The sequence below is a fragment of the Theropithecus gelada genome, chromosome 8, assembly GCF_003255815.1.
Source record: "Theropithecus gelada isolate Dixy chromosome 8, Tgel_1.0, whole genome shotgun sequence".
In the NCBI taxonomy this organism is placed as follows: domain Eukaryota; kingdom Metazoa; phylum Chordata; class Mammalia; order Primates; family Cercopithecidae; genus Theropithecus; species Theropithecus gelada.
The window spans coordinates 139,200,073-139,344,251 of NC_037676.1; the positions used below are offsets into that span (position 1 = coordinate 139,200,073).

At 36.4% G+C, this 144,179-nt stretch overlaps 1 non-coding gene across 1 annotated transcript; it reads left to right on the plus strand.

Moving 5' to 3' along the window:
• Positions 1-143,320: 143,320 nt before the first annotated feature.
• On the plus strand, positions 143,321-143,427 carry LOC112630936. Its single transcript, XR_003121041.1, has one exon. It is a non-coding gene; the product is annotated as a U6 spliceosomal RNA (small nuclear RNA).
• Positions 143,428-144,179: the final 752 nt, after the last annotated feature.

The window sequence follows — 144,179 nt, forward strand, 5'->3', positions numbered from 1 at the left end:
TTTTAGAGTGGTAGTACATAATTTTATGGAAAATAAATGGGCCCAGGAAGCAAAATTATCCCGTACAGGATTTTCTTAAGAAGCTTAATGGGAACAGGAAATTATTAGAAGGTAAGAAGTGAAACTGCATTGGGAATAAAAGTTTTCTTGTTGTGTAGATAAGGTATCTCGGGTAATTTCTGGAAGCGGCCCTCAGAAGAATACATGAAAAGTCTATCTGGGCATGGTGATGACTTTTAGTCTCTTCTCATCATAGTCGCTGGTTTAAACTTTTTTTAGTTATTTGATGAGACTCTTAGAGAGGAGTTCAAAAGACAATTGCATTTCTTTTGGAAAGAAATCTCCTTAGTCAGATAGGGAAACTCCAGACAAAGTCCCTCCCTGTGCTTATGGGAAGAAGAAATAAGAGAAGGTTGGAAAGTTATTTGTTCTGAGGCAGCTTTTAAGCCCTTCAAATTTCTTTAAATTCATTGTTGAGTATGGTAAAATATCATACTTTAGGGTAACATTCTCTGCACCCCAATCAAAAGGAATGGAACAACTGGAGAAATTTGAACGTATACCACGTTTAAAATCGAATGGTAGGCTGGGCGCAGCGGCTCACGCCTGTAATCCCAGCACTTTGGGAGGCCGAGGTGGGTGGATCACAAGGTCAGGTGATCGAGACCACGGTGAAACCCCGTCTCTACTAAAAATACAAAAAAAAAAATTAGCCAGATGCGGTGGCGGGCACCTGTAGTCCCAGCTACTCGGGAGGCTGAGGCAGAAGAATGGCGTGAACCCCGGAGGCGGGGCTTGCAGTGAGCCGAGATCGCGCCACTGCACTCCAGCCTGGGGGACAGAGCCAGATTCTGTCTCAAAAACAAAACAAAACAAAAAAAAACGAATTAATGCTAATTCTGCTAATTTCCTAATTTGGCAGTTGTACTGCAGTTATATAAGTGTGTTAATCAAGTGCAGGTCCCCTCAGATCTCCCTTCAAGGAAAGATTTGCTGCCCAGTCAGCAAACAGACACCTCCAGTTATCAGCTCCTTCAAGCTCTACCTCAGCTGCTTAAAGCCACCTCACATACCATGAGGTTGTGTCCTTCTTGGAGAAGTCCAAATCCAGGGACTCAGACAGTGTGGGGATAAACACCTGTTCGTTTGGCCCAAGGTACAGTACTCTGATGAGCAATCCTTACACCAGAGGCTGTCTGCGGACTGGCCAAGGCTGTCAAGCTAGTCTTTATCACGATTTGACTTTTGTCTCTGTCCAATCTTGCTTCTTCCCTCTTCCATTCACAGCTGATGATCCCTAATAAATCGTCTCACACATCAAACTCTGTCTCAGCGTTTGCTTCCAGATAACCCAACCTGTAAACTCAATGTGGAACACAGTTTGAGAAAAGAAGTGAGAAGATTCAATTGTGAAGTTGGATCACTCTCCTGCAGGCAATGAAGACATCACTGACGGTAGGGTGAATGTTCTCGCACCTTACAAAGTGGGAGTCCACTCCTTAAGAGATCCACTATGCATGGAGAAAACCATGATGATAAGGATAATGGACTGGGTAGCCTGTGATTGGTGGTACAGATGCTCTGGAGAAAGGTGAGGCTGAGTAGCAGGTCAATGAAAACCAGGTGTGAAAGCAGCAGCATCTTGGTTGCATTTAAAACAGTCTTATCCTTGTAGTATAGTTTGAAGTCAGGTAGCGTGATGCATCCAGCTTTGTTCTTTTTGCTTAGGATTGTCTTGGCTATAGGGGGACTTTGACTTCATATGAAACTTAAAATAGTTGTTTTCTAATTCTGTGAAAAATGTCAATGGTGGTTTCATGTGAATAGCATTGAATCTACAAATTACTTTGGGCAATATGTCCATTTTCATGATATTGATGCTTCCTATCCATAAAGATGAAATGTTTTTCCATTTGTTTGTGTCCTCTCTTATTTCCTTGAGCAGTGGTTCATAGTTCTTCCTGAAGAGGTCCCTCACATCCTTTGTTAGCTGTATTCCTGGGTATTTTATTGTCTTTGTAGCAATTGTGAATGGGAGTTCATTCATGATTTACCTCTCTGCTTGCCTATTGCTGGTGTAAAGGAATGCTTGTAATTTTTGCATAATTGATTTTGTATCCTGAGACTTTGCTGAAGTTGCTTATCAGCTCAAGATGTTTTTGGGTTGAGATGATGGAGTTTTCTAAAAGTAAAATCATGTTGTTTGCAAACAAAGACGACTTGACTTCCTCTCTTCCTATTTGAATGCCCTTTATTTCTTTCTCTTGCTTGATTGCCCTGGCCAGAACTTCCAATACTATGTTGAATAGGAGTGGTGAGACAGGGCGTCCTTGTCTTGTACCAGTTTTCAAAGGGAATGCTTCCAGTTTTTGCGCATTCAATATGATATTGGCTGTGGATTTGTCATAAATAGCTCGTATTATTTTGAGGTATGTTCCGTCAATACCCTAGTTTATTGAGAGTTTTTAACATGGAGTGATGTTAAATTTTACCCAGGCCTTTTCTTCATTTATTGAGATAATCATGTGGTTCTTGTCTTTGGTTCTGTTTATGTGATTGATTACGTTTATCGATTTGTGTGTGTTGAACCAGCCTTGCATCCCAGGGATGAAGCCAGCTTGGTCATGGTGGATGTTTTCTCATGTGCTGCTGGATTCAGTTTGCCAGTGCTTTATTAAGGATTTTCACATTGAAGTTCATCAGGGATGTTGGCCTGACATTTTCTTTTTTTGTTATGTCTCTTCCCAGTTTTGGTATCAGGATGATGCTGGCTTCATAAAATAAGTTACGAAGGAATCCCTCCTTTTCAAATGTTTGAAATAGTTTCAGAAGGAATGGCACTAGCTCCTTTTTGGTACCAGGCTCATTGGGAATCAGCATCATGGGGTGTCTGCCCAGGTCAACCTGATGAGGGGTTTGCATAATTTTGCTTCCTCTTTCATCCTTTGCAAAAAGATAGAGAGATAGAGAATGCATAAAATAGCTGGGTTGGTGGCAAGTGTGAAGGACTTTACTCCTTCCATGTTTGGAGAGAAGGGAGGTGAGAGCCATGTCCCTGGTTTAGCCTGTCAGGTCCCAGTCTTGAAGGATGTGGTGTGATACACGTGACCAGAGTGCAACTCACTGAATTTCCATTCACAGGCATGACTGAAAATGAAGTGATGGTTTAATGTTTAATGGTCATTGCTCCTTGTTGATATATTTTCCTTGACAATGAGCAGTGACTGGGCCAAGGTGGGATTTAGATATTCTTTGTTTTGCTTGGTGAAATGTCATATAATAAAATTTTATTCCCTTCCTCTAATGCATAACTCTTCCATACACTTAAAGATGCGACATATTTGACATTGTGTCAGGCAAGCGTTTTTGTTCTTGGAGAAGTTGAGTGTTCAAAGGGTGTGGCTGCAGAGATTCAGAGAGTTTTAGTTTATACTCCCCAAAAAGCTCCATGTTAGTTACGTAAAGACACTCCCCGCCTCAAACCCAACACCCTACCTCAAAATGACCATTATTAGGCAGAGTTTAGGGGCAGTTAAAGTTGCCTAAGAGATTGCGGCTAGGTTTGTGGTTTTGCCAGTTTGAAAGCACCAAAACAGCATGGAATCCAAGGTAGGATCTAAAGTTTCTTCATCCATCTGTCGCTAATCAAAAAGAATGCCAAAGAACATATGGTCATGGAAGTATCAGGAAAGAAAATGAATGAAAAGGAATATGCTAAATACAGATCTAAATAATACTGTTTTCAGTAAGTGGCTGACAAATTCTCCAAAAGGAAAGAATAATCTGAAACAAAGACTACCCTGAGTATGGTCCAGATAGTGCACTTTTATTCCGCTATACATTTTAATAATATTTTCTTGGCACCTAGCACAGATAGTATCCTACAGAGACTCACCCACTAGATTGTTATCTGCCTTTCTCTGATTAAACACTAAATAAGGTTGTAAGGCCTCTGGATTAGTTATGTTTTCTTACTTTTACATTTTTGATGCCCTAGAGTTTGGGCTCTTTAAATGCCTAGGGAACCACTTCTCTGGAGGTTAACTAATTCCTAGAAATAACAAACAACTTGCCTGCCACCACACCTTTGATAAGCAAACCAACCAATCCAGAGGCCACACTTCTCACCAGTCTCCTTTTATCAGACTAGTACAGTCCGTGGCACTATTCCCTGCCCTACTTACCACCCATATAGTCCACAGCCCATCAAAATTTTTCAGACTTTCTGATCATAAGTTTCTACTCCTCATAATTGAACATTGCCTGCCCATTTCTTTCCTGTGAAAACTGTGAGAAGATTCCAGCCAACTCATAGTTCTCTTTTCTGTCTGCCAGGTCATCTCTGTTGGGTGCTTCTCTAGGTGGCTCTGAGTACCATGCTTCTTTGAATTTAGAAAAATAATTATTTCTTCATGGAAATCAGTTTAGTGTCTGTGTGTCTTACTGTACCTGCTCAAATAAAGTCCCAGCACATTTTTAGACAAGCTAGATTTCAAAAATAAGTAGATAAATAGACCAAACCATAATATCGTTTAGAAATAGAGGGATGGCATCTAAATAGACATTTCTGGTTGGACTGTACAATATTTTAAAAACTGACTTTTTCTGTGTATCTCTTTATTTCATTTGAGAAGTATTCATTCAGCAGTGGGATAGTAGCCTTTACAAGGTAATGACTAACTATGTAGAAATTGCCACAGATCCAGAGTAGGATATAGAGGGTACCACTGATTGGCCCAACGAAAAGATTAGATTTAAGAGCTAGAGGTAGAGAATGCAAATATGTATATAATTTACAAACAACATCCTGAGCAAAAATAACCAACATAGGAAGCTTTTACTAACACCCATAACCGTAAAATGTTTTCATCTTTATCTAATCTGCCAGAGTATTTTGAGCATACCTCTTTATGGCATTTGTGAACCTTTTATCCACTGTGAAACCTGCTAGTATGAAGGTCTTGTGGTATCTGCAACATACAAAGTTCTTACGGGGTCAAGAGACAACATGGTACACTGGAAAATGCACACAAATCCAGGTGGGAATGACGGTTCCACTACTTACTGGGTCTGTAATGCTGAGTAAATTACTAAATTGTGTTTGCCTTCAATTTTCTTCTTTGTTAAATGGAGAAATATATCTTTCCGTAGCTTGCTGGAAAGATTAGATAAGAAAATACATGTAAAATGCATGAGACACAGCAGGTGCACTAGACACTTTCTTCTTTTCAATTTCTAGGAACCTTAGCCATGGGTTGAACATTCTGCTTATTAGAGATCTTTAGTAAAGGTTATTCCATAGACTCATCATTATATGTACAAAAACACTAAATTTACATACATCTATACATTTATAGGCAGAAGTCGAGGATGTTAAATTAATTTTATAGTATATTACTACGATGTTAAATGCTTTATAGAAGAAAGTTGATAATATGTAAATAAATAAATAAGAAATGCACATGCTGATACACCATGCTACAGGGGAAAGTGTATGATGTGAGAACTCACACTCACTGAATAGTTTTGCAGAGCCCAACACTGTGCTGAAAACACATTTTGTGTATTTACTTCATTCTGAAGCATATGCTATCATTATTTAACTCTTCTTAGCTGAGGAAGCTGAAGACCAGAAAAATTAAGTAAGTTTCTCAAGACCAGCTAGTAATTTTTTGAAGAAATATTTAAATCTGGTCATTATGGCTTCAGAATATCTAAATCCTCCCTCATTTTATGTCTGTGCTATGCTGTCCTATATTCTGTGAATTCATATTTTGTATACGTATGTGTTAAATATGAAAACATAGATTAATCCAACAGGTATTTATGGAAATCCATTCGTTCTGAGCTTCTGCCATACACTTGATTTGCTGCTAGGGAACATGTTTTAGTCCCACAGGACGTTTCAAGGCCTACAGAAACCTGTCTCCTTCCTCTCCCAATTTAAGAGTATGTTTTGGCTATTAATTTTAGTAACAATTTATTATTATTATTATTATTATTATTATTGATTAGTACTTTTCATGCAGCCAGTTAAAAACGTAGTCTGTCTACTTTGTGGCAATGAAGATATTATCCTATGTTGTTTTCTTTTCCCTTTCATATGAAAGTCCCATTCATTCCAAACTGACTCGGCACTCTTTCATAGAAAGTTCACGCTTTCCCATTCATTCCAAACTGACTCGGCACTCTTTCATAGAAAGTTCACGCTTTCCCACTGCATTCTAGTTCCGTCTTTGTCAAAGAGCAGTTGATTTTATATACACACCCAACTGTTTTCAAATTCTCTATTTTATTTCATGGATATATTTTTATCTATCTTCATATCATACTACATGGTTTAAATTGCTATTGCTTTAGAAGAAATTGTGATATCTGGTATTATGAGTCCTTCAGCAATTTTTTTCTTTAAGATTATCTTGGTTATTCCTTGTTATTTGCATTTTCTTTCACATAAAATTTAGAAGGAGTTTGTCAATTTCCACATATGTACACAGACACAAATGCACCCAGACGTGCACCCCGCCACACACATATACCAACAAATATGCTGATATATTGATTGGGGTATATTTAATGCATAAACTTGGGAAAATTGATATCTTTACAGTATTGTGTGTTCCAATATGAACATATAAAAGAGCATCTCATAGATATAAATGTTATAGAGAATTTATAGAGTTGTCACTATTCTGGATAAATACATACACACACACACACAGAGACACACATTTGAAGGTACTGTTGTATGCTTTTGTACCTGTACACACTTTTAATGTAGTGTTATCACACTTCTTTCCTTAGATTCTTTCTTTAGATTTAGCTTTAGAAACTTGGTAACTTTTTTTCTATTTTAAGGCGTATTGTTTCTAGCATTACAATTTCTATTACACACACACACACACACACACACACAGAGTTGTTATTGTTGGCTTTGTATTTAGCAACCTCATTAGCAAATATTCTTGAACACCTGTTCTATGATCATTGCTAGGACTGAGGATATAAAATGTGCAATTTATATCCCCTTTCATTGAAGAGTTCACAGTTAAGATGGAGAAATTCTTCGCATGAGCAAAGACTGAAGGAGCCCTGGGAAGGAGCTACTTACTGAATTGCAGGAGTGCTGTGTTCAGGCAACTGACAAGAAGTTAATGGCATATTTCAGTTTCATTATAGCTAGGCAGGTATGTCTGGATTTTTCATATGCTCCCTAGCTCCTTTCCCATTTGGACTATTTTTGAACCTCAAATCCAGTGAAAATTGATGATGAGTGCCTTCTTTGTGTTAATGTTTTATTTCACTGTGTTTTTATACAGAATGAAAACTTATGAAAGGCAGGGAATGATTTCTTTTGTTTACTGCTAATTTCTAGGGCCTAGAAGAGCAATGTAGCAAGATAGGTGCTCAAAAAATATTTACCTTTACTTATCATATACTGGCTATTTGTCTTTCCTTAAAAATAGTCTTTCCTATCCTTCCATGTTCAGCTCCAGAGCCACCTCTCCATAAAATCTTACTCTATGTCCAGCAACTTCAACTGAGAATTATATATTTTGTCCTATTACTATATCCTCAGTAATGGCAGTTTACATGCTCTATTGAAACAAAAAAAATGTACAAAATGTCTCCATCTCTTGTACCATTGTCAGAAGAGATGCTGCTTTATTTATATTAAATTCCTACCTGCCTAAATTAGTATCTGATCCATAGTATTTTTTTCCGCAAAAGAGAACATAAATTAAAGAATGAATAAATGAATGAATGAAAAACATTCAATTCAAGTCGTACAACTAGTGAGGAACAGAACTAAGAAGAAAGCCCATGGCAGTTGGGCTATCAGCCCAGTTAGTTGACCACGAGTCAGGTTCACACAGGAATTCAGAACTTTTCTTAAGTAATCCTCCCCTAGAATCATCCTCCACCAGAGTTCATTCGGTTACTGGTGAACTATTTACACTAGTTTCACACCTAGGTTGCAGAAGCATCAGATCGATGACTGATCACGTGTAGGTGATTGCATGAACCTTGTTCTTAGGTCTGACAGAAGTTCCTGATCCCTGACTGTTTCCTCACAATGGGGACATGGGCTAGGTCAAGTAGGAACTACAAAAACAACAAAATAAAATAATTACTTTTACCACAGGTAATGACATTGTGATTCACATTTTCCAAAATAATCTTCTTCACTTCCCATAACCACGCTGTGAAGTGATGGATTAAAGTTCTTGACTCCAGGATATGGATCCGAGGATGGTAAGAGGAAACACTGAACTCTTGAGACTGACCTTCTAAAGGTCACAGTTCAAAGACAGCTACTATGTCTTATCAATTCTCCCATCAAAGAAAGATCTTGACAAACACTAACTAATGCAGCGTTAGCATGAAAACATAAATTCATAAACACAGGATTCAGAGTCATTCAATCAAACTAACTCTTGAACCCAGGCTCCTTAACTTAGAATTAGATCTTAGATAGGTATGCTAATACACAGAAGCCTCTATTGCTCTAAGAAATGGAGTTAAGCAGATGTCTCACACATAGGATTCTTGAAAGGAGTAAAAACTGCTTAGTTATATAGAAAACCTAGCACTGAACCTGGATCCTAATCTGTAATCATGAAGTGTAGCCGTTAGGATTATTTATTAGGACTACAATTCATTAATGACTTTTCTGTTCTTTTTCTACTTCTCTCATGCTAGCCTTGCCTCTGTCCTTTCTTCACCCCCAAACTCATTCCTGCTTCATGGGCTTTAAACTGCCATCTTCTTGCCAAACCTGCCCTCCACGTTTGTGCATGGATACTTGCTTTTCACTGTTCAGGTCTCAACTCAAATGTTACTGAGCCCAACAGGCCCTTCCTGGTCATTCCACATACAGCAACTCATCCCTCTTTTTATTCAATTATTCTATTTTATATTTTAATATCCTTGCAAGTCTATTTCTTTATGTGCATGTTTATTTTCTGCTTTATCACAGAATTTAAGAGCCTTAAAGGCCAATACTCTCCTTTGTTCTATAATGTATCACCAGTGCCAAGAACAGTTCCTGGCATATGAAGTAATGACACCTACTTCAAAACGCTTTACAGAAAACTCTAGTTGTAAATTGATATCCTTTTTTTTTCAAATGCTCCAATAGCATTTATTTTGCGTCTCATTCTGGGCCTGTGTCTGCTGTTAGTGGGGACTGTCCCATGTGGCTTCGAGTTCCTGGTGGCTTGCACCACTATGGCACCCATCACAAGGAGTGGCAGAGCAAGTTCTCATGAAGACCTATGGAACAGAAACAATATCAATAACCATGCTTATTTTAGGCACATATTAAGATAGAAATCATGCAAATCATCACTGTGTTTTTTCATGACCTTATTATGAATCAGGCACTCCCCATATATTATTTCTAATCCACATGAAACCCAGATTGGACAGAAATTGTTTTCTTCATTTTATGATAGAGAAAATTAAGACTAAAAGCTGAGGCAACGTATCTGGCATAGTGCAAGGTGTTTAATGTAGTGAGAGTTGAACTGGGGTTTGAGCAATTCACACAGGCTCCATGCTTTTTTATGTGATGATGATACTACCTCCCAGTGACAGCAAAATCAAATTATTCATAAAACTTTTTTTGCTATTTTATACTTTAAGTTGGGGGAATTGCATCTCAATATTTTGAATAATAAATAACAGGATGATGAACATATTTTACTAGAATATGAAATGAGTGTTCTTTTATTACTAGTACTTATCATTTACACTGTCTAATTCAATAAGCATGTCTCACATTTGTTCCTTACAGCTCTGCATAATATTTTATATCATAATTATAACTTAATCATAACTCAGCCTTATTAAAAACTGACAAGCCCTAGCTGTTGATGTGGTTAGTTTTTCCGCTAGTTATTTGAATCTTGTTTTTTCCTCCATTTAATGGATAATTTCCTTTCATAGGGATACAACATGGCCTTTTAAAAGCATGGGCAAAAATATGCAAATACTTAGGTCAATCAATGCAATGTTTCCTAATTAATCTGTTAAGTGCAAGTCTCTGACCACAGTTTTGGATGAGATAGAAAGTATTTATGGTTCTGTAAATCACTTTATATGAACACCAACATATCTTAATAGGGATAAGACAAATGGCAGTGGATGGTGTATGCATTTGTAAGTAATTCCTAATTACATAAATGCTTCATTCTTGTGGAAATATTTTCTTCTTCTGAAGGCCTGTAGGGCTTTATCTATACCTTTCTTGTGACATCTTTTTTTTCTGCCTTATCTTCTGGTTATATGTGCATAGTAAAGAACATATTAGGTGTGGCGAAGGCTGACTTGAATTTAAACTATTTTAGCCATTTCAGTTTCTGGCTATATGACCTTGGGCAAAAGAGGTTATCACTGAACCTTTGTGGCCTCACTTAGAAATCAGAGTTGCTATGTCAACTCAAATGTTAATGTGCTTGTGTTTATTTCCGGAAAACAATAGATACTTCTCATATTCTCCACTAATCTGCAAATTAATTGATGGTTGAAACTGTGACATATTCATCATTATCTTTGTGCCTCCCACAGTTACTGCAAAGGCAGAGGAAACTTGATTACAATTATGCAAAGAAAGCTAACAGAGTTCACTTAGTTATTCTGCTTGGAATAACTCATCTCAATATTACAGCCTCAACCTCTCCTTTAATAAATTCTAGTCATTCTTCAAAAAAAATCTTGCAAAATCTATCTACATCCATATATTCCTCCTTCTTCTAACTGGAGATAATCTTGATAAAGGAACATATCTCCTATACCTCTCTGTTATTTCTTTCTTTCAACCTTTAATTTTACATTTGAATTCATAATTTATATTTCCAGTCCATTTAAACTCACTGAGATTAAAGACATACTATTTGTCCTTTTCTGAATACCCCAGTGATCAAAGGAAGTCCCCTGGGATTAACTCCTGTATAGTTTCAGATTGCATATTACTAAATACCAGGCCAGGCTCCAAGCACATTCCATGCTCTAACATCAAAGAGGACCTGGGGCAAGAAAACAAGGTACCTGGTGTAGGCTCTATACATGATATGGTTAGGCTTTGTGTCCCCATTCGAAATTTCATCTTGAATTATAATCCCCATAATCCCCATGTGTCAAGGGAGACACCAGGTGGAGGTAATTGAATCATAGGGGTGGTTTCTCTCATGCTGTTCTCATAAAAATGAGTGAGTGCTCAAGAGGTCTAATGGTTTTGTAAGTGTTTGATAGCTCCTTCTGCATTCATTCTCCTCCCTGGTGCCTTGTGAAGAAGGTGCCTTGCTTCCCCATTGCCTTCCACTGTGATTTTAAGTTTCCTGAGGCCTCCCAGCCATATGGAACTGTGAGTCAATTAAACCTCTTTCCTTTCTAAATTACATAGTCTCAGGCAGTTCTAAGTTAACTAATACAATACATGTGCATGAAATCTCTTTAATCTATGGGTCAATGGCTTTCATCAGTTTTGGAAAATTCCAACGGTTATCACTTCAAATATGGTCTGCACTTCTATATCTTCTTTTTCTCATTCTGGATAGTCTTTGTGTTAGATCACTTGTGTCTCACATGTTTCTATCACTAATTCTATTATTGCAGAAATGTTTTCTTTTTTGTGATTTAATTTAATATTTTATTCTGATACATCTTCAAGTTCACAAACCCTGATTTCTGCTGTGGCCAGTCTGCTGATAACTCTTTTAATAAATTCTTGTTTTTGAATATTGTATAATTTTTATGTGTAGAATGCTTACTTGCTTTTAAAAATCCACACTTTCATTCATTTTTTTCTTCTTTCCCTCTTTCTTCCACATTGTCACAGTTATTTTAAAGTTCTTATCTGATAACTTCAATATTTGGATTATCAGTATTTGTTTGTATTGTTTGTTTTTCCTTTTATCTTCATTATTTTCAATAGTCTAATAAGTTTTATTACATGCCAGACAAGTGTATAATAGAACCACAGAGGACATAGAAGATCAAAGTCAGGTCACTTCTCATTAATTCTATTTCTCAAGTGATATGCTCCTGAACTTTTACTAATGGCCTAGCCAATTTCTGCAACCTCAGCTTTTAAAGTTTTGCTTAATAGAGAATTTTGGCCTACCTCTTTAGCTTACTTCTCACTGGTTTCAAATTCTCACAACAGTTTTGAGAAAGAAACTAGCCTCATTTATTTCATGACCCCTCCAGCTTGTGAGTACTATGAGAGTGCCAGAAACTCCACTCTGCTTTTCCAGCTCAGTCCTCTAGCTTCCCACATCACTAAATGACTCAGCAAATGTTTTAGATCTAGACCTGCATTAACAAGTCCTCTTGTATCCAATTCATTTTAATACCCTGCAAAACTACCAAAACCTTGCTGACTTCTTTTTACCTCAATAGAATCATCCAGCATGAACCAATCTAGCATCTATCTGAGCTCAACATAGACAAATGGTTCTAGAACAAAAATGACTGAAGAAAACCAAGTTACCAAGGAAGAGTGTTTTTCCCTCTCAGATTTATTAAACTTTTAATAGTGAGATAATTTTAGGCTTATAAAAGTTGCAAAAATAATATAATTTCCATGTATTCGACCACAGAATAGTTATCAAAAGTAAGAAAATAACTATAGTACAATATCATAATACTATTAACTCTAGTTCAGATTTTTCATCAGTTTTGTACTAATGTGCTTTTTGTAACCAAGAATCTAATCCCAGGACTTTAACTTACATTTATTTGTCATGACTCCTTAGTCCCCTCCAATCCATGATGGTTCCTCAGTCTTTCCTTGCTTTTCATGACTTTGACATTTTAAAGAGCATTTGTCTGGCATTTGGTAAGGTATCCTTAAACTGGGGTTTGTTTATGTTTTTCACGTGATTTGCCTAGAGTTATGGTTGTTGAGAAACAGTAACATAGAGGTGAAGTGCTCTTATCATCATTTTATGCCAGAGGGTGGGGGTGAGACATGATATCAACATGACTTATCTCTGGTGATGCCAACTTTGATCTTTTAGTTAAGGTCGCATAAGCAGGGATACATAAAGAAATACACAGCTGTGTACTAGCCTATGCACACACACACTCACACACACACCTACCTATAACTAATTACCTATTTGCCATCTATCTATGTATGTATGTATCTATCTATCTCAATAAACATAAATATATACTGATATATTTCGCCTTAACCAAGCACCACAGGATTCAGTCTATCCTCACCTCAAAGAGGTGAAGCCTGTGGTGCTTGGTTAAAGTTAAATTATATCAGTATATATTTATGTTTATTGAGATAGATATAAGTATATATATTACCATTATGTATATTAAGTATATATAAAGTATATATATTAAGTACATATAATCAGTATATATATTAAGATTTGAAGCATCTTACTCCCACAATGGGAAACCTGGATCCCATTACCTGCAATTTATATATTTATTTGTTTGTTTGTATGCATGTAATATGGATTCAGAATCTCTCATCTGTGCTCTTATGGAAAACAAATTTACCAGCTGTCATACTGTGTTTATAAACAGTTATTTTGGTCTTTATACCTATAGTTTACACACACACACACACACACACACACACACACACACCCCTTTTCAATGTTACTTAAGGCAGCTCCTTTCTTTCTCTTATCCTTCAGTGTTGTTATATGATTCATTTGTCATAGAAAGAAATTATTTGCCCCAGTCTATATTCCATTCCTCTCCAAAGTCTCAGTTGAATTTTGCTTTACTTTGCTTAGAATACAATCCTCTTTGTGTGTGTCTATGCGTGTAATGTGATGGTGGCCTCTAAGATGGCCCCAATGACCCCTGCCTACTGGCGTTTGTTCTTTGACTGTTCTCCTCTCCTGGAGTATGGACTGAGCTTATTGACTCACTTATAATAACAGCCAAGTAAAAGCAGGGGGTGTCGTTTCTGAGATTAGATTACCAGATAGCTGTCACTACTATCTCGACTATGCTCTTACAACCTCTGTCTCTCAGAGTCAGTTCTCAAGTTGTGAGAAGCCCTAAGGAGAGTCCCACATAGCAAGGAACGGATGTATCCAGCCAGCAGTCACTGAGGACCTTGGCCTGCCAAGAACAATGTGAGAATGAGTTTAAAAATTGCATCCGTGTACCCTCAGCATTCCCACAACAGTCATATTTACTTTTAGACAATAGATATTGATATCCAGAACAGAATGCTATTTCAGTTCTTACTTAATAATACCAGTTAGTGTTATCAAAAGGTACTATTTGTTTGTTGTAAAGGTCAATATTAAAAGGGATAAAGGAAGGTATGCAAAATGCTTAATATGTGTTCAGATGATATTGATTCTCAATAAATGTTAGCTGTCAATAACATTCTATATTTTTCACTAGTTCAATGATTATGTGCTTATATAACCCAGACACCATGATAAGCCTGCTGATAAAGCACTGAGGATAGAGTTGGGGTTGAGTTCTGCCCTTACGTACCTTAAAGCCTATTTGGGGAACTGGAAATTAAATAATTACCAAAATAACTTAATGAAATATAGGATGTTTACCACAGGATGCTTAACGTTAAGGTATTGTTCAATAAACCACCACTGATAAAACTAAACAATGAGAAATGCTCAACTAGCTAATGAATACTGGGTAGGGGTAAGTTGTCTCACCACAAATAGAATTTAAGCTTGAAATATGAAGAGAATATTCAATTGAGTTATCTTTTAAAATGAATGGAGGAGGTGTGTGTGTGTGCGCGCACGTGTGTGTGCATGTGTGTGCGTGTGTGCGCACACGTGTGTGCATGAGTGCATGTGCCTGTGTGTATGTGTGCGTGTGTGCATGCATGTGTGCGTGTGTGGGTGTGTGTGTGTGTGTGTTTAAAAAAACCTGTGGTTACAAAAACATTATTTTGCTACTTAAAGTGAAAAACTTAAGCTACTTGGAAAATGGTCCCTATGTGTAAATACATGCCTGAAAAATGAAGATTTGCATCACAATTTAGAGTGGCCAACTTATACAGATTGCCCAGGCCCATCCTGACTCTAAAACCAAAAGTCCCACATTCTGTGAACCACCTCAGTTTCAATCAAACCAGGACAGCTGGTCATCCCACTTAACATGTACTTTTAATTGCATTTGGAAAACCGCAAATAAAGAATTCTCTATCTTAAAAATGATATGGTATGGAAAGATTCTGTCTAGTGGAAAAAAATAAGTCTACCATAAGTATGTGTTTACTTCAAGACCTCTGAGAGTAGATAAACGCACAAACCAGACCAAAATCTCATTGTCTGGAGAATTACCAAAGCATTCTGAAAAAAATTGAATAATTCCCAAGAGAGAATCTCAGCAATGGAGAAAGGAGAACTCTTAATGCTTTCCTTCTAAAACTCAGATTGAACTTCTTACTGCTAAAAGAGTATACATTCCATTTTTGTTAACATAAAAATATATACTTACAAAAAAACATTATTAACAAATCTGCCTGACTTTATCATCTTTTACTTTCGTTTGTCTTCCTATGACTGTAGTTGAATTCAGTATCTGCAAATAATGCACGGTGAATAAATGTTTGGAGAGAAAATGAATGGATCAAACAGAGAAATTTAAAAGCATAAATAAATAAGTGACTGAATGAATGAAATAAGTAAATCCTTTCTGTGGGCTGCAATATTACTCCCTGCTTTCAGCTTGACAAAAATAAGGATTGTTAGGCTAGCAGATAAATGTATGCTATTTGAATTATTTGAAAACACAAATTTCCCATTATTTACCGGTTATGGGAGAATTATTTGATGTTAAAAGTTTGTACATCAATGGGATGGGTAACTTTGTACATACCAAGATGAACCATCTTTAAGCAAATGAAATACTATTGGTAATATGGCTACAGTCTATACTAATTAGTTAAAAGAATGTGCTAATGTGGCCAAGAATGGGGGATTAATTGAGAGACAGGCAGTGTCCTTGCTCTGTTTAGAAGCTAGAGTCTCTACACTTTGTCCTGATCCGTCTTACTAGAAATCCGTTATTTACTCACTTATCCACTTATTTGAATTTGCATTGTCTCTTTATTGTGAACCCGAGAAAAGGCTATGGAGTGGGAAGTCCATCCTTGCTACATATTAGGTGGGTAACTTTGGATACTTTAGCATTCCTTGAGACCACAAATGGATAGGAAAAAAAAAAAAAAAACACCTGACAATATGTAACTTGCAGAAAACACATCCATTTGCAAATACTGATCTCTATTATTTGAGTTTTATTTTAATCATATAACAAAAATAGTCAAATGAATGGGTTGAACATTTTCAGTATTACAATGATCACTCCTGATTTCTAATGAAAATTATCATTATATTCATATTTCTTCATTTTAAAATCAATGTTATATATTTAAAATTACAAAAAAATATATATTAAAATGTATTATACGTGATTATACCTTAGTTCCTGACAAATGTTAGGCACCTCTTCACACTGGCCGCCTTCTCTTTAAAGCTGTTCTTTCTTACCCTTCCTCTATTTCTCTTCCCTCCCCTTTTTTTAACCTTCTGCTGTTCTCCCTTCTCTCTCCCTTTGCATTAACTATTTATTTTGTTTTGTGGTGGATTTAAAGATGACCAGAAATGCATCCTACTTTCAAGAAGCTGATGATGGCCTTATTTAAATATGTACGGACTGACGTATATTACATTACATAGGAGAAGTGACTTAAGAAGCATATGGATATACTACTACTGTAATTAGAGACGGGGTGCTACTTCCAGTCACAAAAGTAAGAAAAGTTTTGGTGGAGCAAGGATATGTAAAGCAGAGATAAAAATTGAAAGTGAAGCAATAGCATCCTCTCTTTCTGCTCTCCTCTTGCAAATATTAAAGTCTATGGCTTTGAGTGGCCGTGAGATCCTAAAGGTGGAGTTTTGAGGAAACTCATTCCTTCAGCTAAAGGGATCTTCAGAGCATAGCTTCTGCTTACAAGACCTTGAAGATTAGAACTTACCTTGTGATTGAGCATTCAAATAAACTTTACAGTCTGGAGCAGATAGTGTAAGAGTAAGATTGTAGGAGCTTAAAAAAAAAAAAAAAAAAAAAAAGGAACAAGTGAGAAAGAAAAGTATGACTGTGATAGTGAGAAGGCCACTGAAGATACTGATGATCACTTCCAGTTATACAATCTATACTTGAGGCACTTTACTTGAGACCCCACTGGAAACACACACAGGTTACGGTGACTGATGTCTATGATTCTTTGTGGCTTTGCCCTTCCATCCTCTGAAACAGTAAGAGATCATCAAGGATATGTGTAGGATAAGGCAACATTTTAAATAAAATTGCTCTTAGAATTCTGGAGGAATGATTGGGAAAGGTTAAATAGACCAACAAAAGATGAAGTGTCAGTGGCTCTGACATCAGATTTCAGGTTGCATTTTGACTCAACATGACCTATTCTACCAGCAAGGCTAAGCCAAGTAACATATGGCATTGGCCAAATGCATTTTCATAGATCTTCATCTCCAAGCCATTCCCATAACTGCATTAAGGTCTCATCTTCCTAGGAGGAATCTGGCAGCAGTGAGTACAACAGTTCAAAATTTTCCAATTCTTCTGAATATTTTCTTTTATTTGAGCCTCGTAAGAGCTCACTGAGATAAAAAAAAGGTCAATACTGCATTTTTTTCTTTTGCTGCTTAGAAAACTGTTATCTTCTAACTTCATGTATATGAATTATTTTTTTCTTTAAGATTCAACTTATGTAAGTATTCCTTGACCTCTCCAGATGGAATGAGACACCTTGTCATATTCTTTTATAGCATGTCAAGCTTTTCACTCATTGCCTTCATCCCAATTTTAGCACATTTGTAACTTGCAAAGTTTTTTATTAAAAATATATCTTACTAGAACATAAACAACATAAAAGCAGGGACTACATTTGTCTTGTTAATAAAAGAAATTTCAAAAGGTAGAAAAGAAAAAACGTGGAACAAAAAGAAATATAGATAACATACATGAAAAATTCAGAGAAGTGAAAGATTTTAAGGCACTTAGGTCTGAGAATATTCTCAATCCTAAAACACTGAAGTTCAATTTCCTCTTAATTCTTGAACCAAGCTTCACAAAAGCAATTATCACATAATTTGTTGATTTCTTTCCCAAGTGAATGTTTGCCAAACACTCCCATCAAAGATTTCATATTCGTTAAATATTTATGCCAAGCTGTTACATAGAAAACTTGAGTATATACTTTGCTTTTAGAATTAATTTATTTCTAATTTTTAATGCAATGTAATTAGCTGAATTGCTCTTAGAATATAATCACTTGTTATATGTTTGAATAAGTTAAGCATGACTTTGTAGAAATGTGACTGGTTTATAATTATCTAGGAACCTGAAATGTTCCTTGTGGCTAAAATAATATGATCAAACTTAGTGGCCACTTAAATAGAATGACATTAAGCATGAGTTTATGCAAGGAGTCATTCCAGGAAAAATTTGCCTTGTTTCTCTGTTTACTTTAATCAAAATTGAAAGTGAGGGATTCTGAAGGAAATCCCTTAGATGATACCACATCTGTAGGTGAGGCAGTGTAGCCAATAAACTGGCACACAGCCTGCAAGACAGAATGCAATGTATGACCTTGGTCAAGGTTATTAATATTGCTCAGCCTGGATTTTCTGATGTTGAAAATTAGCACATTAGACTAAATATTCTCTAAAGAACTTCCTTCTTTTCACTCTGCACATTTTTAAATAGAGCATATACTAAATCAGGTCTTATGACATTAGGGATGACCCCTTCACATTATCACAAAGATGTATAATTATCACACCAGATTTATACAGTGTTTTCCTACTAGGTTTTCACAACAAGTGGAGGAGTAATGATATTATCATCCTCAATTTATGGTTTAGGGAGATAAATCGAGGTTCAAAGAAAATCAGTCTGATGGTTAACAGTTCCAAAGGTTTCTGGGAAGAGTTGCTACCCAATGTTTATCTACTTTTATTTCTGACCTCATTGAAGATCGGATAAAACACTTCTGTTTTTGACCTCTTTGAGGAGTATAATTGATCTTCACTTAATCAGATGACTTGTAATACTTTTCCCCCTTGAGATTCAGTCTGTGGAGTATCATTTAACACTTTCAAATTCAACCAGTAATGTTGGCTTTGTCTATCGCACATGTGCGACGGCCCTCCCTTCTCAATCCTCAAGATATGCAGAGTGAGGAAGAACTGCATGAATACTGGGCATTGGTGATGAGGATGTCTACTCTGGAATCTGCCTGGCCTGCCATTGGCGTTGAATCCCTTACTCAATGTGAGAACACAGAAAGGAACTCATGGTGTGGCAGTTAGGAGAATGACATATTTGCTGGCCTTTTCATGATAAAAGTATTATTAAAAATGGAATTTTTGACATAATCTCAAGTTTGTCAGTGATATGATGTTACACTTTAGGAAATAATTTATCTATCTTATCATTCAATAATTGCCACTCATAATAACAAGGATACTATAAACAATGATGATACCTATTATTTCTTCACTATTTGCTACGTGACAATGTGCTAAGCAATTTTATACACACCACTGCATTAAAGTCTTCAAACTTATCTACACAGAGCTACCATTATACAAATTTTATGGATGGGGAGACTAAGAGCAAGATTAAGACTGAGTTTATGTAACTTAACATTTACTATAACCTAGGTCAGTGGGGATTCTGTTCCTGGTTGTACCCTAGAATCATTTGGAAACTTGAAAAAATGCCATGTCAGTACCTCAAGTTACTTTAATTTAAATAGCCTACTTATTGCACATAATGACATTTTCAATGTGTAGAGCTAATGTGTCTAAGATGCTGGTTAAGCTAAGATAAAAAGAGACTGTCTTCAAAGTGCTCCAATACTGTAGAGGCAAAAGCTACAGAAACTTAAGTTAATTGCAGTAAAATATTACAAGTCTAGTATTAGTGATGTGTCAGCACCACATTGGGAGACAGGAAAGTGTCGTTTGTACAATTTATTTAATCTTGGTTTATTTTCTCATTTATAAATGACAATAGCATCTGCACCAAGGTTGTTGAGAGATTAAATTGGATAACTTATGTTATGGGTTCTAAGTACTGCATTTGGCAAATAGTAAGTGCCTAAAATTGAGCTCTTCTTTCCATATATATGAAGAACCCAGTTCTCCATTTGTGAAATAGTGACGACAATACTACCTCCACAGGTTCCTCTGAGGATCAGACAACACCACAGATGTAAAAGTCCTTTGCAAAATACACCAAACAAATGTAAATTGTTTTTATGGTTTCAAATATCTAGACTGGAAGGCATATTGGATCTTTGTCTACGAATCAGGCTCTGCTATTATCCCAGACCCTTCCCAATTGGCTTATTTTGGAACGTATAATTGTATTTAAAAAAATTACTCTCTTTGCACTTTCTAGAATTGTGTATGTGAATTTGGCTTCTTGTCCTGAAATATCCACCCATAGTCAAGGTACAGGGTGCAGGAATTGTCCGATGATCATCACTTAGACATAGAGTACATCAGAACCTTGAAAATTCTTGCTTGTATTTATTTCATCTGTGTTTTCTCATCATCAATTATCCTTCCTTAGCCATTCCAGCATTCTGGTAACAAAAGGATAAAGGCTTGCTGACATTCTTTTTTTAATTCTGAAAAATGCCAGGTCTATATTTTGAAGAAGCTGGCTGACTTGAGGCAATGACCCACTTAGGTTTTATTTCATCATTCTTTTTGTACTCCCCATGACTCTTAGGAGGAAGAAAAAATCAAACACCCTCCACAAGAAAAGACAGCACTCATCCTCAAAACGACTTTTATAAATCTGTGGGTGAAGCATAAGGAGTAGACAAAGCCTGGGCCTGGGCGTTAGGGTCCTGAATTTTACTCCTGTGCCTGCCAGGAAGTCCCTGGTCCTTAGGAGGCTGGGTTTAGAGGAAGCAAGATGGTAGGTTACGAAAATTCAAAACAGCCTACTTGTGAAGAAGTGGAACAAATCCAGAAGGTACTTTTAAGCAATTGATTCTGTGGCAGAGTTAGAGCGACAAGCTTAGTGTTTGGATTCTATGACCACAGTCTCTTGATATGTCCCTGTTGTTTCCTTTAGTGAATATGAGACTGATTTGAAAACAAAAGGCATCCGAGGCTCCTGTCATTCAGACTCTGACGCACCAGCTCCCACCACTTCTTTTGGTGGAAGAACTAAAATCCTTTTTCATAATAAAACTAGTCCCAAGCTTTAGACAATCTTGGAACTTGCTTCCCTTTGTAAAAGTGAGCATGCTTCCTTCTCTTTGCAATGGAAATGATGTCATAGTTAGACATTTGGTTATTATTTTTAAGGATTCTCTGTTTTTTTGTTTAAAACATGCCATACTCCTACGTAATTCCTATCTTTCCACTGCTTAACTCTTCTACTGGATCTCCCTTTGCATACAGGTTAGAGTCTAAGCCTCAAGCATCATTTCCACCCCTCTTCCTCTATTCCTCCATTCCTCCTTCCTTCCTATGTCTGCACAAACTGCACCATTTTCCCACTATGTCTGCTTGGTCTGAGTATGTTCTAGTGCAGGGATAGCAAGGGACAAGATGACCCTCAAGGGGCTTGAATTCTAATGGAAATAAGAAAATACTTTCAATTTCCAGAGCACAAGGCTATCTTCTCCATACCTCATCAAGTTCCTCTCAGCTCTCTGGAAAGGGCTCTTTCTTCTTCCGGTGTCTTAGCTGGCAGCAGGTGGATTTTCAATGCCCATTGGTCGTGACAGTGCAGCCCTCCCTAAAGGCCTTGATGGCAGCCTCCCCGTGAGGGTCTTACACATTACAAAGGAGCTGTGGGCATGACAGTTGCCACAAGGCTTTTTAATCTTTCACTTAACTGTTGCTCTTCTCACAAAAAAAAAGCTCTTTGAGGAAAAGAACTATGATTGTTGCCTTGTCTCCCAACCTAGCACAGTGCCTAGCCTAAGAAGACACGAATTAATGCTGAGGAAACGAATAAATGAATGAATGAAGGGATGAATATTAAATTCATGAATGAATGGTTGTTATGACAAACACACCTTCAGACAAGGCAGACGTTCCTTATGGAAGATCACTCACTGCCACTCAGTGTAAGATGAGGGCTGCCTAAACACATTTATTAACAAGATACATGGTATGTTTACGTCCATTCAACAATTACTCTTGCAGTGAAACAAAAAGTAGAAGAAACAAACTTAGTGTTCTCATGTGCAAGAGTTCGTTTTATGTGTCAACTTGGCTGGATCAGGAGAGCAGATATTGGGTCAACTATTATTATGGATGTTTCTGTGAAGGTGATTTCTGCATGAAATTATTCTCTAAATTGGTGGACTTTGAGCAAAATAGATTGACCTCTCTAATGTGGATAGGCCTTGTTCAATCAGTTAATGATTTCTCCCTCCCCAAGCAAGAGGGGATTCGGGCAGCAGACTGCCTTCCACTTGAACAGCAAAACCTCCCTGGGTTTCACCCTGCAGACTTTGACTTGCATCTCCACAATCATGAGTTAATTTCTTAAAGTCTTGCACGCATGTGCTTTCTCTCTATATACATACATATGTATGCAGAGAGAGAAACATATATGCACACACACGTACAAACACACACATTGTTTAGGCTCAATTTCTGCAGAACTCCAATACATCATGAACTTGCAGAATTTCGGATATTTGACAAATCTGAGGAATCGCAGAGGCGGTCACCTCACTTTTTCTGAGCTGAAGAGCTCCTCTGATGAAGTCTGAAGTAGGGAGCAGGTGAGTACTTCCAGTAATTAAGCAAAGAAGAGAATCATCTACCAAATGCATTTATTATAAATATTAAATAATGGACTCAGACTCCCTATACTATGAATTCCTTGACTATTAGAATGCAATATGCAGACATCAGCACATTTAGAAACTGAAGACATTGCAATCACCATATTTTTGTCATTTTTAGTCACGCCCTTTAACATGAATGCAGAAAAGTGTAATTATAAATAATAATATGGGCCATTTATTTATTAGTTGTTTCATACTTTTTCTTAGAGTGTATATTAGACATATTCATGTAAAGCATTAAGTAGTTATGCATATATTATCTCATGTGCTTTTCAACATAAGTCTACTGCTACATACATTATATTATTCCCATTTTCCCAATGATGAAAGAGATGTACATGGTTGTTATACAAACTATCTACAGTCATCCATTTAAAGGTGTGAACTGAGGATTTGAAGTCAGGTTTCTCTGATTCCGGAGCGTGCATACTTGCTACAATAGGAAGTAGTCAGTGACAAATATACACACAGGTTTCCTTTTTTCAATAAGAACTATTGTGGTTGAAGCAGACGCTGTCGGTGTCTAGCTCACTTCCCCTCACTACTCACCTTCACATGGCAAGGGGCATGTCCTGCAGGCACCTGTGTCTTTCTGCCTGAAAGTTCTGTGGTGTGTGTGTCTGTGTATGTGTCTGTGTGTGTGTGTCTGTGTGTGTTTTTGTTTACTCCTGGCTGGAAAGCTTGCTGGCCTTATGCATAGAACTAGCTCTAATTACCAGTGGATTAATGCCTTCAGAGAAATACATCTTCCATCCAAGGACATCAGGGTAAAAGCATGAAAACACACCAGTGTCCTCATCCCTCAGTTAGGATAGCTCTGAGGCATGCTCTGTGGTATCTTAGCATTCTCCAGTGGAATTTTGCTTTAGTCGCCCATGTTGACTACTGGATAATTTTGCAAATTTTATTGGCCACACTTCCTTCCTTGTCTCGGTGTCCCACTGTTCCACTGGTGATTCTTGAGTTCTCTCTCAAATCAGTTACTGCCGTTCCAGTCCTTGCCTCAGGGTTCATTTCTAGGAGGACCCAAATTGAGATAGTAATCTGAAATTTTTGGAAATTTTCATATATTTTACCCATTACAGATTAGTTAAATTCCCCAGCGCTTTCATGTTTCCCTTGTAAATGCTTTCCAGTATGATCGTCTCTGTCCTTGAAGCTGAGGACAGGAAGGCAAATGCCTAGATTACTAAAATTGTTTCTGCAAAATCCCAGTACGGTAATTAATACCTATTACCAGTGCATGTGGGGAAATGTTGTCTGAGGCAATATTTGCGTGTTTATCTACTCTATAGACTTTTAAGAGCATGCCCTTTTTGCAAACACCCTCAGGGTACATGTACAATAAAGAATTCTGTTAATTAAAATGCAGCTATTGCATTAATAAAACATCAGATAAAACTGCAGAAAGTGGTTTGATAGTCCCACATTTTTGTTTGTTAGGTCAGAATTTTGCTGTATCCCCCAACTTTCTTTCTTTAATAGGTCTGTCTTTATTACTCTCTGAGATAGCTAATTGAGGCTAGGATCATGAACACCTGGAACCTCAATGAGACCTGTACTGATTTCAGAAGAGCCAAGGATGGGAGTTATAGCACACATTGGGAAGCATCTAGATGGAACGCTGGTGATGTGAAGAGAGGAAGCCCAAGGACAAACATTGGGAGGAATTTTATTATGTTGATTTTCACTTTGCTGTAGTATTTCCTTCTTAAACGTTTAGTTCCTTTCCCCACCATACAAAAGCACTGCTTCCATGTTCCATTGAATCAAAGCATGTCGTTGTAGTCCCATCAAATTACACTTCCTGCATCTTTACCTCTGTAAAGTAAGGATGATTACTCAATACATTTGGCCAAGATATCTGGATCCTTTAGAGACCTCTGAGAGAGGATTTCTTATAATACATTCACTCTGTTTTCTTCTCTATAAACCTGTTGAAGTGGCTTCATGACTATTTTATTATGGAGACAACCAAAACCTAAAATCGCATTTATGCAAAAAACATGGTGTTTCTCAAACACTCACAGGAATTGTATGCTTCCATGTTGGGGGACGTGGTGTTTTATTCTCATGGAATAATAATATCCTTATCCACAGAATTGAAATCATTAATATTTATGAAATAATTTATACTTGTTAAGCTTTTCTTAAATGATTTTTGTTTTATACCTTTTAAGTTTACTGTTCACAACAGGTCAAAGAAGCTGGTTCTATCATTAGTCCCATTTTACAGACGAGTCTATGTATCTTTTTAGAGTTCCTTCTTCACATAGATGGTAAAAAAAAGTCTTGCATTCTTAGAAACACTTCATAAATGTGCTATCCAATATCAGAGTCACTGGCCACATTAAATTAAAAGCAAAAACTAAATTAATGTCTAATCACATGTAAATGAGTTAAAATTGTAAAAAGTTAAAATTTAGTGTTTCAGTCATATTGACCATGTTTTTTCCCATAATGAATTCTTTTAATTTTTTGAGGTATGACTAGCAAGTAATAATTGTATATATTTAAGGTGGACAATATGGTGTTTTGATATGTCTGTACATTGTAAAATAGTTAACACAACCAAGTAAATTAATACATTCAGCATCCCACAGTTATCTTTTTTTCATGAGAACACTTGAGATCTACATTTTAGCAAATTTCAAGTGTACAATACATTGTTATTAACTAGAGTCATCATATTATATGCTAAATATTCAAAATTTATTTGTGTTATAACTTGAAAGTTTATATTTTTTTACTTTTTTCCTTTTCTCATGCCCACCCTCAGCCCCTAATAAAAACCATTCCCTTCTCTTTTACTATGGGTATAACTTTTTTAAAAAAGATTTCCGCTTATAACTGAGATCATGTAGCATTTGTCTTCCTGTATCTGGCTGATTTCATTTAACATAATGTCCTTCAGGTTCATCCAAGTTATTGTAAATGGCAAGATTTTTTACTTTTTTAAGGCTAAATATTGTTCCATGTACTCTATGTACATACCAAATTTTTTATCCATTTATACATCAATGGACACTTTGGTTGTTTCCATATTTTGACTACTGTGAATAATGCTGCAACATTTTTCTGCCATTGTAATGTTTCACTCAGGAAGTGCAAATGTCTCTTCAAGATTGTGATTTTATCTCATTTGAAAATATATCCAGAAGTGGACTTGCTGGATCATATTGTAGTTCTTATTTTAGTTTTTCGAAGAATCACTACAATTGTCTTAGGATCCTTAGGGTGTCACTTGAGCAGCCAAAGCCTCTGTGGCCAACGGTGCCTCTGCTTGAGTTTTGTTCCTGCCTACTGGGCTTGTTCCATCCACTTGGCCTGACCTGCTATGCTTGGCTTACGCTACTGTTCTGGATCCCACATCTGCCAAGGGCAAGCCAGGAGCGGAGTGGAGAGGGGTGTGTGGGCAAGTGAGCATGAGGTCTGGCCACTGCACACAGCCGGGCACGCTGGCTGCTGCTGTGGCGAGGGCAGTTCCAGGCACCACCACAGGTGTCAGCTACATGCAAGCCTGCTGCTGGATAAGACATACTGCAAGCAGCTTCCACTGAGGTTACCAGCATCTGACAAGAGGAATGCCATGATGCCCAAAAGCTTGGTGATGACAGGAACCCCAGAGCCTCAAGAGGGCAATACAGTGTCACAACTCTGGCTCAGGGAGCCTGGAGGTCTCGGCTCCCAGAAGGACTGTAGCTCCTCTCTCCTTCTCATTGCCTGTAACGTGGTGAGTGGGGGGCCATGTTTTACCCCTGTTTGTGTTACAGCTCTTTCAGTCCTGCCATTCGGTGGGTCCTGCATTCTTGTCCCACGTTCAGGAAGAATGAGGTTCACAGACAACTGGAGGGTGAGCCAGGTAGAGAGGAGCTTCATTGAGTGACACAGCAGCTCACAGGAGACCTGAAGTAGGTAGCTCCTTTCTGCAGACAGGTCATCCCAACACGTGCCCAGCTTTCAGCAGAGAGGAGACCCACAATGGGTAGTTCCTTTCTGCAGGCAGGCTGTCCTGATGTGTTGAGGAGACCCTGAGTGAGGAGCTCCTTCCCGGCAGTTGATATTCCCAACATCTGTCTGAGTCAGGCTGGGTTTTTATGGGCTCAGCAGGGAAGAAGTGTGTGCTGATTGGTCCATGGGCAGCCATGAGCAGGCCCGGAAAAAGCACCATGAGTTTTCACTCTAAGCCACAGATTTCACCCAGAATTGGCAGCCTGGCCACCAGGCTTCAGGCTGTCCCTAGCTTGAAGGTGGGGATTCACCTGGGACCTACCCCTTTCCACCCAGGAGCCTGTCTGCCTCCTGCCATCAACATGCCATCTACAATGCCCAGGCAGTTTGTGCCAAGGGACAAGGGATGCCTGCACGCTTATGCTGAGCTACCCTCAGCCAACCCCTCAGACTCCCTCCTGTGCTCCTCAGTGCCCAAAGTCCAGAGGGGGCTGAGGTGGCAGGGTGCTGGTGTGTCAGTGCCATCCTGTGTGTGCACACCCAGCTGGGTTTCAACAGCACCCGGGTTCCGCCACAACTTTCCTCCGAAATTGGAGAAGCCAGGGGCAGGAGCAGGCACTTCCCAACTTGCAGGGGCAGGGAGGGCTTCCTGGGCTTCCCAGAGCACAGGGATGCCTGGGTTCAGAACTTCAGCTAGGCAGCTGCAGCTGCACCTGAGAGTGTGGGACTACCACGTCGCCAACCAAGTAGGAGGCAGGATGACTCTTACTCTGTAGCCAACATCTTCTCAGCAGCTGCGCCAGACAGGGCACCATTGTCATCACAATGATTGTACCAATTTACAGTCTGATCAACACAGAGTGTTTCCGTTTCTCCACATCCTAACAAACAACTTTTGTTATCTTTTGTCTTTTTGATAACATTCATTCTAACAGGTTTGGTTTTGCATTTCTCAGATGAGTAGTGATGTTGAGCATACTTTCATACACCTGTGTGCCATGTGTGTGTCTTCTTTTGAAAATGTCTAGTCAGGATCTGTGTGCATTTTTTATTCAGGCCACTTGAATTGCTATTTTGTTGTGTGAGTTTGTGTCCCTTAGATGATTTGGAAACTAACCTCTAATTGGGTACATGGTGTTCAGTTTCTCCAGTTTCACAGATTGCCTCTGTATTCTGTTGACTGTTTTCACTTCTGTGCAAAAAACTTTTTAGTTTGATGTAGTTCCACTTGTTTATTTTGCATTTATTGGCTGTGCTTTAAGTGTCACATTCAAAACATGATTGCCAAGACCAGTATCAAGGGGCTTTTTTATTTTTTTACTCTAGAAGTTTTGTGGTTTCAGGTCTTATGTTTAAGTTTTAATACAATTTTAGTTGACTTTTTGTTTATTGGTTAAGATAAGGGTCCAATTTAATTATTTCCATGTAAATATCCATTTTTTGAAGCAACATTTTTTGAAGAGACTATCCTTTCTTTATTAATTTATTCAAATACTAGTTGAGTGTGTATGTGTGGGTTTATTTCTGGAACTCTATTTTCCTCCATTGGCCTGCATGCCTGTTTTGATGCCAGTGTCATACTGTACTGATTATTATAGCATTGTAATATGACTTGAAATCAGAAGGTTTGGTGTCTCCAGCTTTGTTCTTCTGACTCAAAATTGCTTTGGCTGTGTGGGGTAATTTGTGGTTCCATACAAATTTTAGGATTTTTTTTTTCTATTCCTGTGAAAAATGTCATTGAAATTTTGATAGAGATGGCATTGAATCTGTAGATCACTTTGAGTAATATGGACATTTAAACAATATTCTCCTAACCCATTAACACAGTATATATTTATATTTATTTGTGTTTTCTTCATTGTTTTCATCAATATGCTATCTTTCACCCCTTAACTAAATTTATTCTTGAGTAGTTTATTCTTTTTGATGACACTAGAAATGACATTTATTTTTTTTTGAAAGATCAGTTGTTAGTGTATAGAAACACAAGTAATTTTTGTATGTCAATTTTGTATCCTGCAAGTTTACTGAATTTGTTAGTTTTAGTAAATTTTAATCAATTTTAAAAAATTATGTGTGTGTGTGTATATATACACACACATATATATATATGATCACATTATCTGCAAGGACTTGAAGTTCTATGCCTTTTTTCCAATATGAATGCCTTTTAGGTCTCTTTCTTGCCAAATTGTTCTGGCTACAACTTTCAGTATTATGTTGAATGGTAATGGAGAGTTGTCAACCTCATCTTTCTTTCTAATCTTAGAGAAAAAGCTTTCAGTTTTTCACCATTGAGTAATATTGTTAGCTGTGAGCTTGTCATATTATGTTTAGGTTCAATCCTTCAATATCCAATTTGTTGAGAACTTTTATAATGAAAGGATGTTACATTTTGTCAAATGCTTTAACTGCATCTATCGATATTATAATATTTTTATTCTTTATCTCTTAATGAATGTTTGTATCACAATTGTCAATTTCCCTATGTTGAATCATACTTGTATCCTGTAGGTAGATCCACTTGATTATGGTGTGTAACCCTTTTTACATGCTATGAATTCAATTTATTGATACTTTGTTGAGAATTGTTTTTATCTATGTTAGCCAGGGATGTTTGACTGTAATTTTCTTTCTTATAGTGTGCTTGTCTGGCATTGGTATGAGGGTAATGCCCGCTTCATAAAATGAGTTTGAAAGTGTTCTCTCATCCTCAATTTTTTTGAAAGACTGTGAGATGAATTGGGGTTTATTCTTCTTTAAATGTTTTGTAGAGTTTGCCAGTGAAACCATCTGGTCTTGGACTTTTCTTTATTGGGAGTCTTTTTAATTAAATCTCCTTGTCTGTCTTTGATTTGTTCTGATTTTCTACTTTTTCATGATTTAATCTTGGCATATAGTATGTTTCTAGAAATTTACCCATTCATTTTAGGGTACACAATTTGCTGGTGTATAGTTACACTAGTTTCTAGTGGTCCTTTGTATTTCTCTGGTATCAGTTATAATGTCTCCTCTTTCATTTCTGATTATCCTTATTTGAGCCTGCTCTTTTTTTTTCTTAATCTAGATAAAAGTTTTCCACTAGTACTGTTCTTTAAAAACAATTCTTAGTTTAGTTGATCTTTTCTATTGTTTTTCTAGAATCTTTTTTATTTCTGCTCTGATCTTTAATATTTCATTTTTATGCTAATTTGGGGTTTACTTTGTCATTTTTTTCCCATTTCCTTCAGTTGTAAAGTTTGGTTGTTCATTTGAGATTTTTTTTTCTTAAAGTAGGTGTTTATTGATATGCGTGTTTTCTATTCGTACTGCTTTTGCTAATCTCATGAGTTTTAATGTGTTGTAATTCCATTTACATTTTCATCAGTACTTTTTTCCTTTTGATTTACTGTTTGGCTTATTGACTTTTCAGGAATGCACTATTTAATTAGCACACATTAGTAAATTTTATATTTCACTTCCAATTATTTATTTCTTGTTTCATACTAACTGGTATAAAAAGATACTTAAATGTTTCTAGTCTTCTTAAAAGTATTATGATTTGTTTTTTGGTCTAACATGTATTATGAGCAATGTTTTTTTTTGTTTGAGAATAATATTTAGTCACCTGCTGTTGGATGAAATGTTTTATATATTTCTGCTGCGTTTGGTTGGTCTGTAGTGTTGTCCAAGTGTAGTGTTTTTTTGCTAATTTTCTGTCTAATCTATCCATTTTAAAATGTGAAATATTGAAGTATCTTATTATTATTATATTTCTATATGTTCCTTTATTTCTGTTAATATTTACTTTATTTAGGTGCTTCAATATTGGATGCATATCTATATATTTACAACTGTTATTTTCTTGTGATGATTCGATCCCTTTATCATGATATAGTGAACTTTGTTTCATGTGAGAGATTTTGACTAAAAGTCTATTTTATGATATAAGTATAGTATCCCTACTATTCATTGGTTTCCATTTGCATGTGACTTTTTGTTCATATCTTTACTTGCAGCCTCTATGGGTCCTTAAAACTGAAGTGAGTATCTCATAGTCACCATATAGATTTTTTTTCTTCTTCATTCGGCTATTGTATGTCTTTTGATTGAATAATTTAATCCATTTGCATGAAAATTAATTATTTATAGGTTACTTATTATTGCCATTTTTAAATTGTTTTCTGGGTGTTCTGTAGTTTCTTTCTTCCTCTATCTTCCTCTATCCTCTTTGCTAGCTTCTTTTGCAACTTGATTATACTTTGTAGTGGTATAATTTGACTCTTATCTACTTTTACATATCAACTACAGGTTTTTGCTTTGGGGTTACCCTGAAGCTTATATAAAACATCTATATTTATATTAGTTTTAGCTGATAAAAATTTAACTCTAATCACATACAGAAACTCACCATTTTATTCCCCTCCTACATTTTATGTGTCATGATGTATCATGTTTTCATTAACAAACTGCTATAGGTAAAATTATGTTTAATATTTTTGTGTTTTATTTTATATACTAAAATAAAAATAATTTATACATTTACATTTAAGTATTACAATATTCTGAATTTGACTATATACTTATCTTTAGCAGTGTATTTTATAATTTTATATATTTAAATGTTACTAATTTTCTTTTGTTTCAGCTTGAGAAACCATCTTTATTACTTGTAATAAGGCAGATCTGGTGGTCATAAACTCCCTCAACTTTGTCTGTCTGAGAAAGTCTTTGTCTCTCCCTCATTTATTAAGGAAAGCTTTACTATAAAGCATTCTTGGTTGACAGGTTTCTTTCTTTTTTAAAAAAAATTCAGCACATTGAATGTATCATCCCACTCTCTCCTGGTTCTCAAGGTTTCTGCTGAGAAATTTGCTGAGAGATTTATGAAAATTCCCTTGTATATGACAAGTCTATTTCCTCTTGCTGTTTTGAAAATTCTCTCTTTGTATTTGGTTTTTGAAACTTTGATTATAATGTGTTTTGGTAAAGACTTTTCTGGGTTGAACCTAATTGATTTCCTTTGTGCATTATGTACTTGAATGTCAGTACCTCTCCCTAAATATGGGAAGTCTGCAACCACTAATTCTTTAAGTACGCTTTTCATCTCCTTTGTCTCTCTCTTCTACTTGTGGAGGTCCCATAACACATTTGTTAGTTACCTTGATGGTGTCTGATAAATCACGTTTTCAAAATTGTTTTATTAATTTGTTTTTCCTCTGACTAAATAATTTCAAATGACTTGTCTTCACAATTCTTTATTCAGCTTTATCAATTCTGCTCTGAATGCTATCTATTGGTATATGTATATACAGAGTATTTTTGATATTATATATTTTTATATTATATATACATATACATTATTTATATGTGTGCATATATATCTGTGTGTATATATATGTGTATATGTATGTGTGTGTGTGTATATATACACACACACGTATAAATAATATATTTGAGACAGTCTTGCTATGTCACCCAGTTTGGAGTACAGTGACGTGATCATGGCTCACTACACCCTTGACCTCCAAGGTTCAAGCAGTCTTTCCACCTCAGTCTCCCAAGTAGCTGGGAATATAGGCATGTACCACCATGCCTGGCTACTTTTAAAACCATTTTTGTAGGGATGTGATTTGGCCATGTCCAAGCTAGTCTCAAACTCCTGGGCTCAAGCGATCCACCTGCCTCAACCTCCCAAAGTGCTGAGATTACAGGAGTGAGCCATCTTGCCCAACTTCTATTGAATTTTTACCTTTTGTTTATTGTATTTTTTAGCTCTGGTTTCTGGAGTTTGCTGTTGTTATTTTTGTTTTTTTTTTCTATTTTTATCATATTGCAAACCTTTCAATTTTGTTTATGTATTGATTTTCTGATATTTTTGAGTTATCTACTTGTATTTTCTTATAGCATGCTGAAATTCCTGAAACAATTATTTTTAAATCTTTTTCAGGCCATTTGTAGACCTTCATTCATTTGAGGACAGTTACTGGAAAATTTCAGTATTCCTTTGGCGTTGTCATGTTTCTTTCCTTTTTTAGATTTTCCTTAGTCTTGTGTTGCTGCCTTCACATTTGAAGAAAGAGACTCTGCCTCCAGACTTTGTTAACTGGCCTTTAGAGGAGCACCTACACTATTCAGCCTAGCTAGAGATTCTGAGGCTCTCATAGACCCTTTGTATAGATATGTTGTTTTCTCATCTCTTGTTCCCTCTTGGGGATGTAGGGAAGTCTTTCTCGCAATCCTGCAAATCCAGGCCTGGTCCTGACACCTTACAATTTGTTTTCACTAGGGCAGCCCCCACAAATACTCAGGTTTGTGTGTCTTTTTCCAATTTCACCAAGTAAGGCCAGCAGCCACCTGTGCATGCTCAGACACCACCTTCAGAAGCTCACTTGCTGTCTGTGAGGGTGTGCATTGGTGGCAATCTACAAAGGAGGTGTGAGGTGTGTCGGACATTAGAGGTGCCCATGGAAAAAAATGGTGGAGTCTGAAGGCAAGGCATCCTAAGTGATTTATAATCAGGTTTCCTGATTAAGTCTACATAGGGATTAGTAAGATCTGGGGCCGTTTCTTGAGTTCAGAGCCCTGATTGTTTTGAGTCCTCACCTCTCTTCCCTGTTGTTATCCTTTACCAACCACTCAGCCATGATGATTATTTCAGAATTCTGGGTGGGGTGAGAAGCAAATGGGCCTTCTGGACAGCATCCTCTATGACTACAGAAGTCAGGCTCTCACTCACTATGCTCTTACTTTGCCTAATGGGAGAAATGTGGGCTAAGGAGGTCTTTCTTGGTTCTGATCTGTGCTGCCTTGGGAGAGGGGTGATGTGCATGTAGTGAAACTATTTTTTATCCTCTTCAATGCATGTATTTTCTGATTTTTGCTCCTAAAGTGTGTGAGAACTTCTCCACTGGATTCCTGGACTACCTGAAAGGTACTTTCACCCATGAGTTGTTTTCAAAATCAATGATTTTATGGAAAGATGATGGTAGAGAACTCTTATTTTGATATCTTGCTGACATTACTCTGTCAGTCAAATTGTGCTGCTCAGTAGCCATGTGTGACCAGTCACTTATATTAGGCATTGCTAATTTTGTATCACAATAAGTCTTTTTGTGCAGTTCTGTTCTTTACTCTTGACATCTTTTTTATTCCTCTATTTCTGTATTTTGATGCTTGAATTTGATTTTGTTTGGTTACTCTTAAAATTGTGAATATATGTTCAATTTATATTTATATTTTATTCATTATAAAGTCATAAGCTTTTTAATTATCATATTAAATTCATACTATTTTGTATGATTTAATATAAATATATCTTAATTGACCATAGCTCTCTAGATGAAACCTCTTTTTCCTATAAATTTGACTGAAGAGAACCTTTGTGTATAAAATATTTTTATTATTAGGGGTTTTCGAAAAGACGGTTCCTCACAATATTTGTCAGTTCTCAGATGGGGTGACTTTTAAGGGGTTTTCATATGATCAGATACGTCTCGGGTCTTTTTCACCTCACAAGACTAAAGAGAAATCAGGTTATGGAGCAGTGTGCACAAGACATTTGCTTACCTGGAGCCTGCTATCTGGGCATCACCTCTCTGTAACAAAGTCCTCCTTTTCTGCCTTCTTAGATGTGTGAGATACAGAACTGCATTTTCCTGCCTTCCATTTCAGAATGTATCTGTAACATATTTTTGATGTATAATTGATTGAAGTCCTAATTCCAACTCACTCTGCAACCTTTGGGAAGGTCTTTACACTTCTGGATCTTAGTCTCTAATACAATTCTTGGAACAGAGTGGAAGCTTCATATTATTATTTAGTATTATTTTTGAAACACAACCCAGCCTTCCTCCCAAAATTATCTCTAGCCTTGCCCTGCACCTTTAAAACTGGCTTACATACTTTCCTACTGAGAAACATGCAAGTACATGGGACCAGCTACTGGGGGTCTCAGAATGCCGTGATTTAATCAAAGCAGCATCCTGAGCTGTATTGTTTCTTATCAGATGTGCCCTTCACTCATAATGTGTTCTTGGACTTTCAGCGTCTTGCCTTACACAGACAATATTTACTTCTTATAGCTTCTCATTGATCTTGGTTCAGTGACTGATAGTCTTCTCCTGGTCTTGCCTAAGCTCTCCTTTTCACTCTAAGTAATACCTTCCCAGGTGGCAGGCCTCGCCTGGGACCAGAACAGCTATCCCCACTCTAAACCATAAGCGTTGATATCCCACCACTTTTACCCCACCCTGTCCAAACAGAATTCCTCAATGTCTCCTCTCACCTTTTCCATGCCCACTTCTTTAGACACTTTTTAAGCCACTCATTTTATCTCCATAGAAAATATAACAGTAATATTCCATCTACAGACAAGAGTTTGTTCTGCCTGGATTCTTTTTTTTTAGAAAAAGGGAATATTACACTATAAATCTGTCCCGTAAAAGTGATTTCCTGTTTCTGTCTTAACTTGGGTGCCTCTGAACAAGAAATATTACCTTTCTTCTCTGTATGGTATGCTCCAACTGTCCTGTTTGTATGTTTAATGAATATACTTAATGACAAAGCTAGGAAAGGGATGACAAATGAGGGTGTACGAGGCTGGATAAAGATGCTGATAGATACAGACACCAAGAAATCCATAGGAAAATATAGGGCACATCTTAGTTTCATGGACTTCAGTTACTAGTAAGAGAAGCCATTTGTTCAAATACTCTGCAACTAGAGACTCCACACTTGCAAAGTATCCGAGCCCTGCAAGGGCGGATTTGTCTGACACCATCTCCACTCACAAGAGCATGAAATCCGATGATACAGAGACACCGTGGAAGCACATTGAAGCATGTGAAACAACTCAGTAAAAGCATAGAAGAGAAAGGGAGAATATATTTGAAAGACTGAAAGTAGCTCAGAATTACTAAATCATAAGTAGCAAACAAAGTCTGACAAATACATATTGTGCACATCAGAAATAGGATTTTCTGTCATCTTCTTTTCTTTTTCATTATGTTTCTTATAATATGAAATTATTTAGACCAACAACACTACAATATTATTATTTGAAAGGCAGAAATTGCTCCATATAAATTTATTTATCTCCTTACAATACCCTACTCTTCTCCCTCAAATTCTTTCTTCATGTTTTAATTGGCAACTAAAAATTGACTATATATATATTTTTTTCAATGTACAATATGTTGTTTTGAAATATGTGTACATTGTGGAATGGCTTTCACTTTCCCTTGTTTTACCTTTCCTCTGAGTGTGCACTTTATTTCCTTTATTTGTGAAAATTATAGGTTAAAAGTTAGTAAATCAAAATCGCTGCCTGAGCCTTAATTTAGTAGGAGACATAGATGTCTATAAATTAAATCCAGTGGAATAAAATCTGTAGGAATAAAGTATTAAAAGCTCAGAGATTGTCTTTCTGTGTCCTTCTTGAATAACTGATTGACAAAGATTTCTTTTTTTGCCAGCTAATAAGTGTCAACAAGTAAAAATAACCATTAATTTATTTGAAAATATACTAAATTTATGGTATAATGCATCAACTAAATCCAGTCACCACACTGGTTTAACAAACTAGATAAATTGTAGTCCAAATAATTAACGGGAAAAATCGCAATTAAATTGAGTATTTAAAGAGGAAAAGGCTTTTGTCAGTCAATTTTGAATAAAGGCAAGCCTGACAGGTTACGTAATGCATACTTATGACCATCAGTAGATAATGAATAGAATCCCTACTTGTTGCCTGGCACGGTGGCTCATGGCTGTAATCCTAGCACTTTGGGAGGCTGAAGAGGGTGGATGACTTAAAGTCAGGAGTTTGAGACCAGTCTGGCCAACATGGTGAAATCCTGTCTCTACTAAAAATACAAAAACTAGCTGGCGTGCTGATATGCACCTGTAATCCAGGCTACTCGTGAGGCTGAGACAGGAGAATCCCTTGAACCCAGGAGGCGGAGGTTGCAGTGAGCAGAGATGGCACCATTGCACTCCAGCCAGGGCAACCGAGTGAGACTTGGTCTCCAAAAAAAAAAAAGAAACTCTATTTGTTAATGTGTTTTATTTAGCAATGTAAAGAATACCCCAATCATAATGGCTTAAATTGTGTACATGTGTGTATGTGTGTGTATATATGTACGTACAGACAGACAGATGCAGACACATATCGAGAGAGAGAGGCCCCAGGGTTTTACCTATTCAACATTATCCTCATATTCCAGTCACTGTCCATCTTTTCAGTCGTTGTGAGAGCCATCATTTATACTACCCAAAATTTCCTTATGTGAATTTAACTCATATCCACTCTAATCTTTCATTGTATACCGGAGTTAATTTGTCTCAACAGAATTGTCAGTTTCGTCCTCTCCCACTTCACTACCCACTGCGTTCTCTGTGTTTTGCATACCATGATGCTAAGTTAGAGTAGTTTTGGCTTAATGACGTTTTAGATTAAATTAAAGAAGACAGTTGTCAAAAACCAGCAGACAATTATATAGCAAAAAAATACTATTTCATATTTGTAAATGAAGGGGAAATTATCAAATATTTCCACTTCTTGTTGCAATATAATACAGGATGAGGCTTCTCTGTCTTCCTGGCGTTAGATGTGGTCATGTCACTCGAAATGTGAGGCTAAGTGATAAAGCTAACTTGGGGCAAGTTGGCCACTGCTTGATGTTCAAAGGCAACCAGTAATGTTCCAGTTGGTGACTGCTATATCAGAAGTGCCTCCCGGAGTGGGGGAGTTGGTGATGACCAACAACATGTTGCCATAACAGCACCCTTCATCTCCCCACACACATACACATCAATGTAGCGTTAGCTTAGAACTGGGAAGGAAGCACTAGGGACAGAGTTATCAGAGGCTAGAAGGAAAGGAAAGTGTTACATACGCTTTAATTAAAACTACATTTTACCATAACTCAAATAGCAGACAATAAACATAAACTTTAATAAATGGAAATAACTGTGAAGTCGCATGCAGTTGTAAAGAATAACACAGAGAAATCCTTTGTACATTTTACCTAGTTTCTCCCATCACAATATTTTGGAAACTTATAACAAAATATCACAATGAAGATATTGACAGATATATAATATATTCATTTTATTCTGATTTCCCCAGTTTTACTTGTTTGTTTATACATTCAATTCTGTACAATTTTATCACCTGCTTATGTTCCTATATCCACTCCCACAGTAAAGGTACTGAACAATCCAATGTCATAAGAATCCCTTATGGCCGGGCGCGGTGGCTCAAGCCTGTAATCCCAGCACTTTGGGAGGCCGAGACGGGCGGATCACGAGGTCAGGCGATCGAGACCATCCTGGCTAACACGATGAAACCCCGTCTCTACTAAAAGATACAAAAAACTAGCTGGGCGTGGTGGCGGGCGCCTGTAGTCCCAGCTACTCCGGAGGCTGAGGCAGGAGAATGGCGTGAACCCGGGAGGCGGAGCTTGCAGTGAGCTGAGATCCGGCCACTGCACTCCAGCCTGGGCGACAGAGTGAGACTCCGTCTCAAAAAAAAAAAAAAAAAAAAAAGAATCCCTTATGATGCTCTTTCATAATTACACTCACTCTCTTCAAACTCTAGCAATTACTAATCTGGCTTCCGTTTCTACAGTTTTGTCATTTCAAATGAAAATATATATGGAACCTATCAGAATTTTCACTCAAAATAATTTCCCAGAGATCCATCCAAACTGTCATGCATATCTATAGTTACATTTTGTTGCTAAGTAATATTCCGTAATATGGATGTACCACAGTTTTTTTTTTTTTTTTTTTTTGACCGTTCATCTGTTCAAGGACATCAGGCTGGAAACAGATTTTGACTATTACAAATAAAGCTTCTATAAATGTACATATGCAGTCTTTTCTACAAATGTAAGTTTTCATTTCTGTGGGATAAATGCCCGAGAGTGCATTTGCTAGGTCATATGTTGCTTGTACATTCAGGTATTTTTTTGTTTGTTTTAGAAACTACCAAATGTTTAGAGTGATCCAGAATCTCTGCACACTTGCCAGTGTTTAAAGATGTCACCATTTTTTATGTTACATATTCCGAGTAGGCAGCCATCAATACGTAATTTGTATTTTAATTTGCATTTCCCAAATGGATAATAATGTTGAGCAATATTTTGTGACTTCATTTGTCATCTCTGTATCTTCTTTGATGAATCACCTGTTCATGTATTTTGGTCACTTTCAAATTATGTTTTCATAAAATTTGTTACTGTTAAGAATTGAAAATGTTTTATACATTTTAGGTATGTTGTTTGCAAACCTTTTCTCGTAAACTGTAGTCTATCTTTTCATATTTTTTTCACATGCACCTTTATGAAGTAAAATTGTTTAATTTTGATAAGGCCTAATATTTCATTTTTTCTTTAAGATATTGTGCACTGAATGTCAAGTCTAAAAATTATTTGCCTAATTCTATATGCTTTAGATTTCCTCATCTTTATTTCTAAATGCTTTATAGTTGCATGGTTTTCGTTTTACATTTTCTGTAATCCATTTTAAGTTTTGTCTAACTTGTGAGTTTTAGGTTCTCTTTTTTCTTTTGACTTTTTATTTTTCCTACATGGAACTAATTGCTTCAGGCTATCCTTTCTCCATTAAATTGAATTTGTACTTTTGTCAAAAACAAGTTGAGCATATTTTTGTGGGTCTATTACTGGGTCTTCTGTTCCAGCAAACTGTGTGCCTATTCCTTTGCCAATATCACATTTTATGTGATCACTGTAGTTTTATAGTAACCTTAATTACAATAGAATAATTTATCCTACTTTTTTTGTCAAGATTGTCTTAGCTGTTACAGGGCCTATGTGTTTCTATGTAAATTTTTAAATAAGTTTATCTATACCTATAAAAAATCTTGTCTAGATTTTGACAGAAATTGCTCTAAATCCATAGATTAACTGTGCAGAATTGAAATCTTAATTATATAGTTTGGTAATCCATGATTATTGTGTCTGTCCCCATTTATTATAAGTCTTTGATTTTTTTCAATCAGCTTTCTGTAAGTTTCAACATGTGTGTTTTGCTAAGTGTATACTTAAGTATTTAATTTTCTGCTGAGCAATTGTGAATTCCATAGTGTTATTTTTGCTTTCTACACAGCAGGTTCATTGTTAGAACATAGAAATGTGATTAATTTTTTTGTGATTGATCTTGAATCCTGTGACCTAACTCAACCGACTGATTGGTTCTATGAGGTTTCAGTGGATTTTTCAGAATTTCCTCTATAGACAATTATGCCATCTATAAATGGGACAACTTTTTTTTTCTATTTCAATTTGTATGTCCTTTATTTCCCCTTCTTGCCTTATATTACAAACCAGAACCAACTTCCAGAATGATGTTGAATCAACTTAATGAGGGTGAACATCTTGCCTTTGCCCCAATCTTAGGGGAAAATCATTGTCTTTCACCATTAAGTATGTTAGCTCTAGTGTTTTTGTAGATGCTCTGTAATCAAGTTGAGGTAACTCTCCTCTATTCTTAATTCCCTAAGAGTTGTATTATGTGATGTGTCAACGTGGGTTCATCATTTGTGACAAATGTACCACTCCGGTGCATGATGCTGATAGTGGAAGAGGCTGTGCTTTCATGGGGACAGGAGATATACATGAACTCTGTACTTTCCAAATCAATTTTGCTATGAACCTGAATCAGCTCCAAAAATCAAGTTTATTAATTAAAACGAGAGTTTTGTTATGAATTGCTGTTGGCTTTTGACAAGTAATATGATGAAATGATTTTTCTTCTTTACCATGTTTCAATGATGGATTGTATTGACTGTTGTTCAAATGCTAAAACAGTCTTTTATCCCTGGAATAAATACTAACTGGCTATAGTGCCAATTTTTTTACACATTTTTTACACATTTATGATTCAATTGACTCATATTCAAGACCTTTGTGTCTAAAGTCATAAGATACTGGTGTATAGTTCCCTTTTTGTACTGTCTTTGTCTGATATTATTTATCAAGGTAATACTAGTCTCATAAAATGATTTGGGAAGTGTTCCTTCTTACACTTTCTGGAAAAAATTGTCCAATATTCGTGGTGATTTTTTTAAATTATTTTTACGTTTTGCAAAATTATCTTTATAGAGCTTCTCAGACTGTCTGTTTCATCTTGGTTGAGATTTGGTGGCTTGTAGTCTTTGACAAGTCACTTCCTTTCTTCTAAGTTGCCAGATTTATGAGCATAAAATTGTTTGTAATACTTTCTGACAATCTTTTTAATGGATATAAGATATGTAGTGATACACAATATTATTTTGATTCTTGTGAAATTGTATCTTCTCTTATTTTATTTATTAGTCTTATTAATTGTATTGATAAAATTAATAGAGGTTTATTAATTTTATTGGTAAGCTAGCGCTATTTTGTTTATTATTTTTATTGCTTCTTATTTTCAATTTCATTGCATTTGTTCCTATCTGTATTTCCTTCATTATAGCTTTGAGTTTATGTTTCCATTCTTTGTCAAGTTTCCTAAGGTAGATACATAGGTCATTGATTTGAGATTTTTCCTCATTTTCAATGCAGGCACTTAGTGATATAAGTTTTTCTCTCAATTGCTCTTTAACCAAGTCCCACAAATGGTGATATATTATGTTTTCATTCAGTAATATATGTTTTTAAAATTTCCTTTGAGAGTTACTCTTTGGCCAGGGGAATATGTAGAAGGGTATTGTTTAATGTTTCCATTAAAAATTAGAGATTTTTTTCTGTTTTCTTTATGTTATATATTTATCGCTTGATTCAATTATTGCAAGAGAGCTTACCGTGCAACATTTTATTTATTTATTTAAAAATGTACAATACTTTTTTTGTTTATTTCAATAGATTTCTGGGAAACAGGTGGTGTTTGGTTACATGAATAAGTTCTTTTGTGGTGATTTCTGAGATTTTGGTGCACCTATCACCTGAGCAGTATGCACTATACCCAATATGTAGTCTTTTATCCCTCACACTCTTCCCACACTTTCTCCCAAGTCCCCAGAGTCCACTTTCTTATGCCTTTGCATCCTCATAGCTTATCTTCTGCCTATGAGTGAGAACATATGATGTTTGGTTTTCCATTTCTGAGTTATTTCACTTAAAATAATGGTCTCCAGTTCCATCCAGGTTGCTACAAATGCCATCATTTTGTTCCTTTTTATAACTGAGTAGTCTTCCATGGTATGTATGTGTGTGTGTGTGTGTGTGTATGTATATGTGTGTGTGTGTATATATATATGCACCACATTTTCTTTATTCAGTCACCGATTGTGGGACATTTGGACGGGTTCCATATTTTTGCAATTGCAAATTTTGTCGCTATGGACGTGTATGTCCAAATATCTTTCTCATATAATGACTTTCATATAATAACCTTGCGGTAGCTATGCAGGAGTGGAACTGCTGAATCAAATGGTAGATATACTTTTAGCTCTTTAAGGAATCTCCACACTGGTTTCCATAGTGGTTGTACCACTTTACATTCCCACCAACTGTGCATCATTGTAATCTTTTAAAAATGTTTAGGTTTGTTTTATGGCCTGAAATATTGTCTATCTTGATTAATTTTCCATAATTGTTAGAGCATATTTTGCCTTTGTTGAGTAGATTGTGCTATATACACCAGTTAGACACTGTTGGTCGATTATGTTATTCAGACCTTTTATATCTTTGCTAGTAGTTCTCTTGTTTTTGCGAGTGTGTTGAAGTCCCCAAATATAATTGTTGATTTGTCTATTTATCTTTTCAACTCTATGAGATTTTTTATGTATTTCATGGTCTGTTGCTTTAGGAATATATATTTTGTGCACATATATTTATGATTAGAAACTTTTCTGTTTGGAGTTTGCCCAACTTTTTGAATCTGTATTTGTTTATTTCATCAAAGCTGAAAGATTTATAGACAATGTAGTTTCAAATACTCTTTCACTCTCTTTTAATTTCTCATTTTCTTATGGGACTCTGATGATATAAATACTGGATCTTGTATTATTATCCCACAGATTCCTTTATTCGTTGTTTTTCTCTGTTGTACTATTTCATCTTCATGGTTACTATTTGAATCCTCTGTCATTTTACCTTTATTCATGAATTCGACCAGAGAAGATTGTTTTGGTTTGGTTTGATTATTTATAATTTTAGTCCAATAATTTCTATTTGTTATTTTTTAGATCTCAATTTCTTTCTTGATTTTTTCTACATATTCTTATTTGTTGCAAAAAAAAATTTGAAATGGATTATTCAAACGTTATTTTGATGCCTGTTATTAATTTCTTATTAAATATATTCAATATCTGATTTATCTCAGTGCTGGCATCAATTTATTTTTTCTGTCACTGAAGTTGCAAATTTCCTGAATTTTGGCATACCTAATTTTACGTTGTATCCTGAACATTTTACCTATTGTGGTAGGAGACTGTGGGTCTATTTACATAGTTTATTTAAGTCAATGTTCATCCTGTTTAGGTTTAGCATGCGGGTATTCACCTAATTCTGTGGGCTATGTTTCAAAGGCAATTAAATTTTCAGAGCTTCTTCACTGTTGTGTTGGCTTGCTTGGTTTGTCTGTTCCTTCTGCTGGGGCTCCCACTGATTACTGCTGGTGTTGTCAAGGCTGATTTCTCCAGGTGTCTCTTAGTGAGTGAGGACTGTTGTAGGATCTCCCATTTGGCGTATGTCAGCTACCTCCATAACTTGTGATCAGGAGGGTCTCAGGCTTCCAGGGAAAAGAATGATTGCTATATCAGGGCACTTGTGGCTGGGAATTGTTTCCAATTCCATCAGGCTGACTATGTGTCCCTCAGTGGAAAAGATGAGCCTTAGACACAGCGTGGAAAGAGATGAACTCCCCTAGCCACTTAATTCTGGCAAAGCTCCCACTCATTCACTCACTCTTCCCTTAGTGGTGGTGTAAGACTCACATGCTGTCAGAAGGAATCATGGTCAATCTGGCAGAAGAATAAGCCTACCTGGGCCACCTTCTTTTCTAAATTAGAGGGTCTCGAGTGGGGAGATCCTGCTGTTGTTATCCTCTTCCTGTTCTCAAGCCTCCAAACAGCTTACATTCTTAGCACATTTTAGCCTTCTTCTTTCATTTTCTCTTGTGCTGTTTCTATAGTGATGCTTAGCAGAGAGGCAAGAAAAAAATGGGCTTATGCCTTGTTCAAAACAGGGTCTAAAACCAGAATTTTAGTGTAGTTTCTTCCTTCATAAAGTATTAACTCTAGGGAAAAGAAATGAAATTAAAACATAATACAGTGTGATAGTTCCTATTGATTGTGTTTGACAAGTTATTATAAGAAAAAGATGAGCTGAGAAAAGACTTGGCTTGGCTTGAATCATGAAAAGGAAGTAAAAGTAAACCAGAAATCTGAGGACTTGCAGAGTTGCAAGAGGTGACTGCTTCTCAACAAAAGCAATAAAATATAAAACTGAGAAAAGGCCTTTGGCTAGAACTAAATCCGTGCATGGCTCTCAAACATAGTGTAGAAGCAGCTGAGTGGAGAAATGAGTCTCAGAGTCAGGGGTATCTTTTGGAGGAGGAGGGGAGTGATTTTTCGCATAAATCTCTAAGACCTTCACTATCTCTTGTTACTACAGTGTGATTCAGTTCATCTAGTCGGGTATGCCATTGATGGTATGATGGATGGCTGGAAAAAATATATTATGAAAATTACAACTTGAAATGTTCATCTATTTAATATTCATCATCTCACATTCCACTTTCCAAATTCAGTTTTCCCTCCATAGCACCAAACCTATAGTCCATGGAGGAGTTGGAGAATGAATATTTTCTGGAGAGATGCAATGAATCATTTCAAAATGATAGGCTTCATTTTTAATCTAGAAAGTGCTTCTTTTATGTTTTATTGGTGATCTTATATTCTATGGTATTCCATTTGATATCCTGCTATCTTTATTATTTTTCATTCATGCCCGGCATCAATATATCAGAAAACTCAGAAATAAATAGTCTATAAGATATGTATTTTTTATAGACTATATATATATATGTGTGTATATATATGAGGTATAAGTATATACTTCCATTTACATTGACTCCATCCTCAACGTGCTAAGTGAACCCTCCACACTATCAAACTATAATTCAAAACATTTCGGGATGGAATTCATGAGCCTTCATTATTTTTTTTGACAACCAACTTTTAAAGTCCTCCTGTCTCCCCATTCCTCTTCCATGTGTCATGCCCTTAAGACAATCAAACTTCATTATTTTTCCTAAGAAAATCTCATACTCTTTTCCCTTCACCATGTCTTTGTTTTGATTGTTCCCTTGATCTGGAATTATCTGTCTTCATTCTATAGCACTGTCACCTGCTTACATCTTTAAATCTAGTTTCTTCCTCCAGGAGGATTTCCTGGTCTGCACTGCTATAACCCACACAATGCTACCATGCATGCTTCCTCGAAAGGCCACAGGCAGGTTAAGCTCTATGTGCTTAAAATGTTCTTGTACTACTGCCTAAAATTTGTATTTCTTCAAGCAGAAATAATTCATTATTCTCTCTTTTTCATGTGGTCTTACTTAAAGAATCCTAAATAAATATTTATTGAATAAATAGAATTAAATTGGATTTCTCTTCTAATTTAGTTAGGAAAAGCACTTATTCATGGTAAGTTAGTTATTCAGTAGTTGGGGCATTTCAGAGGAACACCATTTATTTCAAGTTGTTCCATAGTTTTTAAACTAGCATTTTGCTTTAAATTATTAGCAAGATTAACCTTTAAGCTATAAATATTAGCCACATGCCCTCTGACTATTTTAGTAGCAGTAAAATTTTTCTATCATGTATAAAACTGAAGAGACATAAAACATGCCAGCTGCCCACACTTCAACCTTTGAGGTTTTGAATGAGAATCTCACAAGTGAGACCAGAAAACTAAGTATTGGTTCTGCCCATAACGACAGCTTAAATTAGCAACCGAATCATATTTTTCTCGTTGACAATGCCAAAAGACACCAAGGGTGTCTCGTGGGAAACCATGGCATAAGAGAAACTAAAGGCATATGAGAGGCAGTAATGTACAGAGAAAGGGTCAATAGATTTGGCAATGGACAAAACTGTGTTTAATATTCAGCTCTGTTGCTTATGAAAGGTCAATCTCCAGCAAGTAAATGAGGCCTTATATCCCTGTCTCCAAATTCTGTGTGCCCAACTGTGTGGCCCAATAGCCTTCCATCGTCATGGTGCTGTATTAGTATAGTCCAAGTACCAGTAGCAAATAAGCCCAAAATTTAAGCTGCTTAAAGAAGAAGGACTTGATTTATTTTTCATTTAATAGTCCAGGGAAGCTTCCAGTGCCTAAAAACTTACTCACAGATTGAGGTCAATAGCTGTTTTCCTACCTTCACCAAGTGGCTCCTAAGATTATCCTGTCTATCAAACCTTCAGTCAGTTGGAATTGGGATCTAATGGAGGAGTACCATGCAAGATTTTGTTTTTACTGTTTTTGTTTGTTTTGTTTTACTTTCGTGGGCCATAAAATAGCACAAATGATTTCGCTTCACATTGTTGCTGGAGAGGGCTACGTTAACTACTGCAGGTAGCTACAGCTACCTGCGAACGAAGCTGGAGAATGTAAATGTAGCTGTGTATCCAAGAAAAAAACAAATAAAGGAGATTTTGGTGGGCATCTAGAGGTCTCTGCCAGAACAGACTCATGACGTATCGAAATTACAAAAACAGTGGAAAGATGGACTCAGGCCTCCAACCCTGACAATCTAGGGAACAATTGCTTAATAAGCATTAAGTGTAATAATAAAATAATAGATAAAATATATTTACCTATTCATTGTGTTCCTGGCATTGGACTTAGTGCTCACCCTAAACAACGTTTCTCCATTCCCCTTGCAGTTGTCTGTGGCCATGTATGAGTTCTAGTCAAAAGAATGTGAGCATAAGCACATGCCATTTTAGAGATCGTGGTTTTAAGAAGCAGGTGTAGCTTTTCCATGCATTTTCCCCCTCTGCTTACTAGACGGAGAGGATTCCAAAGCCCTAGGTAGGCAGAGCCACAGGATTCTGAGTGACCATGGAGAGAAAAAGTGACCTGCTAATCAGAAAAAAAAACAACATTTTTGAGTTATTTAAAAGAGAAATAAACTTTTGTTATGTAAACCACTGGCAGTTTGTACTTTATTTGATTTAATAGTTATACTGAAACTAATGCAGTGCTAAATCAAAGTTACAATACAACAAAAATAGTAGATCAACTATTACTCATACTGTTTAGCTTAACTTATGTTATTACATTATAGCTTGCATGTCAGAGATCCCAATAAGACAATCATTTGCTTGAAACCTCACCTAGTAACTCTTCAAGATAATGATCATTCTTATTCCCATCATCTCATAGTCTATGCCCCTCTAGCTCCACGCTTAACTTAAAACAAGCATTTAACTGTTTGAAATTTCACTGCCCTACCCCTGCTACCTCTATCCCCTCAGAAATTTAAAGCTTTATGAAATGGTTAGTTTGTTGCCTTTAATTCATTTCATTTTTAATTCAAAAATTACTTATTTGGTAACTAAGATACTTTACTAGGATACTTCACTAGGATTAGGAATGTAACTACGATCGAAGAAACAAAGCTGGTTTTTCTTCTCATAGATCTTACAGATCTTACATTTCATTGACAGAGATGGAGATTCCTAAAAATATCATACACTCAGATACAGAAGCCAAAATAGATGCTGCTATTGTCTCACATATCTTTACCACCATCTGGTCATAAGTCACCTCTGAAATCCTGCAATTCAGCTCTTTTTCAAGCTAGTTCAAAAAATAATAAAATTATCTAGTTTAGGCATATTAAATAACACTAACTTTAGGAAAACCCATCACAGCTAATGACTTTATACAAATTAATAAGTAATAAATTAGGGTTTAGATTCCAAAATGTACTTGACTGACATATTTTGTTAAGGGTAGCTCAAATGTCATTATTTATTTTCTTTCAAGGTTCATTATAATGGGAGTTTGTAACCATCGGATGAATCCTAAATAACAGCAGTCAGCAGCAGGGTAATTTGAATGCATCTGAGATGCTTTGTTTCTTCTTGACAATTCAGGTACTTATTGTAATAGTGTTTCTCATGGCTTGTAAGATTAGGGATAAAGCCAGGAGTATAACATGTAAAATGTATAAGGCTCCCTCTTATTTCCACCTGCTGGAATTCTATCTCATCAAAGCCCACATGTCAATTTCAAAGTTATAATGCTTCTCAGGATGCTTCTCCATTTTGGGCAATTCTTTGTTGATGCTTTAGCCTTGGAAATATTACCCATTATGTGATGATTCTTTTTTTTTTTATTATTATACTTTAAGTTCTAGGGTACCTGTGCACAACGTGCATGTTTGTTACATATGTATACCTGCGCCATGTTGGTGTACTGCACCCATTAACTCCTCATTTACATTAGGTATATCTCCTAATGCTATCCTTGCCCCTCCCCCAACCCCATGACAGGCCCCAGTGTGTGATGCTTCCCTTCCTATGTCCAAGTGTTCTCATTGTTCAATTCCCACCTATGAGTGAGAACATGCCATGTTTGGTTTGTTGTCCTTGCAATAGTTTGCTGAGAATGATGGTTTCCAGCTTCATCCATGTCCCTACAAAGGACATGAACTCATCCTTTTTTATGGCTGCACAGTATTCCATGGTATATATGTGCCACATTTTCTTAATCCAATCTATCATTGATGGACATTTGGGTTGGTTCCAAGTCTTTGCTATTGTGAATAGTGCTGCACTAAATATACGTGTGCATGTGTCTTTACAGCAGCATGACTTATAATCCTTTGGCTGATGATTCTTAATTCTATATCTGTCCCATCATGGCTCAGAGCAACATCCCCAGTCCAGGACCCCCATTGCTCTACATCAGTGTTCCTGCAATTCTCAGGCCAGTTTTCTTTTACTATCTCAACCTCTTACAAGTGTTGTCAGAACGTTCAGCTTCGGAGGTGTACATCTCACAGAAACTTGCATAACCCTAAAATGCAGAAGCAGAGTACTTTCTCACAAAGAACATGAGACTAAAAAGCATGACAGGTATAGGCTTAATTTTTTTTGTTCCACTTATTTTAATCCCTTATCATCTTGCCAGGGCCTTTCAGTGCCTCCTTATGCCTAAGTGGCCCTTTTGAGAATAATTCCATCTTTTCCTAAAGTCTCAAAGTTTTTGATACGTATACCTAATTAACACAGCCTTTATTCTGCGTTTATTTATGCTTTTGCTAAGAGGAAAAAACTTGGAGTGATATAAAAATCTAAACGTGAAGATTTGCAACTTCTAAAAGCCAGAATACTTGCAAGTATTTAAATATTTTGCCAGCTCCTAAAATAAAAACTAAGTATTGTCAAAATTATTCTTGAAAGATCCTTAATCACCAGTAGAGTTTTGACTTTCAATAGGACTTATCCAAGCAGAGTTTCTGCCAGCTTTGGAACAGATGCTTTTTTGAGAACTGTACAATTATATTTTATTCAACATGTACTGTGTTGCAGGTCATCTTCTAAGCATGTAATATTCATTAACTCGCCTAATTTTCTATATCATCCTGTGGGAAAATAGCATTTTATTCACATTTATGGGTGAGAAAGCTGATGTAAGGAGAAATGGAAGAGCTTCTCAAGGCCACAATGTTAATTAATTAAGGACAGAATTTGAACCCTCAATTTTATTGGAGCCAAGTCCCGTCTTTTTTTCCCAGTGCTTGTTCACAAAGACAGGAACAAAATAAATAATTACAATAAGAAGCCAATCATTTTCACTTTATTGCTGAAATCATAACTGTGCACGGATTCAAATATACAGAGAATTCCTGGGGATAGGCGATACTTCCTGCATAGCATACGCAACATGCTGAAACCTTTCATCTGAACGTTCCTGCAATGTTTCCCCTCTGTATTGTTCTCTCACGTGGGTCCTTCCATCAGGAATTTTCACCTAAGCATCTCCAATCTTAAAACAACAACAACACAATTTATTTCAGCTTCATATTCTGCTCCAGCAAACAGACTCCTTATTTTCATTTATTCTTCAAATCACTCTACTTTGACTTCTGCTTCAGTCACTTCACCGAAATAGCTCCCAATGTGGTAAATGTTGTGTCAGTGGTTCACAGCACCAGATTCACTGAGCATACTTCAGAATTCATCTTACTTCTCAGTAGTGCCTGACATTTTTGATTACTGTTTGTCTTTTAATATGCTTTATTTCCTCAGCCCTTTTCAAACTACCAGTTTCACCCAATACCTATCTTGAAGATTCATGCATATGGTCAAATGCCCATCTGGTTTGTTGACTCTGACTGCAGCATAGTATTCCATAGTGATGTCAATGAATTTTACTTATAAGCTCCCCCAGTATTGAACAGGTGAGTTGAACAGGTAAATTGTCACGGAGTCCTTGCTATGAAAAGCAACAGAACACTTTCCTCATAGAAGTTCTCTAATGCACCAGTGGGGATTTCTCAGAATACATACATGCAGGAGTGAGGTATGTCATTTATGGAACACACTCGAACTGGAATTCACTAACTAGTACTTGATCGATAGCCAGAAATATGTGTAATTCCTGATTTCAAAGAAGTGTCTGTCTCTCTGTATCTTCACCAACATTTGATTTTATACGACTGTCTAATTATTTGGTATTACGATGGATATAAAAAGGAATGTCATGTATGTATTAATATTTATTTTTTAAATTACAGTGGAGTTGAATGTATCATGATGTTCTTATTAGCTCTTTCATATTATCCTTTTGTAAGTGTCTGAGCTATATCCCTTGTCCATTATCCCATAAACCTTTCTTATTAATTTCTCTCTCTCTTAGACTACAACATCAACATCAAAATTTTCAAAACCAATCCTTTTTGGAATGGTACCCAAATTTATATTGTTACCCCAGTCAGTTTTCTTAGTTTTAGATCCAACTCCATAATTGAGTACTTCATACAGTGGTCTTAAAAGCATCACAGACTCAGCACACCCAGGGCTAACTGATGCTCCTCTGACCGTCCTCTGCTCTCATCTGGGCCTTGTCTGGTACTTGTTGTCACTGAATATCACTCAATCCACTTACTTTGTGACCCAAGGGCCATCTCTAACACTTTTCTATTCCTTCCTCCTCATGCTTATTCTGTTACCAAAACCTCTGCGGTATTTGCAGTCTCTCCTCAGTTCACCTAATTCTATTTCCAGATGAAGATACTTAATAACTCTACTGTGCTATTACAATTTGATATCCCTCCTCCATTTTTGTCATATAAATTTATTTTTTATCATATTTTGACAAATTATATTTGTATGTATGTATGGGATATAGTGCTATAGACTCCAATATATTTTCCACATTGAAACCATTAAAACTGTGGATCTCTCCTTTGTTGGAAACAATTCAGTGATTCCCATTGCTTTGGGGACCCAGGTTAGGTGTCTTAGTATCGTCCACAGCAGCTTCATGGTCTGGTTCCTACCAAATGCTATGGCTGAATCTTATAAAACTACTGCAACAGCCCTCACTTCTTTTACCGTTCACATAGGTTAATCCTTTTCTTCATTTAGATACCAGTTCAAAATATTGCTTACTGAGGAAAAATTTCTTGGTATCCTGAGTCAAATTTCTTTGTGATATGTTCTGAGTAATGTATATATTTCATGTAGGTCAACCATCTCTTTGTGATTGAGTATCTATTTGGTTAACTACGTAATTAATATTTGTCTTTCCCATTTCTGTTCAAGAAATCGCATACTATGAACTTTTGTGTTCCCAGGTGTACACGATGGCCTCTCAATCTACATATGCTGTACAGATTAATACATTTTGGATTTGGAAACATGTGTGTGTGTTTGGGCATGTGTGTGCTTGTAAATTTTAGAACAGAATATAAAAAATAATTCCTTGTAGTGATAAGTAATAAGATTATAGATTTTTTTTAAATTACTGATATTTTATTTCCTAAACTTGTATAATAAGAAAGTGGTATAAATTACTTCTAAATAACCAGCTCTCAGAATCCATTTGCTGAAGTTCTCCTTTCTGCAGCTTCATTTTCTCTAAAAATATAAAATCTTTGGTCTTCTTCTGACATTACTTCTTTATCGAAGGATGTAAATTCACATTCTAATGGCTCTCAAGGGAGCAACACTGGATAGTAAGCTAATTAACTAGTTACATGTTAGTTGCACTGACTAATTGCTTAAAATCAATTAGTCAATTGGAAAAAAAAAAGCAATGTTTTTGCTAAAAGAGTCATAGGGGATAGTAGCATGCATTTTTCCTGCATAAATTACTGCTTTTTAATAGAGAGATATTTGCTTAAAAAATCAAATGATTCTGAGACAAAATGAAGAATTTAACCTCTTTGATGCAAAATAATATCAATGATATTTATATTAGCAAATTTAAGATGAATAAACTTTTACTTTCAATGTGTTTGATTCCCTTAAAAAATGTTTAAGAACAGGAAAGTAGATTTTATTTCTCAAGTTATTTGATTAGTTTAGGGCCACATGGTAAAGATTAGGTAGCACTGGTATTATAACTCAGGACTTTGGATCAGAAGGTCAGGTTTTTTTCCTGTATGTATTATTTTATTATGCATAGAACATCTTCTCCTGGAAGCCTGAAGTACTTGCTTACTCTAACATACGAGGTGGAGACACAAGGCACGGAGGGATTCCTCTCCATTACAAAACTACTGGTATTGAATAAATATGTCGTAACATAAAGGATACTGTTATATATTCATACGACGATTTCAGGTAAGTGGTATTATTCATAATACACAGATGAGAAAAGTAGTTCCTAAAGGCCTTGGATATTTAACCACGTTTATGAAGACAATAAGTAAAAAAAAATCTGGATTAAATAATCATGTTCTATCCTTTCAGCAAAATCACTGAGGATAAATTAAGGACTACACCTAGCATAGAAGGATGGGACTCAAAGGTGAACATCTTGTTCACCTATGATAGGGCCAGCTACAAATGCTCCAAATTTTGATTCCTCTTTTGTCAATGACCAGCTGAACTGTTTGTTTCCATACATAGGGTTTGCATCATAATACCAAAGGACACAATCTAAACACCATAATACCAAATGTCTAAATACTTAAAGTCTAAAATATCTAACATCTTAAATACTGAAAATTACAATCATAGCATAGTTGCAACATGTTACGTTCAACTGTTATCTTGTTATTGTCTTCCTGCAGAAGAAAATGGATTTTAATTGAATTCCCAAGCCATAATGACAGATTTGAAGTAAACCGCAAACAAGTCTTCTAAAAGTGAATTTCAAGGTGTTACCAATAAAATTTGTTTTGTTCATTTATCTCAATGCATTTGACAAAAATTCACATGTGTGGAAGCCTATATGATATGGCAAGGATGAAAACTTAAGTTTAAAAATGTGTTGTTTGTCTGTAGTGGCATTTCTTCCAGGTTATGACATTCCAGGAGTTTTCAATGAATTAAAGCCATATTTGCTTGAATATATCAGTAAAGTTACTAACTGGCCCAAAAATAATTATGTGCGTGGTAGAAAAAAAAGACAGTTGAGAAATGGTGTAGTCACTCAATTACCACTATTGTTTCTACCAAATTTGTGGTCTGTATGTGAGTGCGTTTGGAATAGATATCCTCATATCCCCAAAAACATAGAAGCAAGGCACAGAAGATGGAAAAATTAAATAAGCAATTCTCATGTAGGTGGATGTTTAATCGTTGAAGAATTTCAAATAGAGCAACAGCACTGCCTAGTAGAAAATGAATGTCCTAAAAGGAAAACAAACAAATAGCTATTCCCTGTTATTCAAGATGTCAAAATATAGTTAATGTTCATGAAAGTTGGCCAGCTCTTATGGACTGTCTCTGTGTAATTGCCCATAATCTATTTCTGTAATATGTTTTTTCACATGTCAATTTTTGTTTTAGGTTTTTGAGTTGTTGTTTTCTTTTCTTTTGATTCTTCTTTGTTTTTGCTGATTTTTTTTTTCTTTTACTATTTTACATTGTTACCACTACTGCTTTATACTTCACTATGCTGTAATACATCATCTTCTCATCATTTCCAATAATTAGGGTATAAATTGTTTTAAAACTTTTGAAGAATTCTAATTCATTTTATGTATTTTTTTCAAAAGAGACTCCATGAAAATGCATTATCACAATGTTGACTTTGTGTGTAAGCATGACGTGTGAATACAGAAACACTGGCACTTGTTCAGTAAGTGATAAGTCCTTTTTGTGCTTTTGTATTTGTGAAAGATAAAATGTCTTGAGATCTTGGCTTTTGGGGTGACTGGTACAGTGGTGCCATGTATTAGTCCATTCTCATGCAGCTAAGAATGACATACCCAAGACTGGATAATTTATAAAGGAAAGAGGTTTAGTCGACTTACAGTTCTACAGGGCTGGGTCGGCCTCAGGAAACTGATGATCATGGTGGAAGGGGAAGAAAACACCTCTCTTTTAACATGGTGGCAGCAAGGAGAAGTGCAGAGCAAACGAGGGAATAGCCTGTTATAAAACCATCAGATCTTATGAGAACTCACTCACTATCTTCAAAACAGTATGGGGAAAGCTGCCCCCATGATTCAATTAGCTCTTCCTTGTCCCTCCCACAACATGTGGATATTATGGGAACTTCAATTTAAGATGAAATTTGAGTGGGGACACAGCCAAACCATATCATTCCACTGCTGGTTCCTCCCAAATCTCATGTTCTCACAATTTAAGACACAATAATGCCCTTCCAACAGTCCCCCAAAGTCTTAACTCATTCCAGCATTAACTCAAAAGTCTAAGTCCAAAGTTTCGTTGGAGACAAGGCAAGTCTCTTCTACTTATAAGCCTATAAAATTAAAAGAAAGTGTGTTGCTTCCTAAATACACTGGGGGTACTGGGTAAATACACCCATTCCAAATGGGAGAAATTGATCAAAACAAAAGGGCTACAGGCTTCATGCAAGTCTGAAATCCAACAGGGCAATCATTCAATCTTAAAGTTCCAAAATGATCTCCTTTGACTTCATGTCTCATATCCAGGGCACACTGATGCAAAAAGTGGACCCCTATGGCCCTGGGCACCTCTGCCCCTGTGGCTTTGCAGGGTACAGTCTCCCTACCAGCTACTTTTATGAGCTGGGGTTTAATGTCTGTGGCTTTTCCAGGCCCATGGTGAAAGGTGTTGGTGGATCTACACTTCTGGGGTCTGGAGCACAGTGGCCCTTTCTCACAGCTCCACTATGCAGTGCCCCAATGGGAACTCTGTGTGGGGACTCCAATCCCACATTTCCCTTCTGCACTACCCTAGCAGAGATTCTCCATGCGGACTCTGCCTCTGCAGCAAATTTCTGCCTGGACATCCAGGCAATTTCATATATCCTCTGGAATGTAAGTGGTTGTGGCGATCGGACCCAATACCCAGTCATGGGGGCGACAAAGTCCAGCGGAGTCAAAGGAATGAGAAAAGACAATTTGAGAGCAAAAGTGGGCCCAGGGGTCCATTGCTACATACGGAGGCTGTGAAGGCCCCAAGCTCTGGAAGCCCAGACTATTTATTGGTGATCAAACAAAGAAACAGGCGGTAAAAATGTGGGGGTTGAAAGGGCGTGTTGCATTAATCACATGATTTACAGCTGTGATGGTTTAGCATATGCTTCGCTACTTGAGATAATGGAGAGTAGGTTCTTTTAACTCAAGATACAATCGATCCTGGGAGAGCAAGGAGCATGGAGCCAGCAAGTTTAGACACATTCCAAAGGCCAGCAGCCCCAGATTCTATCCAAGCCATGAGGGGTTTTATGCCCTGGGCTTAGAGCTTAGATTATGGTGCATCAGGGTAGCCTTCCACACTTTAGCACAGAGCTTGGTGTTCCAAAGGCCACAAGGGGTTTTAGACTTTGGACCCTGGACATGTTCCAAGACTCTGTTACATTATGTCAGACATGCAAGCCCTGCCTCAGCTTCTTTCTCAACACTCAGCTTTTCTCCCAACATAGGTGGAGGTTCTCAAACCTCATTTCTTGACTTCTATGCCCCTGCAGACTCAACAACACATGGTAGCTGTCAAGGCTTCAGGTTTGCAATCTCTGAAGCTATGACCTGAGCTATACCTTGGTCCCTTTCAGTCATGGTTGAAGTGGCTGGGATGCATGGCACCAAGTCCCAAGGCTTCACACTGCATGGGGTCCCTGAGCCCCACCCAGTAAACTATTTTTCTCTCCTAGGCCTCTGGGTCTGTGATGGGAGGGGGTGCTGCAAAGGTCTCTGACATGTCCTAAAGATATTTTCCCTATTGTGTTGGTGATTAGCATTGGGCTCCTCATTACTTAAGCAAATTTCTGCTGCTGGATTGAGTTTCTCTCCAGAAAATGGGTTTTTCTTTGCTGCTGCATCATCTGGCTGCAGATTTTGCAAACTTTTATGCGCTGCTTCCTCTTGAACACGTTGCTGCTTAGACATTTGTTCCACCAAGTACCTTAAATAATCTCTCTCAAGCTCAAAGTTCCACAGGTCTCTAGGGCTGGCAAAATTCTCCCAGTCTCTTTGCATAGCAAGAGTGATCTTTACTCCATTTCCCAATAAGTTCTTCATCTCCGTCTGAGACCATCAGTATTTTGGGTAAAGCCGTTCAACAAGTCTCTAGGAAATTCCAGACTTTGCCACATTTTCTGCCTTCTTCTGAGCCTTCCCAACTGTTTCAACCTCTGCCTATTACCCAGTTCCAAAGTTGCTTCCACATTTTCAGGTATCTTTATAGCAGCACCCTACTTCTGGTACCAATTTACTGTGTTAGTTCATTTTCATGCTGCTAAGAAAGACATACCTAAGACTGGGTAATTTATAACGGAAAGCAGTTTAATGGGCTCACAGTTTAGCATGACTGGGGAGGTCTCAGAAAACTTACAGTCATGGTGGGAAGGGAAGCAAACACGTCTGTCCTCACATGGTGGCAGCAAGGAGAAGTGGACAGCAAAAGGGGGAAAAGCCCCTTATAAAACCATCAGAAAATTTGTGAGAACTCACTCACTATCATAAGAACAGGATTGGGGAAACCATCCACAAGATTCAATCACCTCCACCTGGTCCCTCCCGCAGCATGTGGGGATTATGGCAACTGCAATTTAAGATGGAGTTTGGGTGGGGATACATTCAAACCATATCATGACCTATCTTGGTTTTTGATAAATCTCGTCAAAATCTTAGGTCGTCCATCAGAATACTGCAGATGACTGCAGTTATAAAGTTGGGCACGCACAGTTGCCAACAATTCTGATATGTGTTTATACTTTTCACTTTTTGACTTATTTATATGAATATGGTTTTTCTGCTCATAACTGTTGTTATTGTGACTGTCATTAGTATGCCTGAGAGTTTGTGCTTGCAAAAATATGTATATTAATGCATATTTCATTATATAAAGTGGCCTATGAAATGTTCTGTCATGTTTTTTATCTGTTTCTAATGAATACTCCTTTAAAAATATACATACAAATATTGTAATAAAATTTTAAAATTGTTTTTTTCCAGGATTTTATTTTGAAGATTTTGATCTTCTAGAATTTCAGCATTTGAAATTATAGTGTTTGGGATTGTGTCATCAGAATTAGGATCAGTTCCAGTCTCCAATGACCCATCTGGAAAAATACTCACTAATTCTACTTGAGCAGACTTTAGATAGGCTTCTCCCTTTCCTCTGGGCCCCTGAATTTTGACCCATAATTGGGCTTAAATGAGCATTGGAAGCTTCAACTGGCACTGGAAAGTAGAACAGCTCCCCCTTAGCAGTCCCTTCGGAGAACTGGCTTGCTGAAAAGAAAGACATTTCTTGTTAAATGGTCCAGTCTTGCCTCCACTTCACTGTATTTTCTTTTTTTTCTTTTTTTTTTTTTTTTTTTAATTATACTTTAAGGTCTAGGGTACATGTGCACAACGTGCAGGTTTGTTACATATGTATACATGTGCCATGTTGGTGTGCTGTACCCATTAACTCGTCATTTACATTAGGTATATCTCCTAATGCTATCCCTCCACCCTGCCCCCTCCCCACAATAGGACCTGGTCTGTGGTGCTCCCCTTCCTTTGTCCAAGTGATCTCATTGTTCAGTTCCCACCTATGAGTGAGAACATGTGGTATTTGGTTTTCTGTTCTTGCGATAGTTTGCTGAGAATGATGGTTTCCAGCTGCATCCATGTCCCTACAAAGGACACGAACTCATCCTTTTTTATGGCTGCATAGTATTCCATGGTTCTAACACCTGGTTCTTTCTAGTCTTGTTTACTCCTGTCTATGAAAGAAAAGTTTTTTTCCGATTGAAATTAGAGATGTTTCAGGATCTGTTTGGGATATTCTTTCTGTTACAATAGTCACCCTCTTTCTGTGCAATACTCTTTTCTAATGAAGTCTCGTCTTACCTAAATTCAGAGGGTGGTGGTTGTTCTTTTAATTTGTCGTTAACCACCATGAGCTATTATTGCTACTTGTCTATGGCAGGGTTTGGTGCTCAGCCACCATAAGCTATTTTTACTGACATTCGACAGGCTCTGTCACTAACACAAATTTGTTGGACATCTCTGTTCAAGTAAAACATAATAACATAATTTTCCAGAGTTGTGCCAGAAGAATATCATCCTCTCCTCCAAAGTCCTGATCTTTCTCCACCAAATGAAAAGAGAATATTCAGATACCAAATGTGTTCTGAAGATAATCACAAAACTTCTTCCCCAATGAGAAAATTTGAAAATGCTGTATTCTTCATCAAAGAGTATATAATCACTATTTAAGGTGATATTATTATTAGAAATTAGGACTCTTTATGACAGAGATATTTAAAAGTGATGCTGTAATTTTTGAATATTGGATCTATCTCTAAAAGTTAGCTTTATGTTCAAAAGGCAAAATTACACAAAATTCTTCACAAAGGGCCACTAAAAGCATCATGAAAGTGGATCATCACTATCTCTGTGAATGGAATCTTAGTGTTGGGATAAGCTGCAAAGTCATTGAATTTGGAGGCTGTCAAATCTCAAAATTAATCCTGAGTCCATTCACTACAACCTGCATGACTTTGGGAAAGTCATTTTAATTCTCTGAGTCTTTCTTGTATTCACTAAGAAAATGCATCATGATAATCAGAAGCTAATAAGAAAAACTCCATGGGGGGTTTCAGGTGCAAAGGAATGACAATAATTGAGATTTCATCCTTCTTGATATTAAGGTTCTCCTATTATTTGATATTTCTGGACAAACAAAAGAGTGTTACATCTCTGTACAATCTTTTCACTCCAAATTGTTTGTAAACACCCCGAGGATTGAGGTGATAATTTGGTCATCTTTCTGTCTCTTATAACTTAACAGAGTAACTGGCCTAGAGTAAGAACTCATCATTACAAGTCTACTCATTCAGTGATTGATTAGAGATGATTCACTCAAAATGAGCAATAGAAAGTTTAGTCTTATCTTTTGGGATATTTTTCCAGTTTAGAGACTGCCTGGGCTCCTTAATAATCTCATTATGTGTAAAGAGAAATATTACAGAGAAATCGACTACTTAAGTTTCCCCAGGGCAACCAAAGATATACCAGCTTCTCACAAAATGTATTCCTGCTTAAATTGAAGAAAAGATAAATTTGTGTGTTTGCGAAGTAGAAAAATTAGTATCTATCTCTGTTCTTGGATAGTGTCTTAACAGATCATAACAACAATTATATTATCTAATAGTTACTCCCAGTTATTTTATTACATTTTGTAGCTATTGTCTGTAGGAGTTTCATAAAATTTCTTTCTCAGATAGTATGGTGTTAATGTATAAAAACAATATTGATTTTTGTATGTTGATTGTATATCCTACAAGTTTACTGAATTCATTAATTAGTTCTAATAGGTTTTTTGGTGTAGAGTTTAGGTTTTCTAATGCAAGATTATGTAATCTGAAAAAAGGAACAATTTAACATCTACTTTTCCAATATTGATACCTTTTATTTCTTTCATTTGTCTAATTGCTCTGAATATGATTTATAGCAGCATGTTGAATAGAAGTGGTAAAAATGGTCTTGTTCCAGATCTTGAGGAAAAGTTTTCAGGTTTACCCTGTTTGGTATGATTTTAGCTATGAGTTTGTCATATTTCAACTTTTCCCTGTTTGCTATGATGTTAGGTATGAGTTTGTCATATGTTAGCTATGAGTTTGGTGTGATGTTCGCTATGAGTTTGTGTCATATATACGATCTTAGCTATGAGTTTGCCTTTATGGTGTTCAGGTATATTCCTTCTATACCTCATTTATTCAGAGTCTGTATAATGAAAATTCAAAAATTTTGAATGTGAAAATTTTTTCAATGTATTTTTTCATTTGTTGAGATTATTATATGTGTGTTTTTGGTTTTTTTTTTTCCTGTTTTGGGTTTAAATATGGTAAGCTACATTGGTTGATTTTTGAATGATGTACTAAATTTGCATTCCTGGGCTATATCTCACTGGGTCAGCATGTGGTAACTTATTTACGAGTGTGTTCCTCAGCTGATTAACTTATATTTTCTATATGACTTTTGCATCTATGTTCACGAGGGAAAGTAATCTATGGTCCTCTTTTCTTTAAACGTCCTTTTTCTTTTTTTCTGGTTTTGGCATCGGGTTAATTTCAGCAACATAAAATCACTTGGGAAGTGTACTCCCATGCGCTGAGTGCTGATATAGTGCAGGTAGGGTTGATTTATTGTCCTTTAAGTGTTTATTGGTATTAACTAGTGAAGCCATCTGGGCTTTAATTTAATTAGTTGGAAGGCTTTTAGCTAAGCTTTTCAGGAATATAAGACTTCTTATGTAAGCTTGGTTATTTTTTGTCTTTCCAGGAATTTGTCCATTGTGAGTTTAAGTTATAGACTCAAGTTAAGTTTAAGTTTGTCCAGTAGGAGTCTAACTTATATATTGGGATAACATTTTCATGATATTCCATTACTATCTGTTTAATGTTGGCAGATTTTCTAGTGATTACTAATATTTAATATCTGATATTGATATTTTTTTTCAATCATTATATGCCTATTATTAGTTTTATTTATCTTTTAGAAAAACTAACTTTTGTTTTTATATTTTTCTACTGTTTTTCTGTTTGATCTTTTAAATCATTATTGTTATTCTAATGCCAACTTTAAATTTTTACCTTGATTTTTTGTCTTACTCTTGAATCTGCCATAATTGAATTTGGGACTTATTTCTTTGCTAATATAAGCACTCAAAACTAATCTTTTAAATAATTGTAATTAACTTTACATACAGATTTTGACATGTTTGCTTTTATTATGTTACTTTAAAATATTTCATAATTTCCTATGTGATTTCCTACTTGGCCCACATGTTATTTCCAGTTGTGATGTTTAATTTCAAAACATTTGAAAATTTTTCAGATACTTTTCTCTTATTGATTTCTACTTTGCTTACATTTTAATAAAAAAAAAATACCCTGTATTATTTTTTATCCAATCATTTAAAATATATTATGACTCATTGTAGGTCCCGTTTTATGGTCTATGTTGATGAATCTACCTCAATAAGTAATGAGTGTGCACATATTTTCTTACTTTGAATGTTCTAAATGTATCAGTTAAATCAACATGGTTAACAGTGTTTTTTGAGTGACTCTTACTATATTTTATTTACTTATTCTAGCAATTATCGTAAGAGTATTATAGCTATCTCCAAGTATATGTGTAGATTTTCTTTTCCGTTCACATTTTTTAGCTTCAGTTTTATGCATTTTTAAGTTATCTTATTGGGTACATAGAAGTTTAGGATGATTATGTCTTCATGAGAAATTAACAATTTTATAAAGTGTTATGAAATTTTATGATTATAAAATGTTTTTCTTCCTTTTGAACCCCTGTCATATTTCTTATTTGAATTCTGATTTCTAGTGATGTTATTATAGCCACTCCAGTTATATTTTTATTAACATTATATTACTATTTGTTTTCCCAACCCTGTACTTTTAAGATAAAAATATCTTTATATTTAAATTGGTTTCCTACCAGACAAGTAGGGCTTTGTTTATTATTAAGTTTGATCATTTTGCTTTTTAATTGGAGCATTAAGACTATCTATCTTTAATGTAATTATTTATGTTGTTAGATTTAAATCTACAATACTTTTATTCGTTTTCTTCATTTTTTACATTTTTTTCTCCCCATACCTTCTTTTAGATTACTTGAGTATATTTTTAGTGTTCCATTTTATTTTTACCATTGGAATAGTAGCGATAACATTGTTTCATTTTTTAAATAATTGCTCTGAAATTTGAAATACATATTTTGAAATAATCATGATGTACTTTTAAGTAACATTAAACAACTTTGCGTGTAGGGTAAAAAGTTACATTGATATACTTTTATTTTATTCCTCTCCTGTGTGCTTTTGAAATCATACATTCTACTTCTAAATATGCAATATAATCTATAAAACAGTGTTGTTAATTGTGTTTTACATAATAAATCATTATAAAATTATAAAAATAAAACTGCTTAACATTTATGCATATGTTTATTATTTAGGTTTCTCTGATAAGTCCAAGTTTTTCTCTGGTAACATTTCTTTAAGTCTGAAACACTTTATTTAGTGTGTCTGGCTGTGTTGGTTCACTACTCATAGATTCTCTCAGCTTTAGTGTTTCTGAAAGAGTTTTGGCTTCATGTTTACTTTCAAACATATTTTGTTGTTTGAAAATGCACTTTGGAAATGTAATTTCACCCTTTTCTTATTTGAATAGTTTCTAATGAGAAGTCTGTGATATATTTATCTTTGCTTTCCTGTTCATAGTTTTTTTTTATTCTAGAGCTTTAAGATCTTCTCTTTACACTGTATTAGGCAACTGATTATGATTACCTGAGCTTGGCCTAGTTTGATTTTATTCCTCTTAAGTTTAATGGAACTCCTTGGATCTGTAGGTATGTGGTTTTTAACAATCATTTTGCCTTATTAAATCATTTTTTGGTTTCCCAACTGTCTTCCCTCTTGATGGTACCCCAATAGTACACATTATAATATTTGATATTTTCCTGCAGATTACTAAGGATCTGATAAATTATTATTTAATGCTTTTGCTTGTTTTAAATTTTTTGTTGTGTTTTTTCCCTTGGTCCTTTAATGTGGATGGTGTCTGTTGCTGTGTCTTCAACTTCATTGATATTTTCTTTTCTGTTAGTTTCTAATCTGTTGGTAATCCATCCAATTACTTTTTAAAATTCAGGCACTTTATTTTTTAAAACTAGAGATTCTACTTTGTTTTCTTTATGCCTTTTGATTTATATTCTTCATGTCTTTATTTTACATACTTGGATCTATTCATAATCTATTAATAAATATTCTAAAATTATTGTCCATTAAATCCTTTATCTTTGTCATCTATACGTCTGTTTCTATTTACTGATTTTTTTGAGTTGTAGATCACTTTTTCCTACTTCTTCACATTAAGCAATTTATTTTGATAATAAGTAGTTTGAATTTTATATGTTTATGCTAGATTTTGTTATATTTGTTTATACTGTGTTGGCCTTTATTCTGGTGAGCCGGTATGTTTCTTTTTTATCAGCTCGATGTTTTGGAGGTAGTTGTGAAATTTGCTTGAATGAATTTAATGTTATACTCAGGGCCTAATTTATTCCTATTACTAAAGGATGTTCCTTTAGGGGCTCCTGTTAGATATGCTGGTAGTAACAAAGATTCAAGGTCAGATTGGTATGCCTTCATTTGTCCACAGCCCAGCAATCTCTTAGAACTGCTTGTCTTACAGATCCCTACTCCTGTGTAGCTCAAAGCTCATCAACTCAGAGTTATAAACTCAAGGATATAACCTTATGCTATTATCAGCAGCTTTTTCTATGGGTAGCTTATTCTCTCATACCCTGCAGCCTCCTCCTGTTCCTCCCTGCATTCCAATCTCTGCCTTTTCAATTCAGGAATATTATTGTGCTCTCCTAGGTACTCCTCTCTCTGCTCTGTGGTGTAGAAGGTAGGTGTCTCCAGGCAGAAGAATGCCTTATTTGTTTGCATTCTTTTGGCGTTGATCTTTGTCTTCTTCTTGGTATCATCCTGTATATTCAACTCTTAATTTTTCTTTACTCAGATCCAGGATTGAGTGTTAATTTGTTTATGGGGGATTATATTTTTAAAAATTATTTCATCTACACTTTAAAAATATCTTATGCTCATCTAATCAACCTAGTAAGTAAGTGACTACCCCTTCATGTTATAGAAGATATTGAAATGAAAATATCTCTGAGTTGTACAGCTAGATTTGAAAGATTCACATCTGTAAAACATGCTCTTTCACTACGAGTTTACTATTTTCCTGCCATCTCCTTTAATTAAGTATTTAGTTTTAAAGACAAAAACTGCAAGGCCAAGCTCCCCTATCTCAAACCTTCTTATTCTTACTGATGAAAGTCCTTGATGGCTTTGAGGAGAGCAATTTAATTCTGTTCAGACTCCCCACTTACCACCACCTCAAACTCCCCAAGGAACAGTAAGTTCATTAACTCTTTCTTCAGAGAGCTGGTCTGGTGCATGTTGACTGCGTTTGCACGTCTCTCCTGCAGCTTTTTTGCAAATGTCAAGGACCACTCCACAAGTACTTGAGGAGAACTGCAGCAGAGACATCAACAGAGATAGATAGAAAATGTAAAGTGAGCCAGTGTCTTCTGCGATAACTCTATCGGAGAGGACAATAAACTATGTCAAATGTCTCCTCAAGAGAGTGTAGAGATTAATGCTTGTTCCTTCCAATGGGATCAGACCCATAAGCCAAAATAGCTGAAAGTAATGATTATTTTTATTTACTATATAAAGGGAGAGAATAATTAATAACTGAAGGCTTCCTATGTGCAATTTTCATTAAATATAGTGATTATCATTTTAACCACATAAAGCAGGAATGATTTATCCTCATATTTTACTTGTAAAAAACCCTGATATTCAGAGACAAAACAAAATGAGTTTCTCAGTGTCGCACAGCCAATAGATGTTGAAAGAGATATAAATTGTTTACTGCTTGATTGAAAGGCCTGTGTTGGGTTTTACTAATACTTCTCAAATGTCTCTGCACATATATCCAGGTGCTAATGTTACTGAAGTTTTTAGAGAGTTGGTTCGTTGCCATTGGGGTTCACTGGCCTCAGACATGTTCCTATTTGTTTGTCTTTATTAAAAGGTGTTCCAAGCTCATATCAAATTATCCAAAATAATAAAATAGGTATTCAAATGCTTACCATATGTAATAAACTTTAATAGTTTGAGTTTCTTTACTTAAAATATATTTAAAACACAACTAAAGCCTCACCCTGATGCCTTTCCTAAAGGAAATCTCTGCCCTGAAGTTGGTCTATGGCATCCTCATTCTTGTCTTGTAGTTTATTATGTATCAATATTGATAAGTATCAAATAAGGGTATGTATTTAATAAGATATATATAAATATTATCATACTGCTTGTGTGCTTTTTCAACTAACTTTATCCATCTAATATTATTTTAAAATTTCTATCCAATTAACCAGGCATGGTTGCACCCACCTGTAGTCCCAGCTACTCGGGAGGCTGAGGCAGGAGAATTGCTTGAACCCAGGAGGCGGAGGTTGCAGTGAGCCGAGATCACCCCACTGCACTCCACTCTAGGCGACAGAGCGAGACTCCGTCAAAAAAAAAAAAAAATTGTATTCGTATATATTTTTCCTGATCTAGTTTAAGATTTTTAATATTTTTAATATTTCCATAGCATTTAACTGAATGAATCAACATATTTAGATGCTTCCCCATTGAAGAAAGAGATAACTCCTTTTACTATTGTTTTTGCTATAACGATGATGCTTTGACTCTCTTTGTAGATAATTTCCTCTCTAGAAGACAATTACCAAGTCATGGAGTACATCCACTTCAACTTTAACAGATTTTGCAGAAGTGTACTTCAAAGTGGTTATGAAAACCAATATACTAATTGACCGTGTAACTGAGTTCCTATTTCCCTGTATTCTTAATAATACTTGGCAATTCAGGTCATTTCAGCAAATGTTTATTGTCCATATACTTCAACCCAAAAACTCTGGTTTTATTTTCAGAAATGATAGTAAACAAAAGAGATTAAAAAATCTGTGCCCTTATGAAACTTATTCGTTGTATTGTAGAAGCTTATTCTTTGTATTGTATGTGTATGCAGCAACCCATACAATAAGCAGTATAAACAAATGCTTTGTGTTTTAGAAGTTGATAAGTGTTATAGAGAAAAATAAGAAAACACAAAGCAATAGGAAGTGCCAGAGGGATGGTGAGATTGCATGTTTAATTTAAGTGCTAAGGGAAGTTCTCACTGAGAAATCGGCATGCGAGCAAAAACTTGTTGACTTCACACAAATCTGGGAGCTCACCATTCATTTATCTAGCAGGACATGCTGGAGCTAGGGAAGAACAAATTAACTGAAGTGAAATTTTTCCTGGGTGTTTGTTTTTGGGACAGCAGAGATACCCATGAGGCTATAAGTGAGACAAGGAGTGGTTAGAAAAGCGGAAAAGAATAACAGGGTGAAGGAGTTTAGGTCTCGCTTACCATGTTAGAATTTTAGTTTTTACCAGGATGGAATGGGGATCCATTAATAATCCTTCAGGTTATTAAACATAGAAGTGATCTAATCTTACTTAAGATTTAAAAGGACACCTTTGGCTGCTATACTGAGAAGAGATTCTAGGAGGGAAAGGATGGGGGAAAAAAATATCAATTAGAAGGGCGGGCAAAAGGAAACACAGTTTGGACCAGTGTGGCAGCAGTAAAGGTAATAGTAAATAGTTGGGTACTAATGGACTTGTAAAATTTTCACCAGCTGCTTGACATGAACTGACTTCTCATTTTATTAATTTGCATTTAACTAATTATGAGTAAAATTATTTTTGTCTGGGACTCATTTTTATATTCTCTGAGATATTCACACGTGCTTCAACTATAAGAACAGAGTGTAACTGGTATAGCCTAGATTACTTGTTTACCTTTCCTTGATGAGAACAGAACACCTCTTTGACCCTCCATAAATGCTGCAAGAGAGAACTATTCCAAAAGGACACAGGAATGCTGTTAGTTGACACCTTTATGAAAATATAAAGAAACTATAGGCTATGAGGAAAAAAGAACATACCTCCTTTGCAATACCAGAGATGGGGAGCATTTAGCTACCTTTAGCATTAAGAGAGCTCTTGATTGTAGCTGGGTATATTTCCATTGCACAAAATGATGGTTTTGTTAATGAAGAAGAAGAGGGTTATTGGAGTCAAAACAGAGTTATTGAAGCTCCACTGATCTTGGGCTACATGACTTGTTTTTCTCAGTAAAGAATGATCAAAACCGAAATATAGTTAGCATAGGTAGAATCCTTAATAAACATATGCTTTGTTGTTCTCTCTTTCCCTGTGACATGACAACTACCAATATTCCAAATTACACTGCCCTGTCAGCCTTGGTTGTGGTATGAGGGTGCCGCTGGCCTGAGCAGAGCCCCAGTGGATACCAAGCAGTAGCAAGAAGTAAATGGTTATTGTTTTATGACCCTGAGATGTGGTGGTTGCTTACTGGTCCAGGATGATGAAGCCGCTAGAGACTTCTACAGGGAAAGAGGGTTTTTGTTTTTTTTTTTTAATGTGGAAAATTACATCCTCTGCCACAGGTAAGTACTATAGGATTGCTCAATTTTGTAGATGAGGAAACTTAGCTCAGGGAGGTTAAATAATCTGCCCAATAGTAGATAGCTAATTAATGATGGAGGAATTTCCTCCCGAAACAATATTTATAAAACTATGCCTACTGAGTGTATTAGAAACTATTTTTAATGCCATGAATGGCCTGAACTGCTAAGTACTGAAACAATTTTCATATTAAAAAATACTCTTCCATATGTGATATTTCCCTAGACTACCCCATAGCATCAAACACGAAGCAGCCCTATTTTTGATGCAAACTGAATCTCTTGGAATGTTATCTGGTACACTTCATTTAACAGCAATTAAATTTTTCATAGGTTTGTATTAAATAATGTATTAATGAACAGTGTTATAAATGTTCTGTCATTATGATCTGCAATTAAAATGTCTCATAAAGTCTTGTGCTAATGATAATAAGTAAATTACTGACACCTTTAGTATCATTGTGGATTTCATATACTTAAAGCTGGTATTGAAACACAGGTTGGTCAATATCAACTTCAGCTGTCACAAGATTCAAAACACCTTATGAATAAACATTGTTCAACTCATTTTAAAATACATATTTCGAACACGTGTTCAAAATAGAATCTATTTTCAAAGGCATCAGTAAAGTGTGCAAGCATATAAACAGAGGCTAAACGTAATTTTCCTTAGTTGATCTGCACCTGCAGCATTTATAAGAGTGGGTTATAACAGTGAAAACACAATGTCTACTTTGGAATCTTTGTTCAATCAATGATGAATCAATGGCCCGAAAGTATTACCTTAATACAGCTAACCTGTCACTAAGATTCGTATGTCTTTAGCAGTAATATTTATATCTAAAATTTGTATTTGTTTACTTTTTTTTTTTTTTGAGATGGAGTTTCCCTCTTGTTGCCCAGGCTGGAGTGCAGTGGCGCGACCTCAGCTCACTGCAACCTCTGCCTCCTGGGTTCAAGCGATTCTCCTGCCTCAGCCTCCCAAGTAGCTGGGATTACAGGCATGCAACACCACGCTCAGCTAATTTTTGTATTTTTGGTAGTGACAGGGTTTCACCATGTTAGCCAAGATTGTAGCAGTCTCCTGACCTCGTGATTTGCCCATCTCAGCCTCCCAAAGTGCTGAGATTACGGGCATGAGCCACTGCGCCCAGTCAAGAGAAAGAAACGTTGAGGAATGGGTGAATAATAAGCAGAGAAAAGGGTAGTAGACTGTGTTGAATGGGAAAGACTGATCATCCCGAACTTCGTGACCCACAAGAGAGGAAAGACATCTGGATATTTCTTTTTTGATAAATAAAAGTAAACTCAATCAGTAAATTTAAGAAAATCTTCATCACACTATGGAATGGTTTGCATTTATTTCAGCACAAGAGCAAGGCTGGCAAAGAGCACAGCATGTGGAGACTTGTACCAGAGAAAGGTAAAACTAAACACCTAAAAATGCATTGTGTGAAAACTATTCCTGGTGATTGTGGCAATTGTGCCCCACCTTAAGGTCATGTAATTACCATGACCTTGTGGAACTTAACACTTATGTACACCCATGTGTTAGACGTAGTTCTAATATTTAATAAATCTAAATTCACATACACTTTATAATGGTATTAGTCCGTTCTCACACTGCTGTAAAGAACTGCTCAAGACTGGGTAATTTAGAAAGGAAAGAGGTTCAGTTGACTCACAATTTTAGAGGACTGGGGAGGCCTCAGGAAATTTACAATTATGGTGGAAGTCTAAGGGGAAGCAAGGCACTTTCTTTACAAGGTGGCAATGGGGAGAATGAACGCAGTAGGAACTACCAAACACTTAAAAACCATCAGATCTCATGAGAACCCACTCACAATACTTGTTGGCTCCTTGTTAAGAGTCTATGTACCTATCCTTTGCCCACTTTTTGATGGGGTTGTTTGATTTTTTCTTGTAAATTTGTTTAGTTCTTTGTAGATTCTGGATATTAGCATGTTCTCACTCATAGGTGGGAATTGAACAATGAGAACATTTGGACACGGGACGGGGAACATCACACGCCGGGGCCTGTCGTGGGGTGGGGAAGGGGGAAGGGATAGCATTAGGATAGATACCTAATGTAAATGACGAGTTAATGGGTGCAGCACACCAACATGGCACATGTTTACATATGTAACAAACCTGCACATTGTGCATATGTATCCTAGAACTTAAATAACAACAAAAAAAAAGATTCTATGTAAAACACTCTGCTTTTCCGTTTCCACGGTTCTCACTATTGTGAGAACAGCGTGGGGGCAACTGTCCTTATGATTCAATTACCTCCTCCTGGGCCCTCCTTTGACACATGGGGATTATGAGGATTACAATTCAAGATGAGATTTTGGGTGGGGCACAGCCCAGCCATATACATAATATTATGAAAAAGGTTGCATTATTATCACTTCCATTTTACAGATAAGCAAACTGAGGCACAGACAGTCTGAGCCAGAGCAGAGATTCAATCCCAGAGTCCATCATCACTCTAGGTACAACCTTGCATAGTTATGATCAAAGTGCTTTAAAGCCACCATTTGACCACTAGGCCATGCGCCCTCTTACAAATGAAATTTGTTTAAGGCTTTCTTTGAATTAATTAAAACCCCAAACTTACGGAAGAATAATAAAATACAGTGGTAATAATATTGACAGCTTCTGAACACATACATCTCTTCTTCTAGAAGAGATACATTCAAACCAATAGACACCTCAAGTGACCTGTAAATAGTTATCTAATGAATTAGACAGTTTTTAGTAGAGTCCATATTTTAATAAAATTCCAACCATATTGATTTGCCTTTTCTTCTTCTTGTTTTTTTTTTTTTTTAAACATCTGTCTTCACACTCAGGGCTCTGAAAACTGGAATCACTCTGGCTCAATCCAGCTGGTAGGTTTATCACACGCTAGTGTGGGAAGGGATTGTCAATTTGTCTTTGTTCTTGCCTTTATTGTAGGGAAGTTTTGTTTTTTTTTTTCTTTCAAAGTGATTCACAGGGCTTTGTAATTAGGCAGGCTGATTAGAATATCTCTAGTCACGTGCAGAAGATTGCCTTCTGAGTGAGAGATGAGTGAAGGTGGTATCTGCTTTGTCTCAGAAGATACCCTGTTGGTAACCCCCCCACAGGGCTTTGTTAGGAAATGCTTCCTTTTAGAAATGGACCCCCACTTCCCTTTGAATTTGGTCTTTCCTCAAGCCAGAACAAACCCACCTAGTCACTCAGCATGACAGTTACTAGATATAAGGAAGAAAACCACAGGAGTTGAAGGAATCCATTCCAAGATAAATAAATCTAACACACGGCTGACTTACAATAAGGATTAACTGTTCTAGCACTCACCTAGGGAAATATCTACTTATTGGGAAGCTGCTTCTTTCCAGTATATTAAGGATTAATTGCTTGCTTTATGGTTATTATTAGCTAGGCTAAATATTCCACTTACACTACAGAGGTCCCCAGACACACTGAAAATAGGGAATGGAATACAGTGTAATATATTGATGACAAATATTTGTTGGCTTCCTGTTAAGATTCTATGTAAAACTCTCTTTTTCAGTTTCCATGGTTCTTGCCCAGTTTATTTGTTTCTTCCTACATATCTTCCTATCAATAACTCTTCTGTGTCTTCCTCTTCTACCTCAACCTTATACATAGTACTGTTGGGTTCTCTTGTGTCTCTTTAATCTCTGAATCTCCTTGAGTTTAACTTGTGGATATTTTGAATCTACTACTCCAATAATTCTAACTACATCCTACATAATCATTACTCCCAAGTCCTCATCTCTGGCATAGATCCTTTGTCTGACATCGTATCGGGATGAGCTACCAACTCCCTCAGCTAACAACAACACTAGCCATGTTCTCATAGTGTAATGGTGCCCGTTGGCATGCCGTTCTAGAAGCTGTCTTTCACTGAGTACTGGTTACATGCCTAGCACATTGTTATACACTTTAAGTGCATTTAATTAGGCTTTTTACAGGTTAAATAATCGGTAACAAGTTAATGGACAAGCATCAACTTGAATCCATGTTTATTTGACACAAAGTCTTGTAAAGACTTTGGACAACTCAATGAAACGACTGGTGATCATGAATTATTGACTGCCAGAATAAGTCTGCTTACCCACTTTGAGATTCTCAAGTTTTTTTTTTTTTTTTTTACTCAAATGCACTATTATCCTCTCCTAGATCCCTCAGACTGTTAAAAGATTAGATTCAGATCCTAATGTCCAAGCTGTCTCCCACCCCAGACCAGGAAGTATTGTTACCTTTATGTGTTTATTCACAGCAAAGACAATAATCTTAATCACTCTATTTAAACCAAAAGGTTTGTTCCTTTTTAAACACAATGCTAGTTACAATTACAATAAATCCACACACCCATGAAGAAAATGAAGTCCTGCCATTGCTCCACGAATTTGTCATCCAACACTTGTCACCTTAAATATAGTCAAGAGAGTGAACTCAAGGCTGATGGCCCAGGAGCACTGTTACGTACATATTTATGGTGCCTGGCCCCAGAAACTGTGATAGAAGATTAAGGTCTGTTTTGTGGTTTCTACGTGTATTAGGGCATTCTTGTATTACTATAAAGAAATACCCAAGACTAGGTAATTTATGAAGAAAAGAGGTTTAATTGGCTCATGGTTCTGCAGGCTGTACAGGAAGCATGCTGTTGGCATCTCCCCAGCTTCTGGTGAGACCTTGGCAAACTTACAATCATGGTGGAAGGTGAAGCAGGAGCCAGCACTGTACCTGGTGGGAACAAGAGCAAGAGGTGGCACTGTAGGGGTGGCGGGGAGGTGCCACACTTTACAACAACCAGATCTCATGAGAACTCTGTCACTATCACAAAGATAACACCAAGTCATAAGAGATCTGCCCCTATGACCCAAACACCTCGCACCACCTCCAACATTGGGAACTACATACATTTCAGCATGACATTTGGGCATGGACAAATATCTAAAGTATATCTGCATAGAGCTTGTGAACTGTCACACAAATGTCATTTGCTCACTTACACATCAGAATGCCCATATATGGCATACAAATTCTCTACAAATCACTTGTTAGTAAAGACGGATTGTGTTAAAAAAAAAAAAAAAAAACTACAGATGGAAGTTTAGAGAGGAAGAATATCTGAAGTTGTCTTTTTCAACTCACCATGGGCCTAACAAGTGACAATTTAAAGTATCTTCCAAATAATGTATAAGCATATGGGAAAACCCTTTTTTGTTGTTGTTGTTGTTGAGACATCTCAGCAGTGACTGGTTCTTTGTCACAAAGGGTCATGTTCATGGGCACATAGTGTGGGATCCTGAAATCATCCTGTCCTAAGAATCAAGTCTAGCAGAAGCAATAAGCATCTAAAATAGGCATCAATCACTAAGCAATTTAATTACCCTTCTGTTATACCTCCCTTTACCATAAACATGATTTTTGTATTGATCTAATTTTACTAATATTAGTGTTTGTCTAATATATGAGAATATGTTATTAGAAAGAATCAGTAATATTCAACCTTGCAATATCATAACATGATAGAATGTCTCTGTAATTGCTAATGTATTTACTCAAAACATAGTAGCTAAAAGCAATGACAGCATTTATTTGACTGAGAGATGTGCAAGTTGGATAGAGGTAGGTGAGTATAGCTCATCTCTGCCTCAATATCATCTAGGGTGGCTACAAGAATGGCATTATGTGAAGGATCACTTATGAGGCTGCAAATTGATGCTATTAGTTGAGAGCTGAGATGGAATTATTGGTCAGAATATCTACACGTGGCCTCTTCATATGGATGGGGCTTCCTCACAACATGGCAACTGCTTTCAATGGCTGTTATCCTGAGAGAAAACTGCTCTAGCACAAACTCGATCACCTTTATAGCCTAATCTCAAATGTGACTAAAAGTCATTCGCCTCACATAATATTCATTAGAACCTGGCTGCAAAGGCTGGCTCATGCTCATATTCAAGGGGAGGTAAAGGAGATCTTACTGATTAATGGAGAAGTGTCAACATCCCATTGCAGGAATAAAATGAGTGATGAGATTTAGTGGTGGAATTGCTCTTGGAAATTGCAATCTGCTCCACAATGTCTGGTATACACATTTTTTAAAATATAGAGGTTATATTAGAAAAAAATGAAGAAAGAAAAGGAGAAAGGATACAGAATACAACTATTTATAGTTTACATCTGGGTATCACCTCCCACTCCCTTAATTTCTATTCCAAATGACTAGGTCTTATATATTTTTGTGCCTCCTAAGTATTTACTACATCTTTGCCCCAGACATGGACACCCTCTTAATTATTAAATTGTGTTTGAAAAATCCCAGTAGTAGTCTCTTTGTATTCCTTACTTCCAGCATTTTAGTCATAATTTCCTCCTAAGCATGATCTATAATATGTATAGGGTATTTTTCTCATATAGAAAAGATCATGTCAAATGGTTAAATTTTCTTCAATCTTCCCTCACTACTAATACACTAATGCCCTTACATATACAGACTATGATGAACTGACGTATGCTATGTTCACAGAATCCCTTTCTTCTCTTGTAATCTGTTATTGACTTTGGGTTTATGCTAAATTTACTTTAATTACATTCAAGGATCAAGTGGAAGGGGGTTAGCAGTGGGAGGCATTGCCCAAATCCACCTTTTCCTATAGTGGAAAGGCTCCATTTCATTCTTAGAGAATGATCTTTTTCACAAGCACCATCCCCTGCATGTTGTTGTTTTTTGCTTTGCTTTCACTATTTATTTAATTTTTCTTTTTTTCACTGTCAACGGTTTCACCATATGAAGGTGCCTATGGCTTTTCCCCTTTAGGGAAACAAGGCATCAGCAAAGCAGACCTCTGCATCCCAGCATGGAGTGGTAGAATTTGTTTGAAGTGCCACTCACTGGGCTCTGTGCATTGCAAATCCTAGTCATTGAAACAGGGCTTGGATTGCTTCCTCGACCTCTTCTTCAAATAAGATTGCCACTTCCCGCATTTCAACAGCACTTACTAGGCTCGCCCAGCCTTGACTCTGAGGAAGCAGAACCTGCTGATAAAACATTTATGGGTTCCGAGGGAAGCCATCACCCACTCACTGGGAGCAGTTTTTATGGGGCCGCATTTCTCCCCATACTATGTGCTTGTTCATTTTGCTGTTGCCAGAAGGAATGAAAGCATTTATAAAATTGAAAATATCTAAGAAATAGTTTGGAGGAAGAACTCTCTCGTTTTCTCCCCTGCCCTTCTCTCCCCTCCTCCCCTTTCATCCTCTCCTCCTTCTCCTCCTCATTCTTCCCCTTTCCCTCCCTCCCTCCCAGTCTCTCTCTCTCACTGTATAAAAGTGCCCTAAGAAAAGATTAAACCCAACATCCAATTACTCAATATGAGTTTGCAAATCACTTTTCTGGAAATATTTTGTCGTAAACATAATTTTTCCCATGTGTATTTGGCCTAAAACCCAGGTCATTCTAATTGTTACAGGAAAGGGGTCCCAATCCAGATCCCAAGAGAGGGTTCTTGGATCTCATGCAAGAAAGAATTCAGGGAGAGTCCACAGTGCAAACTGAAAGCAAGTTCATTAAGAAAGTAAAGGAATAAAAGAATGGCTACTTAATAGGCAGAGCAGCCCCAAGGGCTGCTTGGTGACCCTTTTTTTATGGTTATTTCTTGATGATATGCTAAGGGAGGAATTATTCATGCCTCCCTTTTTTATACTATGTAAGGTAACTTCCTGATGTTGCCACGGCATTTGTAAACTGTCATGGCACTGGTGGGAGTGTAGCAAGCAGTGAGGACGACCAGACGTCAAACTCATCGCCATTTCGGTTTTCATGAGTTTGGGCCAGCTCCTTTACTGCAATCTGTTTTATCAGCAAGGTCTTTATGACCTGTATTTTATGCCTACTATCTTATCCTGTAACTTAGAATGCCTTAACCGTCTGGGAATGCAGCCCAGTAGGTTTGCGCCTCATTCTACCCAGCTACTGTTTAATTAAGATGGAATCACTTTGGTTCACATGTCTCTGACATAATGATAAAGACAATTGATGAGACTTATTTTTTTTTCTTTATCAGGAAACATTAAACATGTATTCAAATGAAGAACCCTCACAGTCATTTTAGAATCCTAGAAGATCGAAGCTAGAGTATGTCTGAGTGTCTGAGATTATTTAGGTAATGTCAGTTGATTCTGAAAATGAATGTAAGTGGGTATGAGACTATGTGGACATACAAATTCTCAGTAAATGGTAGGTTCTCACTAAATGCACAATGGGTAAGTAAATGAGTGAGTGAACAATGAATGGATAAATTTTAGATTCAGGATATCTGATAATTCAGGAAATCTGGATTTCAAATTTGAGGATTTTGCTGGCTCCTGTTGGAATGACATAATAGCTAAATCTTACTGAGCTGCTTGCCATATGCCCGTTGTCATTCTAAGTGTGTACAATTCATCTAGTCTCCACAACAGTGCTATCAGCTTAAAACAAATATTGGCTTCACTTCTATAGTTCAGGAAAGTGAAGTTCAGATAGCCTAAGTAACTTGCCAAAGGTTACACGGCGGGTAAATTTAGATCTGGAAGCAATTCCAGCTGTGTGACTCCAATGTCTGCCTTTCTGTCTGTGGCATTAAAATATGAGACCTGGCTTTTTGTGTGTCAAAATTGCTCACATTTTGGTAGAGGAAACATACAAACAATATAGAAATCAAGTGCTATAAAAAGTATGTATATCATGGAGTGTGATAAGTGTAATTTGTGTCTTCTCATTTTAGGAGTGAGTGGTTTAGAAGACAAAAAGGTGAACCATTATAGCTGCTTTTAACCTACTAATTTAATATTGGAAAATATGTGCTAAAATTCTTCTTACTTATTCTGGGGCTTGATCTAGTTATATTTTTCCTTGCACATACCTTTCTGCAATCATCTTAGCACCTTCTTTGTTATACTTAAAAAATATGTCATAAATGTTTAAAACACCTGATTTGAGTTAATTTTCTCTTATGAAAACCCATACATAGAGAAAGTTGCAGTGATAAGGATTTCATTTTTCATAGATTGTGCATGTGGGGCTTAATATAAATGTACTAGCTAGGTACCAGGTGGTGACTATGTAGTAGGCACTTCTCCCATATTTTCCATTTTGACAATTACAATATTATGAGGGAGGTAATTCGATCTGTTTTTAAGTAAAGACATCAGAGACTTAGAAATGTTGAGTGATGTACCTAAAGGAGGTAGAAAGTCCAGAACTCTAATCCAAGTCGCTGATCCCTAATCCAGGTTTTTTTTCTACTACAAGAAGCTGCCTTATTTAAAAAAAAAATAAAAGACGCCTGAGATATTTGTTGTATGTTCAAACTGTATTGCCTTCCTATGCCTTTATCTACTGACTTCAAAATAGACTGATACAGAGTAAATAATAAAATCAGCTTTAAAATCCCAACACATTTAAAAGAGATAAGACCTCATATAATCAGATGAAGGCAGATATAGGCAAAGTTGAAATTTTTAAATCGTATTTGGTTCTCTAAAAGTCATAGTAAAAAGATAAATTAATCCGCTTATGTTCACTGAGCTGTCAGAGTGCTTTAAGTATCATTATCTTCCCTAATAAAACAGGTCTATGGTGGAGAGCTAACTTTATTTCAGTCCTTCAACTTATCACTTGTTCTCCTTGGCACTACTGAAAATATGTCGTCTAGTATTTAAATATGTGGATTTTTATTCTAACTTCATAGATGACAAGTTGAAATGCAAAAAAACGAGGTCACTTTCCAAGGTTATACAATTTTGAAGTGAAAGTCTGGCTATCAAAACCAAAGCCACCTAACCCCAAGTCAATGTTTATGAAACTGTGAAAAATATCTCTGCATGGAGACTAGAATTGTCAAGTTTGTCTGACAGTTTGGAATGTCAGGAACAGTTTTGTGCTTTTCTTCTAAAACTCCAAAATTCCCCTTGTGCGTGTGTCTATGTGTAGGCTAGGGCAACAACACCCTTAGGAGACATATATGAATAAAAGGAGAGCAGCCATCTATTAATGAAGCGCTTATCCTTTTCAAAGTTTTATTTATTTACTTAAAACTTTTACATGTCCCCCAAATATTCCTATGTTGAAATCCTAACCCCAGGTACTTCAGAATGTGATTTTATTTGGAGAGAGTCTTTATAAAGGTAATCAAATTAAATTAGGTTGTTAGGGGGGATTCTAATCTGATATCACTGATACTATAAATAGGGGAAATTTGAAAACAGAAATGCACACAGGTAGAACGCCACATGACCATGAAGGCGGTTATTGGGCTGATGTTTCAACAAGTCAGATAGTGCCAAAGAATGCCAGCAAATCCCCAGATGCTGGGGGCGTGGCACAGGGCAAATTCTCCCTTGCCTCCCTCCTAAGGAACCAGCACTGCTCACCGCTTGATCTCATAGACTTCTGGCTTCCAGAACTGTGACAGAGTAAATTTCTGTCTCTCAAGTCACTTAGTTTGTGGTACTTTTTTTTTTTTATCATAGCCTTACAAAAGCAATACAGATGCTGTGCATTAAGATTCAAAATATACTGGATTTTCTTTAAAGACTAGAAATAGTTAATCTCCTCTTTCAGATTACAGATACAGACTGTGCCAGTATTTCATTCTATCTCTAAACAAAGGAAACGCCATTAAAACAATAAATAAAACATTTTACCATGGCTGATACAGAAAGCATTTAAGTAGCTCTGGCTACCACCTGGACTAAATTCTTCAATCATGACTGCCATCCACGAGCTTCAGACAGTTTAACAAGGGCAGTTGAGTCAGTGAGAGACACCAAGTCCATGAGAGGGAACAAGAGCACCATAAATGAAGAGTTGGGTGACAGAGGGTCCTCATGGAGAGCCTGATGTGAAAGGAAAAGCATAAGTGTGAGTCTAAACAGTAACCTACCCCACTCCAACAAACTCCATCCCGTTCTGCCCAATCCGCTACATGCCACGGATTTGGGACCAAAGGAAGGCTTCTTTGATATATTTGATAAGCCTGGAACAAATCTATTAATAAGCACAACTGCTTGGCTACAAAACACTTGCACTCTCACCCTTTATCCTTTTGGTGAATTTAAAAAAAAAAAAAAAGACATCTCCCATTGAGGAGGAGACAGGAGGATCATGAAGAGACATGGCCAGACTGTCGTTATATAACTGCGAAAGGATGAACTGGTGGGCAGTGGCATTGGAGTGGGGCAGCAGGCAGAGTAGGAATTGTTCAGTTGAACATTGTGTGATTCCACATGCAGCATTCTAGAGGAGGTGGCCACAAGCTGAGCTAGCAGGGAGATGGAGGTTGAGCAAGCGGGAAATTGAGAGTAACCAGAGCACTGCCAACAGTACTGTTCAAGTCGTGGGTAAAACAATTTTTCACATGCGCTCAAGGTCTTTGAGTAAGGAAAGAATGATAAAATGACTCTCATCAGCATCCACAAAATGTGCTTCTGAGAAGGCAAGAGGGCTACATGTCTAATATGCTGGAATTCGTGCTAACATAGGAGAAGTGTACACTGAGTGTTTTGCCTGCCGTTTGTTCTGCTTCCGGTGGTCAGGGAGGAGACAACATTTGAACTGGCCTTGAAGGATGTAGACAGCATGCATCTTCTGATTTCACATGCCTCTGTTCATCCCAGAGACCTCTGAACTTATCGGCTTTGTACAGAAACGTTAGTGATGGTTGGCTAGCTTGAGCAATAACACTTCTCTGAGCAAACCAAATTGTCTCAAGCTTTCATCATTTTGTTGGTGGGTGTTCAGATGCTGTGGAATAATCTAGCTATCCAGCTGCTTCAAATGTTGCATTACCAAAGAAAATCATTTATTCAACTGAACACAAGAAGTTCAAGGCTGCCTGCAGACACAATCCATCTGTGAATGCAGCTTTCCTTGGCCCTGGTGACGGAATAGTACATTAAGCTCCATGATATGCACGACCCAGGGTTCATCTTTGAGGTTGAAATCTTAAATAAAGGAAAAAATGATAACATGGCCTTTGGGTCGTGTCCTTTTCCACAAGTTTCCCAAGTCATTTTCTGCAAAAGAATTGGCTTTTTGTCCGGTAGTGTGCATACCACACAATGCAGAAATTGGAAATCAAATGACAGTATTATACTAGTTGCCCTTACCACTGACCATTTTAACATAGCAGAGGCATTGCTGCCTAGTGGTTAAGCATGTCCATTCTGTAGCCAGACCCTTGGATCCAAATTCCAGTTCCTCTGCTTACCAACCGAATGATCCCTGGAAATTACTTAATGTCTCAATACCTCAATTTCTTTATTAGTAAAAAGGGAATTATCGTAGCTCTCATCTTATACTGAGAATTAACTCTAAACTACTTCCAAAGCTCAACAAAAGTTGGTAGTAGCAGATTAATTTCTGAACTGTGAGATATTCTTTAGAATTCCTGGTAGACTCCGTCTCAAACTTTTATCATCTCTGAAATTGACTATACAAAAAAAATGTGTCTATTAAGCCTCTTAAAACAATGTTGATTACAATGATTTTAAGAATGACATTGTGATAGCAACAATGACAATTCTTTAAAAATAGTTGTACCTAAGATTCTTTAGTGATTGTATATGCTCTGGGCTCAATGCTTTATTCCACAACATGTTATTTAATCCTTCTCCAAGCCCTTTACAATGAGAGTTATGGTTCTTCACATTTTATGGAAACAAAGAGAGGTGTTCACAGCAACTAGGTAATTGGCTGTGCCTCTCACCTCTGATAAGTGCCAGGACCTGGATTTAAATTAGATTGGCTGACTCCAGAACCTCCGATCTTAATCTAATTACTTTAGTTTCTCATGTATCACTCTGCACTGCATTCACCAGTGTAAGTACTGTATCTCCCTGTAGTTTGAGATATAGAAGCGACATTTTCTTCTCATTTCTCTTGTACCCTTCTGCAAAACCCCGATTTTTTCTACAGCATGCCAATACTATTAACAATGCTGATTGCTGGTGGTTCTTGGTTTATCTTCATACAGTCATTGATCTTTTAGCGCTTAGTTTCTAATTTTTCTCTTCATCCTATTTCCTTCTTTTAAATCAAATCTGATCATATCAGGACTCTGCTTAAAATTCATCAATGGCTCCTCATTTTGGGGGGAGGGAGTGAAAACCAGATCATTACCTCAAACTGCAAACCTTGCACGATCCAGCCCTGTCCATATGTTTTTTTTTTCATGTGACTTGCTGTTTCCTCTTGATCTCTGCACTTCAACCACAGGGTTTCTTTTGTCCTGTTCCTAATATAAGCCTTGATCTATCAAAACACAGGGTATCTGATATGCTATTTCCTCGGTTTAAGCATTCCTTCCTTCTGCATTTGTACAGGTTTTTCTTCCTAGAAATTTAAAATCAGTAAATGTTTCCTTGTGGAAGACTTCCTGGAATTAAAATTAGACATTGTCAAGGTGCTATGTACCTCTTCTCTGTCGTACCTGTTGCAGCTGACCTTGTCCATTAGATCCCAAACTCTATGAGGGGTGGATATTAATACTTAATGACCACAGTAAAATAGAAAATAATTCATTTTGACTACAAATCTATAAAAGGGTGTGTGTATTTAAAAGGGCCCCCATTTCACTATCATTGAAAAATGCATTAATTGTATTTTCACCATAATGGAGAAGATGGAGTTTTGTGATTGCACATACCCCCACACACATATAAATGCATGCAGACCGCAGACTTCTTTGTAAACTAATTGAGCTTGTATTTCTAAGCAGATTTCAGTCAAGCAAATGGAAAATTGCAGTCAGAGCATAAATGGGATCCCACTGGGAGAATCAGCATCATGGGGTATAGTCATGAGTGATTCCTCTTTGCTATTTGATGTCTTCCACCACATGATCCTACGGTGTCTATTCAATCTCATCTTAGACATGCTGTCAACCCACTATAAAACATCACACTGAATCTCACCTCTTCCACACCTGGCTTGTGACCTGCCTGGGTTCACACCCAGATCTCATGCCTTCCTAGGCTCTTACTTGCTTCATTCCCTGCCTCAATGCTGTCCCTGTTCTTTCTAAGTGTCTTATTAACAGTGCCACTTCAAGAGCAGATATGTGGAGCTAGTGTTCAAGACGATCTATCAAATGAGAATGGTTTCACAGTGATTCTGTGAAGGTGTCCAAAGATGAAGACTGATGTGTAGTAGGCCATGAATAAATGTTATTCTACCATACTCCGTTATTCAGAAACCGGAGCTAAGTCCATCTTCTCCAGGAAGCCTCCATGGATTGCACCCATCCAAACTGACACTCCACCTCCACATTACACTACCATGTGCTGTCTACGCTGTGCATTCCTACTCATCTCATCCCCTGGGATGGTTCTGTAACTATTTCATATGTACATCTGTAGTCCTTTAAATAGATCACTTATATACCAAAGGCAGAAAACTTGTTTAATGTTAACTCCTTATTCTCATTCACAGAGCCTCAAAATAAGTGAATAGAGCCGTTTAACTTTTAAGGACTGAAATTTCTATCATACATATCAGCCACCCTGTACTGTGTGGGGGTATTAAGTATCCCACCTCATTAATTTCTGTGATAAAGAAGGTGCTGTGGATATCTAACTTTAGCTTACTAAGTAAGCTTACTTAGTCTTTTTAGTAATAAATAGCTTTGGCTTAAAGGAAGTATCCATATGAGAGAAAATATTCTGTTAATGTATTTATTTTAGTCCTATTGTTGCATGGTTCCACTAAGGTATCTAAATTGTATTATTGATTTACACATGCATGTGTAAATATGTTTGACAACATTTTGAAGATGTAAAAATATTCACCATGTAATATTAATTGAAAATAGGAGAATAAATGGTATGTATTATGATCTCCACTCTGCATAATGTAAAATTATCAGCCAGGCTCAGTGGCTCACGCCTGTAATCCCAGAACTTTGGGAGGCCAACGTGGGCAGATCACAAGGTCAGGAGATCAAGACTATCCTGGCTAACATGGTGAAATCCCGTCTCTACTAAAAATAAATTAAAAATAATTAGCCAGACGTGATGGCAGGCACTTGTAGTCCCAGCTGCTCTGGAGGCTGAGGCAGGAGAATGGCCTGAACTTGGAAGGCGAAGCTTGCAACGAGTGGAGATAGCACCACTGCACTCCGTGCTGGGTGATAGAGTGAGACTCTGTCTCAAAAAAAAAAAAAAAATTATCAATTACATACTAGAAGGAAAGTCATTAAATATTAACAGAAACTGAATCTAAATATGATTTTAGATACAATGTTTAAATATATTTACATTCATTACTATTGTTTTCAATACATGTAATAAATGACTCTTACTTGCTCAAATGTTTCATGACATCAGTGTAAGATCTGGAAGTCCCACCACTGCTACCACCAGACCCTTCCCAAGTCCACATTCCCATTTCAAGGCATATGTGATTGATCAGTCATGACCCTCACCTGCCCTTCCTCTTCATTCTTGGATTTACCTCTGAAACTGTGTGCCTGCAGATCTAAAGCCTAAGTGATATGACTTCAACTTCATGTAGCACTAGCTCTGCTCATCAGACTATAGCACAGAAAATTGACTTTTGCTCTGCCATTCATGTTTTCTTCCCAGCACTAAAGGTGATCTTTCTGTCTATTACTAATATATAAGGCCTGTATTCAATTAATATAATAATATATTAATAGCTAACAAGAACTCACTTTTTCTTAAAAAGAGAAACACAAGATGAACAGGACTTGATATAAATGTTTCAGTAATCATTATGACTAGTAAGAGAGTCAGATTATAGAAAAGATTTCAGAAAACTCTATTTCAAACTCTTTTTTTTCTCTACTTTCTGTCTTCTCAGAATGTTAAAACAGATTTCTAGGTCCTAAGTTTGTTTGTTTATTTATTTCCTTCCCATTAAAGTATATAAATAAATAGTAAAAACTCATAACAACTGAATTGTCTTATAAACTCATCCAACCCTTTCTAACTTAAGTTGAAAAATCTTGATGCTTTTTGCATTAGCTCTCTCCTTTAAAATTCTTCTCACATTTATTATTCTATGAATTAAAATGTCTATTTTTAAAAATCTCATATTTCTTTCCTGGATCTTATCACTATCTGTTTCTGCCTCCCTGATTTTCCATGGTGTCTTCAACTAATTTATTTCCATCTCTTTATAGCAAATAAAATTTCCTTAACCTTTTTCTATCAGACATTACAGAGGATATTACTCACAGTGCTTAATTCCTTCTCACCTTTCTGGCAATTTTATGCTCAGTGAGGTGCTGTCAAAGGTGGCAGAGAATTTACCAGGTAATATATAAACTAAATACCTCTATAAAAAATAAAGCCCCCTGTGGTTTGCCTCATTTTCAGAATTATATCGATTACAATGTTTATTCTATCAGGTGTATACTTTGCATTTGTTGGGTTTTATATTCTCCCCATGTCTGTGTGGGTTTTCTCCATGTACCACGGTTTTCTCCCACATCCCAAAGCTGTGCACGTTCTGTGAATTGGCGTGTCTACATTGTCCCAGTCTGAGTGAGTGTGGGTGTTGGTGTAAGTGAACCCTGTGATGAAATGACATCATTCTATGTTTGGTGCCTGCCTTGAGCTACTTACTGGAATAGGCTCCAGCCACCTTTGACCCTGGACTGGAATAAACAGATTGGAGAATGATGATTGATTGAATACAAATGATTGCAAACTAAACATTTGCAAAGCCCACAATAGTTGCATAAATGCACGACAATAAACGATGCAGTAGGAAAGCATTCAGCAAGCTCACCACATTTGTTGATTGTTTGATGTTGAAATGCGTGGTGCCAGGAGGTGCTCCTTACAATCGTTGATTTGCAAACGTTTATCCATTGATTTAACCCACTACCACTGCAACTGTCACCACTCACTGATTCACCAAAAATTGAGTAAATAATTATCTTACCTGCTTTTGTTAATCTATCTTCAATATATGTATAGTTCACATTCATTTCAATGTTCAGTATTTGAAGCATTTGGGGTCTTTATTTAGAAATTTCATGATGTTTTTGTGACCAGAAATATGCCACAGAAAGTTGATACTTGTTCGTATCAACTAGCCTATGATAAAACTGGTTTAATTATGCCTCATTTTACTTAAAGTCACAGTTTCCAGTAATCTATCGACAACAGTAAGTGAGGACTTAAGTGTTTTGGAGAAAGAGATGTACCCAGAGCTTCTGGGGTTCTGAGTTAACACCAACCCATCAGAACCCAAAACGCCTTTGTGGTCAGGGTGAGAGCTTATGGATGTCAGGCAATAATGGACACTTGGCCTGAGTGGGTAACACAGTGGGTCCATAGTAGGTCCGTTCTAGTTTCTCAATGTGCTGTTGGAATAGAACTATTTAGCAACTGACAGGATCTCCATTTTGATTCCTTAACAGATTGAGTAAAAGTCAACATTGATTTTTAAGCATGACTGTGAATTACATGCTTAAAAATGTAAAGTTTATCACCTGTTAGCACCTATCACAGGATGTGTTCCAGATTTAAACTCTTTACTAAAGCAAATCAACAGCTCCTGGCAAAAAAAAAAAAAAAAAAAAAAAAAAAAACCTACCAATTGACTTATCCAGTATTCTGTTTCTCATTCTCAATTAATATACTCACTGGGAAATCATCCACTTTACCAGGCAAGAACAGCGATACTTCTTCACTCTGTTATTTTAGGACTATATCAACTTTAATTACTTTTCATTTAGATAGTCTGTAAAAATTTAGTCATATTAATTTCTTCCAGTATATCATACTGTTGGTTACATAACATAAATGGTGTTGTGCTCATTGGATTTATGAGAAAGACATACAAAACCTTAAATGCTTAAATTGGAGCTATTATGCCAGAGAAATTTCAGTGGCATTTATACATCAATAAAGTTTCTAGGGGGTTAATTGTCTGAAACAGGTTTGGATACAGCTTCTAAAGTAAATGGCATTTTGCTGTACCCTGCACCGTTTGTCATAATAAAAAAAAAATAAATAAAGTATAATTCTTGTTTGGAAATTTGGGTTTGGAAGGTAGATATACCACATGAGTGTGTGCTGCTCTGCTCCCTTTATAGAAAATCTCCTAAGTCTGACAATTGATTTAAGTTAATAGACTTTATTTACTAGAGAGGTTTAAGATTTCATAAATATTTAGCAGAAAAGTTTTATTATACTTCTTTTTCTCCAACATAATCTTCTCTGTAATTAACATCTTGTATTAATGCGATACAATCATGGCAATGGATTGGCCAATATGAATGGACTATTATTAACTAAAGTCCACCGTTTATTTTAGGGTTCACTCTGTATTAGAATGTTCTATGGGTTTTGATAAATGCGTAACATCATGTATCCATCATTGCAGTGTCATGCAGAAGTTTCATTGCCCTAAAAATCTCTTGTGCTTCAGCTGTTTATCCATCTTTTCCTGCCCAAAACCCTGGCAACCACTGATCATTTTTCAAAATACTTGTGTCAAAATATACATAAATAAAATCTACTATCTTAACTCTTTTAAGTGTGCAATTCAGTAGTGTTAAATGCATTTATATTGCTGTGCAGCAAATCTCCAGGACTCCTTTCATTTTCCAGAACTGAAACTTTACACCCATTAACAATCACCACCTATCTCTTCCTTTTTCCAGCCTCTGGGAAGCATCACTCTACTTTCTTTTTCTATGAATTTGACCTAGGTACTTCATGTCAGTGAAATACTACGGTATTTGTCTTTTTGTGGCTGGTTTATTTCACTCAGCTTAATGGTCTCAGTATTCATCTATGTTGTAGCATGTGTCAGAATTTCCTTCCTTTCAAAGCTGAATAACATCCCATCATATGGGTATATTACATTGTGTTTGTCCATTTATCTGTAGGTGGTCACTTGAGTTTCTTTCACATTTTGGCTATTGCAAATAATGCTGCTATGAAGGCAGGTGCATAAATATCTCCTTGAGATCCTGTTTTTTACTCTTTTGAGTATATACTCTTTTTTTTTTTTTTTTATGTACATAAATTTTTTACTTAATTCCTTTTTTTTTTTTTTTTTTTAATTTATTTATTATTATTATACTGTAAGTTGTAGGGTACATGTGCATAACGTGCAGGTTTGTTACATATGTATACTTGTGCCTTGTTGGTGTGCTGCACCCATCAACTCGTCATTTACATCAGGTATAACTCCCAATGCAATCCCTCCCCCCGCCCCCCTCCCCATGATAGGCCCCGGTGTGTGATGTTCCCCTTCCCGAGTCCAAGTGATCTCATTGTTCAGTTCCCACCTATGAGTGAGAACATGCGGTGTTTGGTTTTCTGTTCTTGTGATAGTTTGCTAAGAATGATGGATTCCAGCTGCATCCATGTCCCTACAAAGGACACAAACTCATCCTTTTTTATGGCTGCATAGTATTCCATGGTGTATATATGCCACATTTTCTTAATCCAATAACAAAAGTAGAATTACTGATCACAGATTAATTCTATTTATAATGTTTTCAGTAGCCACTATACTGTTTTACATAGAATTATACACAAATCTGACAGTTTTGTGGGCTATAACACAGGTTAATTATTTGAAACAAGCTTCCCTGACATATGGTTCTCATGATCCAGTAGATTCTAAGGGTACTTTATGTTATGTGTTGGATAGAAATGCAGTGTAAGGTCTTCAGTAAAATCAAAATAAACATAATAAAGCTGAATATACACAGTAGTGTTTCATCCATACAGGGAAGTAATTATGTAAGATCAGACCTTAGCATATTCAATTTTCAAAGAGGGAAACAGATACTAATGAATTAGAATAGTGGGAGCCTCAAGTCATACATTTCTATCAAAGAATCAATACACAACCTTGTTTTAAATGTGCTTCTGTTTAAAGGCACCATGTTTAGTACGTATTGTTGATTCACTAACATTAAACTCACAGACAACAGCTCTATAATTCATGCCTAAAAGAAGCTTATTTCAATAAATGTGTTTTTGCCCTATGAGGCACATAACAACTGCCTTGTGCTTAGGGACACTAGATGATGCGTCAGACCTGCACTTGGGGATCATTTTAAATTTAGAGCAAAATCACCAACAGAAAGCACAAAAATTAAAAAAGAGAAACATAGCACTGCGAAGATATCAAAAAGGATACTTGTTTACAGCCTGAGAGTAGAAACAAGAAAGCAATGCAATGCCTCATTTCACCCCCCACTGGTAATGTGTGTGTTGGGCAACTCAAACTTTTTGCCAATAACAAGGAAAACACAGAGATTATTAATTTTGATGTTACAAATACATTTTGGCAAGTGGATAAATTATCAAATATGGAATCCGTAAGTGATGAAGATGGACTGTATAAGAATAGGTACCCGCATGTTTGGAAAACACAATCTGCTGTACATCACACTCAGAGGGAATGCAAAAATAAAAAGTCTTCTCAGTGTCTGATTTTCTGGTAGAGTGCCAGATTTTCTACTTTGCATGTTATGAAAGTTGTTTTAGGAGATCAAAAGCTTATAAAGAATAGGATGAGATTATTGATGATAAGACGTTAGGACCCAGAGCCATAATTATGCACCTCTCGGAATAGATACAGTAAGCATAATACCCATGCCTATATAAAAGCCTTGAAAAAGGCTTAACTGAAATTCAACAGCTCAACTGCCTGGATTTTATTTAATAAGCAGGTGGAAAAATGACACATTCTATAAATGCTGGTCTTTCCTCTGGCACTCCGGCATTTGCTATATGGGCCTGTGTGCTAAGTACAGACAGAGAAGAGTGCTATACATAGACTCAATAATGTGACTGCTAATGAGTGCCCGAGCTGCCAAAAGCAGAGGCTAAATCTGAACCCTGATAATGCACCATGAGTGTATTAACCGGCCATCTGGGAGCAGGCTGATTGCACTGGTCCCCTTCTATTAAGGACAGTGATTTGTCTCACAGGAATAAATATAGATTTGCCTTTCCTGCCCCCACATCCACTGCCATCATTGCTACTCAGTGTATGTCTTATTCACATTGATGTTGTTCCACTCGACATTGCTTTTTACAAGAGAATAATGGTAATGTTGCAGCAAGCAAAGTTTGAAAATGCACCGATGCCCGTGGGATTAACTGATCTTATCACCTGCATCATCACCAGAAACAGCTGGCTTGTTAGGATGATGAAATGCCCTAGTGACGTTTAGTAGCGATCACCTAAGAGAAACACCACCAGAGAACTTGGGAGGCTGTTTTACAGGATGTAGAACAGCTACACATAACAGCTGAGTATATCTTGCCATTTTCCTTAGTCAAAATACATGACTCTATTTGCTAGGGAGAGATGTATCGGTGGTCTCTTTCACTACTACAAATAATAACTATCTTACACAATTTTTGTTCACCTTCTTCACAACCTTGAGTTTGATTGGTTGGAAGTCCGTCAGACAGAGGCTGAAGATACTCCCGACCACTTGCATTCTTGTGTTACTGAGGAAAATGGGTTATCTGAACTAGGGTCATTTGACCCTGATTACCAAGGATAAATTAGTTGTTGTGTAGGATGTAGGGGGCTTTCTGGGTTGCTCTTAATCTTTTTCTTAGGTTCAATAACATTATACCAATCGAACCAATAAAGACAGGACAAATAATTCTAATCATGTGACGACATATTTATAAAATGGACCTAATAAGAGTAGAGTGATCTTGTGGAGGAGCGATGATTAAAATAAGTTAATAGATTCAAGAAATGTTCAACAGTGCTGGAATATATCATGGACTATATGTTTTTGGAATCTTTACTATTATTTTTCTCTCATATAAATTTGATAGCTGAAAGGCATCACATCACATAAAATATAGCTAGGTTAAAACTTAAAAAAAATAGAGAAACAAAGCAGAAAGATTACATACCCCACCAGTTTTCTCCACCCAGTTCTCTGTCCACCTCATTTTCTCACAATGTCCACAACCCTCCCAAATGCAGTTCAGTCCATCTTTGAATAGCTTTCCACTTTCCTTTTTTTTCTCTTCCATAGATTCAAAATTGGCATTATCCTTATAAATTGTGGCATGTTCATTGTGTGGATACACTACATGTTTCTCTCCCTGCCACCTCCCACCCCAAACACACACATTCCCTAGGACTGCTCTGCTCTCTACTCAGACTATTTGAGACACTTTCCCCTGTTCCCTGCTACCTGGTGTATTCACAATCATCACGTACCTTTGTGGTAAGCATTTATTACACCAAGTCATCCGTTTCCATGTTTTACTCTCAATACAGAGTAAGCTTCCTGGGGTAGCAATAGTGTGCATGTGTATACACACACACACCACACACGCACACTCAACATATTTTTATTGATTAGTTTTCAGAACCTTATATGAATGCATACATGAATTTGTTAATACATGCACTAGTATTTAGCTTGATCCTTTAGCAATATTTCTGGAAACTAAACATTTTAAGAAGTGGGATAAGATGAACCAGCTAGCAAAGAAAAAGTTTCTTCACGTTTCCAGATTATAGTAACCCACTTCCCCTTTCACTTGCCCGGTCTGTTGATTCTGTCTCTGCCTCTTATCGGCAAAATACCTCTTTAAATAATGGTCTTTCACTATAACTGTAGCCTGTCTCAACTTTTCCTCTGTATATCACTTATCAGTTCCCACACCAATTCCCTTAGTAAATTTTATAAACAGCATTCGCCCCCAGCTAGTAGTTTTAGTGTGTCTTTTAAGGCTATTCTATTATTCTTTTAATTCAGAAAGTGACTATATATTCTTTGCCTTTTCTAGAAACTTTATAAAGTGATGATCAAGTGGGTTCAATGACAACCATGTGAGGAAGAACTCTCTTGGCTTATATTTATCAAAAACAAATAAGGAGAACAGACAAAAGAGATAAAAAAGAGAAAACACACAACAATATGCACATTTGTGTTGTTTCCATGGTCATGGCCCAAATCATAATGAACTAGGTCTGGGGCTTTGGTATCGTGCTTTTTCCTTGAGCTGGAGCTGCAGTTCCATCAAAATGTGCTTTACCTGATGAGGATGAATTTAGCCATCATTTGATCCTTAACTGAGATTTTTGAGAAGTAGCAATTTCGTTTGAATTAAAATCTTAAAAATCTAGTATTGCACCTTCCAATACTCTGTTGTTCCTTTGGACATACCTTCTCTTAACCATCCTGGGCCATCTTTCACTTGGGCACAAGATCCATGCCTCCCTTTCCTCCTTTGCACAAACAGATGGAAACCAATGATTTAATGTTTTGCTTTCTTCTTTATTCTCCAACTCTAATCTCCATCACCTTTCTTAAGCAAACCTACGTTTTGTTTGTTTGTTTCAATGCCGCTTTCATGAACAAGAATAAATTATTGCCTTTGTTCAGAGAAGTAGATTACACATAGGTTATTATAATTCACAAAAACACCCAATTGTTTTGTTGAAGGGATTCCTTTTCCATGGGTTTCTTTGACTTTACTCTTTAGTAGCCGAGGTGTCTAATTATCAAATTGATTCATTCATTTGAAATGCTTTTGATGTGTCTTATTGTCTTGATTACATCATGGTCTAATCACCTTGCCTATGTCTCCTGCTGTCTTTATTTGACAATTAGGTCACTATTTATAAAACAAGTATGTCATTTACAGGACAATGGTTGGAAGGAAATATACCTATCCTCAGTAAATTGCTGGTTTTCATGATTCATCATTCGCACTCTATTTCTTGGGCAAAAAAGTCCATTAACATCATACTAAGAAAGTGAACATTTCTGTGAATCATAAATTATGGTTGTTTTTTCATGTCCTATGAAAGGTTACTTATGGGGAATGTTTTCTTTACATTTAGACTCCTAAAAATGAAAGAAGAAATAGTTCATTGAAACTTGTCTATAGTGAGTAGGTTTTAAAGATTTCATAAATTTTAATCTTAGTAGGCAAGCCCTTTTTGCCCAGTTTCTCTCTATGCAAGTCTGGGAAATGTAGTAGTTACTATTTTACTGTTAGAAAAACTCCCAGATTTCTATATTTAGCCCCACATTCACATCAAATTTACAAACCCACCACTGTGCTAGACAACTAGATTATATATTTCAGACATTGTAAAATCAGTATATACCAAAGCAAATGCATGTCTTTTTTAACCAACATTACCTCACACTGAGCCACAGTTAGGCACTGCATACATAAAATATCCCTAAAATATTGAATTTATAATTTCCATGGTTAATATCTAACCAGAAAAAGAGGCAAGAAATTTAGGGTTTGTCCTTGCCTGTTTATTTTCTTAACATGTACATAGGAGCTTGTTTGCCTATAAATGGGATGATTCTAAAATTTCTATCTTGTCAACCGACTCGTCTATTCTACATCAGTGAGGATTTTCATTACTATCGGAATTAACTCCCAATTAAATTAGGTAAGGTAGGACGTCGTATCAAAGACCCTACGTCATCTGCACCGATGTTATAGCCTTTAGCTTTCATTCATCTAAACTGGAGCTTTTCCCATCTATACTTTGTTGATGTTGGTGTTAATGTTGGCAGTTCCATTCCATGCCGTCTATGCATGGTCTCCTGCTCACTCGCTTGTGACTGTGGGGAGAATGAGGCTCCCTCACTCAATCCACATGTGGATTTTTTTATACCTGTTTCACTAAGAAGCAAGCCTACATAGCATCTCATACTAATGGATCCCAGAAGGTTGTTTGTGGCACACATGAAGATACTGTAATTTTTGGCACTACTTCTGAAGTGATTAGAGGAATCATATTATCAGTATTTAAAATAAAATTACTACCCAAAGGTAAAAGTTCCTCTCTGTATCTATAATGTTCTCATGGACAGTCATGCACACACTATTTGATGGTTAACTCCATCCATTATGTTGCTGTGGTCTTTCAACAGAAATTTTTACTGCCTTGGCAGTGCCTCTTTATACAAGTTCAAGTTGTTTTTTGTTCTGGCTAGACATTGCACTAAACTCCTTACCTCCAACTATAAACTGTCATCTTTTCTGTATAGCATGTACAAAACAGCTAATTTTCGTAAGTCGTGTGATACTTTTTAACATAGCACTAAAATTTTCTATTTTTGCTTCACCAAAAGTCAAATGTACACACTTCTCCAGTTTGGGGTTATATTTGGAAAAAATACATTTACTATTTCCATTATCAAATAGATATAAAACACTGCTGTAAGCAATATAGACATTCTATATTTTATGGCACTTATTTTTCTCTGAGTCATATTTTGTAAGTCCTATTCTAAGGTCCTTGAGGATGTGAAGGAGTGTAGAAGCCATGGTATACCTTTTGTGATGAAATCTAATCAAACCAAGTCACAATTCTATACCATGTACATATCCTGAATTACAAGGTAAGACAGATGGAATCAGGGTTCACATCAGCTGTTTGATATCAAAGTACTCCATTCACAAGGTAAATTCTATTTCTTTACCTAAAAAATATAAAAACTGGCTGAGTTAGGTGAACCCTTAGCAGGTCTAGCGTTAGTTAAGAGTCATCTAAGTTATGGGCTAGCTGCCTCGGGGCAGTCCTACTTAGGGAGAGCATGAAGGACCATAGATTGAAAAGAAGTAGCAAAGCTGGAGTCAACGAAGTTCATAGTACTAGATGTTGACATAATAGAAATGGATAGGGGAAAATATTCCATTCTTAGCTTATGACTAGTAACCAAAATGCCACATTTTGGGGTGTTTAGCAGCCTAATTGTGGCAACAGTTGTGTGGCCTTATAAAATACAAAATTGGAAAGATTCTAAATTTCCATTAAAGGTTTACAATTCTATTTATAAATTTTTCTTGAAAGCAGATATACATCATTGACAAAAATAAATAGCAGCCTCAGGTATAGGCCCTTTGTTGAAAGCTTGCATGAATCACAGCCATCTCATAAAATCATAGCACCGTTATTATGATACTAATATAAACACCTTTTAATGTCTGCTGCACTTAATTTGCATAGGTAATTGACAGCTCATTAGAAATGATGAAAGCATAATTATGAAAACAAGTCTAGAAGAAAGGACAAAGCCTCAACTGATGAATTATATATTGCTGAGTGTATATTTTATTTTATATTATGGGCTTGTTATTATGCACATTAATTAAATTTTCCCTCTAAGACCCTCACTCTAAGAAATCAGAAAGTGAAGTGCAAATACATACAAAAAATATTAAACAGTATACGCATAGCCAGGCAGAAAGTCAGAGTCTCAATTTAAATTTACCACCATATCATCAAGTTCAGGATACAGTAATGCTGTAAAATTTAGCTGGAAATTCAGAATTTCAGCCTAATAACAAAGTGCTTTAAACTTTACCTTAAAGATTAAACATGTCTGTTAACTTTAAAGGTCTGCTAACTTCCCCATGAAGTTATGGATATCTCCTCATGAATTTAAAGATATCTCCATTAACATAATATCTACACCATGTGTTGGATCAATGTATCTAGTGATGTACTTATTCATTCAATGTATAATTATTAAAAGCCTAACTGTGGCTAACAATCCTGAATGAAGTAAAAATAAAAATATAAGATTTATAGATTCAGGAGTGTCTCATTAATGTATAAATAACTTTAACAATGACAGAGACAATTACCCACAAGATACAAAAATGGGCAATATATGAACAAATAGTTCACAGAAGAATAAATGTTTACCATTAAACTTAAAAAAAGGTATGTTGTAGTGTATTTTTCCTCTAATATGAAAAGAATGCAAATTAAAACTACACTGAGAAAAACATTCACATCTGGTAGTGGTGGAATAGCTCCTAGTGGGTTTATCATCCTTTAGATAACTTTGTACACTCTTAAAACATAAAATGGAAACCAATTACAGACACAGAGGAGTGATAACATTAGGCAGAAACGAGAGGAAGCTCTAACCTTAGAAAAGAGGCACTTCTTTCGATAATTCTTGGACTGAGGGTAGCCTCTATCCGGGTATGAGGGGTACCTAGAACTTGAAGAGAAACTTGAAATCTTTCTGGTTTTAAAAACTAGAGGACAGGGTTCTAGGCAATGACAACATCTGGAACGTGTGGTGAATATTGCATAAATGAGACAGCTAGAGAGAAAAGGCTACAAATTCTGCATACAGCATCTGCCCAAAGCTCTCACTGATTTTTGAACTACACATGTATGGGGCAGATTTTTAGCATTCCAGCTAAGGTTAAAACATATTTCAACGATTGCCCTGTGTAGTAGAGAACTAGAGGTTGAGTTCAGTCGAGTTAACTGACTGCTTGAGAAAGCAAAGCAAAGCAAAAGAAAAACAAAATTAGTAGTGTTGAGAAGAACATAACAGAATCTCTAAAATATGTTGTTCATGAGGCCTAAGATACGATTTTAAATTATCCAAATTGTTAGATATATGAAAAAGAGGAAAATATGACTCATATATAAGAGACAAGAAACAAAGATCAACCCTGAAATGACAGGTGATAAAATACGCAGATGATGATTTTAAAGCAGCTATTGTAATCATGCTCAAGAATAATAAAAAAGATGCTCATGGTGCATAAACAAGTAATAAATCTTAGTAAAAAAACAGAAACTATAAAGAATAAAATGGGAATTCTGGAAATGAAAAATACATTTGAATTTTTAAAAATATATATGTACATTATTTTCATGTAGTTACCAACATTGAAATTTAAAAAGAATCAGCGAACTTGAAGATAGATTAATCTATACAAATTATTCAATTGGAAGAATTGTGAGCAAATATATATTATACACATCTCCTTCCTCTATATGTATATATACACACACATACATATACATATATACATTATATGTGTATATATACACACATACGTATATATAGTACATATGTATATACACATACACATAAATGTATCTGTATACATATATGTATATAATTAACACATTTATACATATGTATATATGTAAAAATATATTTGCATATGTGCATATATACACATGTACATTAATATACACACATGTGTATATACATAATTGATCCATATGTACACATGTATTATAGTAACTACACATATGTATATAATGTATACATTGTTCATGTTTACATTTGGGTTAGATACATAGATACATGTTTATATAGATACATGTTTATGTATGGGTTCATAATGTATATATACATATACCTATATAATTTATGTGTGTATATATAAAGAACTAATGTATATATGTTTACATATAGAAATGTGTATATATGTGTATGCAGAATTCAGAGCCTTTTCTCTCTAGCTTTCTCGTTTCTGTATACACACACATATACACATATATACACATATCTATGTGTATGTGTGTATGTACATATTCAGTTGGAAGAATTGTGAGCAAATATACACACACAAACACACACACACGTATATGTCAGAGTCTCAGTGATATATGGAACAGTATCAAAAATAGCATACTTATAACTGAAGTTCCAGAAGAAAAGGAAGCAAAAATGGGTCAGAAGGAAATTTCTTTTTCATTTTTTTAAATTATACTTTAAGTTCTGGGGTACATGAGCAGAACGTGCAGGTTTGTTACATAGGTATACACATGCCATGGTGGTTTGCTGCACCCATCAGCCTGTCATCTACATTAAGTATTTCTCCGAATGCTAACCCTTCCCTAACCCTCCACCCCCTGACAGGTCCCCGTGTGTGTTGTTCCCCTCCCTGTGTCCACATGTTCTCATTGTTCAACTCCCACTTATGAGTGAGAACATGTGGTGTTTGGTTTTCTGTTCTTGTGTTAGTTTGCTGAGAAGGATGGTTTCCAGCTTCATCCATGTCCCTGCAAAGGACATGAACTCATCCTTTTTATGGCTGCATAATATTCCATAGTGTATATGTGCCACGTTTTCTTTATCCAAACTATCACTGATGGGCATTTGGGTTGGTTCCAAGTAATGCTCACAAAGTTCTCCCAAGTAGTAGAATACAAATGTATAGATTCAACAAGTTTAGTGAACCCTAAGGAAGGTAAGTCCAAAGCTAGAAATAACATGTTCATCTTGTTAGAAATCAAAGTTAAAATTTGAAAGGATCCAGAGACTAGTGCAGTGATCCCTACAGGAGAATGGCAATAGAAATGGCTGCCAACGTCTCATCAGAAAGAATGCAGGCCAGAAGAGAGTAGAAACACAAATCTAGAAGGGCGAGAGAAGATGATCATCTCAACAAAAAATATTATGTTCATACTTTTTTTTACAATTAAGGGAAAATAAGGCATTTTTCTTTATTCTTCCTTATTTGTAAATGAGCAATAAAAGGGAATTTTTACCAGCAGACCTGCGGTATGTGAAATGCTATGGGAAGATTTTTAGGCTGAAGGGAAACAAGACCAGAGGGAATCTTAGATAAGGAATACAGAGTCCTAGAAATAATGAACGGGGGGTGTAAACATAAAGTGATTTTTTTTCCTTAATCTTTTATAATACATTCAGAGTCAGAAATAAAGAATAACATTGTCACTGTAGATTTATTTTGTATGCCAGTATGACGTATACAACATATACAACTTCTTTGTATAAAGGAGAGGGATGGTGGTAAATTAAACTTCATTATTGCATGGTTCTTATATTTTATGTATAGTGTTTAAATATTATCTCTGATACTGCATTCTCCAGAATAACCACTTAAAAATGAAAAGAATTATAGCAAAAAGAAAACTGACACATTAAAGTGATACTGAAATAATTGAAAGTGTTTTGATAAGCAAATATAGAAGCCTCCCAAAGATTTAGAAATTTAACATGCTGACAAATGTTAAGGAAGAAATTACAATGAAATTTTAAAAAAATATTTCAAATTTATTTACAATACAAATAAAACATCAGAATTTGTGGGATGTAGATAAAGCAGTGCTCAATGAAAAATATAGGTTTTAATGTTTATATTGTAAATGAAACAAACTATATAAAGTCAGTAACTTAAGATTCGTCTTTAAGCATCTAGATTAAGACGAGCAAGGTAAACACAAAATAAGTGAAATGAAGAAATTTATACAGATTGGAGCAGAAATAAATGATACAGAACATAAGTAATGAAGAAAGAAGTAATCTAAATGTCCATCAAAAAATGAGTGGAAAAAGAAAATGTGATATATACATAGAATCAAATATCATTTAGCCTTATAAAAGAAGGAAATTGTACCAGTTACAATAATATGAATGAATTTAAAGGATATTTTATTCTAAGTTAATATATTAATTACAGAAAGAGCTAATACTGTATGATTCCACTTATATGAAATTTCTAAAACAGTCAAATTCATAGAAACATAAAATAGAATGGTATTTATTAGTAACTAAAGAGGGGGAATTGGAGAATTGAAATTCAATTGATATAAAGTTTCAGTTCTGCAAGATGAGTAAGTTCTAGAGATCTGGCATACAACATAGTGTCTGTAGTTAATATTTTAGTATTGTGCACTTTAAAATATGAGAATAGATATCATGGCATGTGTTCTTATGACAAATGCATATAAACATACACACACACACACATACACACACACAAAGGACAAAGGACATTTTAGGAGTGTATATATATATACACACACACACACATATATATAAAATACCTTGATTGTGGTGATGGTACTACAGGTTTATACATATGTTTAAACTGAAATAAATGTATACACTAAATATGTTCAATTATTTATATTAATTATACTAAAATAAAAAATAATACAAAATTCAAAAAATTAAGTTATTAGAACTTTCAAATATTAACATAAAAATATTTTTGAAACTCGTAGGAATGAATTGAGGAGAGAATACTCTTATGAGGCAGAAATAAGTCTTTTTTTGTTTTGTTTTGAGATGGAGTCTCCCTCTGTGGCCCAGGCTGGAGTGCAATGGTGTGATCTCGGCTCACTGCAAACTCCGCCTCCAGGGTTCATGCCATACTACAGCCTCAGCCTCCCAGGTAGCTGGGATTACAGGCGCCCACCACCACTCCTAGCTAATTTTTTGTATTTTTAGTAAAGACAGGATTTCACCGTGTTAGCCAGCGTGGTCTTGATCTCATGACCTCGTGATCCACCCACCTCGGCCTCCCAAAGTGCTGGGATTACAGGCATGAGCCACAGCGCCCGGCCGAGGCAGACATAAGTCTTATACCAAAACTTGACAAGGAAATCACACACACACAAACGTACCAACATACAAATAAGTTATGGATTGATATCTTTCATGAATATGTGCGTAAAAATTTTTAACATTATATTAGTAAATAAAATGGTGCAATGTATACTCACTATGTAAGATTTTGAAAAATATCTCATTCAGAAAATTAGCAATTAAAGGGAAAATGTTAAACATATATCCAGCTTTCCTTACATAAACTGCATTTTAGTTAAATAATAATTAATGAGGGTTAGTTTTATATAAAATAAATATAGATAATTAAAATAGAAGGAATTATAGGCTTAGAAAAATCACCTCATTGCCAGGCAACAAATATCAATGGATGAAATTATTAGATGAAATATTCATTAAATACACATGCACACACAAACAGAACTTCTCAGTGGCGTCATCTGTCAGTCATCTTCTGAGATTCTGAGGCCATGAATGAAATTTAAGTTAATCAAAAGTGAGATACAAAAAGATTTTGCAACTGATATTTGCATACAGCACAGCATAGACGTATTCTTGCCAAAAATGTCTAACTTTAATCAATAATTTAGTGCTAATTTTATTTTTTACAAGAAAAACGGGACAAAAGACTAAGTTAAGAATCATTTTGAAATAGCAAATAGATCATTATGGAATATGGGATAGTACACAAGACAAAACCTAGGTTTTTCAAAAATCAATTTAATGATTATATATATATGTATATATAAATTGAGGGGGATTTACATTCAAAGAGTCAATATTTATTTTTAGAAACATAATAGGTAAAATATGTTTGGATCCTAATTATGTTAAAAGATACATTTTATACTATTGAGAAAATTTAAATGTAGCCTAGATATTAGATAAGAACAAATAATTATAAGTTTTTGATGTTTTTTAAGAATACGTTCAAACATTTTATATATTTGTGTTAAAATATAAATGGGTAACATCATGTATTTCTTTGTAATAAAACAATATATAAAATAATTAAAATAAGATTGGAGGTTGAAGTAGCAACTATTACAACATCTTGATAATTTCTACTGATGGTTGGCAGTTATATAGAGGTGAATTAATATACCCTTTACTTTTATGAAAGTGTAAAAGTACTCATCATTAACAAACATACCTACACACACATTTCTGAATTTTACAGACTCTAAGCATACTACATTCAAGTTAATTTGATACTGATTTTCACATACTTTAAAAAGTTATCAACTTTAATTTTCTCAACTAACAAAAACTAGGCAAAATTTGTTATAAACATTTTTAAAATTCTGTATTGTATATTTAAATTTTTTTCTTATTAAACTGTGGAAACTTTTTTAATACAATTTTTTTATTATTATTTTAGGACTGAAGTATAGATGCAATTAGAAAAAAAAGAAACTCCTCTAAGTTTTGTTTTGGTTCTGACTCTTCCAGTATAAGCAAGAGGACACGGAATGTAGAAACCTTCAAAACTGATAGCTTTCGTGTGTTAACTGAAACGTCTAACGAGAATCAAATGAGATAATGTAATCAAAACCCGTTCCTAGACCATTAATTTAATCACACAAGGGAAATTAATTACAAATTGAAAAGAGAGACGAATAGAGGGTTTAAAACTCACAATTGAATGTGTGTTAATGCATATAGGTGTCTTAACAATCCACTAATTGGATGTCAAAGTCTAACAAAGACCCAGAAAAAGGCCAGATAATGCATTGATCCAGAACTAAATTGTATAAAGTCCTTTACTGGCTTCCTGTTGTTTGGTCATTGTGCCTGAACATTTTGAAGCATGTTGCAGCTTTACAGAACCATGAGATCCATTTTATTTAGTTAGTTAGTTAGTTAGTTAGTTAGTTAGTTAGTTAGTTAGAGACGGAGTCTCGCTCTGTCGCCCAGGCTGGAGTGCAGTGGCGCGATCTCGGCTCACTGCAAACTCTGCCTCCCGGGTTCACACCATTCTGCGGCCTCAGCCTCCCGAGTAGCTGGGACTACAGGCGCCCGCCACCTTGCCCAGCTAGTTTTTTGTAGTTTTAGTAGAGACGGGGTTTCACCGTGTTAACCAGGGTGGTCTGGATCTCCTGACCTCGTGATCCACCCGCCCCGGCCTCCCAAAGTGCTGGGATTAGAGGCTTGAGCCACTGCGCCCAGCCGAGATCCATTTCAGTAAAAATAACACTAGCTACTATAACAAATAAAACCCAAATTCCAGGGACCTATTTTAACGTAATAAAGAGCTATTTCTTACCGAGGCGAAGTCTGATGCAGTTGTAGTTGTCTGGGCAATTCTCCTCCATAGCTTCCTTCCAGGTGGTGAAGTCAGTGAGGATGGCTGGCCCCTTCCACCAGGTGGCCTTGTGTCTCACTCTTCTGCATCCAGCTGCGTGGAGGGAGCGTGGAGAATCTTGTAAAAACAATTTAGTAACTAGGCCTGGGAGTGGCAAACATTTTCCACTACATTTAGCGGCCGGAATGCGCCCCACTCAAATACAAGAGAACTAGAAACTGTGGTCTTGCTGTGTATCTAGGTGGGGAAAAAATGATTGGTAAGCACAGAGGAATAATTCTGCCTAATATTTTTACTAAAATCTTCTAGTACGTGTTCTGCAATTATACAGCCATTTTATAGCTATGTATCTTTTAAGAGATATGTCTTTCAAAAATGTCTTATCCCATATCAAATCATATGTTTTTTAAAAACCCGGTCTCTGTTTCAAAGCAACATGGGTTTTAGTCTAATTGTGCTGAGAAGCCAGCTGTCATGGTTCTTGCATCATTTTGTGAACACTTGTAAAAGGAGAGTCATGCTGAATAAGAGAATATTTGTCAGAACACCCTGTTTTAGGGCTGCTCAGAGATTCCACTTTAATTCTACTTTTACTTACTCATTGCTGTCTAATAATAATTGATTCTGTTCTGCTACACTCTGAGGAGTTAGTTTCAGCCTGAAACCTGAATCACTTTCCATAAGAATTTGAGTAAGATCAGCACAAACATCTTGGAGTTGTTTTTAAGTTAAAGATTTAAAAGCAATATGATTTCTTAGTACATATGTAGCTCCAAATTACTGAATATCAACTTTTTTTAGAAGTTAAAAACAGTTAAAAAATTGTCTTAAAGCACAGCACTCAACGAAGAGGAAAACTTCCACTACTTCTAAACTGGAGAGTTTCTGCTGTTGAAGTCTGGCAGGTTAAGTTTGCAGAGCTACTTTTCACTGTTTTCAGCATTATTTACCACCTTGCAGGCCATCCGACATTCGTGTTGGAATGAAGTTTGGGGACATTGTAGCACAGCTCCCTCAATACATGGGAAAGGGAAGAGGACCTGCAAAGTTAGACTGAGCCATGCTTTGAATAAATATCTTCATAGTTGTAGGTAAGAACCGATCTAGACATTGCTGGAAATCCAGACACTAGAACCACATTACCAAAGGAGTGATATGAATAAAATAATGATGATACAGTCATCTTAGAGGCATGCATTCTGCTTTACTCACATTGTGTATCTTGAAATGTTCTGATTTGCCATGCTCAGTTTCATTCATTTGCTTTAACATATGCCCTTTCTACTTTGTGAGAGCAACCATTGCTTATATTCTGAGTTTTACAGCAGGAATTGGCTTTCCCCCACTCCCAGGCTAGAGTGCAGTGGTACAATCTCAGCTCACTGCAACCTCTGCCTCCAGGGTTCAAGCAATTCTCAGGCCTCAGCCTCCCAAGTAGCTGGAATTACAGGCGTGCACCACCAAACCCAGCTAATATTCTGTATTTTTAATAGAGAACGGGTTTCGCCACATTGGCCAGGCTGGTCTTCAACTCCTGACCTCAAGTGATCCTCCCGCCTCGGCCTCACAAGGGCTGGAATTACAGGCATGAGCCACCTTACCCAGCCTGGTGACTCTTTTAAAAGTTTGTATTCAGCGGTAGACCGCCTTGAGTTCTTGCTGCTCTGTAGGTCCTCAAATACTCTGATGTCCTATGTTTCTCCTCCTCTTGTCCACCCTTCCCCATCCTAGAATAACAATGCATGGATAAGTTTGTTCCTACAATTTTTCAATTTTTATTATATCATAAATTTCACCCCAGGACATGTTAGAAGGTGGTATAATATTAATTAAGAGCTGAAGATTATGAATTATAAAGTCTCACTTTGGAATTCTGACTCAAATGCTTATTGATTGATTAGTTATTAGGCTAGCTTGAAAACATCCTAGAGTTCAGTTCCTTAATGTAAAGCAGAACAATAACAGCTAGCTCTTACATTTACATAGAGCGTTTAATGAGATCATTCATCTAAAGCAAGGTCAACAGATTTAGCAAATAAAACTACAGGATGTTCAGTTAAATTTCAATTTTAGATAAACAACATTTGTTTTTGTTGTTGAAATAGTGCATTAATTTCCTACATTTGCCATAACAAATTAACACAAACAGAGTGGCTTAAAACAACAGACATCTACTGTCCCATAGTTCAGGATTTTACAGGTCCAGAATGAAGATGTCAGAAGGGTTGGTTCCTTCTGAGCCTGTGACGGATAATCCATTTTAGGCCTCCCTCTTGATTTCGAGTGGCTGCTGGGAGTCCTCGGTGTCCCTTGGCATGCAGATGCTTCACTCCGAATTGCCTCGATGTTCACATCGTGTGTGTGTGTGTGTCTGTCTGTGTGTGTGTGTATCTGTGTGTCTGTGTGTGTGTGTGTCTGTGTGTGTGTCTGTGTGTGTGTGTGTGTCTGTGTCTGTGTGTCTGTGTGTGTGTGTCTGTGTGCATGGGTTTGTGTGTCTGTGTGTGTCTGTGTCTGTGTGTGTGTGTGTGTCTGTGTCTGTCTGTGTGTCTGTGTGTGTGTGTCTGTGTCTGTGTGTGTGTGTGTCAGTGTGTGTGTGTGTCTGCGTGTGTGTCTGTGTGTGTGTCTGTGTGTGTGTGTCTGCGTGTGTGTCTGTGTGTGTGTCTGTGTGTGTGTGTCTGTGTGTGTGTGTGTCTGTGTGTGTGTGTGTGTATTCTTTCCCGTTTTTATAAGGACACTCGCCATTACATTTAGGGCCCTTTCTATTTCCAACATGACTCATCTCCAGAACCTTAATTACATCTGCAAAACCTTTTCCTGTGAAAATAGGTCATTTTCACAGCTTCCAGGTGCTTACACCATGAACATATCTTTCTTCAAGGCCATTACTCAAGTCACTATATATATGTATCAAATATTGCATAGGATATCTGTAAGCTAAAACTTCTTTGCTGCTTATCTGGAATTCAAGAATTTGAATTCCTGGCTTTTATTTGTTAAACTAAATATAATGTTCTGAACTCAATACCTAAAACTTAGTAACAGCTAAAATGAATGAATAACTGTAGATGTTTATTAAAAATATAATTTGTTTTAATAGAAATACAGTATTCATAACTACTAACTAAAATTAATATATTCCATGTCACACTTATTTGCAATTTTCATGTTTTAGGAAACAGATTAAACTTAACTTTTGGGTCAGTCATTGTTAATGTAGTAAACATACTGCATTGCAATGAACTACCCTGCTTTAATATGGAGAGAAAGTCTTTGCCTTTCAGTAACTTATAATTTAGTGAGAAAATATGCAAATGTCTACATTTAAAATACAATTCTGTTTAAGAAATCTACTGTTCACCCCCATCTCAATATAAGAAATAATTGAAACTCATAGAATGATTAATGCAGGGAGACGTGAACAAAAAGTCGGGAATAAGGTAACAATTATGTCCCTTCATAGGTAATTCCTAAACTGCCAATATTGTTATTGAAAAGGAAATAAAGAAAGAGCATGAGAGAGAAATAGAGAGGAATAGAAAGAGAATAAAGGAAAGATCTTAGTTCTCAAGATATTTTTCATAAACTTTAAACCTGTTTCTGTATTCCTTTAGTTTTTCTCTGTGGAAAAGTCTGGAAGGTATCCTGGGCATATAATCTACAAGACAAAGCTCTTGTTTAATCACTCATCCCACAGTTGCTGGACTGTTTCTCATGAAGAACCTTAATTTTTATAGTATCATCTCTACAATGAACTAAAACTTGTAAGATTCCTCTTTGTATCTTATTGAAATAATATGTAATTTATTATGTTTTTCTTTAACGACAACATGGTGATGCCTTTCCTGTTTTTTTTCCTCTGCCGCCTCTTTATAGACTCATTATTCAGATGTCAAAGTATCACCCATGTTCTCTTGTACAACTGCAGATTTAATTTAAAATATCTCTGTATGGATGTACATGTTTTATGTCAAAACATTAAAAAGAACCAACTTCCAGTGAGAGCAGCAGTTTTATATTTATATTTAAGTCTTTACTCCATTTTTAGTTAATTTTTGTGTATGGTGAGAGATAAGGGTCTGGTCTTATTCTTCTGCATGTGAATATTCAATTTCCTCATTACCATTTATTTAAAATCTTTTCCTTTTCTCGTTATTTTTACTTGACGCCTTTGTCAAAAATCAGTTAGCCCTAGATGTGTGGGTTTACTTCTGTGCCCTCTATTCTGCTCCATTGGTCTGTGTGTTCTTTTTATTCCAATACCATGCTATTTTCATTACTATACCTTTGTAGTATGAGGCCAACAGTTTTTTCTTCTTGCTCAAGATTGCTATGGCTATCCTAGGTCTTCCAGGGTTCCATACAGATTTCACACTATATATATTTTTTTCTATTTTTTTAAAGAATGTCATTGGGATTTTGATAGAAATTGCATTGAAGTAGTAGGTCACTCTGGGTAGTATGCACGTTTTAGCAATATTAATTATTCCATGTATGGTATGTCTCTGTGTGTGTGTGTGTGTGTGTGTGTGTGTGTGTGTGTGTTTCTTCAATTTCTTTCATCAGTGTTTTACAGTTTTCATCTTAAAGATCTCTCACCTCCTTGGCTAAATTTCTTCCTGCTCCTGTAAAACTGTAAAATGGATTGCTTTCCTGTTTTCTTTTCCACATAATTCTCTAGTGGCATAATGAAACTACTGATTTTGTATGTTAATTTTGTATCCTGCCACTTTACTGAATTTTTTAATTAGTTGTAATAGTTTTCATGGAGTCCTTGCAGTTCTCCATAAATAAGACTGTTTAATCTCCACACAGGGTCAATTTGATTTCTTCCTTTATAATTTGGATGCCCTTTATTTCTTCCTTTTGCCTGATGTTTCTGGCTAGGACTTCCAGCAGTATGTTGAATAAAAGTGGGGAAAGTGGACATCATTATAATATTTCAGAACTTACAGAGAAAGTGTTCAGCTTTTCCCATTCGGTATGATGTTAGTTATAGATTTGTGGTTACCAGAGAATGGGAAAAGGAGGCTGAAAGGGAGATAATGAGGGATTGGTCAACAAGTACAAAGTTATAGTTAGATAAAAGAGGTTAAGTTCTAATGGTCTATTGCATAGTAGAATTACTAGTGTTAGAAAGAATGCATTTTTGTTTGTTTGTTTATTTTGAGACAGAACCTCTCTCTGTCACCAGGCTAGAGTGCAGCAGTGTGATCTCGGCTCACTGCAACCTCCACCTCCTGTGTTCAAGTGATTCTTCTGCCTCAGCCTCCTGAGTAGCTGGGATTACAGGTGCTCGTCACCACACCCAGCTAATTTTTGTATTTTTAGTAGAGACAGGGTTTCACCATGTTGGCCAGGATGGTCTTGATCTCTTGACCTCATGATCTGTCCACCTTGGCCTCCGAAAGTGCTGGATTATAGGTGTGAGCCACCGCACCCAGCTGTATTGTACGCTTTTAAATAGCTAGGAGATAGGCTTTCAGATGTCATTATGCAGAAATAATAACTGTTTAAAGTGATGGGTATGCTAGTTACACCGATTCGATCATTCCTTAATTTATGCATGTGCCAAAATCTCATACTGTACTCAAGAACTATGCATGATAAAAATTCTTAGCCAGTCTGATGAGACAGTGTTGTTTTTCTTACAAACTCCCATTCAAATGCCATCTGTTTTCGAGACTGTCTCCTAAACTTGCCTATTCTAATTGTTCAATCCCTGTCCTACGGTACCATTACACCAGGCCTGTGGTTGTGCAGTGACTGTTATTCTGCTTCATGACTTTAACCTGCTGTCCTCTGGCAATGGACCTGGCATTCCTATGGAGCTATATCCGTGTTTTATTTACTTTTGTTTCCCATGAGTTTAGCCTAGTACCTGCATGCAATAGCCACCAGGGAATACTAAATTGATTAAAATTATGACTTCTTCAAATATTTGCTTAATAAAGCTATCATTCATAGCATAAATGTGCCTATACCACCATTGGCCTATTACTGTTATGCAGAATCTCAGTTGGTCAGATTTTAAGTCATGTTAATGGATCCATAGGTTTAGACCTCTTGCATCAGTTGAAATTTCTCCACCTAGAGATCACAGATGCTGTCCCTCACTTTAGCAAATGCTCTCACCAGAGAAAGCAAGAACCATGGATCAGGAGTAAGATGATCTCACTGTCAATCCAAGTTTACTATTACAATAACAACCAAAAATGAAAATCCTGAAAATATGGGGTAGACAGTGACTTCTCTATGCAGAGATGTAGATTTCCTTTATTTTTCTTTAACAGCTTTATTGAAATATAATGAAAACACCATAAACTATACAAATGTAAACTGTACAATTTGATATGGTCTGACATAAGCATGCATTTGTGAAACAGTGTTGTGATCAGACAGTGGACATATTAATTACTCATAAAAGTTTATTTTCATCGATTTGTATATCTATTGATTTCTAATATTAACAAAAACCTCTCTGTGACTATATATCATAATCAGAGAACAGATAACCTGACCATAGGTAATTATGCATTTGAGTATATTTCACTTTCTCATATTTGCAGATTCTCTCATTATCTGTTGTATGTTGTTCTTTATGAAGAATCTGTAGGGGAAGAATTTGAAGGATGATTTAAATAGGATTTTATTTGACCTTTTCTTATGAAGAGCTGTTGCAGCTTCCACTGAAATCTTCCCATTACTGTGTTAAGTTTAGGCCTAATTAAGATCCTAACCTCCTAAATAAATCACATATATGTTAATTTCTATTTCACAAGGCTAGAGCTGAAACAATCTCCTATCGTTTTAAGTTATTTAATGTCTGCTAAGATGTTCTATTTACCTCTTTTATTCATCTGCTATGTTTTACTTCTCATTTTAAACTCAATTCAGAGGCTACCCCTCTCACTGGGAAACTTTCCTGAATGTCTTCGCCCTCCCCAACCTCCGCAAATAGACGCATGTTCTTTCTTGTGTTTCTTCAGATTAACTTTTACTTCCATCTGACAGTTTAAAGGTGTTGTATAGAGATTGCCTATGTACTTATCTTTCCCATTAGTCTGGGAATTCCCCACAGTGAGGGCTGTATCTGATCCACCTTGTGAATCCAGGGTTTGACACACTATCAAACCCAGTGAGCTCAATGAGTGATTCGTGGCGGAGACGAAGTGGAATCCCCTCAAAAAATAAACTTTGATTTAAAAAATGTCCAAAACCTAAACATTGTGGCAATAAGTAGTCTAAGACCAGAAAAAAAAGTTGCTATATTTAACATTCCTCAAAGAATTTTCATGTAGTATCTTTCACATACCTCCATTGATATTTCTAATATCTATACTTGTTATGTATTTAAATATTACCTAAGCCCCAAACCTGAACAGTTTTACCTTTTCCTTTGACTCATTCTTTGACTCATTTCATGAATTGTTAATACAAATTTCATGACTTGTCAATGGCTTGTCATTGCCTGAATTATAGCAAAATGTTTATATAATTTTGGCATATAATTGATTTACTACATTAAATAAAAAGGTAGCTATTCAATGGGTATATGGTTTCAGTTATGCAAAGTAGCTATTTCTACAGATTTGTTGCACAATATTTTGCCTTTAATTTACAATACTATATTGTGCACTTAAATATTTTAAGAGGCTATCACCTATGTTAAATATTATTATCACAACAGAACAGACAAATAAACAAAAATGACATTGTCTTTTGGATTAATGCTGTATGTAGAAATAAATTGTATAAAAACAATATTACAGAAAACAGAAGGTTACAAAAATCTGTATTACTTTGATTTATATTGTAATAAAATAAAGATTGTGTGTGTGTGTGTGTTTAGATATATGCATATACCTACAGAAATTATTTCTAAAGATATAGAAAAGATTAATCAATAGTGGATAGCAGGGAATTTTACATGATATATAATTAATCTAAAACATGGCAGACAATAAGTAAGTAAATTATAAAGAACAAACAAGTGCAAAACAAATAAGATAGCATGTTTAATTCCATAATATCAATAATTAAATATAACTGGTATAAAAACAAAAATTAAAATACATGATTGTTAGATTAGATAAAAATCAAGACCCAAATATATGCTGTCTGTAAGAAGATTTCTTACATATGATAGAGATAAAACATGAACAGAAGAAATGCATAAGGATCATCAAGTCACTTATGAAAAAAAAAAGAAAAGTGGTGTGACCAAATTGTAATAAGGATTAGTATGTCCCAGAACAAAGATAAATAATAAACTGATAAAGTGATGAAGAATCCAAATCTCTGGAAAGACATATAAAAGTCAAGGAGGAATTCAAAATAAATGAAGGAAGAACTCATAGAATTACAAGAAGGAATAGAGGAATCTATAATTATAGTTTGGATTTTGTCTCCTCTCAGTAATCTGTAGAACAAATGGACATAAAATCACAAGATATAGAAAACCTGAACAATTATCAACAAACTTTTTCCAGATTCACATTTATAGAAAAACTTCACCCAACAATAGCAGAATGAAACCATTTTCAAGTACATATAAAACATTTCCTAAGGTAGAACATATTCTGGGTCATAATATATATCTCAATAATTTTAATCAAATTGTAATTATACAATATATGTTCCACAAAATGTAACACTAAAACTAAATGACGGAAATATTTTTGGAGAAACATAAAATGTTTTAAAATTGAAGACCACAATTCTAAATAATCCAGTAGGGAAAAAGTGGAAGTCATAAAGAAAATTGGAAAATGGCTTTGAATTTTAAGAAAATGAAAACACAATATATCAAAATATGTAGGATGTAGCTAAAGTAGTGTTTAAGGACATTTCAAAATATTAAATGCTTATACTAAGAAAGAAATGAAGTCTCAAATAAGTAATATAAACTTCTATCTCAAGAAACTATAAAATGAAGAGCAAATTAAACCCAAAGCAAGAAGAAAAAAGGGAATAAAAAGATTAGAACAAAAATACATAAAAGTAAAAACAGAAAAACGAATGGAAAAAATCAATGAAATCAGCTGGTTTTTGGAAAAACTTAATAAAATTGATAAACATCTAGCCAGACTAACAGAGAGATAAGTCCCATATTACCAATCTCAAGAATGACAGAACAATAATAAATAACCCATAGACATGAAAAAGATAATAGAGAAATATATAGAAATACCATGGACAAAATGTGGCAACTTAAATAAAACAGAAATATTTATTGAAAACAGGAACTACCAAATGTCACTGAAAATCTAAATAAAATGAATAGTGTCATATCTTTTAAGGATGCTGAATTGGTAGCTGAAAACTTTCCAACAATGAAACTTTCAGATTGAGATGATTTTACTGGAAAATACTACAAACCATTTAAAAAAGAAATAATACCCACTCTACAAAAAGTAATCAACAGAGTTCAGTGTCTTACATTTCAATCATTTCATAGATAGTTGCTAAAAAGAAGGAAAACGTGAGTTGTTACCAAGTATTTTTTGTGATTGAAATTATCCATTTGTCAACATTTCACAGTAGTTTCAATTTAACTGTATGTGTATAAATATATTTGTAAATTTTGACAAATATGAATTCAACCTCACTGGTAGATTTACTGGAGGCTGTTCATCATAGTCATTCTTTACTATGCAAGGAAGTGTTTGCTTGTGCAACACAATCAATTCCAGTACATAGAAGCCTTGTTGATTTCTTAATTCAGCAAGAACCTTGCTTTTAACATAACAATGTACTCCTCCAAAATTTTTTATATTAGCACCAGAATAACAACTAATTTCTACCTTCAATTTTAAATGGACTAAATTTTAAGAGCACTCCTATTAATGTCAGCTGTTTTACCCTCAACTTAATACATTTCAGAAAGATTTATTTGACTCTATGAATTGAATGAAAAGGTATAATATCCAGATTCTTAAGAAACTTAAGCAAAGCAGCAAGCAAAACACAAATAAGTCCATTATAATGTGGGAAAAAAATGAACAGGCACTTCTCAAAAGAAGACATTCAAGCAGCCTAAAAACATGTTAAAAACTAATCAGCATCACTAACCATCAGATAGATGCAAATCCAAACCACAGTGAGATGTCCTCTCACACCAGTCAGGATGGCCATTATTTAAAAGTCAAAAAACAACAAAGTCTGGTGAGGATAGAGAGCAAAGAAAACACATGCACACTGTTAGTGAAAATGTAAATTAATTCAGCGCCTGTGGAAAGCAGTTTGGAGATTTCTCAAAGTACATGAAACAGAACCACCCTTTGACCCAGGAATCCCATTATCAGGTATATTCAAGGGAAAATTAATTATTCTACCAAAAAGACATAGGTACTTCTGTTGCGGGAAGTCAGGGAACCCGAATGGAAGGATCGGCTGAAGCCATGGCAGAAGAACATAAATTGTGAAGCTTTCATGGACATTTATTAGTTCTCCAAATTAATACTTTTATAATTAATTACACCTGTCTTTACTGCAATCTGAGCATAAATTGTGAAGATTTCATAGACATTTATCACTTCCCCAGTCAATACTCTTGTGATTTCCTATGCCTGTCTTTAATCTCTTAATCCCATCATCTTCGTAAGCAGAGGATGAATGTCGCCTCAGGACCCTGTGATAACCTTAAAGTCTGGCTGCCTGTGGGCCAGGTAGGACAGAGCTATATTTCTCTTATTACCGAAAATGGGTAAGATAAATATCACTGAATTATTTCCCCAGTAAGGAATATTAATAATTAACAGCCCTGGGAAAAGAGTGCATTCCTAGGGGAGGCCTCTGAAATGGCCGCCCTGGGAGTGTCTGCCTTTATGCAGATGTAGATAGGAATGAAACATGCCCTAGTCTCCTGCAGTGCCCCCAGGCTTGCTAGGATTAGGAAATTGCAGCCTGGCAGACACCTAGCTTTAAAATTTCTCTCTTTTGTACTCTTTCCCTATACTTCTCAGACAGGCCGACACTTAGGGAAAATAGAAAAGAACCTCTGTTAAATTATCAGGGACAGGTTCCCCCGAAATCTGGCACTCAAGCTGGGTGTCTGGGGAAGACATCCCTTGTCAGCAGGTTCCGTGATGCCCCCTGAGCCATAAAACCTGCCAGTTTTTATTAGCAATTTTCAAAGGGGAGGGAGTGTACGAATAGGGTGTGGGTCACAGAGATCACATGCTTCAAGGGCGAGAAAAGATCACACGGCAGAAGGTCAGGGTGAAACTAGAATCACTAATGAACTTCCATGTCCTGCTGTGCATGCATTGTCAGGGTTCAAGAGCAGAGAACCTGTCTGACTAGAAATCGCCAAGCTGGAATTTCCTCTGTCCTGCCCGGCCCACAGGCAGCCAGACTTTAAGGTTATCTCCCTTGTTCCCTGAAAATTGCTGTTATCCTGTTCTTAATGTGCCCAGATTTCATATTGTTCAAACACACATGCTCTATAAACAATTTGTGCAGTTAACACAATTATCACAGGGTCCTGAGGTGACATTCATCTTCAGCTTATGCAGATGATGGGATTAAGAGATTAAAGTAAAGACAGGCATAGGAAATCACAAGAGTATTGATTGGGGAAGTGATAAGTGTCCATGAAGTCTTCACAATTTATGTTCTTCTGCCATGGCTTCAGCCAGTCCCTCTGTTCAGAGTCCCTTACTTCCTGCAACATACTTTTATGTTTATTGCAACGCCATTCACAATAGGAAAGGCATGGAATCAACCTAGATGCCCATCAGTGGTGGATTGGGGAAAAAGTATGGTATATATGCATCATTAAATATTAGATATCCATAAAAAAAGAATGAAATTATTCTTTATTCTCAAGGAACTTGGATGACGCTGTAGGCCATTATTCTAATTTAATTAATGTGGAAACAGAAAACCAAATACTGCATGTTCTCACTTTTGAAAGGGAGCTAAACATTGGGTATTCATGGACATGAAGATGGGAACAATAGATACTAGGGACTACTAGAGTGGGGAGAAAAGGAGGGAGGTAAGGGCTGAAAAACTACCTATAGAGTACTATGCTCACTACCAGGGTGACTAGGTCAATTGTACCCTAAACCTCAGTATCATACGGTATACCTATGTAAGAAACCTGCACGTGTGCCCCTGAATCTAAAATAAAAATTGAAGTATTTTTTAAAAAAGAAGTTAATATGGATAGAAGAAAGTTAGGTTAGATTCATTAAGACAATAGGAGGAAGACCTGAAGGCATTTCAGAGATCTTCAAGGCTGCCCCTCCCATCACAGGTCCAGAGCACCAGGAGGGCAGAATAAATTCAGGGGATGAGCCCAGGGTGCCCTCCACTGGCTTCCTGCTCAGTGCCGCCTTGGAATCTGTTCCCTGCCTTCCAGCAAACTGCTCTTTGACTGCCTCGTCTATGGCTCAAGTGGGCCTAAGTGACACTCTACCTGCTGCTTTGGAGGTCCAAGCCATAAACTTTGGTGGCATCTATGTGGTGCAAATTCTGCAAAGCAAAATGCATAAGTTGTGGGGCTGTGACAGTCTCCACCTAGATTTCAAAGGATGCCATGGATGTCCTGGAGGCCTATGCAGAGATTTGTTACAAGGGCAGAGCTACTGCAGAGAGCATCCACTAGGGCAATGCCCATTGAACCTGGGGGAGTAGGGAAGCCCCCAAGACTACAGAACTGTAGGGACACCAATGTGCAACTCTAGTTTGGGAAAGCTACGGTCATGAAATTCTAGCCCCTGAGAGTGGATGGATGGGCTGTGCCCAGCAATGCCATAGGAATGAGGTTGTCTTTGGCTTTGGGGTCCCAGCTCCTACCCCAGCGTTCCCAGGATGTGAGGGATAAAGTCAAAGGTGATGATTTTCCAACTATAAAACTCAGTACTGATTTTTCTCTTAGATTTTGGATTTACTTGGGACCAGTTATTTCTTTTATCTTGCCTATTTCTCCCTTTTGGAATGGGAATGTCTAGCTTATGGTTGTTCCAACACTGTGTTTTGGAAGCAGATAACTTGTTAATTTCACAGGCTTACAGCTCTAGAGGAACTTGCTTCTGGATGAATCATGCTGTAAGTCTCACTCATCTCTGATTCAGATAAGACTCTGAACTTTGGACATTTGAGTTAGTGCTGGAAAAAGTTAACACTTTGGGGCTACTGGGATTTAATAAATGTATTTTACATGAGAGAAGGACATGAATTTTGGGGATCATGAGCTAGAACATGATGGCATGCATGTAACCCCAAAATTCATGTGTTGGAAACTTAATCCTCAATGCAACAGTATTGAGAAGTGGGACCTTTATAAGGTGATTAGGTTATGAGGGCTCTGCCATCACTAATGGATTAATGATATTATTTAGAATGGGTTCCCGATAAAAAAGATGAATTTAGCTTCCTTTCTCTTGCTCTCTTTTTCCCTTTGGCCTTTTGTAATAAATTATGCAGCAAGAAAACCCTCACCCAATGCCAACTCCCTTCTCTTTTGAGATTACCAGTCTCACTATGTTTTATAAATTATCCAGTATGTGATATTGTGTTATAGCAACACAAAATAGACTTAAAAAAACAGATACCATATTTGAGGCATCTAATAACATCAATTTAAAATCATAATTTAATTGTAAACACATTAATTTTTTTCTTTCTTTTTATACTGCAGAAGGAAAGATGAAACAAACATAAATAAATTTAAAACAATAGGCTTTTTGTCAACATTGAAAGTTAAGCTTTACAGATTGATGATCAAAACAAGCTGGGCTAAGATGTAATGGGTAAAATTTCTATCTTTAGGCAGAGACTTGTTAAAATTACTCTACTGTTTTAGATAGATGCTGAGGCAGATTGATGTATATTGGTTTTTCATGTGGTCAGAGACATCACCAGTGGAAGGTGATGTGGTTTGACTGTGTCCTCCCCAAATCTCATCTTGAATTCCCACGTGTTGTGAGAGGGACCAGTGGGAGGTAATTGAATCATGCAGTCAGGTCTTTTCCGTGGTGCTCTCATGATAGTGAATAAGTGTCATGAAATCTGATGGTTTTATATGGGGAAATTTTCCTGCACAAACTCCTTCTTTTTGCCCACTGCCATCCATGTAAGATGTGACTTGCTCCTCCTTGCCTTCTGCCATGATTGTGATGCCTCCTAAGCCATGTGGAACTCTTAGTCCATTAAACATATTTTTGTTCACAGCCTCAGGTATATCTTTATCAGCAGCATGAAAATGGACTAATATAGTAAATTGGTACCAGTAACGTAGGGTGCTGCTGGAAACATACCCGGACATGTGGAAGCGACTTGTGAACTGGGTAAAAGGCAGAGGTTGGAACAGTTTGGAGGGCTCAGAAGACAGGAAAATGTGGGAAAGTTTGGAACTCACTAGAGACTTGTTGAAGGGCTTTGAACAAAATATTGATAATGACGTGGGCAATCAAATCCAGGCTAAGGTGGTGTCAGATGGAGATGAGGAACTTGTTGGAAACTGGAGTAAATGTGACTCTTGCTATGTTTAATAAAGACACTGGTGACATTTTACTTCTGTCCTAGAGATTTGTGGAACTTTGAACTTGAGAGAGATGATTTAGGGTTTCTGGCAGAAGAAATTTCTCAGCAGCAAAGCATTCAAGATGTGACTTGGGTGCTGTTAAAGGCAATCAGTTTTATAAGGAAAGCAGAGCATAAAAGTTCAGAAAATTTGCGACCTGGCAATGCAATAGAAAGGAAAAATTCGTTTGCTAAGGAGAAATTCAAGCTGGCTGCAGAAATTTGCATAAGCAGCAAGGGGTCAATGTTAGTTCCTAAGACAATGGGAAAAATGTCTCCAGGGCCTATCAGAGGTCTTCATGGCAGCCCCTCTCATAACAGGCCCTGAGGCCTAGGAGAAAAAAAGTGGTTTCGTGGGCTGTGCCCAGGGTACCTGTGCTGTGTTCAGCCTAGGGACTTGGTGCTCTGCATCTCAGCTGCTCCAGTCGTGGCTGAAAGGGGCCAACATAGAGCTTGGGCTGTGGCTTCAGAGGGTGCAATCTCAAGCTTTGCAGCTTCCATGTGATGTGCTTCTTGCCAGAGCACAGAAGTAAAGATTTGGAGTGTGGGAACCTCTGCCTAGATTTCAGAGGATGTATGGAAACACTTGGATGTCCAGGTAGAAGTTTGCTGCAGGAACGAGGCTCTTGTGGATAACCTCTGCTAGCACAGTATGAAAGGAAAATGTGGGGTTGGATCTCCCACACAGAGTTTCTACTGGGGCACTGCCTAGTGGAGCTGTGAGAAGAGGCTCACCATCCTCCAGACCCCAGAATTGTAGGTCCACTAACTTACACCATGTGCCTGGAAAAGCTGCAGACACTCAACCCCAGCCCATGAAAGCAGCCGGCAAGGGAGGCTGTGCCCTGCGAAGCCGCAGGAGTGGAGCTGCCCAAGACCATGGGAACTCACCTCTTGCGTTGTCATTACCTGGATGTGAGACATGGAGTCAAAGGAGATCATTTTGGAGCTTTAAGATCTGACCGCCCCACCGGAATTTGGACTTGCATGGGGCCTGTAACCACTTTGTTTTGGCCAATCTCTCCCATTTGGAATGGCTGTATTTACCCAATACCTGTACCCCCATTGTATCTAGGAAGTCAGTAACTTGCTTTTGATTTTACAGGCTTAGGGCAGAAGGGACTTGCCTTGTCTCAGATGAGATGTTGAACTGTGGACATTTGAATTAATGCTGAAATGAGTTAAGACTTTGGGGGGACTTTGGGGAAGGCATAATTAGTTTTGAAATGTGAGAAAATGAGATTTGATTTTCTCAGGGAGGAATGATGTGATTCGGCTGTGTCCCCACCCAAATCTCATCTTGAATTCTCATGTGTTGTGGGAGGGATCAAGTGGGAGTTAATTGAATCATGGGAGTAGATCTTTCTCATGCTGTTCTTGTGATAGTAAATAAGTCTCATGAGATCTGACAGTTTTATAAAGGGGAGTTTCCCTGCACAAGCTCCCTCTTTTTGCTGACTGCCATCTATGTAAGACATGGCTTGCTCCTCCTTGCCTTCCACCGTGATTGCAAGACCTCCCAAGCCATGTGAAACTGTAAATCTGTTAAACCTATTTTTGTTTCCAGTCATGAGTATATCTTTATCAGCAGCATGAAAATGGACTAATATGGAAGGCAAATATTAACAAATTTTACATCATCATCAATTTATTTGAGAAATAGAAATGTGGTACTTGATTTTTTTTTTTTACAAAACTTTTATCTCATTGCTGTTGAAAAGATTTATTTACATTAAAGTATTGTCAAAATACAATGAATACATAGTTATACATATAATAAATACAGTTATACATATAATAAATATACATTTAATAAATTACACATATACATTTAATAAATACACACATATAATAAATGTATAGTTATACATATAATAAATAAATAAACTATAGCAATATGTTGAGACTATTCTCTATTACATAGTCAACAAAACTGTCTGTAAAGGGCAAGCTGTTTTATTTTTTTCAGGTCATACTCTCTGTTACAATTACTAAACTCTGCCGCTGTAACAAGAATGTAGCCACAGAATATATAGATGCTCCTCAACTTACAATGGGATTTTATCCCAGTAAACCCATTGTAAATCAAAAACGCATTTAATACACCCAAGCTACTGAATGTCACATCTTAGCTGAGCCCACTTTAAATGTGCTCAGAATACTTACAAAGCCCACCATTGGGTAAAATTATCTAACACAAACCCTATTTTGTAATTCGGTGTTGAATTTCTTATGTAATTTATTGAATACTCAATGTGAAAAACAGAATGGTTTTATGGGTACTTGAAGTACATTTTCTACTGGATGTGTATCCCTGTTGCACCATTACAAAGCTGAAAAATTGTAACTCAAACCATCATAAGTTGGAGACTAGCTGTATATAAAGATAGAAAACATGGTCATGTTCCAATAAAACTTTATTTACAAAGAAGAAAATGTTTTTAATGTAATTATTGTGTCATAAAATATATTTGTTTCCAGCTTGATAGAAATGTAAGTGCTATTTGAACTTTGAATTTTGTCTTATTTTGTTCAGGCTGCTATGACAGATAGCTAAGAAATTTATTTCTCATGGTTCTGGAGGCTATGAATTCCAATGAGAAGATGCCAGCACGTGTGGTATTTGGTGAGGGCCTGCGTCCTGGATCATAGATGGCCATCTATGTCCTCTGGACACTAATCCATTTATGAGGGCTCTGACCTCATGACTTAGTCACCTCACAAAGGCCCCACCTCCAAGTATCATTATATTGAGGATTATGTTTCATTGTATTTGGAGATACATAAATATTTGGTCTATAGCATAGGTAGTACCAAAATATTTAGCAGGACAGCTTTGGTCAATGGGTGGCGATTTGCTGACCCTTTCTCTATATACTCTATAGAACATACTTTTATGTTCCCAGCTGTAATGTTTAAGAATCAGAATGGAGAGTCACCGTAGTTAGAAGCCAAAGTTGATAGCATTACGCAAGAAGAATTAGTGAGTCAGGAAAAAGTTTGGAATCCTAAAATAATATGCCGAGTGTCAGAGAAGTGACCCTTAAGGATCCAGCAGTTTGGGGTTATCAAAAAGCCATAAAAGTATATCAACATAAACTATGACGTTCCTATGATGAGCAGGGGCAGGAAGGAGGTTTCTACCAACAGATTTGCAGGTAGGCGATGTGGACACACAGGAGTTGAAGCAGGTGAGAGAGAATTGAGCCATTTGGGCTATGCCTACTGGCTGCTGCTGCTAAGAAAACATTTTATTTGACTTCTTCTTGTCTCTCAAAAGTACCAAGGGGATTTCCATCCCAGATATAGTTGCTCTCTGGCCAGTGTACCTACACAGACAGATATTTATTTCTCTGGAAGTTTTCCTAGCTCACTTCATGGGCTTTGTTACTAATTTTTCTGACCTACTTCTGCACTATATAATTATATAGCAGGTCTTAGAGGTTATCATACTCATTTACTGCATGTCAGTCTCCCGCAATGAGACTGAGTTTCTTAAAGCTATGGGCAGTTATTTCTTTACCTTTGCAACTGCAGGACCTAAGACAATGCTTGAAATGGAGTTACAAACTCCTTAAGTATGTGTTGTGCAAAACCTAATTATAGCATAGATATGATTTTGCATTCTGCCTTTGTCACTCAATATTTTACTATAAGCATTTCATTTTGTTTTATAGCCTTCATAATTATCATTTTAATGGCTGCATAAAAGTCCATCAAGTTCATGTGTCATAATTTTCTGTACTATTTCTGCTTTGTATATTGAAGTTATATTCCTAGTTTTACTATTAGTTAAGTGTTTAATTAGATATCCTTCATCATTTTAAAATTTGGAAGGCTTGAAGGCTTGATTTGGGTTATCCATTTCTTTTAAAAAATATAATGGAATTTGACTATTTTTCCTTAAACACATTCTTTGTTAATGAAAGTCATATTTAATATTATAACAAGAACATACATATGAACAAAGAATATAAAATATATTCACATAAACATACACTGACATGTAAATATATAAAGTATAAATTCTACATATTAATATTTATGTATGTACATTAACATAAGATATGTTTAGCATATCTTTTGGGAGGAAAAAGACCTTATATTTAAGTTGAAAAGTCTGAAGCAAGATTTCAATCTGGCAGAACTCCGTTACTAAGAAAAACCTAGTGTTAGAGATAGAAAATACTCAGTAAAATTTGGTACATAGACCCCAATAATTATAACCTGGAAATTAAGGAGCCAGCTGAGGAATGAATAGTTTATTCATTCTTCTTTACTTGATTTAATCCAAATATAATTCACTAGAAGTTTAAATTATTTATGTGTAATTATTAATCAAACTTCAAAAAGCATTACCAGTAATTTACTTTTTAAACAATGTTATTGGGGTATACCAAACATGCAAGAAACCACAGAAATTGTATTGAAAGGGTACCATTGGATATGCTCTGTTATGTGTATGCACACATGAAGCCATGGGCACAACCAAGATGATGTGTGATGGCATCGCCCCCAAACTTTCTTGTGTCTCTTTCTGTTCCCTCACTGCAACCACTCCTTGCATCCCCTGGTAACCAACCACCTATGTGCTTTTTGTCAACAGAGATAAATTTGCTTTTTTTAGTTTTACATAAAATGAGTTATACAGTATGTAGTGTGTTTTACCTGACTTACTACATGCCAGCAATTATGGGAAAAGTGTGTGATATGGTTTGACTGTGTCCCCACCCAAATCTCATCTTGAATTGTAGCTCCAATAATTCCCACATGTCATTGGAGGGATCCAGTGGGAGGTAATTGAATCATGGGGGCATGGTTTTCCCATGCTGTTCTCTTGATAGCAAATAAGTATCAGGAGATCTGATGGTTTTATAAAGGGCAGGTCCCCTGCACATGCTGTCTTTCCCGACACCATGTAAGACGTTCCTTTGCTCTTTCACCTTCCACCATAATGGTAAGGCCTCCTTAGCCATGTGGAGCTGTGAGTCCGTTAAACCCCCTTTTGTTAATAAATTGCCCGGTCTCAGGGATGTCTTTTTTAGCAGCATGAGAACAGACTAATACAGTTTGTCACTGATTTTTATGAGTGTCAAATTCTTTTGATGGCACAAGACAAGAGGTAGGTTTAACATTCTTACCTGAATTCTCATTCTGCTTTATGGACTTTTTACAGTCACACACTGTGGAACTGGCCCTTAAGTAAAAGAAAATGATCTGACTCCTCTCTTGTTTAACACAGTACTTATCCCAAAACCTTGCACTAGTCTTGCAAGGCATATTTGTGTTGACATAAACCAAATTAATATGGACTAAATTTAGAGAACCAGATAGAGTTCTAGTCAATGACTCATGAATTCCCTTTTTAAGAAATGCCTCATAAAGAATAATCAGTCACATTGCGTGATCTTGATTGCCTACGAGCCTGGAAACAAACTGTTTTGAGTTGGCCCCACAAAGTATGTGACAACACTTGTTTGTTTAGGACTTAATTCAAGTGATTCAGAATATTGTCATACTGATCTTTTCTTACTATAAACATTTAAAAATATACATTGAAAATGAGGACTTTGAGACCCTGTGTATGCATATCCATTTCAGAATATTTGCATGAAGAAAATCAACCTGCATAGTGTTGTTGTAGCATGATCGGATTCTTGCTTAGAGCACGGTAACCAATCAATGCACCAAAACAGCAGGAATTGCAGCAGATAAAGAGTTTAATAACCAAATAGCAGCCAAAGAAAAAGATGAGAGGGAACCTCAAATCTACCTGTCCTAGAAGTTTTGGACTGGGGTTTTTAAGGGAATTTTGGTGGACAGAGAGCTGAGGAGCTAAGGTTGCTGATTGTTTGCAAAGTGAGAGGTTGAGTCATGGGACAGGGAGATGAAGAAACCACATTCCGGTACTGAGTGGCTTCCTCAGAGCGGGTCTTCAGACTGGCTGGCATCAATGGACTTGTTGGAATGCAGGATCTGCAAAACATCTCAAATGAAAACCTTGAGGTTTATGAATGGTAAAGATGTTATCTATAGAAGTTAGGATCTTGTGATGGGGGTAGGTGACTTCCAAGCGGTAGCTTTAAGGAAGTGGCTCTAGGGCAAGCTGGTTCATACTTTGCTCTGATGCTACTCCAGGCTTCTGTTTTTGTTAAGAATCTAGCAATTAAGTTGTATTAGTTTTATTAGGACAGTTTCAGTGTCAAATTACAGGGGTTCAAGGCATAGTTCTAACATTTCCTACAGTGTGATGTTACTTGAGTTTTTGGTGGTTTTTTTTGAATTCTAATTACCTCTTGTGGTACATATAGATAATATAAACCAATTCAAAGGGCTAGTTTTGTAAGGGTAAAGTAAAAATGGACAAAATGTAAAAATATCAAGTGGAATGCTCTGTGCATTGTCTTTCATGAATAATTGTGAGTCTAATTAATTGAGAAATAAGATGGAATCTGGACACATATTTGAAAACACCGCTAGGAGAGAGGGAAACTGGACATATTATCAGCTAGCATTTGAAGCTTGATTCGGCAGTCCTCTCTCATTCAATGATTTTGACTTGTCTTCTTTGGCCAAAATTATATCATTGGTCAGTGTTTATCATTATGAACCTGAAGACTAGAAAGCTTCCGTTTAAGCCAGGGTTAATTAATGACTATATATTCAGACTTGGGCAAGCCATTCAGTCTCTCTCAATCTCAATGGACTCATTTATAAAATGGTAATCATTGTACCTATTTGTCTTATCTCACAGGGTTATTTTGAAAAATAAATAGGATAATGTATGTGAAAGCCGTTTGCAAATGACCACATATGCTGCTAGAAAATTGTCATTGTGTGACTATTTATTGAGCCCTAGAGCAACCATCTGGGTGATTGGCTTTATTCACACCCACCCTTTCTGAGACTGCTACCTTTTGTTCCATTGAGAAAGGATTCACAGCATTTGATTGACCAGATCTATTACACTCCTAAGGGTCATACTGACACATCTCTTAACCTGAGGTTAGGCTGGAAACGGACATGAATGGAAAGACTGGTTACTGAATGAGATGCCCATGGCAGCTCCAAGTCTTCTCACCATCAAGAAGGCTGTCAGCTGCAAATGACAGCTGATGGTGCTACAGTCCCAGTGCTGCAGCTGTCCCTGAGCAGAGAGACTTTTGTTCTTATTATGCAGCTGTCAAGGTGGTGGCAGGCAGCATCATCTAACGACACAAACCAGTGTCAGAACTTCCCAAACAGATTTGTAAGTTTCTCAACCACCATTTCATCTCATTGCAAATGCCACAGGCCTCAGTGAGTCCTCTTTCAATGTGTCACACTCTTAAAGTCGTTTTGTGATGATCTCTGCCACGGCTTCTTCTGAAGGAAGCCTTGTAGTCTGTCAGAACAGGGATGAGTCGCTGTCCTATTCCAGAACAAATTAATCAAATATGACTAGAAGGAAAGTCCTGTGCTTTGTTTGCTGGTGACATAAGACATAGTACACCCAGACAGTTCTACAAATCTAAAATAATGAAAAAAAAGGCAACAATTAATATCAAAGAGACGTTTGTAAAATATGATAGAATTTCAGTGGTAGAAAGGAATTTATTTATACTATTATTTATTAAATAATTTGATTTTTGACAAATATTTGTTGGTGACTATCAAGGCCGACATGCAGCTTTCTGTCTGTCTTGGTGCATAATGAACAGGCTGGAAATAATGCCGGCTCCCTTGTTACTAGTGTCCTCCATGAGAAGGCACACATAAATTTAAAAAATACATGTTTAAAGATAAATAATGAGTAAATCACTTTTTGAGGGTGTCGTGGTCCTCTCAAACCAAGTTTATAATAAAATGCATAAGAAATGTCTCTACGTAGAGTAAATTAAACATCTAATTTTGGCTAAATAGAGATTTATGTTCTAATTCTAGAAGCAGAATCTAGAGCTATGATTCTTTTAAGTTTCTTGCTCTCATAACCATGAAATCAATAGTTTTGTTTTGCTATAAGAGCATAAGAAGCAGAACACTGTATTCAAGAGTTCCAGAGTTTTTTCGATTATTGTGAATTCCAAAAAATGACCAAAAATAATCAAAGATTCTAAGATATTATTAGACCTCTAGAAAGAGCATGGGGCAGAGAGATCCAAGGGTGAGCACAGCTGGGATTTAGAGTGACTGGTATGTGTGTAGAGGGAAAGGGTAGCAGGGATTGGCAGTAATGGCATCAGGCCCTTACATATCCTCGCAGACTTGGCTTCAGGATCTGGCCAAATACATCTACCTCTTAACATGCCCAGCCTCCCCTTCACTCTTCAAATGACTGAAGTGTTTTCTGGATTCACAGGTGGAATCAAGATACAAGCTGTGGTGGGACAATCAATTTGGGCAACTCCTGTTGTAGTCTTCCTTCTGGAAAATAGAGCAGCAATTTAAGGCCAGATGATGCTTGGAAATATCCAGGAATAGAAAGCTGCATGTAGCAACTCAAGCAGAATCACCAGGACTCAATTTCTTTCTCTTGTCATCTCTTGGTTTGATTTCTTCTGGTGTGACTTTATGTTGAAGAAGATGCTTGGAATATACTTCAAAGATAAATCAGGTTAACAAGTAAAATAAAGGAGGAGAAAGAGAGAGGGAGGAGCAGGGGAGACAGAGAGCTAGAGAGAGAGAGAGAGAGAGAGAGAGAGAGAGAGAGAGAGAGTCAGATTACTAGGTAACCTGGATACAAGAAACAGAGTCAATACCATTAATACCACTGAAAAGATGTTATACGGCCAGAATAAAATCATGTATACCAAACTCGTTGGTACTGTTAGTGTCAGCATATCATAGACACTTAGTTAATATTGGTAGCTGAATCTAAATTTAATGAATGCCTGTTCGGCTATCAAAATACCTTTCTTCCTCATCCAGTATCATTTACATTGTAAATATAATAAGAAAAACTATATAAGAAAAAAATAACAAGAGACAACCACTGGACCTCCAGAATCAGCTAAGAAAGAAAGTCATGTGAAATACAGCCAAGGTAGCTTCTAGCTCCCTGTTCTACTAACATAAATTAGAATTATTTATAGCTCATTTTTATCAGTATATGTTCTAGATATTTTATGCTGAAAGCTTTTAAGTGGAGTAGAATAACAATTATCAACTTTGTCATCATATATTCCTGATTTTAATCCTCGGTCACTACTTATTTATTGTCTGCACAAATGTTAACAAATTGCTAACTCCTCTGAACAGATAAAATGAGGCCAATATTGTGTACTTCATCAGGTCATTGAGAAGTCCAGTTCTGAGAATATTAGTACAGTGACTAGCATGCAGTACTTTCTACGTAAATGGATGTCATATAAGTATAAATGACAAGAAGGTGTGAAGCCTGTCTCTCTACTTTTCTCACTTAATTATCAATGAATTTTCATGCAACTTAAGCATTTTTAATAGTCTATAACTTCTTTAACATTTGCCAATTTGTTAATAATGCTATTTTTTAAAAAATCTGGATTCCATGAATTATAATACAATTCAGAAAGTTACAGCATAAAGTTGATAAAAATGTTTTCATTGGTGGGGCTTAAATGTTTATGTTAATGAAGAGACACATTAAGGTGAGTTGATTCCTAATTCCTGTCTTTGTGCTTATTGTTGTCTACTTATTCTCCAATTCCAATACCATTGGTTCATCAAATATTGGGAGGCTTCTGAGGATAGTGGTCATGAGAAATGGTAAATTTCTGAAATTAGCCTTCCCCCATCATTGCTACTTAATTTCTCTGTAATCTTTGGCAATTTGAACATGCAACTCTAATAAGTAAACTTCCCCTGTCCTTCTCCCCACCCCACTGCCCCCCTCCCCGCCCAGCTTAAGTTAGACCCCATATCTCTGTACTCTTTATTTCCTCCTCTATGAATAACTTCACAGTAACATTGTGGTATTTTCTTTCCATCTTACTAGTAGACAGTAAATTCTTCAAGGGGATTAGTTACATATGGATTGGCATAGAGGAGGTACTTGGTGAATAATAATTGAATGAATGAGTGTGTCTTACACTAAAAATAGTAATGCCCACAGCAGTTCCTGTAGGTAGAGCAGTATTGTTATATAGGTAACAATAATAAAAAAGTAACTGAAACAATTAATTAAAATTAATGCTAAACTCTTAAGATTTGCTAGGCACTATTCCAAGGGCTTCATATTCATTCAATTATTTTCTCATTGCAAGAGACTATGAGGTATTTACTACATTTTCCCACTTGCATAGATAAGAAATCTGAGGCAAAGGAAACTTTATAACCCTCTTGGGATCACATAGTTAATGAATGTTGAAATGAGGATCAAAATATAAGTAACATCAGTTTTCCGAGGATCCTAAAATTTGAAAGGGTCTAGTTAGTGTTAGGTGTGTGTATTTAAATTTCATGGCTTAAATTTTCTCCTAAGGAGAGGTTGGACTCCATCATCTCCAAGATACTGTCCAATGGTCATTCTTGTGATTCTGTCCTTTCTTTCTTATTGGTGAGTCTGTTGTCCTTCTTGGCCACCTCAGCCTAACTCCTGTCTTCTCCTTAAATGGGATCACACTTGCTCTGGTGGTCTTTGATCCCAAGGGCTCAGATTCCCGTGATAGTGTGTCTGTGCTGCTGTTTAACCTTCTCCTATACATTGTTCATTCTCTCTCTAGTGGGGAAATCAACTGTAGTCAGGGGAGTAATTAGCTGGCTGATTACGGCTGATCTATTAATTGGAAAGTGCTGTAGGCCCTATTTAGAGTGATCTGACTAATAAAACTACAGTATCTTTAATCAAGGATTCAGTGATGTTTCTAGCTAGTGGAAATGGGATATATTTTACTGGTGAAAATATTCCTCCCCCTTCACCATGATGTTTAGTGAATGCAGCTCCACATTCAAACTGCTATGCCCTAAGCCTGTCATTGCTTGTATGTTCACCTGATTGTGTCTGTCACTAGACTATTAGTGTTATAAGAGCAGGTACTTGGTGGATTTTATCCGTGAGTCTCTAGAATCTGTCTCACTGCCTCACACAGGATAGGAGCTCAATAAATGTAGGTAGACTGTTCTAAGCTTCAGTGTTTGTCCTTTGTACAAAGAGGATATTAATAGATACTTTGTTGGGTTATCAGGCATTATCTCAAAGAATGCATATAATGATAGCGGTTGTTGTCAAGACATAAGAAGAAGATAGTAAAGATTAAGTGCCTTAGATATTCTGATTAAGCTGTGGGAATAAATTCTTATGGTTGTGAATGACTAACAATAAATTAATGAATAAGTGAATGAATGGATTGTTGAATAAATTACAGAATCATTTAACTCAGAGGTAACCTTTAAGTCCAATTTATTTGATTACTACACATATTAACTATAGCCCAGTATGTCTTCTTTCTTAATGAAACTCACCACTTACTGTCATTTGCAAATTGATGTCACCAGCAAATTACTATTCTGCTTTGAGAGAACATTGTAGCTTCCCCCCCCCCCCCCCATGGTGATTACTAACATTTCTAGATAAAAAGAAATATCTTGGGGACACTATCATGTGTAGTCATTTGTTAAGTTGTTTTACATTTCTTTATGAATAGAGAAGAAACTAGTATGCTGGGTACTGTTAATTGGTTGCTTTACCTTCATTTCAACCTCCTTCTAGTTGGAGAAGCTAAAAGGTTAAAAATGGCATTTCACAAACTACCTTTAACCAGGGTTCTGGATATAAAATAAAGTTCTAGGAACTGAATACGCTTGTATGGACCCAGATACCAGATATAAAAGAAAGACCATATTTCAACGTCATTTGATTTTTTCTGATGCCAAGAAAACCCACAGACATGAGAAGTTTCCTTCAGCCTCACTCCAGGGTTCATTCTCTTTTTACCCGGCTAACGGGGGACATTGTGGAGACCCCGGTGACAGGATTGTCTTTTTGACTCCTGAGTAGAAAGTATGGGCATGAGTCCAGTAATTGTGTCTAAAGTAGGGCTCACCGATGGGTGCCTTCTGCATTGACGTGGGAATCATTCCTAGACACTAAGCCTGTAAACTACTGCTTTAGGCCTGGTATCCTTTATTAAATCACTTCCTGCTTAAAAAGACCTGGAGTGATTTTTTAAATGTATTTCATGGAACCCTAACCAAAAGGTAAAGTGTAATATTGAACATGAGTGTAAAAAACACCTGCTAGGCTGGGCGTGGTGGTTCATGCCTGTAATTCCAGCACTTAGGGAAGCCCAGGTGGGCGGATCACTTGATGTCAGGAGTTCAAGGCCAGCCTGGCTAGCATGGTGAAACCCCATCTCTATTAAAAATAATAAAAAAAAAAAAATAGCTGGATATGGTAGCTCATGCCTGTAGTCCCAGCCACTTGGGAAGCTGAGGCATGAGATATGAGAATTGCTTGAACTTGGGAGGTAGAGGTTGCAGTGAGTTGAGATCGCGCCACTGCACTCCAGCCTGGTGACAGCGAGACCCTGTCTCAAAACAACAACAACAACCAACAAATCAAACAAAAAAAAAATGCTGAACCTGGAGGTAGCAGGTCCAACTGCATTTTCACCCCTTCACTAGCATCCCATCAGTCCCCAGAACAGCCCTCCATATACAAGAACTGCTCATAGCTTGTTTTAAAACATTCCCAATGTGTAGAATATATGGATGATACATACTCTCGTAGACCTAGAACATTTATAGCTGGATACAAGCATCTTTCCTATCAAGGCTTGTTAGGCCAAGGCATTCACATGCTTGCTCTAGAAGAGTCTTCACTCATTAAAGAGTTCACACATATAAGGGCCATAAGATCCACAAGCAATATCTCTCTATGGGCATCAAAATAATTCAGATGGCTGCACATTCTTTCATCTAGTTGAAAAGCCAGCACTTACTTAAACATACCCTTATTTTTTCATTCTGATATTTAATAATATAGTCAGAAAAACAATCAATGTTTTCAGTATATTATCATCTTCACTCTTAATTTTTTTCCTTTGTGATACATTTCTATAAAAGTTGCTCAGGTTAAAATATGACTTGTTAAAAATGAAATCACTTTTCTTACTCTCTGTTCTCTAACTTAACAATGACTCTGTGGTGAAGAGAGAAATACATTAATCTGTAAATTGCATGATTCTATTGCAAATCTTCTCCACAATCCTCTTCTCTTCTCTCCTCATTGTAGCCTTGTTCCCTGGCAACAAATCCCAGAGTAGGGGATGGTAGAAGAAAAAGCACCTTTTTTTTCCCCAAAAAATAACAGCCAAATTCAGTGAAGGTAAGATCTCTAGTTACCGGGAGAATGTCTTGTAAATTTTTTTTTTTTTTTTTTTGAGACGGAGTTTCGCTCTGTCGCCCAGGCTGGAGTGCAGTGGCCGGATCTCAGCTCACTACAAGCTCCGCCTCCCGGGTTCATGCCATTCTCCTGCCTCAGCCTCCCGAGTAGCTGGGACTACAGGCGCCTGCCACCTCGCCCGGCTAGTTTTTTGTACTTTTTAGTAGAGACGGGGTTTCACCATATTAACCAGGATGGTCTCGATCTCCTGACCTCGTGATCCGCCCGTCTCGGCCTCCCAAAGTGCTGGGATTACAGGCTTGAGCCACCGCGCCCGGCCGTAAATTTTTAATTCATTATTTCATCATAAATTGTTATAGAAAATTAATGGCTATCTATTTTCCATTATTTCAATATAGTTACTGTTTTTTCTCTAAATTTCTACATGAAGATTGTCTATTTTTTGTCTTTCTTATAAAGTCAGATTTTAAAAAATCTTGATTTTTAAACTCTCTGCCTATAGAACTGCTGCTTAGACCAAATTGGTTGGTTAGGTCATGGAAGCAGTACATGGACCAGGGCTGTGGTGGTTGATATGGACAGTTACTGTTTTGAGACATCAAACATGAATATATACATAAGTTACAAAATTTGTCCAGTGTTATACAAATACATATTTAAAGAATCATGGATCCTCAGTCCTTGACTTTTCCCCATGACATTCTTTAGAGAAGGCAAATATAAACACACACATGCACACACCCACACACGCAACAAAAGTTATTTATTTTAAAAAAATCAAGTTTCCCCAAGGCTATATCCAAATACAGTATTAGGTATTTAACATCAGTCCAGGAAGCCTGGAGACATAACATGGATTTGGGGCAGAAAGAAATGGGATTGGGGGGCATACTGGGTGTTTGGTTAAGCTTGTTTAAGAACTTATTTTCAAACTTCTTCTAATATATTTTTTAAGATAATCTTAAAAGCCAACATTAAAATATCAAAGAAGTACCCCTTCTGCAGAACGTGCTACAGAGAACCACTTTTGTAGCAAACCTTCTCCTAACAAAATATAGTTTATGACTGAATATGTGGAATTCATATGTTCACAGACTGTTTTTCCTTTCCCAAAATAACACCAGAAGCAACTATTCTGAAGATCCTTTTAACAGGCAATGAATATGCTTCATGAAGGCACTTTGATCACCAGAGAGTCCTGTCTGAGTTGAATTTCTTGGAACACAAAGGCACTGATTCTGCCCTCAAGTCGGTCAGGATGCATGAAGAACACAGATGACATGGCACTCTGGTGACTGTGACAGACACAAAGTACCAAGAAACTGAGTGTGGAGACAGCACTCAGAGAGAGGACAAACTCTGTCCAGGAGGGGCAGAACCAGGTTCTCAGGAGCATTGACATCTGAGTTTGTACTTTGTGTGAAGAAGGAGAGAAGTTAGTTATCTGATTGGAGGGTGTGGAAAAAGGGTTTCCCTGGATAAGGGTGATGTATGTGGAAAGGTGAGCAGTGATGAGCTCTTGCAGATTCTTAGGGACAAGTGAAGAAAAGTCTAGTTCGAATAGGAACAGAGTAAGTACTGGTGAGGGGCTTTTTAATGTTTTTATTATATGTTGTTTTCTATACATCTTTATTTCCATTTATTTGAAATTTTAGCTACTTAAAAAGCCTATTCCTAATTTCAATAGATTTTCTAATCTTTCTGGTAATGCAGCTTTGGCATTTGATAGCTCAAACAATCAGAAATTTATTTGGTTCTGAACACTGTTGATTTTAAACTCCAATTTGCATTTTTATTTAATTATATATGATGGCTATGCCTTCCTTTTTATATTGCTGCATTGCTATCCAAGCCAATATTCACCCCTTTCCTGAATACTTTGAAATCCAAGTGCAACCTCTAACAGAAATAAAAAGTTTGGACAAAGCAATTTCAATGCACCGCTCCAGGTAGGAGGATGGAGGGGAGGCAGAGAAAAATCTGGAAGAGAGACTTGAAATACTATTTTCTCAGACCTAGGAATTTCAGGGTTTGAAAGCAGAAGCATTTAAAGACTGCCTTTGTTAAAAAGAGGAGCTCTAGGGGAAATGATTCCATTCTGGGTATCTTATAATCTCATTTTAAGCGAGTGATAGTTGCAAGTTCTCTTTGGCACTAATTGCCTTTCTCTGAACAGCTCTCCCGTCTCTAACCCTGACAGTCTGTCTCCGGTCAAGTTAATATCTATATCTGTATTCTACAGCTCTGACAAAAAGCTTGTCTGTGATCAGTGGTTAAGTTTTCCTTTGAGAGGAGTGACTGTCTCACCACAGCATCTGCATTTGGAATCATTATTTCTTCAGAAAGGTGAATCTCTGATTGCTGGATATTGGATTGCACTCATGGGAGATTCCGTGCCTTCCCTTTTGGTAGATTTAATAATATTTTGTGCAAGAAGAGAAGTAAATAAGAAACTGTTATGAAAATGATGAGAAGCAACGTATGGTATGAGCTGGCATCAAATGTGAATTTGTAAGCAATCTGATAAATACGAGTTTTCACTTCTGCCCCTAATCTGTCAGAAAGTCATAGGTTTGAATCTCAACTTGATTTTTAATTAGGCAAATTAGCCTTCTGGTTTTTATGCCCTGTTCTTCTTTCCCTCTTCCCATCTTTAATTTTAGATGATGTGACTGGTTTGCCTACTGGGCTGTGAGTATTTTGAGAAGATGGATAGTGCCCTAATGAATTTGTGTCCTGTCACCCAGCTCAATGCTTATCCAAGTGTGTCCATGTGATATATGTTTCATAAATGAACAAATCTATTCTATCATGTTCCTCCCATTCACTTTCTAATACATGAGAAAGATTGATCCAATTCCTCAATTTTATTGAGTGCTGTCTTCTCCCCCCATCTCCACTCCACCACTCTCAGGAAATACTGCTTTGTGCATGCATTCACAGATCTTCAAAAAGAGAACAGTTCTACATTACACTCAATATTGCTAATCAGCTCTATAGGTAGATAAATATGGCATCCTTATTTGAATTAGTAAAACAATTTGTAGGTAGGGAAGTTTGTTTATTCTTTTGAATTTGAAACAATAGCACAATTTGTAGTTAGTCCTTAATACAGGTATGGGGTGTCAATTATTACTAATGGGATTAATTTTCAACACTTTGGCTTTTGGTCCCCACAATGACATAACTTTCATTAGTATGGAAAGTAGATAATTTGCTTATACTTCATGGTGTTTATTGTCAATTTTAATTTTTATTTCCAGCATGGTTCTCAATACTTCATCTTAATTGCTGCTGATGAAGCAAATGACAGAGAGGCTAACTTGACTTTGTGTCACCAACAGGCTCTCTCAAAATTTTAAAACCCACTCACAGGGTTAGACAGATCATTGAGGCAGGAAATTAACAAAGATATTCAGGACCTAAATTCAACACTTGACTAAATGGACCTAACAGAAATCTACAGAATATTCCACCCATTAACAACAAATACATATATTATTCTCATCAGCACATGACACATACTCTAAGATCAACCACTTGCTTGGCCATAAGGAAATTCTCAACAAACTTCAAAAAATGAAATTATACCAGTCACACTCTTGGACCATAGTGCAATAAACTAGAAATGAATACCACAAAGATCTCTCAAAACCATACAATTACATGAATGTTAAACAACCTGCTCCCGAATGACTTTTGAGTAAAGAATGAAATAAAGGCAGATATCAAAAAAATCTTTGAAACTAATGAGAACAAAGAAAATTTACCAGAACCTCTGGAACACAGCTAAAAGAATGTTGAAAGGGAAGTTTATAGTGCTAAACACCTACATTGAGAAGATAGAGAGATCTACAATTAAAAATCTAACATCACACCTAGAGGAACTAGAACAACAAGAGCAAACCAACCCCAAAGCTATCAGAAGAAAGGAAATAAGCAAAATCAGACCTGAACTGAATGAAATTGACCAGCAAAAAAATACACGCAAAAGATCTATAAAACCAAAAGTTGGTAAAAAAATAAATAAGATTGATAGACTGCTAGCTAAATTAAGAAGAGTAAGAAAAAAGAGAGACTATCCAAATAACCACAAACAGAGATGACAAAGGTGACATTATGATCAATCCCATAGAAATACAAAATATTAATAATACCTTCAGAGACTATAATAAACACCTCCATGCACACAAACTAGAAAACATAAAAGAAATGGATACATTCCTGGAAACATATAGCCACTCAAGATTAAAGCAGGAAAAAATTAAAAGCCTGAAAAAAACAAATCAGTTTGAAATGTGAATCAATAATAAAAAAAACTTACCAACCAGAAAAAGCCTTGTATCACAGCTGAATTTCAGCAGTTGAATAAAGAAGAGCAGATTCCAATCCTACCAAAATTATACCCCAAAAAAATGTAGGAATAGGGACTCCTCCCTAACTCATTAACTCCAGCATCATTCTGATACCAAAACCTGTAAGAGACAAAATGAAAAAAAAAGAAAAGAAAATTTCAGGTAAATATCCCTGGTGAACATAGACACAAAAATTCTCAAAAAAAATTAGCAAATTCAATTCAGCAGCACATCAAAAGGCCAATCCACCACAATCAGGTAGGATTTATTCCTGCAATGCAAGGTTGGTCCAACATATGCAGATCAATAAATGTGATTCATCACATAAACAAAGCTAAAAGACAAAAACCACATGATTATTTCATTAGATGCAGAAATGACTTTTGATAAAATTCAATATTCTTTTATGTAAAAGACCTTAAAAAACTAGGAATCAAAGGAACATACCTCAAAATTAGAAGAGTCATGTATGAAAAACCCACTGCCAACATTAGGTGGTTTAACTTAGAAGAGTCATCTATGAAAAACTCACTGCAATTCCAGTGAAAACAAAACAGATATAAGTGGGACGTAATAAAAATAGGGAGCTTCTGCACAGCAAAAGAGACTTTCAACAGGATAAACAGACAACCTATGGAATGGGAGAAAATATTTGCAAAGTATGCATCTGACAGAAGTCTAATATTCAGTATCTATAAGGAACTTAAACAAATCAACAAGCAAAAAAGTAAACAACCCCAAGGGCAAAGGACATGAACAGATACTTCAGAACTACATAAGAAACTACAAAGGACAATGAACATGAACATGTATTTAAAAAGACATACCTGAGTCTAATAAGCATATGAAAAAATATTCAAAATCACTAATCATTAGACAAATCTAAATCCAAACCACAGTGAGATACCATCTCAAAACAGTCAAAATAGGTGTAATTAAAAAGTCTAAAATAACAATTGTTGGCAAGGTTGAGGAGAAAAAGGAATGTTTTATAAACTGCTGGTGGGAATGTAAATTAGTTCAGCCAATGTAGAAAGCAGTTTGGAGATTTTTCAAATAATTTAGAACAGAACTAGTATTTAACCTTACAATCCCATTACTCAGTATATACCCAAAGGAATGTAAATCATTCCATTGAAAAGATGTATGTACTCTCATGTTCATTGCAACACTATTCACAATAGAAAAGACACAGAATCAAATTAGATGTCCATTAGTGGTAGACTGGATTAAAAAAATACCTTACATATACACTATGGAATACTATGCAGCCACATAAAAGAACCGTCATGCCATTTGCAGCAATGTGGATGGAGCTCAAGGCCTATGTGAATTAATGAACAAGAAACCAACTATACCACATATTCTCACTTGCAAGCAGGAACGAAATATTGAGTACACATGCACACAAAAATAGAAAGGGAAACCCAGGGCCTACTTGAGTACGGAGGGTAGCAGGAAGGTGAGGGTCAAAAAACTACTAATCAGGTACTATGCTCAGTACCTGAAAGTAGTTGTACACGAAAGCTCAGCAACACACAATTTACTCATGTAACAAACCTGCACATGTATTCCCTGAATCTAAAATAACCAATTGTTTATAACAATAGTTATAATAAAATAAAAGTTGAAAAAGAAAAACATATATTTAATTAGAGGTCATGGAATGAATCCATTAGTAGTAAAAATACTACAAACCACTGCTCAGTGAAATCAGAGATGGCACAAACAGAAGAAAATTTCATGCTCACGGATATGAAGAATTGACATCATTAAAATGGCTATGCTACCCAAAGCAATTTATCGATTCAATGCTATTTCCATTAAATTACCAATGTCATTCTTCACAGAACTAGATAAAACTATTTTAAAATTCATATGAAACAAAACAGAGCCCAAATAGCCAAGACAACTATAAGCAAAAAGAGCAAAGCTGGAAACATCATGTTACCCTACTTCAAACTATACTACAGGGTTATAGTAACTAAAACAGCATGGTACTGGCACAAAAACAGACACATAGACCAGTGAGACAGAATAGAGAACCCATAAATAAGACCACATATCTACAACTATCTGATCTTCAACAAACCTGACAAAAACAAGCAATGGGAAAATGATTCCCTATTCAGTAAATGGTGCTGGAATAACTAGATAGCCATATGCAGAAAATTGAAACTGCATCCCTTCCTTTCACCATATACAAAAATTAACTCAAGATGGATTAAAGACTTACATGTAAAACCCCAAACTGTAAACACTCTGGAAGACAACCTAGACAATACCATTTGGGACATAGTCACAGGCAAAGATTTCATGATGAAAATGCCAAAAGCAATTGCAACAAAAGTAAAAACTGACAAATAGGATCCAATTAAACTAAAGAGCTTCTGCACAGCAAAAGAAGATATCCAAAGAGTAAACCGACATCCTGTAGAAAATTTTTGCAAACTATGCATCTAATAAAGGTCTAATATTGAGCATCTATAAGGAACTTAAACAATTTTACAAGAAAAAAGCAAACAACCCCAGTAAAAAGTGGGCAAATGACATGAACAGACACTTTTCCAAAGAAGACATGCATGTGACCAAGAAACATATGAACGAAAGTTCAACATCACTGAACATTAGAGAATTGCAAATCAAAATCACAATGAGATACTGTCTCAAACCTGTCAGAACGACTATTACTAAAAGTCAAAAAAAAAAAAAAAAAAAAAACAGATGCTGGCAAGGTTGTGGAGAAAACGGAATGCTTATACACTCTTGGTGGGAGTGTAAATTAGTCCAACCATTGTGGAAGACAGTGTGGCGATTCCTCAAAGACCTAAAGACAGAAATACCATTAGACCCAGCAATTCCATTAATGGGTATAAACCCAAAGAAATACAATTCATTCTGTTATAAAGACACATGCATGCACGTGTTCATTGCAGCACTATTCACAGAGCAAAGACATGGAATTAAACTAAATGCCCATCATTGTCAGATGGGATAAAGAAAATATAGTACATATACACCATGGAATGCTATGCATCAATAAAAAATAAGGAGACTGTGTGTTTTCCTGGGACATGGATGGAGCTGGAGGCCACGGTCTTTAGGAAACTAATGCAGAAACAGAAAATCAAATACCAAATACCGCATGTTCTCGCTTATAAGTGGGAGATAAATAATAACACATAGACACATAGAGGGGAACAACACACAATGGGGCTTATGAAGAGGGTGGAAGGTGGGAGAAGAGAGATCAGGGAAAATAATTAATTAGTACTAGGCTTAATAATTGAGTAATAAAATAATCTGTACAAGAAACTCCCATGACAAGTGTTTACCTATGTGACAAACTTGCACATGTACCCTGAACCTAAGATAATAGTAAAAAGAAATACACAATTCTTTCATTTAATTATCAAGAATAGTACCTATCAAATGTTAGAAGACCTGCTACAGCAAAGATTTCAAGATCAATAGAATACAGCTTTGGCTTTAGAGGAAATTACAGGCTAGTGAGGAAGACATATATTTAAAACAATCATTAGTGGCCAACTGTCTGATTCAGGGACTGCACAAAGAGGGTTCATGAATTATGCTCAGGGGGTAGGAAATCCAATAAGGCTTCGCAGAGAAAGACCTGCTGAGACTTTAGGATCAAGACATGGTTCTTGGGTGCACTAAACTCCCATAATTCACCACTATACAATTCAATCACATAAAAAAACCACTTGTACCACAAAAGCTATTGAAATTTAAAAATATTAAACATATAAAGTTAATGTAAGACAAAAAAGATACTGTTCTCAAGCTGAACAAGGAGTACAAGACATTACAGAATGAAAAAATACATTTCTGCAACTCTTAGCATTAAAAAAAAAGCATGCGTGTTCTTGGAAGTCTAAGTAAGTGAAGTGACTAGAGTGTAGGTATACACAGACAAGTGAGTTTAATTGTAGAGTTTCATAGAATAGAGATCACAGAGGAATTTGAATGACATGCAGCAGGGTTTCAATTACATAAGGATCCAGCACAGCTGTGCCTATTTCTCTGCTTTCATGTTGGAAAATGAATCCCATATCTTTCTAAGTATAGGTAATAGAAATATGAAAGTTTCTGAATATGGGTTTCTGGTCAATAAAGATTTTCATTCCAGGGTGTTTAATTAGTTTTATGACATCCCCACGCCTGACTTGACTTGCACTTAGCTGACTATCGGATAACCATAGCAAGGACATATGCAGCTAGAATCCATTGAACACTTTATTAATCACTGAGGCAACTGAGTCTGGTGTCATGAACATGGGCTTTAGGACCTACTCTGCTGCTAGTTAAAAGTAAAAAGATAAATAATTCACTCCATGTGGAGTTTGTAAAATTAAAAGAAAGAATCAGATTTGTATTGGTGGCATGGTTAAAAACGTCATTTCCCAATGCTTAAGTGGGAGATTTGTCACAACCAACCTGATATGAGGGTTTGCTTGGAAGAAGTTATGGCAAGATGGAAGCAGGCACTCACAAGGCAACCATGAGCAGGACCTGAGATGGAGCTGCTACCTTCGATGGAGCTTGAGGGCCCTCCTTTGCCAAAATCCCCTCTACTTCCTGTGAAACACTCATGCTCAGGACAAGTGCCAACCATCATTTATCATTGCCACTGCATTGTTGATTTTCTTCATTTAGAGTTATAAGAAAAGTGAAATACTTGCTGAACTTAACCTTCCATTAAGTGTTGGGGGTGAAAAAGGGTAGTTCTGGCTATGCTGTATATTTCAAGAAAATATAACTGTAGCATATATATGTATTTTTAACTGAGAAACATTTCTCTGATTTCAACATGCAAATAAAGTGCTCATGGGCCCATGGAATTAACATGAGATAAAATTCTGAGCCCACCTTGATTTATTCCTTTCCATACTAACTCAGTATAGGAAATTATTGCAATAGAAACTCTCTGGACATCAGCCTCCTCTTTGTGCCCCAGGTTCAAGGTAACTTACCTATCTCCTGTCTGGCCTCTGGAGCACTATGAACACTGCTGTCTCACAAAAAGAGGTCTCATCCTGTGTTCTGAGCAGAAAGGGTCAAGTAGCTACCAGGCCTGGCCTCCAGCAAGTTGCTTAAATTTTGTCTTTGGTGTTTTTGTCTTTAAAATACAAAGAAAATCCTACTTGTTCCATTCTATGAGATGACTTTTAAATACCTAGAAGGACAATACACAAACAGTAGATTCTATATTTTCCCATATTACATTATTTATACTGTAGCTAAAGCAATATACTTTAGTTCACTTGAGGGTCTTAATAATAAACTATTTGCTACTATATATGGGTGGCATTTTATTAGTAAGCTCAGAACTGCCAAGTAGTCTAAATAGATTTTTTTGTTTGTTTGTTTAACTCACCAAAAACAAACACATGATTGTTTAATCCCTACCCAAACACAGTTTTACAGATAAGGAAACTGAGACCCAGAAATCATAGTTAATTTGTAATTCCATATTCATTCTATTGCAAATCCTGTGCTTTTGTTTTGTCAAATGGGTTCCTGACAAACAACTGCTAAACAGTGTGTCAGGATTTGAACCAAATATGAATTCTAACCCCATGGTGTTAGCCATAAGGCTAGACTCCAGTTTTACAATTCTTTGTGCCTAGATTGGCTGTTGAATACCAGGATCTAATATGTGAGTAAAGAATGCTTTAATTAGTGTATGGATAAAATATATCCATAAAACATATAAAATATATACATACTATTTACAAACATATGTACAAACACATATTCATGAACACTCTATGATTTTCTTTGGCAAATATTCTAGAATTTAGCACAGCTAAAAAACATTTCAGATATATCATGTATTGTGTTGGCAATACCATCTTAATAGCTCTCCTTTGTTTATGTAATTTTGAACACAAAGAAATATTTTCAACTCACTTCAGGCCTATAGCAAAAATAATCTCACATTAATAAACTGCCACAGCCATCATTTACTTTGACAACATAAAAATCATACACGTCATGAGATAATTTATATATATCGTCTCCATTAATAGTCAGTTTTCCTATGTGATTACCTCATGAAGCATGCCTGTTCATCTTTATTTTATAGAAAGGAAACTGAGGTTCAGGAAAGTTGGCTCATTTATCTAAGGTGTCACAGCTAATAACTTTCAGAACTATATCTTCATCCCAGGTATCTGACTCCGAAAAATATTCTGCCTCCAGCTTCAGTACACACATTCCCTGCATCGATGTTGATCCATCTCTTTGGGATGGCAAATGTCCATCATATGACACAGATTTGTTGTTTGAAATGTCCAAGTGTGATTTGGAGACCAGTCTATAAATAAACAATCTTGGCCAAACTGTCCCAAAGCAAGATATGACTATAGAAATAGAGATTTTCCACTGTGGCTTCAAAATTGTTTTCTGTACGCTATCTACTCTCTCTACCCACTTTCCAGCTCACATGCTCTCAGAATATCAGACTAGATAAAGGTTGTAATAATAAATCCTGATATTTCTGTCTCATCTTGGCTAAAGCAATGAAGCAAACTGACATTAAATTTTCCTTCTGTCTGCCTTCTTTCTCCACTTGGCCCTTCACCTGAAAATTCCCAGCTCAATTTAACGGAAGGTTGTACTGAGAGACCAAAGACTAAGACATTTGTAGCTTAATGTGTGACATAAATGATGGCAGAACTTTGATGAATTGGACAAATGGAACACTCCATTCTTTGAAGGAATACCTGTCTAAACTCTCAAGGCAAAGGTGGGGGTGGTAGCTCTAGCTTCTACACTGCTTGCTAAAATCTTCAGCACCTGTGTGTAGTGATGAACGCTGAGAGCGCCCTGAGATTAACCAAAGGAAGTACTTCTGAACCATAAGAGTCAAGTGGCACCTGGCCACACAGCTGTGCAGTCTTACTTACAATGTCCTTCAATCAATGCTTTCCTGAAACTCAGCTTCCCCCTCTGCTAAGTTAAGACTAAAATATCTATCTCTGAGCATCACTGGGATAAGGTTTTCTAGCTGTTTTGAAATGGTCAATTTAATAAATGGAACATAGGTGATCGTTAAATGTTAGAGAACATTATTGCTGTATTAAGTAATACATACATGCAATGTAAAATAGTATATAATCGTAGTAACTACAAAGTGCCAGTTCAGGTTGAATTAGGGAAGACAAGGTAACAGAGAAGTCTGATGTGGTGGGGAGCAGTATACCAATAAAATCAGTCCGCAAGGAAAGAACAAAAAGAAGAATTGTATAGTAGTTGAGAACTAGGATTCTTGTCAGCCAGATCCTCTTTCTGCCATGTAACACTTGAATGACCATGGTCGAGTTAGTTAACCTTTAAGGGTCAGTTTCCCTATCTTTGAACTAGGCACAATCCTGATTTTATCTAATAGACTTTCTGCAACTATATATATACATGTATACACACACACACACACGTATAAATTAATACAGATTTTAATATATTAAATAATACGTTTATATAGTCTTTAAATATGTGTGCATATATTTAATAGACAATATGTATTATTAAGCACATATTTAAATCCTTGTATATTAAAACATTTATGTAAATCACTGACGTATCTGACACACATTGAACCCTCAGCCAACATTACTTATTTCCCATTAATTATTCATTAAGGACTACATAATAACTGATACATGATCAAAATATTTAACCTAATTCTGTCCACTGGCTAAACCTCTAAATTCATTTGTGTTTTTCTCTAACCCAGGATAATTTACTTCATACGTCATGGCTAACTTCCCCTACAATGAGGATTCTAGGAGAACCTGGTAGAAAACGACAAAGCTTCTTATAACCTATCCTTAACAATCTCAGAACATCACATTTCTTAAATTCTATTGGCCTAGCAAGACACTAAGGCCAACCTGAGTTCAAGAGAGCAGAAACTGTATACTACCTCTCCATGGGAGTGGTAGCAAAGAATTTATAGCTATCTTTAACCTATTGCAAGGAGCAAACCCACAGTGAAAAGCAGCATTACCCTACTTGGGCTGCCGTAAGAAAATACCATAGGCTGGGTGGATAAAACAACAGGAATTTATTTTCTTGCAGTTCTGGAGGCTGGAAGTCGAGAGATCAGAGTGTCAGCAGGGTCCTGTTCTGGTGAAGGCACTCTTTCTGGCCTACAGGCTTCTGACTGTGTCCTCACGTGGCCTTCCTTTGTGAAAGCTCATTCTTTCTTCTTATTAGGCTACCAATCCTATCAGATTAGGACCACATCCTTATGATCTCATTTAACCATCTTAAAAGCCCTTTCTCCAAAGATGGTCACACTGGGGGTTTGGGCTTCAACATCTGAATTTTCAGTGGGCACAATGCAATCAACAGCAACATCAGAGAAATGAACAAGATACACGTAACATTTCTTGAGCAATTGCATCCAGTCATGCCTGAAGCTATGTCTACCACCAGAATTCCTTAATGATGAGAACCAGCAAATTATATTTTGTTTTATGTAAGCCAATTTTGATGAGATCTTCTGTTATTTGTAACAGAAAGTGTCCTGGTTGATAAAACAGGCAACTTTTTAGTGCCACCTTACAGGTCGCCAAGGGCAAGAATGGGATTTGTTAGAAGAATAAATTAGAGTCCTCAAACAGAAGCACACACAGGAAATAGTGACATCAATGATTAAGCGGGATCGAGGACATAAAGCTACAATGACTTAATTCCAAAAGGTAATCTGTTTCTAGCTTGAAGCTACTTTTAAAACAAAGGATATGAACTTTTTAATTTACTGTAGAAAAAATCTTAAAGGCACATACCTGAGAATCAAAAGCAAAAAAAACACCACAATTGAATCAAAACGACTTCTAGAATGTAACACAGATGCCACTTAGAGATTTTTGAGTTTGATTAGAAATGAATTTATTCACAAGACTGATTATATTCAGTTTCTTCTCTTTATGGAAGAGAAAACCAATGGCCAAATATTCAAAGCAATGTTTGCATCCTGGAGTACAAAAACACGAGCTTTTACAGTAAAGATCTTGACTCATATTTAACTTAAGCGTAATATTTTCTGCTTTTCGGAAAGCAACAACTCTCCATTTATTATAACCCTGTCCTCACTCTGATTATTCACTTTGAAGGAAGGACAATCAGGGTGAGTCAGTAGCCCTGAAGGCAAAGAAGAGGGTTTTCAAGCACAGGTAGGGAAATAAGGGAGTATCTCCAAACAACAAAGGTGACCTGAGGTTTACTAAGCTAAGATGCCGAGAATAGATGCCTATTAATCCCTGTCGCACGGGTCACAGGCACCTCTGTCAACCAAATGTGTGGCTGTGTACCTAACGGTGTGTGTTCGGCCAGGATATTAAGGCAGAGAGAGCAATACATCTCCCTGCCACCCTTCCTGCCCCTGCTGAATACATTAGGTCAGCATCCTACTCTGACTGCAGAGAAGAAAATGACATGTGCATAGAACAACATGGAAAGGAAATAAACGTCCTTGAGCAGAGACAGATGAGAAAGATTATTTTTTTTGGTATGTTAAAGAAGGGAGAGAAAATTCAGCAGGTTTATGCTCTTGGGACCTTAATAAACTGACTAAAAATAGAATAATTATCCTAATAATTCTTATATGATAGTTTTCTCTTTGAAGGATACTCCTTAGCCACTTCTTTCATAAAAAGAAATCACTTCTTTTTATATAAGCACTAATCGTGTTATATATTTGTTAACCTCTGTTTCCCCCCTTCATTTCCTCTCTCCCTCTCTCTCTCTCTCTATATATATATATGTGTGTGTATATATATATACTTCTCACATAAAACACATGTAAACTAAGTATGGATGAAATTAAGAAATAAACGTCTGATTACATATTGTTATAAGTGACTTCATCCTCCTTTATTTCTGCCTTGTATTGTTTCTCTCTGTTAAAGCCCCGATTCAAAATTTGCCAAAAATTCTGCAGTTTAAATGTCATGGGCTATGAATAAAAGGAATGGATGAGATAAAAATGTTTGGAAAGGTGGGGGAAAAGTTTGCACATTTTAATAAAAATTCAAATTTGTGCTCGCTTTGGCAGCGCATTTACTAAAATTGGAACGACACTGAGAAGATTAGCATGGCCCCTGCACAAGAATGACACACAAATTTGTGAAGCGTTACATATTTTTCCAATTTGTAATAAAGATACTTTTTAAAATTTAAAAAAAACCCTCGAATTTGTTAGAATGTTTGGGGAATTGGGACTCTGGAGAATTGGATTTTCTGTCTATGAACTCCCTTATTTCAGTTCTCATCAGAATGATTGCAAATACCTAAGTCCCTAGTCTTCCTTCATCAACTAACATGATTGCATCTTTGCTTAATGAGTGAGTTCTCTGAGATCTTGGGCTCATCAGTGTTCACTATGTGGAATTCGATGTTGATATAAATGTTTTAGGAGGCAGAGTTTATTTACTTCTGAGTTTAGAATGCAAATACCAATGAACTTTTATGGTTTGGGTAGAATCTCAATATACTTATATATAAAGTATCAGAAAATATTAGAGAAATTCAATAGTAACATAATGTCTGTGGTTATCTACTGCTTACTATGTATCAGGCATTGTGGTAAGTTTTTCATGTGCATTATCTCATTTATCTCCGAAAACCACACTAGAAGATTGATGCTAGGAATCTCTTTTACAGAAGACGAACTGCTGGGCTAGAGCAGAGCTTCTCAAATATTAGTATTCTTTCAAACCACCTGGGGGATCTAATTAAAATGCCAATTCTGAATCAAATACCTTGTTTCAGACCTGAGATTCTGCATTTCCAACAGTTTCCTAGGCAATGTCAATGATAAACACTATGAGAAAGATGATTTTATATGGTATGTTAAAGAAGGGAGAGAAAATTCATCAGGTTTATGCTCTTGGGACCT